General features: G+C 43.1%; 1 protein-coding gene across 1 annotated transcript; it reads left to right on the forward strand.

Moving 5' to 3' along the window:
- The first annotated feature begins 2,392 nt into the window (after positions 1-2,392).
- WAPL (WAPL cohesin release factor) lies at positions 2,393-73,555 on the forward strand. Its single transcript, XM_066622110.1, has 19 exons — positions 2,393-2,664; positions 6,957-7,477; positions 23,919-24,956; positions 36,466-36,584; positions 38,154-38,249; positions 49,363-49,515; positions 49,701-49,837; positions 50,537-50,648; positions 54,896-55,120; positions 56,687-56,798; positions 57,428-57,525; positions 58,974-59,050; positions 60,626-60,801; positions 61,754-61,869; positions 63,386-63,547; positions 66,698-66,905; positions 69,516-69,604; positions 70,429-70,524; positions 71,136-73,555. The coding sequence occupies exons 2-19, from the start codon at positions 6,979-6,981 to the stop codon at positions 71,199-71,201; spliced, it is 3,579 nt and encodes a 1,192-aa protein (XP_066478207.1). The 5' UTR covers positions 2,393-2,664; positions 6,957-6,978; the 3' UTR covers positions 71,202-73,555.
- The last annotated feature ends 70,624 nt before the right edge of the window (positions 73,556-144,179 follow it).

The raw sequence follows: 144,179 nt of genomic DNA on the forward strand, positions 1-144,179 counted from the left end.
GTTGCAGACTGTAACAAATAGTGCCCCAACATTCAACATATTTGTCTGGTTTTTTTTTTGTCCTTTTCTGTAATACCTCATCAACACAGTGTAGCTGAGGGATGCTGGGTTATGGCTAAACTCAGGCTGGAGTGGAAGGCTCAACTTGGAGCCATCAATACCATCTCTGGTGGCAGAGAATCTACCCCCAGGAATCAAGTTGGGGTATCAGAATAAGTACCAGATCAGGTTGCTATAGGGTGCCTGGCTCTCCCCTTGCAGGGTCCAAGAGTTAGAAAGGTTATGTGAAGGGAATATGCTTGTGCTTTCTCCAAACTTATTAAAGTATTAGAACTTATTTACAAGTTTGCTTTGAGCCATTTCTGCCCAATGTTGCATATATGTAACAGGGGCCAAATGTGTATACCTGTGGGCCAGGCAAAAATTGCTTAAGGATTACATCAAGTTACTACATATTAAATGTTTTGCACACTCAAAAGTACTAAACAGATGCTAAGCATCTCCCCCCACCCCCGTGTGTGGTGCACCTTGATTTGTGGGTAAAATGCTAATAACCATAGTAATAGCAGCAAAAGATGTATGTACTTTAATACTATATTTACTATTAACAGTATTTATTTATATACTGCTTTTCAGCAGAAAGTTCATATTGTATAATCCAAATTAAGTTCCATTCATTTAATTCAGGGGTCTTCAAACCCCGGCCTGGGGGCCAGATAAGGTCTGCGGTGAGCCTCTATCCGGCCCGTGGCCAGCCCCCTGAAACCACTGGTCCACTTTGCTGAACATGACTGGAACTATGCTATGATTGCATCTGGAGGGCGTTCTGAGGGCCAGAGAGGTTGAATGAATGAGCCCATTCATTCATTTATTCACACATCTAAGTTCCATCTCTAATTTATTTATATTTTATATTTAAATTTTTTTCAGCCCTCAAAACTGTGCCATACATTTGATGCGCCCTCTGGCCAAAGAGTTTGGAGATCTCTGATTTAAGTGGGAGTAAGTTTGTGTTTAGGGTTACAGCCCTACAAACCCAAACAGCCTTATCCTACACATGTGCATGCAGAACTTGTTCCAGGGTTTAGTGGGGCTTATTCCCAGAGTGCATTAGAATTGCAGACCTTATGTGGGGGACTTACAGCACAATTCTATACAGGTTTACTCAGAGATATGTCCCATTTTATTCGATATGGCTTCTTATTGGGTGTGTACAGCATTGCACCCGCTGTTCTGAGTAAACATGATCTGGGCACCTTCACCATTCAAAGCAAAGGGATGGGAAGCCCAATCCTGTGCTTTGCAGGGCTGCAATGGTGCTGAAATGGCTACTGCTGCATCCCACTAGGCCGGGAAGCAGCATTGGGGCTACTTGGGGTAAGGCTTATGCTCCCTGACCCCCTGTAATGGCCAGGCAACCCCAATGGGTCTCCTTGGATCTGTGCCTGCTATTGAGCGGACAAAGATTTAAGGAGACCAGTGGTCAGTCTCCTGAGCCAGGAGTTGGGGATAGGATATGGTGGTGACACCATCTCCACCACCTCCCCCTTGCCACTCTGCCACCTGGTGCTGGCTCAGAGTTCTGGGTGCCGTTCTCTGTCCTCCACCTGGTGTGGGTTCAGGGTGGGCCAGTGCAGTGTGTCGCAGGCATGCCTTATGGCACGTCTGGAATAGGCCCTTAGGCTACAATCCTATGCACACTTTCCTGGGAGTAAGCCCTATTGAACACAAAGGGACTTCCTTCTGAGTAGACACGCTGTTAGGCTGCCATCCCATCCTATCTACACTTTCCTGGGAGTAAGCCCCACTGAAGACAACGGGCCTTACTTCTGAGTAGACCCGCCCAGGCTCGCGCCGTCACCGCCTGTGCCTCGGGCTGCCGCAGTGGAGGAGCCCGCTGGGAGCGCGCCTGCACCGCCAGGTGTCTGCCCAGCGCCGAGGAGTTCCCCGGGGACGGCTGCAGAGGCGAAGCCAGCAGCAGCCTCGCGCGTGCGGTTTCTGGAAGCGGCACCGGGGGAGCCATCGGCGGGCTGAGTGAGCGCGTTGCGGCCGCGGCGGCGGTGACTCCACAACCCCCCGGAGACTGCGAAGGCCCCCGAGGGAGGGCCGAGCCGCAGACGCCCGACTGCAACTCCAGCGGCGCCCTCGCGCGCAGGCGCCCCGCGAGACCAGCCAGGGCGCGAGGGCGGCGCATGCGCGGCGGCTGAGCGGCGCGCGCGGCGATTGGCTGCGGCGCGGACGGAGGGAGGCCGAGCGCCGAGGCGCAGTGACGGAAGGAGCGGGGCAAATGGCGGAGAGATGGTCCAGGGCCCTGTCCAGAGAGCAGCAGCAGTAGCAGTACCGCCGGCGCCAGCAGCAGCAGCAGCGGCAGCCCTCCCCCCAGCGCGGAGGCGGCGGCGCGGTCGGCGGCGCTGTCCCGGGGGCCCCTCGGCGCCGGCGCCCTAGTTCCGCGGGAGGCAGCGCGGCAGGAGGAGCCGAGCCCAGGCCAGGCGGCGTCCGGGGGCGTCGCCCAAAGAGACCGACCGAGGGGAAGAAGCGGGCGCGAGTCAGCAGACCGGCGGTCAGCGGGGCCGGGCGACGGTTGGGGGCGCCCCCCGGCGCTGAACCCGGCAGGCTCCTTTCTTTCCTCGCTCGAGCGCCGCTCCCTCCCTGGGCCTCGCTGAGGTGAGCGCGAGAGAGGCCTCGCCAGGCGGGGGGACGAGGAGGAGGCCGCCTGTTCTTCGCCCTTCCCCCCTTTCCGTGGCTCCTCTGGGAAGCCTCGCGGGCCGCGAGCGCGGGGCGGTGGGGGGAAGTGCAGGCAGCCCTGAAGGGAGGGTGGTGGTGGGGGAGCCCCTGCTAGGGGAGCAGAGTGTGGCGTTGGGGCGGGGAAGGGGACGGGGCGGGGGTCTTCCTGCCCGCCTCACTTGGGAGCAAACCCCACCTCCACCCCCAGCATCAGTTGGGCCTCCCCCCGAGGAGACGCGAAGGCGTGCAGGGGCTTGGCTCAACTAAGGGTTGCGAGCAGGCACAGTCCTGTCCACACTTACCTGCGAGTAGGCCCCATTCACTCTAGTGGGGTTTACTTCTGAGTAGGCAGGCAAAGGATTGGGCTCTTTGAATGGGGGGAACCGGCTCCCGAGGAAGCGCGCGCAGGTTCTGTGGCTGCTTGCTTGGGAGTCTATCCTCGTGAAGCTCGCTTCCTCGTGAACGTGCGTAAGGAACCGGCCTTCTCTTTCGTCCCTCCCGCCGCCCCAGCCCCAGCCCGGCTGTCTGAAGACGAGTCTCCTCGCGGGGCCTTCGACGCAGGTTGGGGAAGGATTAGGCGGAGCGCTATCGGGGCAGGAGGCGTCGAGGCTGAGCGCTGCGGCCTCCCTGCCTTGTTCCGAGGTGGGTGGTGCTGGTGAGGAACCTCGGCCTCCGTCCGGAATCGCCTGCTCGACTAGGATGCACAGCACAGTCTGTGCGTGTTTACTTAGAAGTAAGTCCTAGTCTCTTGGTGGCGATTCTTCAGGGTGCTGCCGAAGTATAGAGGAGGCCAACTCCGGTGGAGGCCCCGGGTGATTTCTCCCCCTCCCACCCTCGGATGCGGCGAAGCTCTTTGGGGCTCAGTGTCTCTTCCTCCGCCGTCATTGTTCCCTGGAGCCCGTCCGAAACTGCTGAGCTGGATTTCGTCTTTCAGTTTACCATGATCACGCAGGCACTTTGGCCCTTGAGAGGAGGGGGGGGGCAATGGGAGTCGAGGGAAATGAGGCTGCAATCCTATCCCCAGTTACCTGAGAGTAAGGCCCATTGAGCATAATGGCACTTACTTCTGAGTACACATGCATAGGCTTGGGCTCTGACATATTTGCACATTAGCGCTGTCATTCTGGATGGTGTATTCAGTCCTCCCACCCCTTTGCTGGCATCATCATCCTTTGTAGTAGGCAACCTTCAGTCTCGAAAGACTATGGTATCGCGCTCTGAAGTCATCATCCTTGTCAAGGATGATTCAAGAAGCTCACTCTGTTAATTAGGAACAGTTCATTAAAATGTCCCAAGGTTTATCAGACAGAGTGACTTCCAGTGTAAACTTTAAAAAAAAATATTGCAAGCACAGTTCATATTTCATGTTGATGTTCTGTTTTGTATACTTTTTATTCTGACTTTTTTCAGTCCGCCAACTTAATGGTGAGTAGCATGAAAAGATTAGGTTTTAAGGCAAAAAATTAAAATAGTGACAAAGTTGAGTGAATGATAGAAAGTATTTAAGTTACAAAACTTCAAGTCTTTGAAGTTTGTTTACCAAAGTGTGGTTGAATGAATGCTTTCAGGGTATGCTTGATTTGAGATTTCAGGCTGATTTCAATGTTAGAGCTTTAAAATTAGTTTCATCATGGTCATTTGTAGAAAAGTGGCATTCAGGATTATCTGATTTCTAGCTCAATTCTAGACATGTCTATTCTGGAGTAAGTTTTACTGAGTTTAGTAGACTACAGGTAAGTGTTTAGGATTGCAGTCTTTGTGTATGATATTGTTAAACTTGTTAAACAACAACAACATTAGCTATGTTAACACTTGTCAATGCAGCTGCAAACCAACTTGAAAATTGTGTGTTTTATTTCTGTAAAAATAAATTCTTAAATTTACCTGGGGTGCAAACATTTGAGAAGGGTGAGAGTTGCCATTCAAACATGACTTAGGGCCCACTCCTATCCAGCTTTCAAACACCTATGCAGCCATGCCAATGGGGCATGTGCTGCATCCTGCAAAGGGGGGGGGTCATAGAGGCCTCCTCAAGGTCAGGGAATGCTTGTTCCCCTACCTTAGGGCTTCATTATGGCTGCATCAGCACAAGAAAGTTGGATAGGATTGGGCCCTCAGGAATTTATATAGTGATCTTTGTAATCTGTAGATTTGTGGGAGTATGGATATATGATTTAATCCTGTGATGATAATTGAGATGCATGATCTTGGGATGTTCTTGGATTAGGTGCTGTATGTAGAATGCTAAGCATACTTGTCATTATGTCCATCTCATGAGGTCTCATCTCTTTATGACCTACCTACAGTCATGACTTTAATGTCTAGATTTCTGCCTACTATATTACAGTATATTAAGGCTGCCTTTAAGTACTTAATTTGCAGCTCTTTTGCAGAGTATGGCTCAGTTTGAGTTACGTGTAGACTACCTGGAACAAGTTGCCTTTATTCTCTGAGATAAAATGGGATATTAACCTAATCAAATAATTGCAGCTAAGTTGTATTGGATGCAAAAAAAAATGCTCACGGGATAAACGAAATTCATAAGCATGATCAATGATTTAATGTCCAAATAGTTTTTGAATTGGGAATGATGCAGTAAATAAGCGTATCTGAAGTCATGTGGAATTCTGTGTACAAAATAGCTTTAGCTCTGTTTTCTTATCTGCTTGAGCTTTATGTTTTGAATTGTGTGATGAGTTGAAAAACAACTTTAACGTATTGAATCATCAGTTCCTTTCCCTTAAGCTGGATGTTTGTCTCCTAGGACCAGAAACCCTACTGTTGCTAATTGAAATGGTTCAAACTCATAATGTTTGAGCAAGAAAAACTTGTGCTTTGATTTTTACAACTTTAGGATGCATTGTAGTTGCAGTCTGTTTCTTCCTCAGTTATGAGGTTTAGAACCTTTTCATTTAAAAGTCTTGGAATTCCAAGACTCCTAGAATAACCATCACATCAGAGGCTCTCTGGAAGTGATCAGCATAACACAAAATGCTGATATACTTTTGATTGAAGTGTTGCCTAATATTTATTCTGGTCCTTTATTCTAAAGACTGCTTATTTGATTATAGTAACATATGTGGATAATTTAAATGTGCCATTTACTGTATAATCAGTAACAAACTGCATATTCTACTGATCTGCGTCCCAAAAATCTTGCTACTTGTGAGCATTGAGAAATATTTAGCCTCCTGAAGATAGACGTGGGGGTGGGACAGGGATGGGGCTCTCCCTTCCCCTCACTGACTTTGCTTATAGGTTTGGTGCTAGGAAAACATGTGTGGTTGTTTGGGTTCCCTCATTTTTCACTAGCATTGTATAGTGTCCCCGTTGTCAAGGCACACTGTTGGAGGCACAATATCATAGCTGTGGTTCAGATCTTCAGAGGAATAGGCCCCATTGGAGCATGATGTTGCTGGTGGGTGGGCTCTGATAATAAACAACTTAGAAACTTCAATTCTGAATGGAGTTGTTGCCAGAGTGAAAGTTCTGAAATCTCTTAACTCTGCCACCCACCTACTCCAGAAGTTGTTGAAGTTGAGACTGACTTTTCAGCAGGAGGAACCTTGGGTAGAATTAATTGATGCAAATGAAGCCTGTCACTTTATAACAGGGGTCTCCAAACCCCAGCCCGGGGGCCAGATGTGGCCCACAGCAAGTCTCTTTCCGGCCTGCGGCCAACCTCTTGTCCCCTGAAAGCCTCTGGCCCACTCAACTGAACATGACCACAGCTGTGCTCTGATTGTGTCTGGAGGGTGTTCTGAGGGCTAGAGAGGCAGGCTCAGTGAATGAGCCCATTCATTCATTTATTCACTTATCTAAGTTCCATCTCTAATTTATTTATTTAAATTTTATCTTTAAATTTTTTTCCCTGCCCTCCACACCATACCAGTTATTTGATGCAGCCCTCTGGCCAAAAAGTTTGGAGACCCCTGCCTTATAAGAATGAGTAGTATTATGTTGATGGTAAAAACCTAGTATAATAATTTTGCTAGGGTAGAACTGCAAATACTTAAACTCTTTTCAGATGCTATTTGTGATACAGTGCAAAGGAAACTCTTTAAGAGGACTAACTGATCCTTAAGCATTTTATCCTTTTTTGTCTTGCTTTAGAAGATATTTTGTGAAAGCGTCACGTGTTCTTGGTGTTTTGACCATTGCTGAAACTGATTTTTCATGTAATTCTTAGTATATATTTTTAAAAATTAAAGTATTTATTTCTTTTTTTACAGAGAATATGAAACAGGTGTCAAAATGACATCCAGATTCGGGAAGACGTATAGCAGGAAAGGAGGTAATGGCAGTTCAAAATTTGATGAAGTTTTTTCCAATAAACGGACCACTCTTAGCACAAAATGGGGAGAAACTACCTTTATGGCCAAGCTAGGACAGAAGAGACCCAACATCAAGCCAGACATTTCTGAAATTCCTAAAAAACCCAAAGTAGAAGAGGAAGCAATAGAAGATCCATTTGGATTTGACAGTGATGAGGAATCTCTACCAGTGTCTTCAAAGAATGTGTCCCAAGCTAAAAGTTCTTGTCAGTTGGAATCTGTTGAAGTGTCGCAGTCTGAAGACTTCTCTCCTGTACTTGAATCTAATAACAAAATTACTCCATCAATCAGTGAAGATATTTTGTCCAACAAATGTGTGTCATTCGATAATATTGTACATGGTTTAAATGAGAGGAACTCGAACAGAAACATGGAGGATGGTGACATCAAAAGCAGCAGCACTAAATCTGCGATTACAGGTATGCTTGGATAGTAGTACTCTTTAGTTATAATGGAATAACTAGGTCAGTCTTTCAGGAGAGTTAGGACAGACAAAAGAAAATATTTACTCAGCATGTGGTTGGTCTGTGGAACTCCTTGCCATAGGATGTGGTAACGGCATTAATTAACAGTATTTAATTAACAGTATTTATATACCGCTTTTCAACTGAACGTTCACAAAGCGGTTTACAGAGAAAAATCAAATAACTAAATGGCTCCCTGTCCCAAAAGGGCTCACAATCTAAAAAGATGCCAAGGAATACCAGCAGACAGCCACTAGAACAGACAGTGCTGGGGTGAGGTGGGCCAGTTACTCTCCCCCTGCTAAAAAAAGGAGCACCCACTTGAAAAAGTGCCTCTTACCCAATTAGCAGCAGGCATCTGGCCTGGATGCCTTTAAAAGGGGTTTGGACAAGTTTCTGGAGGAAGAATCCATTACGGGGTACAAGCCATGATGCGTATGTTCAACCTCCTGATCTTAGAAATGGGCTATGTCAGAATGCCAGATGCAAGGGAGGGCACCAGGATGCAGGTCTCTTGTTATCTGGTGTGCTCCCTGGGGCATTTGGTGGGCCGCTGTGAGATACAGGAAGCTGGACTAGATGGACCTATGGCCTGATCCAGTGGGACTGTTCTTATGTTCTTAGTTGGCTGTGCTCTTGGGGCAAATAACTTTTTCTTCTGGATTGAAGGCCCAATTCTATGCAGCTTGCCAGTGCTGATGTAGCTGCAGTGCAGCCCCGAGGTAAGGGAACAAAATTCCCTTTTCTTGAGGAGGCCTCCATGACTGCTCCCCACCGCACGATAGAGTGTGCATTCTATTGGAGCAACTGCGTCACTACTGGAAAGTTGCATAGGACTGGACCCTGAGTTGCTTATCCAACCTACTGCTTTAGCTGTTGGTGACATTGTTTTTCTGGGAGAGGGTGAGAAAAGGGGCTCATATTTGCAGTTTAGAATACTAGATATTTATTTTCACTTCAGCAACTAGTTGATAGCTTCCTAAAATAAAGGAAATCAGTAATACATACACTTTGCACTTTAGCAAAATTAAGTTGTGCCAGTAGTTAAAAATAACAAAACACGCTTGATATAATTTTATAGGCTGACTGAAAGAGCTAAGCAGTTGGTAAATAAGTATTGTACAGTTAGTAAAGAATAACAAAGACCATCCCTGCCACTTAGTCTTGTTGTATATGGTGTTTTGAACTGACATTCCAGTTGGAGAGCTTCACCCTCTCCATTGCTATGATGAAACTGACAAAGTTAGATTGCCAAGTTCTTGTGTTGTTGTTGTGTGTAGTGTTGGAAGAGATTATGTGATATATAGATAATAAGAAGCAAGCACTCTTGTCTGTGTAATTCCTGATTTTGGTGCTAGCATCAAAAATAGTTGTTTAAGTTCACAGAACATAGCAAAAAAAGTGCCTGAAGTAGGAACAGAATTTTGGCTAGGGTTGTGGCTGTAGGATACTGTTTGTCTGGAGTTCTTGGGAACTGAAAAGCAGTAATCTAAGGGTTAATCAAATTCTGTGAGTAGTTTTGTAGAATGATGCACTATAGTTTCTTGACAACTTTCAGGTTTTCTCTACATCTCAAGTTCTCTTTAGTAGCTGTAGTGTATTTTAGGTATTAGATCCTTCTGAAATCGTTTTGCTTTTACATATCCCTACGTATAACCCAGGTGCTTTGGAAATTGAGATTTGCCATTTCTTCTGCTATTGTAACAAATTCAGTTCTAGTAGGTCTGGTACTAATTTTGGGAGTAGCATTTTTTTATGACTGTCTTAGTATGCTGCTTATCAACATAATTTGTGTTCCTCTTTGCTTTCTAAATCAAATTCAGTGATTTTCAACCTTTTTTTGTCTCATGGCACACTGACAAGGTACTAAAATTGTCAAGGCACACCATCAGTTTTTGGACAATTGACAACGCATATCTTGCTGTTGGTGGGGGGCTCATATCTCCAATGGTCCTATTAATAAATGATCCTCCACCAAACCCCCGTGGCACACCTGGGGACCATTCGCAGCACACTAGTGTGCCATGGCACAGTGGTTGAAAATGGCTGATCTAATTGGTCACTTTGTTCAAATAAACATATTTATGCAGGTTAATTATTGGTAACTGGGTATTTTTTTATTATAACTGGGACAATCAACATAAACATAACTTCTGGACAGCTGTTCTTTCAGTGATAGTTCTAACATATTCTCTTGCCATAATATGTGGTTAGTAGCGGAAACTATAGCCTCAACACTTTTGAAAAGCTCTAATTTGCATGGACAATAGGACCATAAGTCAATATAGCAATAACTGTGCTGACAAAAAATAGATTAAAATTTGTATGTGATCAATGCATTGCTATAGATTTCTTTCTGAGGTATTAGAAACTTTGAACATTCCAGATGACTTTGGAGGATTTTTCTGCTGTCACGGCTAATTAGTCTGTTGAGGCTCTGATTGACCTCCACAGTGGAGAAATCACCCATACGGTTGGCACAATTGCCCCTGAGCATCCTCTTTCCAGTTGTAGAGGTAAATTGTGCCCCTGGTTTGCTAGAGCAGGGATCTCTAAACTTTTCAGTTAAAGGGTCACATTAAATATCTGGTACAATGTCGAAGGGCCGGGGAAAAAAATTAAATATAAAATTTAAATAAATGCATTAGAGATGGAATTTAGAGGAGTAAATAAGTGAGTGGGCTCAAATGTCAAGGATTTCTCCAAGCACCAAAAAATAAAGCACACACTTAAATTGACTCTTATTCCCCCACCGCACAAGCACAACTCTGGTTGTGTTTGGTCAGCTGGGCCAGAGGCTGGCTGCGGGCCAGATAGAGGCTCACCATGGACCGCATCTGGCCCCCGGTCCGGTGTTTGGAAATCCCTGTTCTAGAGTCCTGATGGCAGAAGAGTAGAACAGATGACTTTATGATGGAGGAAGCAAATAAATGTATGAATGCATATGGGCTAAAATTTATTTTAGTAATTATTTTGATAGCAGCAGAGAAGACTTCTTTTCTTGATGGTTGTATTTTCAGAAAGTTGTCCAGAAGACATTTTCTGGGGAGCCTACCACCTTTACACCTGGGCAGGGAGATATGATACCTTGGTGGGACATTATGTCAAATTTGCAAAGCAAACTCAAAACAAACTTGCAAGTTTGAGGTTTGCCAACCAAAGCTTAAAAAAGCTGACAAAGGGGCAATGGCTGGTTACAAAGAAGGGGTTACACAGAGAGGGTTTGGTTTAGTGCTTCCATATAAAATGCTGAAAGAAGGGCAAGATATCTTACCATTTAAGGGGCAGAAGTTACTGCTAAAACTTGAGTGTATAAACCATCCTTAATGTTCGTTTCATTTCCTATTTGCAGTAGTAGGCCGGAATCAAAATGTCTTCAATTTGCTGCCCCACAAATTCAGAATACCCTTCACCAGTTCAAATTGTGTGTGTTCTTTGACCCTTTCCCCCAAAAGATTGATCAGTTAAAGATTACAGATTAAAGATAATTTAGCAAAGGATGCAGTCTGAAATGACAGGCAACTGATCCTATTAACTGCTGTTAGTGCCTGGGCAGCTGAATCCTAACTTGCGCTGGAACAGGTAGTCCAGCAGGCTTGCACTGTATCCAACACAGGTTTCATTCTGTCTGAGGCTTGACCCCTGAGGCAAGAGGAAACTTTTCCCCTTACCCTGGGGAGAGCCCCAGCAGCCCCAGTGGGGTTAATCAAATCTGCGCCACCTAAAGAGGTGACACAAATCCAAGCAGCCCAGGACTGCCATGGACTGCCCGGGAACAGGACTAGGATCTGGCATAAGTGCTGGATCCTGGCCCCGTTGCCTGCCTGAGAATGTCTGCTGCCCCAAAATGCCTCCCTCCCGTCTCCTCCCTGCACCAGCTGAGCTTGGCCGACACAAACTTGCCTGGCCTGGGGCTCAAGTCAGCGCAGGGGGGCGTTGCACATTTGTGCACCAACCTGTATCTCCCAAAAGTGGTGCGAAAGTGCTTTATGGCACTTTTGCGACACTCTTTATCCAAAGGTGCACTCAGGATTGCGCCCTAAGTTACATAGGTGGCACTGCAGGATCTTTTAATTCAAATTTCAAGAATACTTTTATTCTGAACTTATCTACTTGATTTTTAAATCAAGCATCTGGGAAAATTAGTTTTGTTAAATAAAAATAAATGTGCATTGAAAGTTGAAGCTGAAGTCATACTAACCCTGAATATCACCCAGAACAACACTTGAAGCTGGTTCAGTTGCTCAATTGAGTTGGACCTAGTAGTTCAACTCACTGGCGAGGCCTTGCCGGGCCTCACCCCCCCCCCCCGGAGGAGGAGCGCCCAGGAGTGCTGTGGAGAGGCAGCAAGAAGCTGCCTCTCCATCAGCGCCGACTGAGCTGCACCCCCTCCTTTATAGAAGGATAGGAGATGGGTGTCCTAGAGAGGCAGCGCGTTGGGAGATGCTACTCCCGTCACGCTGATGCTTGAGGGCGCCCGTCTTGTATCCTCCGGAGGAGGGAGGAGGGCGCCCTAGAGAAAACGCTTTTCTGAGGCGCCCTCCTCCTCCTCCAGAGGTGACGGATGCCCTAGAATGTCAGCTCGACGGGAGTCGCATCTCCTGTTGCGCTGACACTCTAGGTTGCCTATCTGCTATCCTCCTGTAAAGGAGGAGGGGAGGGGGGCAGCCCAGTCCGGCGCTGAGGCGCTGCCTGAGAGGCAGCTTCTTGCTGCCTCCCAGGAGCACTCCTGGGGGCCCCTCCTCTACCTCTGAGGGCGTCCCTTGAAGCGGAGGGGAAGCAGCGCACGCCCCCTTCGATTTTGGAGGAGATGCGTGCCACTTCCCAGGCCCCCATGGAGCTTTCCACACCGCTTTCCACACCATGGAGCTTTCCACACAAGCAGCACAGAGGTCTCCATTGCAGCGGTCTGGGGCTGCTTCCAGCCGCCCCAAACCGCTCCAGTGGAGACCTCCACGCCGCTTTGAAGCAGCGCAGAAGGTTCCATGGGGTCTCAGCTGCCTCCTCCATTCCCCCTTGTTTTCAAAGGGCGAAATGGAGGAGGTAGCTGCATGGAAGTAATTGTAGTGACGATGACATCTCTGCAGTTACTTCTGGGTCAGGTGTAGGGGGTGGAGAAGAGGGTGGGGGCAGAGAAGGGGGGAACCATGTGTGTGGGGATGGAAAACGGTGGGTTGCCCCAGGCGTAGGAACCCCCATGGATGCCACTGGTCCAACTATCTCTGGATGATGCACTGCAAACTTTTTATCTTCAGCCACACCACCTCGTGTGTATGTACATGGATCTGTTTCAGAAGAACTAGTCAAAAGGCTTAGATAGAGTTATTTCAGCCTATAATGTTTTGCTGCTCTCTTTTCAGGCATTTCTGTGAAACTACACCTGCGCATGATTTCCAAATTAATCTTAGTTTCAGGCTAGACATTATATTATGGACTTTTTCCCCATTTGAGTTGAGCTGCAACCTTGTATATAGTTCCCTGGGTTATATGTAACCCAGTGGGATTTATTTCTGAGTAGAAATGCATTGGATTGTGTGAAAACAGCTAGAAATGTTCCAAATTTATAAATTTGTGTAGTGGCAAATCTGGGTGTACTGTAGAGGAGTGTTTCCCAAATTGTGGGTCCTGAAACTGACAAGCTGATAGCTGACAAGGAAAACATATCCAACCTTATGGAAGGTGAAACTGAGCTGCATGTGTATTTATTCACAAGTAGGCTAGTGTGCCTCAGTCCACTTGGAGGGTGTGCCAAGAGTAACACATTGCCACCAGAATGGTCCTAATTTGATGAGCGCAGGGCCCAAGAAACACTTGAGAAGGAAATCATCATTGTCCTCAAAGATGAAAAAGTTATTGAGCTTTATGGAAAGAGAAAATGAGCCATGTACATGCATTTACTCAAGAGCTGAGGCACATCTGCCTACTCATATCAAAGACCAGGCAAAGGAGAACGCATGGCCACCAAAATGGTCCTGATCTGATTTATGTGGAGCTCAACAAATGTTCCAGAAGGTGGTGCCTTCCCATCATAAGAATGATAAAAGCAGTCTTGAGCAGCTGGTATAGTGAAAAAGTTTTTGGTCTCGTAAAACTAGATGGGTCCCCATAGTGTCATATTAAAAAGTGGGTCCCACTGCTAAAAAGTTTGGGAAGCGCTGCCTTAGAGCTTATATTTAACAGAGCTGTATCCATTTCTAACTCCTTGATGAATGTATCTATCTGGGTCGGCAAATGTGGGTTTGTCCATTCATGCTTTACAATTTTAAGCATTCAATTATACTTCTAGTGTTTATTTAGCATTTCTGAGTATTCAAAGTGCTTCATGTACATTCATCCTTGTAACAACCCTGTAAGATACAGTAGTTTTATCTCTGGTGAACAGCTTGAAGATACGTTCAAAATATTTAAGCTATTGCAAACTTTAGATTAGAGCAGTGGTTCCCAAACACTCTGGGAGTTTGGAAACTGCTGTAAGTACTTGTGGGGGAAGGGCAAAGACAGCAGCATGTTTGTCACAATGGTGGTGGTGCTGCTGGGGACAGAATAATTTTTTTACTTACCCCAAGCGGCGCTGGAGGGTGCAGGGAGCCCATGGACCTCTCTGCAAGGCCCCCCAAGCTCCAGAAAAGCTAAAAAGAGGTATTGTGATCAACTTCCAGTTTCAGATCATGAAACCAGGAGTAGGTTGCAATCACTGTTTTAGCATTACTGAGAGTTGGGGAGCCCTGCAGTGAGGTCTGCTGGCATCCTGCACCCACTGGAGGGCTGATGCTGCCAGGGGTAAGATTTTTTTAAAAATCCTTTTGTGACTTCACCTTTTGTGGCTATTACTTCGTCCCTTAAGGGGGCAAAAAACGGGGCTTCTCTGACTGGGATGTTGCAGTCCCTCCGTTTGGAAATATCTAGGTTACAGTCTTGCCTGTATGGCCTTTAAAAATAAAGGAAAGGTAACCAGCTGGTTGTGATAGCTTTCGAGGCCTTAAAAAGCTGTTTGGGACAACATAATATTTTTTCTTTTTTACTGAATCTGTTCTTGGTTGGGTTTTTTTCAAAACAGATCAAGAAAAAGAGACAAACATTTAAAGACTCACTTTACATATCCAGAGAAGTGAGGAAAGCATAAACACAAATGTCAGGCTTCTATTCTCTCTTCCTTTGTTGAAACCTGAAAAGTGGGGTCTTGTGTACTTGGATGAAGTAGGGAAAGCATAATCCTGTTTTGCGTGCATTTTTGCTTTCTCCTTTTTTGCATTAGGTGCAGTTAGTTCTGAATGTCATAAAAGATTGTAATAGACCTGTGGCTTAACATCTGACTTTTAATCTTGAACTATGTTAAGCACATTTTTCCAAAAGTGAAACATTACCAATGTCTAAAAATATTAAGCCTAAAATTTGGATTGAAAGCTTGTAAGGTATAATGACAGACAAACATAAGGTGAAAATCATAGAGAAATAATACTACTCATTAGCAAAATCCACCTGCTCAAGAATAGATGATAAACATGATTTGTTTTTCAGAAGCCTCTGGTGTGTTGAGATGAAATCCCACAGAGCAGTACTCATCTGGATTCCTGAAATCATAAAATAACAAGTGTTCATTCACTAGGCATATGCTTACTTAGATAAATTAGTATGCATATATGCTTATGTGAGTTTGTGGTGTCTCTAGATCTGACATTTCCAACTTGTGATTCAGCAAATTGTTACCTTAGTTACATTTTTAAATGTATATTTGGCCACCCAAACCATCTGACTCATTTCAAAAAGTGCCGTGCCCTCAGCAACTTGAGTAAATTTCAAGTAGCTATCCAATCTCTTTTGAATTATATGTTTGCGATTTATATGGCTTTACCCTTGCATTTATGTCCAGTACTGGAGATTTGATTTTTTTTGCTAAAAATGGATCCTTTTTTTACTCAACCATTAAACTATGTATGGATTTATAATGCAGGTCCAGCCTTGTTTACGCAGATTTTTAATGCACAGATTTGACTCAACACAAATGGCCCCTGCAAATGAGAAGGAATGTGCAGATCCCTGGAGAAGGGAAAAAATGCACCCCTTTAAAATCACAGTTTAAAAAACTGCTTTTTACTGTTGCAGAGAGACAGTCATACAAGTGATTACAGGTATAACCTAAGTATTCACATATTTTTTCTATCTCAAAAGAAAAGGGCCCTTTAAATTAAAGGAAAACAGTTCTTTAATAATGCCAGAGAGGGCAGCAGGCTGACAATCCATCAATCATTCTCTCTGCAGGCTTCACTCCTCCCTACCCCCTGAGCATTTGAAAGAAGGCTAAATGGCAGTGATTATCACCTTCTCCATTCTTTCTCCCTTGCTGGGGCTCCTGGTATAAGGAGGGATTGCTGCATCCTAGTGAAGCCTAAGTGTCTGGAGAGACACTGATTGCTTCTGTGTGCATTACAAAAGTCAGCAAGGCTGTTTCGAAATCACCAGAACAAAGAGACTTTGTTTTTTAAATTGATTTGCTATAGTACCGTTTTTTTTGCCCTTTTGAATAATGAGGTTCAACCTGTAGAAATGTGTTCTATGAATAGAAGGTTGCCATGGTACTTGCCATTGAAATGAGTTAATATTGCTAGTTATAGGTATTGTTATGTAACTGTTGTAGATTACCTTCCTTAAACAGTAGCATAGGTTTTAATTTTTTTAACAGTAGACTAGTTTTGAGTTTCTGATTTCTGAAGAGATCTGTGAAATAGAAAAAAATAAGTCATCATATGCATGGGGATGGCAGTGTGACCTTGAGAGGCTCTTGCCTTCTGGCTTTCCTGATAGCCCTGTAATGCTGTGGTGTCCATCCCTGGGGTGGGCCCTAGGGGCAGAGCCTCTACCTGAGTAATATGGGATGTCAGGGGCCGTATGTCCTTGGCGGCAAGAAGCATGAGGAATGGCAAAGATAGGTCTGAAGACACGATTTAATCATGTTAATGATTTTACTTCATTGGGGTCCTGTTCCATCACAGGAATCCCAGGGCATACCCCTCAATAGAGATTATACAATTATTGAGTCCAGAACAAAGTCCATTGGGATCCTGTTTTGTCACAGGAACCCTGGGGTGTACTTTTCACCATGAGCTGTGCTGCAATCTAGGCAGCCCCCCAGAGAGTGCAGAGAAACCTTGGCAGCAGTTGGGGCTTGTGGGCCCTTTGGGTGCCACAAGGGGGCCGGGCACTGAGGGTTAGCAGCAGAGGGTCCTGAGTGCTGAAATACTCACTCTCGGGGGTTGCTCTGGAGTCCCATGGTTCGCAGGAGGTATACTTCTGTGCTGCTGGATGGGGGTAAGTGAACAGGCCCCTTGGCTGCAGTGGCGTTCCCTGGGGTTGATCCAGGCTGGAGGGGTTGGGCTAGCTGTTCTCAGCAGGGCCCCTGCAGAGTCAGGTAGCTGGGTGCTCTCAGTCAGCCCCAGGAGCCTTGCCTGTCTGGGAGGCTGTTCCTAGGCAGCATGTGCATATAATTGGTGTGGTAGATAGGAGAAATTTCTTTACTTAATGCTGTCTCAAAATAAAAGCATGAGCTTTGAAAATGAAACATATTGTCATAAACTTTGTCAGTGAAACATGAATTCAAGCTTTTCATGTCCTTCCTCTCTCTAAATCTGTGTGAGATCGAGGATAATGGCCTTTAGATGGAATCTGCCTTTCCATGCTGCTAAAATTCAAATTGGTAGGTGCTATGCCAAGTTAAGCAGGCACAGCCTTGCTATAATTTTCCTTGTAACCCCAAGCTAGCTACTTGATAGTCTTGCACTCATTCTTTGCTTTGCACATCCCCTTCATTTGCCATTAGAAGGGATGCTAGAAGGCCAGCACTTTTTCTGATGACCATGTTGGCAGAGGTGCTGGATGCTAAAAGAGATATTCAAAATATTCTGAAATATTCTAGAGATTTTTATTAATGTATTCCTAGGCTACTTTTCTACCTGGTATGGGTAATGAAAGTGGTTTATATTTAAAACAATAACTTGATTACAAAGAAATAACAATGCATCAGTTACTCATCTAACCTTAAGTTCTGTACTTAAGTTGTACCGAACTTAAATCCCATTAATGGGACTTAGGAATCCTAACTCTCTTGGGTAACAATTTGCCTTAGTGATTTCAAGATTGGATTACTAACAAGCTCTACATGGGGCTGCCCTTGAAGATGGTTCAGAAGCTGCAGTTAGTGCAGAATGCAGCAGCCTGGATGGTTACTGAACAGCTTGAATCTGTCGGACTGCTGTTCCAGTGGCTGTGGTAGCTGCCTGTTTGTTTCCGGTCCGAATTCAGGGTGCTGGTATTGACCTCTATAGCCCTTCATGGTTTGGGTCCAGGTTATCTGAGGGACCATCTTCTTCCATACATTCTGTCCAGTCGTCTTAGATCATCTGAGGGGCTCTCCTTCAAGTGCTGCCTCTGTCCCATGTGGGCCCAACCCCCCTCTGTCATTATACCACAATTATAGAATTTTCTTCCAGGAGAATTAAGAACCACTCCCTCCCTCATGGCTTTTTGGTGAAGGTTCAAAATGTTTCATCTGGCATTTGGGTGATTGATGTCTGTCCTCTGCATCTCTGTAATAATGCTTGGCAGCTTCTTTCTGGACAAAATAATCACCCCCTCCTTTGTCTGTGTGTGTGTGTTTCTTTTTTTTAATGACATTGTTATATGTTGTACAAGTTACTTACGTAATTTGTAAACCACCTTGTGCATTTGCTTCGGCATGGGAAAGGCAGGATATAAATTTTTCAAATAAAAATCACATCCCCCCCCCCCCAGGATAGTGGTAGTAGTAAAGATCAAACAAATATGCAGGTTTTCCTTAAAACTGCATCCTTGGCCCAACACGTGGTGAAATGGAAAGGTTTGCCCACTAAAAACTGATAATGTTGGAGGCAATACAAATTTCTGGGGAGGAGAGCATTCCACAGCTTACTGTTGCTCCCCAAATTGTTGACATGTATCACTGTCAGTTGTATTTCAGTTTACCACAGGACACAAAGCCGTTTGTGGTTCTGAGGAGGTTAAATATCCTGAGCTCAGACTATATAGACTTGAAAAGTGTGCACTTTGTATTGTGCCTGGAAACAAATTCAAAGCCAGCGACTCTCAAATAAGGAGATATTACATAGTATCTGTACTGAGCGCTCAATAACAGCTTGGCTGCAGTGTTCTGTACTAACTGCAGTTTCCAGTCTTCAAAGGCAGCCCTTGTTTAGAGTAGACCAGGTTGAATGTAGCGTGGCTAATCATGGCTAGGTCTACCTTATCCAAAAAAGGGGCAGCTGGCAAAATGACTGATACTGTGCCAAGATACCTGGCCATTTCCAGGGGCATCCACAGATTGCAAAGCTTTTCCTTCAAAGGAATTGCAACCCATTTCACACTAGACTGAACACCTATTCCTGGATCAGTAATCCTATTGATCAAGAGTCCCTTCCTCTTGTCTGGATTGAGTATCAGTTGAGTTATTCAAATGATCTTTTTGTACATAATGTGAAAATGGGTTCCATGTCACTCAGCTACAGCTAAGGACTCTTCTTGGTTAGGGTCAGGTAGTTTTGGAAAACTTTAGTACTACTTCTCTTGATCTTCAGTGTCTCTTGAGTTGCTGGAGAACTGTGAGTAGACTTGCCTGATTTCTGTTTGATAATTTTGTGAAGCACTGACCACAAAGCTGAAATCTATTCACTTCAGAGCAGTGGTTCCCAAACTGTGGGTCAAGATCCACCAGTGGGTCGTGACTCGATTTTTGGTGGGTTGTGAAACTGACAAGCTGATAACTGACAAGGAAAATGTACTGAGCACTGTGGAAAGTCAACCTGAGCCGCATATGCATGTTTTCTTGCAAGTTGGTGAATGTGCCTTGGCTCTTATTGAAGGCCAGGCAAAGGGGAATGCAAGGCCACCAAAATGGTTCTGATCCAATGAACATGGAGCTCAACAAACACTCCAGAAGGCACTCCCCCACTATAGTAAAAAGGATAAAAACAGAGACTTGAGCAACTGGTAAGCAAAACATTTTTAGGTGCATAAAGCTAGGTGGGTCCTGGTATAGTGTCATTTTTAAAAGTTTATAAGTTTCTGGTAGACACTTATATGCCTGGTGCTTTTCTCTGTCCAGATGCATTTGAGCAGAAGGTTTTTGCTTATGCTATGTAAAAGCTTTTATGTAAAGCTTCAATTTGTCACCTAGAAGTAGTAGTGTTGGAACTTGATGTCAAGCTTTTCAAACCTTTTCTGAAAACAAATCAGAGCTTCTCTCCACCACAAACTGCCTTTGCTGCTTCTGTCTCCACCATGGAATAGGCATTAATGTGGGTTCTTGCCTGTGTCATTAGATTGATTTAAAAGCTCTGTCAGTGGACCCTGTAGTGGCTGTACTGCCACTTTGTCTGAATTATATACCATCAGGCCCCACCTAGTTTACCTGACAAAAAAGAAAGAACTCTTACCAACTCAGACCTCTTTTTACTGTACTGTAGGGGGGCTGCCTTCTGGAGCACTTGTTGATCTCCACATGCATAGGATTTGTACCATAGTGGGAGCCTTGTGTTCCCCTTGGCCTGACCTTCAAGACTAGCCAAGGCACAGTTGCTTACTCTTGAGTAAATGCAGCTGTGTAACAGTTTCTGTTTCCATAGGGCTCAAAATATTTATCAGGTTGGAGGGGGACTGCCTTCTGGGGTGTTCTAGGGTGGCTGCATTCCTTGGATCGGGACCATTCTGGTGGCATTGGATTCCTCTTAGCCTGCCATTTGTATTTGGTCAAGGCCCAGCCATCTACTAGCGATTAAACACGCGGTGCAGCTCAGTTTCACTTTCCATAGGTTCAGTGCATTTTGTTCGTCTGCTGTCGGCTTGTCAGTTGTAGCTTCGCAACCCACCAAGTGCATTGTCACCTACAGTTTGAGAAACCCTACATTTCTTTGATGTAGTATACCAAGATTTTAATTTGTAACTTCACTGTAGTTGTATAACTATTAGCACACAATACCTTTCAACAAAGGTTTTAGTGTTGTAAGCAGAGGGCAAGACCGGTGACGCACCTACAGTTTGCGACTGGCCTCCGTATCCCCGTTCTCTGTTTAATCCTTTTAGCTGAATACTGGAAACGAGGAGCACTTTCCACTGTTATGTTTTGTAAGTGTAGAAAATTGAAGGGAGAATCTTCATGCTTCACTTGAGTGTACATGTACTTGAACTCTTCTTAGTTCATTCGTAGTTTACCCAGCTAAAAGGTTTAAGCAAGGACATCTAGAGGAGCTAGCACTGCTGAGGGGGAATCAGCATGGCTTCTATAAGGGTAAGTCTTGCTTCACAAATCTTGTAGAATTCTTTGAAAAGGTCTGTAGGCTTGTGGGTATGGGTGAACTCGCTGATATACCTGGACTTTCAGGAGGCGTTTGACACAATCCCTAATAAAGGGATCCTGCGAAAATTCCACAATTGGGGAATAAGAAGGCAAGTCCTCTTATGGATTAAGAACTGGTTAAAGAACAGGAAATAGAGAGTGGGTGCAAATGGGCAAATTTCATAATAGAGAGATGAAAAGTGGTGTGTATGAATGACCTGGAGTCAGAGATAAGCAGCAAGGGGCCACACTAAACTTTTCCTGGTGGTGATGTCCAGAAGGGATTGTGAAAAGCTCCAGAAGGATCTCTCTAAACTGGGGGAATGGGCAGCAAAATGGCAGGTGCTTCAATGTACTTTGGAGAAAGAAATCAACATTTCACACATACGAGGTACAGTGGTACCTCGCATAACGAATGCCCCGCGCATTGAAAAACTCGCAGAACGAAAGCGTTTTGCGAAGTTTGGGAACTCGCACAACGAATTTTTATGAACCGTGCTTCGCAAGACGAGTTTTGTTTTGTTTTGTTTTGGTTTGACTTAAGGGGTGGGGAATCTTCATGCCAGTTTATGATCCTGTTCACCCTAGTAAGGGGCGGATCTTCATGTCAGTTTATGATCCCATTCACCCTAGTAAGGGGCGGATCTTCATGTCAGTTTATGATCCCGTCCACCCTAGTAAGGGGAGGATCTTCATGTCAGTTTATGATCCCGTCCACCCTAGTAAGGGGAGGATCTTCATGTCAGTTTATGATCCCGTCCACCCTAGTAAGGGGAGGATCTTTATGTAAGTAAGTCCCATTGTGCTTACTCCCAGGAAAGTGTGCACTGGATTACAGCCTTCAAGCTCCCCACTCAGCATCCCCCCCTTTTGAAATCTTCTGTACAGTATGTATGCCTTTAAAGAGCACTTAATAAACACTTTGTAAACTGTAAACCAAATTTGACTTTGTTCTGACTTTTCTTGCCCATAGGAACGCATTAATTAAATTTCAATGCATTCCTATGGGAAAATGCGCTTCGCATAACGAAAGGACTCGCGGAACGGATTAATTTCGTTATGTGAGGCACCATTCATTGTACGTCTATTAAATAACGAGACTGATTAAATAACTCACCTTTATTTATTGGTATTACAAATTTAATGTTTGTCCCCTTCAGTATACTCCCCATTTGCACTAATACATCGCTGTAGTCTTGTTTTCCACTGGTTGAAGGCATGGAGCAAATCAATTTCTGTCAGTTGTTTCAACATATCTGCTGTTTTCTTCTTTACAGCATCAACTGATTCAAAATGTGTCCCTTTAAGCACTGATTTAACTTTTGGGAAAAGATAAAAGTCGCAAGGTGCTAAATTGGACAAATATGGAGGATGTTCAAGTGTAGTAATGTGACTGTCGGTCAAAAACTGCGTCACAGAAAGTGCTGTGTGAGCAGGCGCATTGTCCTGGCGAAGAATGAAACCATTTTTCCACAGTTGCAGCCGTTTCTTTCTGATTCTTTCTCTCAGCTTTTTCAAAACTTCCTTATAATAATACTGGTTAACTGTTGTGCCTTCTGGAACCCATTCTTCCAAAATTACACCCTTGATATAAAAAAAAACAATGAGCATTGCTTTGAGTTTTGACTTGGTTTGATGAGCTTTTTTCATTCTTGGTGATGACGGTGTTTTCTAGTGCATTGACTGTCTTTTGGTTTCAGGATTGTACTGGAAAATCCAAGTCTCAACACAAGTGATTACTTTATGAAACAGGTTTGAATCTGCGTCCAATTCTGTTGGTGTTTTGTGCAATTTTACTAAAAATTTCAAATTGACATGTTGTTCAACTTTTAAACTTAGCATTTTTTTGGCACTCTACAGAAAACACAACCAAACTAAATGGCAACTCACAATCAACTGAATGTCATAGAGTGTTGCTGCTTGTCATGCAGGTTCAGACATGTTCAGGGTTACTACGTATGCAGTTATAACTGGTTCTGACTGCTTTGTTTACTAGGTGGAATCACAGTCTCATTATTTTATAGACATATCTCGTAGACTGATGGGTTGTGAGCTGTTTGTGATGGATCGGGGGGGGGGGGGAGAGAGAGATCTTGGGGTGGTAATGGGCAGCTCAATGAATGTGTTGACCCAGTGTGTGGCAGCAGTGACAAAGGCCAATTCCATGCTTGGGATAATTCAAAAAGGGATTGAGAATAAAACAACCAATATTAAAGTCATCATACAAATTGATGGCAAGGCCAGTTCTGGAGTATTATGTTCAGATCAGCTGCCACATCTCAAAGGGTATAGTGGACCTGGAAAAGGCACAGAAGGGAATTACAAAAATGATCAGTGAACTGATTGCTTTTCCCTGTATGGGAGGTACCCAGCATTTGGGAAGGAAGGCGCCTGGGGAGAAGACACAGTTGAGACACATAAAATTATGCATGAACAGCTAAAATGGATAAAGTTTTTTGCCCTCTAGCACAATACCAGAATCGGGACATCCACTAAAATTGAGTTGTGGCAGAGTCAGAACAGACAAATGAAAACATTACTATGTGAAAACATTTCTTTGTGATTAATCTGGATGTCATAAGGTGTTCTCCTTGCCATAAAATGTTGTCCTGACACCTGACCTAGATGCCTTTAAAAAGGGTTTAGACCATTTTGTGGAGGAAAATTCCATCACAGGTTACAAGCCATGATAATTATATGCGAACTCTGGGTTTTAGAGGTAGCCTATTTCTGAATGTCAGCAAGATATAGATATCATGTTGTCCTGAGTGCTTCTTGAGGTGTCTTTTGTGAGATACAGGAAGCTGGACTAGATGGATCCTTGTCCTGATCCAGTGAGGCTCTCCTTATGGGATCATGGAATGATTGCCTGGTGTCACTGAAAGAGAGGAATACTGTAGTTAGGTTTATGTTTTCAACTAACGGTGCTCAAACTTGGAAGCTGTAGTTTGTTCAAAGTTTTTCCATTCTCTTATTTTTTAGTGACACTTGTTAAGTGGAGACGTTATTCATTCATTATTGGTCTTTGTTTTGTAGATAAAGTACAGAATTTCAGTGAGGACAATGAGAACAGTCACTTTATCCACAAGAATGCTGAAGACAATAATACACATAATGCTCAAACAGCAGAAATCTCTGGGTACAACATTGAAATCAAAGAATCTCATGATCTTTGGGACTCCCATATTGGGAAGAGAGACTCTGCATCAGAAGGATCACATTCTAAAGGATCATTAGGAGCTAGTTTATACGAGTGGGAAGATGAGAATGAGGATACCCGACGAGGAGAATATATGCTATGTTTTAATGATGAATCACTTTCAGATATAAAAAGCAAGGATGAAGATCTAATCAAAGAAGATATGGAAACTCCAAAAGAAGCCATTAGCGAAGAATTGATGCAAACTGTTCTCAGGCCAAGTAACTGTAGGACATACTGTAGATCTAACAAAACAAAATCACAGGGGACAACAAATTTTGATAAGCTACTGGATGGCACTCTTCAGCCTCTAGCCAAAGCAAACAGTGATTCAGATACTGATGGTTTGAATCCAGTACGGAAAGTTGCTTTAAGTAGCGGGACCAGTTTTAGAGGGACAGTTGGAAGGACTAGAGACTACACTGTTCTCCATCCATCATGCTTATCAGTTTGTAATGTTACAATACAAGATACCATGGATCGTATTGATGAATTTGCCACAGCTGCACCTACTGATTTAGGAGAAGCAGGACGTCTCAGAAAGAAAGCCGACATGGCGACAGCAAAGACTACAACCAGGTTTCGACCTAGCAATACCAAATCCAAAAAAGATGTCAAATTAGAGTTCTTTGGGTTTGATGACACTGATGAAGGAGGGGTTGGTGAAGGTGTCTCTAGAACCTCTGGAAGTTCAAATTATAAAATTAAGTATTTTGGTTTTGATGACTTAAGTGAAAGTGAGGATGACGATGAAGACCGACAGTTAGAAAGGAAAGTTAATAAAAAAAGAAGAGCAGCACCACCTTCCTCACTTCAGCCCAGTTCTGATGGCAGTGAAAACTACTCACAGGACAGCCAATCAAGTAGTAACCCAGGTAAGGTTCACTTGCTGCTGCTGTTCCCCAGTTGAACAGAAATACGACTTGGCTGTTTTATATTCTGTCTAGTAAGATGTGTTGCACTATATAATTAACTTTCAAAATGTATGTTTTGGATATTTGCTTGGATTGATACATGTATGGTCAGAATTTCCTGCTTATGTTTTGGGAGTTGGGGGAAAGCCTTTTGATATATCTTAATTCATAAAACTTTATATTGGAACTTTTTTCCTCATCTTGTAGTCCAGATAGGTTAAAGTTTAGTAGACAACAAAGCTCGGTAAGTATGCAACTAAAATCCTGGTTGTCAGCCTCACATGTGTTGAATTCGACAGTGGAGCATAGACAGCTGCTGAGATGGAATAATGTTTCTTCTAAACTTCATGGAATCGAACCATATGAGCCTTTGTTGCATGGTTGCTGCCTAAGATTATTCTATGTCAAGGATTCTATATCCCACAACTGTGAGCTTTGCTGGGTGTCTAGAATCTTTGCATGATCAGGTTGGCATTTCCTTATAAAAGTGTTTTAAAGTGGTCATCTTATTCTGTCATCAGAATACTTTAAAAAATTATTTTTGAGAAGATCCGGATTGATGATCTTGGAATTGGTGTCTTTTCTTCATAACAACCACATTGTTTACTTTCTCTGACAGTTTTTTAAAAGTGGCATGTAATGTCTCTTATCCCCAGCTCAGAATGAATTACAGGTAGGCCCACGCTATCAGCAGGGGTTCTGTTCCATGAACCCCTGCAAAGACTGAAACCCATCAATGTTGAAATCTGTGGGTTTCGGGAGCTCTCTAATCCTCTGGAGGCCACTGGGGTTGTGGTCGAGTTGCCTCCAGAAGGTGTTCTGAGAATCAGGGAGGCCGGGCGCAGCCTCCCCCTTCTCAGAATGCTTTCTAAGGTTATTGGGAGGCCTTAGAAGGTCACTTCCAGTTTTTCAGAAAAACTGGAAGTGACATTTACAGACCTTAAATGGCCTTCAGAGGACTGGGAAAGGATTCCAGAGGGTCCACATCAGGCTTAATTGGGACCTGCAGATGATCAAATCTACAGGTCCCGAATCAGCAGGTAACATGGGCAGCCTGTATGTGTGTGCAATTTTATTTTATGTGGTTCAAGAGTATTTTGTTCATTTTTGGGTAGTGGTCCCCAAACTGCAACACGGTGAACTCATGGGGTGCCATAGGATGTTTCTGGTGGCCTCTTTCTCCCAGCTCCCCCATTTCATGTAATTCTTGCACTATCCAAGATGGCAGCACCTAGGAGAGCTGGGAAGAAGAGGCCTTTATTTTCATTTCATTCACCTTTATTGGCATAAAAAGAGGCCTTTATGAAAGAAGGCATCATGACCACGGTAAGTTTGGGAACTGCTGTTTTAGGCTATATTTTGTAGAAATATTGAAGTTGTACCTACCTAGGTCTTACCCCAACTCACAGCTGAAAGCTTATATCTTATGCATTTGTGAAATGCATTTGAATTTAATCACACAGGATATGATGCGTATTCAAAGGCGGTTTCTCTGCTCCCTCTTCCAGACAGAAGAAATTGTGCCTGTCTTGCAGTACTCAGTTCTGTTTCTCAGATTTTCCAATCCTCCTCCTGAGCCAGCCTGGATCAGTGCAGAGAATCTTGCCTCACTTATATTTAGTCCTTTTTAATATTCTTGCAAGACTTTAATCTGGTTCTGCCCCTAGTGTTTCTACTGTCATCCCCTCTTCCTCTGTGTTTTTTTAAGTGGGAGGAAGCAGTGTTTGGAGTTGAAAGCAGCTGCTATTGTTTCCCTTTCTTTGGAGCCGGTCTATGGCACTTGTCTTGTGCTCTTACTGAGGCTTTCTTTGTTGCGCAATTTTACCAGAGCTTCCCCCTTTCTCTTACCATAGTCCTCAGTTCTCTCATATTGATGAGACTCAGTTGCCTTCCAGTACTGCACATTCTGTTTTTCTGTACTGCACATTCTGTTTTTTCTCTAGCGTCTGCCCTTCATGTAAGAGGCCAGATAGTGACTTGTAGAACTGTTAATGCACAGTCATTTTTAGTCTTTTTGGGATGGAATTAATTCCAAAACATTCTAAAATACTCCAAACTTGGTTCCTCCCCCTCCCTGTAACTAATTTTTTTTTTCATCTTTGGATGGTTGTGACAACTGGTCCAGCAAAATGGGAGGCTGCAGGGATAAAGCCATAAATGAGCAACCCTGCCATTGCTTTGCTGTTCAAGAACTTCTTCACCCTTGTTCAATAGGGATGAATAGTCTTGAACCGGATGTCACTTGGCTCCTGTCAGCTTTCCCACCCCCACGTGTCAGTTTAAAAGCTGCTGTGCCACCTTTTTAATGTTACATGCTAGCTGTCTGGTTCTGTCTCAGTTCAGCTGTTACTTGTCCTTCTTGTACAGGTCTGATATGTCCCAAAACATTCCCTAGTGCCCTTCTCCCAATGTCACCATCTCATCCACTCATTGAAACCCCCTAAACTCTGCTGCCTAGCTGGTTCTACGTGTGCAATAGGTAGCGCTTCTGAGAACATTACCCTGAGGGTCCTGGCTTTGAGCTTCCAATGTAACAGCCTAAATTTGACCTCCAGGACCACCCATCTACCTCCTCACATGGATGGTGCCAACATGTACCTTTACTTCTGCCACATCCCTAGCGCTCTCTATGAGCCTTTCTAGGAGAGACATGATGTCCACAACCTTTCCATCAGGCAGGCAAGTCACCATGCAGTCCATACATCCATTGGAGACCCCAGTCTCTGTATTATAGAATTGCCCACTACTGCATGAGCTGGACAGAGAGGAGCGTGTCATGTTACTTCATGCTTGGATCACATTGGCTGATGTGAGGACAAACAACCTGCACATTATACACATATATGCTTAATCCTGCTGAGGGAAAGAAGATCCTTCTCCGTTTCTAAAAAAAGAAAAAGGTAGTTTCTCTCTCCCCCCCCCCCCCTTTGCAGAAGAGCACAGACTCTTCTTTCCTAAGATCTAATCCTGGTTTTTGCAACTTGTAGCAGTAGTGAGGAATGTTTCACTGACCAAAGTTCTCACCTTATTGCAGAGGTAAGAAGGATTCAGGTATCTGGGAGCTTGCACACATGGTACTATATTATAAACGGAAGTTGAGAAGACTTTTCATATCATTCCCAGTGTATTGAACCAAATCTTCTACCTAGATGTACTACTTATTATGCGTGCTTCCCTCTCCAGAGAGAATGATGAGACACTTGTAAAGTTAGGTTAAGTTCTTCACATTTCATATCTGCAACCAGTTTTGAATCCGTTTCTCTAACCATCAGTGCTTGATGGTTGGCTTTCAAGTCATATTAAAGCATCAGTTCTCAAACTGTAGATCACAACCTACCAATAGGTTATGACCTGATTCTTTGTGGGTCATATGCTGGTTCTTTCTGGAAGCCGCAAGGCATTCTGTGGTGCAGCATGGCTACCGCAGCCTGTGAAGTGGGTTGTGATGGTAAACGATTGAGAAACACTGTATTAAAGCAATAGCAGTTAGGGTTCTGCTTGAATTTTCAAGTGCCTGTAGGCTGCAGAACCACTGGAAGCCACACATGATTCCTTGGTGGCTTTCTTATATTTCTAAAATCTTATAATTTTTTTTTAAGGTCTTTAGCCCTGGTATGTGCTGATAGGAGCTTTTATAAATACAGTAGAACCTCCAAAGTTGACCACCTCTCTATATTGACCACCAACTTAAGTTGACCTAATTTTCACAGTATGGACAGACACTGTATACACTATGGGAGACCAACCTCTCTATATTTATCACCTCCGTAAGTTGTATCTTAACCACTTCGACCATTGCACAGAGTATTAATTTACCCTCCATAAGTTGCCCACTGAACGCGATACTGTGGGCCTGTGTTTTGCCTGGTTTGTCCCATCTTGAAAAGCAAGAAGCCACGCGACAATCCCTCTCCTAAGCCTGCTAGCGCAGGCGCAAAAGGGTTTTTATGGTAGGCATGCTGCACCTAGCCGACAGACCTGCGCCGGCTGCCGATTGTACCTGGATATGTACCAAGTTGTGAGGGATATGAGGTTGCTTGTGCATAGTGAAGCCACTGTCCTTTCACTTTGGTTCCCATCACCAGTGCATTACTTACATTTATATTGTAACACAACTGCTGTTTTGCTGCCTATTCTCCTGGTTTGGAGAGATCCTTCTGGAGCACTTCACAATCCCTTCTGGTCTTCACCACTCAGAAAAGTTTAGTGTCATCCACAAACTTGTCCACCTCCCTGCTTATCCCTGTTTCCAGGTCATTTATGAAGATGTTGAAAAGCACTAGTCCCAAGACAGATCCTTGAGGCACTCCACTTTTCCCCTCTCCACTTTTTTTGTCAATTGCCCATTGACACCCCCTCTCTGTTTCCTGGTCCTCAACCAGTTCCCAGTCCATGAGAGGACCTGTCCTCTTATTCCCTGTCTGTGGAGTTTTCTCAACAGCTTTTAGTGAGGGACTGTATCAAACACCTTCTGGCATTTAGTGATTCTGAGGAGACCCAGTGGAGGCCCGGCAGCCTAAGTAAAAAAGTGTGGGTGTGTTTTTTTTAGCTGTTGGGGCTATGTAACATGCTACGGGCTGGCAAGGGATAGCATTGGTCTGCCTGTCTGCTATGAAACCAAGTGTTTTTTTTTTAACTGACAATTTTTTTTAAGCTTATGAATTTTCAAGGTTTTTTTAAACACTGTGGACTGTTTATTCTCTGTCTCTTGATATAGATATGGATATAGATTATTTAAATAGTAAGCATCACAAGAGGATCAATTCTCATTGATATTTGCAATAAAACTTTTTAAAAATCCAATCTAAATAATAACTTGGCCTTGCATTTGTTGTCCTGGGAGCCAAACATGATAATATTTAAATGCCTTTTTTCTCGTATGTTGACCAATTTCCTCCAGTCCCTTGGGTGGTCAACTTAAAGAGGTTCTACTGTACTGTTTGTGATTCTGTTACATTGCTATATTACATTGTTTATTATACAATATATATTATATTGTTTTCTCCGGATATATAACCTCTTGAATTTAAATGATTGTCCATTTGGAACCTAGGGTTAGAAGTATTAAGTCACAGATTGAAAACGTAGAACTGTACGAACAGCCTGTGTTATCTGCTGTTTTGGAACCCATGGATTTCTTCAACTGCAGGAATGGGCCAACCTGCACCCTCTGAAGGTGACTGAGGCACTGCTCTGGTCACCCTTGGAGGCTTAAAGGGCCTCAGACATTTGCGGATTTCGGCATCCACCGGGGTTCCAGAAATGGAATCCCCCTCAAATGATGTGGGCCAATTGTGCTCCATAAAACAGCAAGGTCAGTGATGATATATGCTACTTCTATCTGTCTCTTGAGGTGATTAGTAGAGACTCCACCCAAAAATCATGACTTGGTAAATCAGTTGAGATTTTTAATAACTTCCAGAGGCACAAGTATGAAGCTAATTTAAAGCAGATTCCCTGTAAGTGACATTGTGCCATGTGAAATAGGTTTGTAGTAACATGGTTTCAGTAGGTTGCAACCTTCAGTTCTATAGATGATTGGTGTGCTTTATTTGTAATCAACTAAATTGCTGAAAAATCCTCACTCTTCTGTTGCTGCACTTCCCTGTTCTGCTTCTAACTTGGTATTCTCATGCTGGTTTCCTACCAATCGCCAATCTTGGATTTCAAGGTTTGAACAGATATTTCTACCAAGGAAATTGGTAATCTTCCCTCTTTCACACCTTGTTGCAAACCTTCAGTTGCAGAAAAGTTTCCTCAAAATATTAGGCCCTTGGTGTGGTTATTTGGTAGGAATTAAGGCTTCTGTGGCCAGAGTTGTTCTCAATAGGTGATTATTTGTTCTAAACATCACTGTGTCTTGGAAATTTAAGCAAAGTTACTTAACAATTGTTCCACCTCTGCATTAAAAAAGTATATTATTTCTCTTTAAGTGTTAAACATGAGGAAGTGAATGATTAGGATCTCTTTCCTTCATGTATGTTTTTAACTTTGAGTGTGTAGAACAGCACATTAATCTTGAGTAGGAAGAAGTAGAGGGAGTTAAAAATCATTTAAAGTTCACAGAGTTGCAATCATATCCACACTTACCAGGGAGTAAGCCCCATTGACTACAATGGGACTTTTAAGTAGTCATGCATAGGATTGGGCTCTATGATAGGAAGGGAATGTTGGAGAATCTTTGGATTTCTCTACAATTCTTCGTTAAATAGTTCCGATTAATAGCAACTAGTAACTAATCCCTGAAACAACAGTAGGAATTCTTGATAATGTAAAGAGAACCTCTGAGGATCCTGTGTAGCTAGATAGCAATGGCTATGTGAAACAAACTAAAGTGGTTGCCATGATTTAATTCTTTGGACGCACAATCTCCCTAAGCTAAACCTCTGCCTACAATATGTGGGAGGCTAGGCCACAATGCGATTCTATTGGAGTAAAACATGAAATGCTTGAACAGCAAGACAGACAGGATAAACAGGTTAATCATTGTAGAACAGATGCTTTATCCAAAGGAAACTTGAATTAATCATAGAGTAGGAGAAAATTAAGGAGACTAAGTGGGAGAGATTGAGCGCTGACTACTTCAAAGATGAATCTCTGATTCCTGTAGACACTTCAGAATTAAGCCCCATTTAAAAAATAGCCTGGAAAAGATAGGAGGCCAGAATTATTCTAATTTCAATCAAGAGAGAGATCTAATATTCTTGTTGCTGTACCATAATAAACAATGCTGCAACCTGACACATTAATTTAAACAATGTCTTGTTTATTGTGGTCCATGCCATATATAGATACTTAGGTTTCTCCAGTTAAAATTTAACTTACATTCAGCTTGTCTGTGCCTCTGTTATCAAATGCTTAACTTTTGGTGTATGCATTAAATTATTAAAGAAAAATGTGTATGAATGCACATTCTTTTTAGCGTGTACAAAGTGTTGCAGACCTTCGTTCAATTGCATGCTCCTCTTCTTAACAAACCACTCTCAGAACAATATTTTGATGTTTTGCATTTTTTCATCTGCAATGTGCAAACCAAGTGCATCATGCATTTTTATAGAACCTGTGAATTGATTACAGTGCAGTGAAACTGCTCTTATCTTTGAGGGATATATAGTTCTAGTAGTGATAGTATGATTTTTAACATTTTGAGTCTTTGAATTAACGAGTCAAAATTTGCTATCTAACAGTGGTTGAATACTAGAATTGGGTTGCTGATCAGTTGACCTATAAATGGATGGTCAAATATTCATGTTGAATTATGCTTTGTGTACATGGCAGTATCTTCTTAAAGTTCTAGCATGTAGAAAAAATACTGTACTGAAAAAATATTTGATTCCATGGGGTAGCAGTTTTATTGTAGCAGGGCTCTTTAAATTAAAGGAAAACAGTTATTTAACAATAGCCTCCTCAATGTGAGAGAGGGTAGCTGGCTGACAATCCATCAGTCATTCTCTCTTCAGGCACTTAGAACAGCTTCACTTAAAGGCAAGTGACCCCTCCCTTCCCCCTAAGCACTTGAAAGAAAGATACAGTGGTGCCTCGCATAACGAAATTAATCCGTTCTGCGAATCCTTTCGTTATGCGAAATTTTCGTTGCGCGAATCACGTTTTCCCATAGGAATGCATTGAAATCTAATTAATGCGTTCCTATGGGCAAAAAAGGTCAAAACGAGGTCAAATTTGGTTTACAAAGTGTTTATTACGTGCTCTTTAAAGGCATACATACTGTACAGAGGATTTCTAAAATTTGAAGCATACACGAAATTTTTAATTTTTAAAAAATTCGTTATGCGAAGCACGGACCTAAAATTTTTTTCGTTATGCGAAGCAAGGCCAGAAATTTTCGTTATGCGAGTTACCAAACTCAATCGAAAAACTTTCATTATGCGAGTTTTTCGCTGCGCGGGGCATTCGTTATGCGAGGCACCACTGTAATCATTTTGCATTCCTTCCCAGCACTGCACTCTGGGTGAAGGGAGGGGTCGCTGGCTAGAGTGAAGCCTTTCTAAATGCCTGGAGAGAGACTGATTGTTGGATTGTGTGCCTAATGACTGTCTTACATCACAAAAGTCAGCAAGGCTGTTTTTAAATCACCTAGTGAAAGTTCATTGTTTTTTAAATGGATTTGCTTTAATGTGATTTTTGCCATCCACCAGAGTTCTGGGAAGGGAACCCTGATGAATAAGGACACTCAACCTGTAGTTACAGTCATTGTCAGTCACCCCTATTGAGGCAGATGGCTAGGGATTAAAAAAAATTCTTAAATAATTGCATCATAATAGCATCTGGTAGCAATGGCAGAAATTGGAATTCTTTGTTCCCTATGGCTGCAGGAGGGATGGACAGATGTCCACACCTTTCCTTTTTTTGAAGGCAGACACCCTCTGCAGTGCAATTCTCTCCTCTCTTCTTACAATTGTCATATGGCCTAATCCTTTTGGAAGGTGTCTACTGTAACTGCAGACAGGACAAAAATATCAGGAGGAAGAAAATGCATGTAAGCAGACATTTTAATGGTACTACTGACAAGTTCTGTGGCTTTAATTATTCGCCACCTTGGGCATTTTATTATGATAAAGTAGACCACAAATATTTATAAGAGGTGCCCAGGCATTAGGAGTGCCAGAGAATCTGTTGCATTTGGGGAATTGGGGTTTCCACAAAAACGGGGATCATGGTTTTAGATGAGCTTTTGGAAGGGACTAGACTCAGATCAGGGGTGTCAAACTCATTTCATATAGCGGGCCAGATTGCAATCATGTTGCCTGCTGAGGGCTGAATGGGATGTTGTTAAAACAGAAGTGATGTCATTAAGCAGGCCATGGCAAGAAATAAGCATTTTTTTTCTCACTTGGGAGCTCAGCTGCAAATGACAGAAAAGAAAATATGCAAATTTTGATCCCATTTTCAAGATATGGGAGAGCCCAATTATGTTGGCTGCCCTTTCAGCAGAGACACCTTACCATCTTACTGCACCTTCGCAGCTGAGAGCCAGATGATGATGGAGCTGGGAGAGCCTGTAAGGCCAGATAAAGAACTGTGGGAACAGGGCAGGTTGAACCCTGGCCTGAGAGCCGAATCCAGGGTTCGACCGAATCCATCCACCTCGTGAGCAGACCTTTCTGTTCCACTTTGGCATCACACAATATTCCCCTCCTTTGGGGGGCAGTGACACTCTGTACAGTTGCGTCTGCCCGGATGTCCTGTTGCTTAGCCTTCTGGGGTATCGGACAGACAACATGACTGCCCAGAGCATCCCTGTTTTCCAAACGTGGGGGACATGTTGCAGTGTCAAAGTGGAACAGAAAGAAGCAGTCCATACAGGGACTGCTTTTCTGTTGCACAGCAATGGCGAGTTTGGCCACCACTGCTCTAGAAGACCATTTTGTAATTAATACGGAACTCTCATCTCTGCTTAATGCAGCTTATTTGACAAATACATAACTGGTCAGTTGTCATTAAGAGACCAGAATCCAGACCCACACGCATTGCCACTCTGCTTACACATGGGCACTTTAAATTTCTTCCTTCAAATGTTAGTGCACCTTTTTTTGCTGTAAAGCTTCCTCTGAAGATTGAGGGGAAGGACCTCAACAGGCACTTCATAAAGTATGAAGACCTGCTGTCCAAGGAAATTTGGCACTTTTCATAATGTGAGAGCAGAAATATTTGCAGGAGCAGAACGTGAGCAGAAGAGAAGCGGAAAATGGCACACAGCCGGAAAAGATAGTCACACTCTGAAGGAAACAGCTAGTGATTGAGGGATCTGTGAATTCTCACATAACATATTGTAAAGACCCTGTTGAAAAATGGTCGTTCAGATTATCCTGCCCACGTAAAGAGCTTTGAATGCTGTCTGAAAAAAACATAGGTGGTATATAAAATACCTATGTATTTTATAACTGTGCATGAGGGACTCGAATCCCACTTGTTACAGGAGGAGAACCAATCCAGTGATTACCCTATGCTAAACATTTGATCCCTCACTGAAAGTTGTCTTCAGGTTCCTGAGAATGGTGGAGGAGGGTTGTTAAATAAAAATGAATTTAAGAGACAGATTTTTTGGAAACTGAATGGAGTGATCCCTTTGATGGAAACTATTATGGGCAAAATAATGGTTTTCAAGGAATTGGTCTGTCTTTGCATATGAAAATTTGTATAAGTTGTATAGCTGAAAAGTTGTATGAAGTTATATTTGCTTACAAGGGTCACTATTACATCCATGTCCCAGATCCTACCAGTTAACAGCTTGGAAGTTGAAAGGCTAGGGTTAAAGAACCAGGGTATTCCAACAAAGTAATTATGGATTTCATAAAATAATCCAGCTTGTTTCCATAATTCAGTTGTTTTAAGAACTAGTGATTTATGGACTTGTCTATAGATGTGTTAATTAAAATGCCTTTTTTTGCATTTTTATACAGGCTTTTACAAATCTACTACTGAGGGGCCCTACACAGTGCTATATGAGAGAGGGGAGGTATTTTTTCATAATGCATTGAGCATTATGCTCACAAAGCAGTGGTCAGCAGCAATCACAAATTGTGACATGGTTAGTAAGCTAAGGTGAAATTTGTGATGGCATATTTTTAGGTGATCCGATGATACTATGTCTTGCTATGTATTCTCCATGAATCAATATTTGGACTGCAGCTTTCCTGTTTGTGTCCATTGCTGAGGTTGATCCTAATAAAATGATTCACACAGCATAAATGATGGCTGATGGTTACTGTTACGTAGCAGCCTACATCATTGCTGGTTCCCTGGAGAACGTTAACTTTTAATGAAGTGTAAATTAGAAGTTTCATGTGTTGTGACAGTTCCTGGCAAATAGCAATTTTTCTAAGGTATCTAGTGAAGTTAGACATAGCATCTTGAAAGAACTATTCTTAAAAATCAAGTACAGTAATTCTTGTTTGCAATTAGATTGCTAACATTTTCAGTCTTACGTGTTGCTGAATCTAACTCAGAATGTACACTTGAAATTATTTGTTCAGTTCGCAATAGGCTATTAATGGATCTCCATAGTCTGCTTTTATGCACAGTTGCTTCAGAAAATTTTTTTCCTGGTCTAATGGAGGAAAGGAAGGTTTCACTAACTTTTCTCTTGTGAATTCTAACTATCTCCTATACAGTTTTTTTTGGTGCCTGCCTTTTATGATATTACAAATGACCAATTCCATGTGGTCCTAGACCTTTTAGGAACATCTTACATATCCAAAGAACTATCAAGTGGGGGCTGCATTTTCTCCCTTTTAAATAACCTGAAAGCCATTGTGTCTTTCTGACAAAGGGAAGTGACTGAAAGCTGATGTTCATGTGAAGCAAGCAAGTTGCACTCTTGCCTCAAGATACCATTCTTAAGTTCTTCCCAATACATTGAACCTACTTCTCAGTATGTTACTTTTCACCCTCTTACTGAAACAACTTGAGACATAATTCATTACTTAACATCTTATCCTTGTTCTTGTAGAGCTACTGGATTTCCCAGAAGATTCATCCAGTGTTCCTGAAAGCAATAAGAAACCCACAAATACACAAGGTGACAAATCTAAGGAAAACACCCGAAAGATTTTTAGTGGACCAAAGAGGGTATGTTATAACACTGAAATGTGTCTGTAATTTCTTATTAATGTTCTAGCTAAGATCCAGTTGTTGAGGCCTAGCAGAATCTATTCTATCTCCATGAAGGACATGCATGGAGAATATTAAAGAGGGATAATGAGCTTGTATGGATTTTGTAAGATGCCGGTGTTCTTGTTCGTGTTCTTTACTGCATGCAAAATAGATGTGTATTTACCCTGATGTTCCCCCTGAATTGACTGAAGCTATCTAGAAAAGCTAGATTTTCTATAATAGAGTCTGAAATTGAGTATAGAGAAGTTTCATTTTCACAGCACTACATGATTTGGAATGTGGCTTCTTCAAAACTGTTTAAAATGTTTCTATCCCTCTGTTCCATCCCACAAGATGACATGTACCAGCAGGGTGGCTTATAACACTAATTTAAAATTGAACAATACAAGTAAAACATCATCATATACAATAAAATGGCACTAGCACATTTTATACATAGTTGGCCTCTTGGTCAATGGGACTTGAATTTGGCTGTTTTATTTGGAAGGATATATTAATATTATTATATTAACAGTATTTATATACCGCTTTTCAACTAAAAGTTCACAAAGCGGTTTACAGAGAAAAATCAAATAACTAAATGGCTCTCTGTCCCAAAAGGGCTCACAATCTAAAAATTGTGCAAAAATCTAAATATCCTGCAATTAATGTTTTCAGTGGATTTAACTGTTTCATGGTTGCCCATTTCTCACACTATTTTTTATGTGCTATAAGCCAAAGAATTTTAGTCATGTGACTAACTTGGTTTAATTTCAATAAGACTTGATTGTGACTTTCTCTAAGTACAGCCCCTCGCATCCTAGAGGCATTTTATAGAGTTGTTTATTTCTGATAAGTAAGGATTAAGCCAGCAGCCTGATCCTATGCCGGGGGCTGTGCCAGCAGCCAGTGTGGCAGCAACTGAGCAAAGCGGGCTTGGGAGGGGGTAGGGATGGTAGCAGAGGCTACCGCCAGGTCCTGTTCCTCCTGAGCCGATCCGTTGGACACAGGTCTCCTCGGTTCTGCCCCAGCTCAAGGGTTGGTGCAGATCTGAGAAAACCCATTTGGGCCAGCCATGCTTAACATGGGGTAAAGGAATTTTCTGTGGCCCCACAGAATACAGCAGTGGCCATTTCAGTGCTGCTGTTCCTCATGGTGCCGGGCAGGGATAAGACTGGGCCCTAACCGACCGCAGTGGGCTAATTCTGAGTAAGGTAAATAACACCATTTTCAAACACCTCATTTTATAACTAAACAGCTGCGCTCTTAGTAACATTCCTTCTCAGTTCTCTTAATTTATTCATTTCTAAGGAGAAATCTCAACCACAGTAAAAAAGTCTTGAGCATTTGTATCCAACCTGTATTGGGGTTTAATTACTTTTAACGTTGGAAGATAACCCCTCGTTAACATTATGAGGAAAACTGAGATAATGTAAAATAAATCTGATAGTGGATATAATGCTGTTGCTTTCATTGTGGTGTACTGATTATAAAGACTGAACTGGCTGTGTTCCAAATAATATATATAACTATTCTGTTTTACAGTCACCAACAAAAGCTGTATACAATGCTAGGCATTGGAACCAGCCAGAATCGGAAGCTCTTCCAGCACCACAAGCATTGAAAAATCCAAGTGTCCCGGTGAGTTGGATACCTTTTCCCCCCACCCTTGCCTTAAAACTGTGCTTAGATAATTCCTTTTTATCCAAAGATGTAGTCTGAATTTGAGAAATGTGTGCAAAATAAAGTAGCAGATTTCAGGAACAGAGATTTCCTTTGGTAACCAAAATTAGTGGATCTTTTATCAAATTTTTAGTGACAACTATTCAGAATTTAACCAGGAGCAATATAAAGCTTTGTTTCCAGGAAAGTTTCCCTAGATTGCAGAGAGAATGTTGTTTCCTGGCACTTCATATAGGTGTGGTAACTTGACTGTGTTGCTTCTACTTTGTACATAGCTGTGCAAGAGGAAGTACGTATTCATGACTCTACACACATGAGCTGGGTTGGTTATGTGATTCCATCTGGAGTTTTAGAGATGAAAAGTTATTTTCTTAAACTCATTCATTGTGTTTTTCTGTTCTCTGCATGAACTTTTGTGCAGTCACTTTTATAAACCTTCTCAATCTTCAAAATATTATCTCTCAGGGTATGCAGAATATACCCTGTGTACCAACCTATCAACACTTTCCCAGAAGACATTTTTCTAGGGGAAAAGCTGTTGTAGGCTAGATACTATTCACAGGCATTAACGTTTCTGTCCTAGTTTTGTTGTCTCAGAATGTTCAATAAAAGCATCCCTTGGTTTGAACTAGATTAGATATAGTTTAGGATAAATGGAAAAGCACTAGCTACAACTTTTTAGTAACATACATGTGCAGTAAATAAATGTGTGTACAGTCATTACATGATAGGCAAGAAGATTTTGCTAACTTTCTGCTGTCACCAAGGGCTATTGGTGTTGGATATTTTTTGTATTTGAAGAGGACGATACTGCACATTTGAGTGAGATCAAGGGGATGTTGACTTCTCAGACCTCATTGATAAATTAAAGATCAATAAGTCACCGGGCCCTGATGGCATCCACCCAAGGGTTATTAAGGAATTGAAGAATGAAGTTGCAGATCTCTTGACTAAGGTATGCAACTTGTCCCTCAAAACGGCCACGGTGCCAGAAGATTGGAGGATAGCAAATGTCACGCCTATTTTTAAAAAGGGAAAGAGGGGGGACCCGGGAAACTATAGGCCGGTCAGCCTAACATCCATACCGGGTAAGATGGTGGAATGCCTCATCAAAGATAGGATCTCAAAACACATAGACGAACAGGCCTTGCTGAGGGAGAGTCAGCATGGCTTCTGTAAGGGTAAGTCTTGCCTCACGAACCTTATAGAATTCTTTGAAAAGGTCAACAGGCATGTGGATGCGGGAGAACCCGTGGACATTATATATCTGGACTTTCAGAAGGCGTTTGACACGGTCCCTCACCAAAGGCTACTGAAAAAACTCCACAATCAGGGAATTAGAGGACAGGTCCTCTCGTGGATTGAGAACTGGTTGGAGGCCAGGAAGCAGAGAGTGGGTGTCAATGGGCAATTTTCACAATGGAGAGAGGTGAAAAGCGGTGTGCCCCAAGGATCTGTCCTGGGACCGGAGCTTTTCAACCTCTTCATAAATGACCTGGAGACAGGGTTGAGCAGTGAAGTGGCTAAGTTTGCAGACGACACCAAACTTTTCCAAGTGGTGAAGACCAGAAGTGTTTGTGAGGAGCTCCAGGAGGATCTCTCCAGACTGGCAGAATGGGCAGCAAAATGGCAGATGCGCTTCAATGTCAGTAAGTGTAAAGTCATGCACATTGGGGCAAAAAATCAAAACTTTAGATATAGGCTGATGGGTTCTGAGCTGTCTGTGACAGATCAGGAGAGAGATCTTGGGGTGGTGGTGGACAGGTTGATGAAAGTGTCGACCCAATGTGTGGCGGCAGTGAAGAAGGCCAATTCTATGCTTGGGATCATTAGGAAAGGTATTGAGAACAAAACGGCTAGTATTATAATGCCATTGTACAAATCTATGGTAAAGCCACACCTGGAGTATTGTGTCCAGTTCTGGTCACCGCATCTCAAAAAAGACATAGTGGAAATGGAAAAGGTGGAAAAGAGAGCAACTAAGATGATTACTGGGCTGGGGCACTTTCCTTACGAGGAAAGGCTACGGCGTTTGGGCCTCTTCAGCCTAGAAAAGAGGTGCCTGAGGGGGGACATGATTGAGACATACAAAATTATGCAGGGAATGGACGGAGTGGATAGGGAGATGCTCTTTACACTCTCACATAATACCAGAACCAGGGGACATCCACTAAAATTGAGTGTTGGGTGGGTTAGGACAGACAAAATAAAATATTTCTTTACTCAGCGTGTGGTCTGTCTGTGGAACTCCTTGCCACAGGGTGTGGTGCTGGCGTCTAGCCTAGACGCCTTTAAAAGGGGATTGGACGAGTTTCTGGAGGAAAAATCCATTATGGGGTACAAGCCATGATGTGCATGTACAACCTCCTGATTTTAGAAATGGGTTAAGTCAGAATGCCAGATGTAGGGGAGGGCACCAGGATGAGGTCTTTTGTTATCTGGTGTGCTCCCTGGGGCATTTGGTGGGCCGCTGTGAGATACAGGAAGCTGGACTAGATGGGCCTATGGCCTGATCCAGTGGGACTGTTCTTATGTTCTTATGTTGCTCTTGGTTTTTACTTTATATGAAGTTTTCAGATTTTTTTTTAAACCACCTTCAGTTTAAAGTAGGTATTCAGATGCTTACCAGTTTCTCAAAAAGTGTGGAAAATGAGAAATTAAGGTGATCAGCATGGTATAAAAACCTCTCTCAGCAAAATCTTACGCATGGATTTTAATCATATAGATTTGCAAAATTTCTGTCTGTAACCATGTCCAGTACATATAACTAGTTTCCTGCTGACATTTGATACTTCTATAATTCCTCCAACTCTGGTTCGGATGAGACAATTTATTGCCATATTCAAAATAACAGTGAAGAAAGTTTTCTTTGATACTTTTGATCCTCCCCAAGAGCTCCTGCCCTAATAAACAAAACAAAACAAAAAAACACAGAGTCCAAAAATCCTGAGGAACTCAATTAAAAAGGATTCAGCTGCTCTGGAAAATCTAACTCTTTCTTTGTTAAAGGCTTTAGGCAAGCTAAAACGTTTTCCCAACATGCGAATTATGGGGACTGATCAAGTTACTGACGGAAAGCCTTTTAAGGCTGTCCCTCTACAGTCCCAGTTGACGTATGTGTCTCTTGAATGACGGCAGCAAGCGAGGGAGCTCGAAACTAAGGCAGTAAGTCAGCCTTTGAATCTGTTTAATGCTGGCAAAACAGATGACTTGGTTGCTGTCACATTCCATGATGAGTCTATGGAGGATCTTCCAACGCAACCAGAGGCTGCTGGGGTGGAAGTTACGAAAGTTAGCTTGATTCAAAAACCCCCTGCTAACTTCAGTGATCAACCTGAAAGAACGAACCTCATGGGACCTTCCCCTTTGGAGTGCCCAGGGAGGGATAGTCATCCAATCATAGAGCCACAGGATGAGACCCCTATAATCCTTGTAGAGCATGTCAAGAATCCTCTGAGGAATTCTTTGCCCAGCCCAGAGGAGATTGTAAGTACTGGAAATGCTGATCAGTGCCTCTCTATTGTCTTGGCACAAAGCAAGATGCCACCTTGGAAAGCTGGCTCTCCCCAGTGTGTGACAAGCTCCCAGACTATAGATCACTTGTTGGGGCTTGATCTTTATGAGAATACACTGACCAGCAAGGCCCTGGAGGCATTTGGTGTCCTCTCACAACAGGCCCAACTGCAGATGAACGAGAGTAGAGTTGGTTTGGCATGAAATAACAGCCATTACACTAGCTGCCTGCCCCTCTATATCAGCTAAGAGTCTACCTCCTTCTTGGGACCACTCTCCTTCCCGTAGTTGTGTGACCAAGGCAATCAGGATGGAAGCGGATGTGCATTGCCCTGGCAAGAGTTTGGCGCTTCAAGCAGCACCAGTCACTCCAGTGTTACCCTCATTGAAACCAGCTGTTCAAGAGTCTGCTGACTCTCCTCACGGGAACATTGGGGAAGAACTAGCGCCATTGTCGGATGATTGACATTTAGCCCCTTCCTCTGTTTTAGAGGCCAGGACCACCGTTATACTTTTATGTTGGAATGTGGCAGGTTGGATTAAGAAGCTAAATGACTTGGATTTTATAACTTTTCTGAAGGCCTTTGATATAATCCTGGTCCAGGAAACCTGGATGGTGGAGAGTGTTGCTCTGCAGGGGTATATCTCTCATTCTCTACGAGTGCTAAAATCTAACCCTAAGGGCCATCCCTCTGTGGTGGACAATCTTTGCAAAATCCAGGTCATCAAAGTGGTATTACCTAAATTAGTAGTTATAATTGTATATATGCCAGTTATGCTAACTAAGGCCCAAAGGGTTCAATAGTGGAGCTATTTAGGCCAAACCTTGGAAGACCTGGAGTGCAGATTTCCATGAGTGACCTTGATAGTTTGTGGAGATATGAATGCGAGGGTAGGACAGGGGGCAGGGATTTTTTTAAAGCCTTAGACATTCCCAGAGATTCACTTCTCCCCCTGATATGTTCCTTTACAAAACATTCGAAAGTTAAGTTAGTTAACCCAGCAGGATTGTCTCTGGCTAAGCTAAGTGTATCTAGAAATCTTATATGGCTTAATGGCCTACATGACTTGGGTGATATTGGGGAGTTTACATACATCTCCCCTTTGGGCTCTAGTGTAATAGGTTACATGATGATCCCTTCCTCCATATTGCTGCGTGTTATGGAATTTCGGGTGGTGGAACCCATGTTTAGTGACCACCTACTGCTGATATGCCACTTTGATTTCGAACCAAACCCTTTGAGCCAAAAACTGCTGGAATCTATGAGATGCACTTCAAAAATCCTTCCAAAAATCCAGCTTAACCACTCAAGCAATAGTGAGCTTCAAAAGTTACTCACGAGGGAATTAGTGGGCACAGTGGGATCTATTTTATCAGACTCAGTTGAACCTAGTAAAAAGATTGAATTGTATGAGGAACTTGTTGAGGCTATAGTGTTGTCTCTGGCGCAGGCACCAAAGCAGCATGAGCCGGGTCATTTTTCTCACTGTCAAGTCCTGCTTGACAAAGAGTGTCTTGCTCTGAAGGGAATTCAGGAACTCTGAGCAAGCAGTGATGCCAGCCTAGTATTTTACACTGAAGCAAGCCTTAACCATAGCTATTAGAGATAAACGACTGGCTTTTTTCAAGATCAGTGGAATTGCCTATTGCAGGCCATTCGGTCAAATAATAGCAAACAATTTTGGAAAGTCGTGGGGGGTGTATCGTGTAAAGAAGTGCATGATCCATTGGTGATCCCTCATCAGACCTGGGAACAGCACTTGCTTGCAATTTTCCATGAGAGCACTAGGGTACCCACTTACTTGGATGGGCCCTCCCTTGACAATATACCTGAGTGGCCACCGGTTTCCATCGCTGAAATCATGGACCTTATCAGTCAACTAAAAGCACGTAAGACGCCTGGCCCTGATGTGCTACCCCCTGACCTGATAAAAGCACAGCCGGAATTGTGGGCTCCACTTTTTGCCCAACTCTTTGCTCTGATGGATAAAATAGGCCAAATGCCTAAGGCTTAATCTAAAGCCATTATAATACCAATTTACAAAAAGGGGGATATTAGAGCACCAGGAAGTTACAGGCCCATTAACTTGCTTTCAATTATCAGTAAGATGTATGCAAAACATTTATTAACTAGATTACTGATTTGGATTGAGGTGAATGATATCCTGAGCCTGGAACAGGTGGGATTCAGAAAGGGCAAATCCATCTTAGATCACTGTATGGTCCTCTCTCATCTTTTCAACAGTCATCCCGGGCTAATGGCAATCTCTTTGTGGCCTTTTTGGACTTAAAGGGTGCTTTTGACACTGTTGTTAGAGATATTCTGTGGTGCAAACTTTCCCATTTGGGAATGGATAGAAGATTCCTAATTAGAAAGTTATATTCAGATAATAGTTGCCAGGTAAGAGTCTCCCTCAGAGGCAACCTTTCAGAGCCAATTCCTGTTAATAAGGAGGTGAAACAGGGTTGCATTATGGCTCCAACCTTGTTTAACTTATCTATAACCGACCTCAATAAACATCTTAAAGAGATCAATGCCCACAGCCCCAAAATAGGCTCCAAGCATATACTCTTATATGCTGAGGATATGATTTTACTGTCAACTTTGAGGGTAGTTCTGAGACGTTTGATAATTTGTTGTATTGACTATCTTAAGAAAAATGAGCTACACCTAAATTTTGACAAATCTAATATAGTTGTATTTGGCAAATCTCAGAAACTTCTCAGTTGATCTTTTGAAGGCAAGGTTATTGAACAGGTAAGAGTTCAAATATTTAGGGATTTATTTTCACCATAAGCATTCTTGGACTAAGCACCGCAAAAAGGCAGTGAATTTAGCCAAGGTGCTAAGAATAGGCCCTCAGTTTGGCTGTACTTGTCGTAAGAGGCGACTAAACAGCCACCGGGTAGATGGGACCCGTCAGCCTAGGAAGGCAGCTCATCTAAGAGAAGGAAACTCTGACCTCAAACCTCCACTGCCTTGTGGCTACATCCAGTTCTGGAAAAGGCTTCAGGAGTCAACCTCGAGGCAAAATCAGGAGCCGGAGTCCCTTAGGCAGTTCATGGCTGAACACAGTCACGTTCTGGCAACTCCTGCGACGCCGCTGGAACCAACCGTATTGGCTTCTGCCTTTCCATTGGACCATTTCAGCGACGTGGAGAGGGGGGATTTGCTGCATGGGTAACAGCCTATCCTCCATACCTTCTTTACCCAGGCTTCGCGCACTGGAGAGGACACTCCAACTTCGCCATACGGCGTCGGCACAACACGGGAAGCAGCAGTTTACCGGTTATAAGTCTTTGCTCGATTGGCGTAGAGCATGACGCCAGGGGCTGCTTCCGACGGTGGGAGAGATCATTGCATCTCATTGGGCAGCTACCGCCCGCCTTATGCTGGGCAGTCCCCAGCCAGTAAGGTGTTGCCTCGCCACGGTCCGTTAACCTCATGGGGTGCGTGGGGTTTAGGGTGAAAACCGACAAGCGGATCGACAACTCTGCACCATGCAACAGAAAACAGAGGGATTGTCACTCCCGGATTGGCCTTTTCAGCCACACTAGACGCTGTGCCAGAACCACCTTTCAGAGCGCGATACCATAGTCTTTCGAGACTGAAGGGTGCCAATACTATACAACCCAATAATAATAATAAAACTTTATTTCTATCCCGCCCTTCTCCCTAAAGGGACCCAGGGCGGCTTACAACATGATTAAAAAACAGATTAAAACATAATTTAAGAAACAGATAAAAACATTTTAAAAACACATTAACAGAACCCATAAAAACAGTAGTCAGATAAAAGTCAGAATAAAAAGAGCATAAAACAGCAATTCATAGAGGAATCCGGCCTGTAAAAAAAACAAAACTAAAAGATGTATAAAAGATGTTTAAAAGGCCATGAAGTCAGAAGGCTTGATTAAACAACAAGGTCTTCAGGCCTCGCCGAAAAGTCTCAAGAGAGGGAGCCATTCTCAAGTCAAGGGGAAGGGAGTTCCATAACGTTGGTGCCACTACTGAGAAGGCCGTTTCTTGCCGCTGCCCCACGTACCTCCTTAGGCGGTGGCACTTGTAAAAAGGCCTTCTCTGATGACCTGAGAGGACGAGCCGGATTGTACGGGAGAAGGCGATCTCGAAGATACCCTGGCCCAGAGCAGTATAGGGCTTTAAAGGTCAAAATCAGCACCTTGAATTGGGCCCGGAAACGAATGGGCAGCCAATGTAGCCCCCGGAGAAGCAGACTGACAGAGTCAAACTGCCTAGCTCCAGTGACCACACAGGCCGCCGCATTCTGCACTAATTGCAGTTTCCGAACCATCTTCAGGGGCAGCCCCACATAAAGCGCGTTACAATAATCTAACCTCGATGTCACCGTGGCATGGATCACCGTGGCCAGGTCTGCATGATCCAAGTACGGCCGCAGCTGGCGCCCCAGCCGAAGCTGAGCGAAGGCCCCCCTAGCAACAGCCGCCACCTGGGAATCCAGGAGCGATCATGCGCTTCCATTTGAGCAGGGGTAACTCTTACATCCCAGCTGCACTGCTGGCCTTTAATGCAAAAACTATCTCCCAGCTCTTATATGGAATTCCAGTTTGGTTATCGGCCCTCGATTGCACAATTGAGAGAGTGCAGGCGATGTTTTTACATAAGATCCTAGGGGTGCCACGATGTGTAGCCTATGCAACTCTTTGTTTGTAATCAGGGCAGCACAGATTGGAAACCCTGGCATGACTTAGAACTTTTAGATATTGGCTTAGAGCAGGGGTGCCCAAACCCCGGCCCTGGGGCCACTTGTGGCCCTCGAGGCCTCTCAATGCGGCCCTCAGGGAGCCCGCAGTCTCCAATGAGCCTCTGGGCCTCCGGAGAGTTGTTGGAGCCCACACTGGCCCGACGCAACTGCTCTCAGCGTGAGGGCAACTGTTTGACCTCTCGTGCGAGCTGTGGGATGAGGGCTCCTTCCACTGCTTGATGTTTCACATCTGTGATGCAGTAGCGGCAGAAAAGGAAAGGCCAGCCTTGCTTTGTGCAAGGCCTTTTATAGACCTTGAGCTATTGCAAGACCATTCATTCATGCATATAAGTTCATTTTTAATATATTTATGTAAACTTATGTAAATTTATTCAAATTTGAAAAGTAAATTAATTCTTTTTTCCCCCGGCCCCCAACACAGTGTCTGAGAGACGATGTGGCCCTCCTGCCAAAAACTTTGGACACCCCTGGCTTAGAGTATATCACCAGTCAGATTAAGCTAGCCTGATATGGGGTCTCTTACCCGATTCCCTACTTTTTCCAGGCTTAACTCTACTGAGTAAGAAAATCTGTTCTATGGGGCTCTCCTCAGACTTGTTAGGTGCATTACCCGCAGGATAGGCCTATAGAGCCTTGAAACAAAGGCTCCTTGACATCGAGCAGCAGGACCTTAATAGCAATGCCTTCAAAATTTGCTCTCCATTACATCTCCATCTTTCTGTTCTACCCAGAAGGAGGCCTATGTATTTTGACTTCTTGGAATGCCCCCAAGAACGAAGGGCATTTACCCTAGCAAGATGTAATGTCATTCCATCTGAGCAGCTATTTGGAAGAGGTATTCCAGCTTCAGATAGAGTTTGCCTATGCAGCCTGGGTTATATAGAAACACTCTCTCATATATTATTATATTGCCCAATATATCAGGATCTTCATATAAGTTACTTATCGCCAATCTTGGCTGCTCTCTAGAGTCGGAATGACCAGAATAAAATTGTGTAAATACTTAGTGGAGTAAATGGAGCTTTATGGGGTGGTGGCCAAATATATAAATATGATAATTAAGAGACTTATTTCTATGGTCGTCACAAATGGTTGATACATGGCAGCAAGGCCTGGTTGTTCATGGTTGGAGGTGAACTGTTTGATTCATGTATCCCTCTATCCAATCATTTGTTTTCTACTGCTTGGATTTTAAACATGCCAGTAAAGGTTTCTTGTAGCCTGAAGGTGATCAGCTGCACCATGTAAACTATGAAGGCTTTGTACAGTCTGATATAATATTGAAAGCATTTCCTTATCTCAAATAATAATTAAAAATCAGGGTACTTTGGGGATTGATTTAAACATGTTTGTGAATAATTTTTCATTCCCATCCACCTTATTTGGCTTAGCTGGCTGTTACCACTTTCGTTGCTTAGTGCCCCCTTCTCTCTCTCCACTTTCTGTCAGAAATTCTACCACAGTTTGTTTTCTTTTGGAAGTGATCAAAAGATTGCCTCATGACTGTATCAAGTGACATTGAGTTCTATAGGTCAATTAACAAAATAAGTGGTAATAGTTGTGGAATTGGTTCCAAGTGTTATTCTATCAATATGTCTTAGATTTGGAAGATGTTTCTCTAAAATGCTTTGAAGGAATCAGAATTAACTCTGTAATTTCTCCTACTGATACAACTTTTGGCTGAAGTGAAAGCAATTGGTGTCAATCTGGACAGTTTCCTAGGGTTGAAAATGCCTCTAGAATACAATCTAGGTCATTTTGAGGAGTACAACTGAATGCTGTAGGAATGCGCACACATTGCATGAAATTGATAGTGCATTTTCTTAGCAGTTCATTTATGGTAGGTGGTTATGGATGTTGCCTCCTATACACTATGGTACTAGGTCGCATTTTGGGGAAGACTGCCTTGTAGAGATGGTATCAGCCATTCACCAAGCATAGGAAAGCGGTTTCATTTCTGTGGACAAGAACATCATTGGTCACAGAAGTGACCAAGTCACAGAAGTGAGAAGTTATTTTTGAAAGAGCTGTATCCCCAGTCTTTTGCTAAGGGATTTGGATCAAATTTGGGGGAAGAGGTGGGTCGAGATCCCAATCCTATGCCTATCTGCTTAGAAGTAAGTCTCATTATAAGTGGAGCTTGCTCAATGGATTTGCACCACGTTTAGCATCATGGTGGAGTCTTGTGACCTTGCCAGATGTAGGGGAGGGCACCAGGATGAGGTCTCTTGTTATCTGGTGTGCTCCCTGGGGCATTTGGTGGGCCGCTGTGAGATACAGGAAGCTGGACTAGATGGGCCTATGGCCTGATCCAGTGGGGCTGTTCTTATGTTCTTATGTTACTCTGTCAAATTTGAGGTGTATTGGATAGACAGATGTTTTGATTGATGGAATGCTGAGGGCTTATGATAGCTGAAGAATATTTTGAATGATTTCATTATATGCTTTGCTTGGATAGGACCTTTGAGAAATAAAGGGGAAAACAGCTGAAAATGTTTTGCTTGTGCATGTGCTTCTATGAGCCTTGTTTCTCACTTTCTTTAAAAACTAAATTGGGAAAATTTTACTGTACCGTATCTTTGTGTTCCCAGTAGGACCCTTTTTAAAACAACACCCCACAAAATCTGAAATGCTTTATATTTAATGATGTACTCTCAACATGTTTTCATTGCTTTATTTGTATCTTGTGGGATTAAGGTTATGCTTCTTAAATCTCAGGACAAATGTGCAATAAATGCATACTTTTCTAATGCCACTTGGATTTCATGTAAAGCTCAATATACCTACCTATTGTTGCTCTTCTTTTTAATAGGTAAGGCTGTCTTCAAATGAGGCGATTCATAAAGATGATGGAGTATTCAAAGCTCCTGCGCCACCTCCCAAAGTGATAAAAACTGTGACATTGCCTACTCAACCCTATCAGGAAATAGTAACTGCCTTGAAATGTAGGAAAGAAGACAAAGAAGTAAGTGGAATATTCCAAAATACACTGAATGAAAGGGTTTTTATTTACATTCATGACAGTGTACTGATGAAGTGGATAATGTGTCCATTGATCTGAGGTTACTGATATCTGTTGCTTACCAGGAAAACAGTCAATTAATGTGAGCTATAAAACTAATATAAGTGTTTTAAACACCTGTCTTCCAGTTATACACTGTTGTACAACATGTCAAACACTTCAATGATGTAGTAGAATTCGGTGAAAATCAAGAATTTACAGATGATATTGAATACTTGTTAAGTGGACTGAAGAGCAGTCAGCCCCTAAACACGCGTTGCCTTAGGTAAGTTGACTTTTCCGATACTGAATTGCTGTTCCAAACTTAATAGGTTGCATCATTTCCTGTTTAGTGTGCTCTGTGCATGTGCATTGTAGAATTGAGCAATGAAGAGAAATGCATCGGTTTACATGTCACATTAATGGATAAGCCAATTGCTAATTAACGTCTAGCAATTTTATTCTTCTTTAGAACTTTGAGGAGTATTGTACCGGTGTAGCTGTATAAAAACATTAATTTTCTTATGGAACTATTTTAAGTTGGAGTAATAAATGGAAATCACTGTGTACAGTGCAATGAAGGCAGAATTGTTGATAAGCAGAGCTAATTGTTCATACTAATGTCAGTTATAGGTTTTCTTAATAGGCAGACTGTGGCTTCATGATGGAGCAGTAAGAGGGAGTAGGAGGTAGGGAATAGCCACATCTGGCTTTCCATTGACTTCAATGGGTCCATGTTTGACAGCTCTTTTGCTGTTTTAACTACGTACAGATGGACAGAATCCAGTCCTTCCCTCACCATTTGCCCAGAACTGCCTACTTCTTCCTACTCAGACAAGGGTAGACTATACTTTCTCAGCTGTTTCACTGACATAACTCAGGGATAGTTGCATGTCATTAGTTCTTCTATGCGTTTACATACCTTTCTTCTGTGATTGTAGAGCCTTTGAGATAAATTGTGTCTCATTGTGTTTTTTGATGTTAGTGTTATCAGCCTGGCGACAAAGTGCGCCATGCCCAGTTTCCGAATGCATTTGAGAGCACATGGAATGGTAGCTATGGTCTTCAAAACACTGGATGACTCGCAGCATCACCAGGTGTGCATGTCTTATGTGTTTGATATCATTCAGAAGTGAGATATTTATCTTCCTTGGGGTAAAATGTTTCTGCAAAGACTTCTGAAATTGGTCTATAAACTTAAGGTTTACATTTTATTTCTCCTTTTTCCTTTTGTCATTGTGTCACCATAATGGAAATAGTGATCGAGATATTGCTTTTTGAGGTTTGTTGTCTTCAACATCCTGTGCTTTGAACATTTTTGGTAATGTGCGCATATTTTAGATATTTATATCAAACTTTTCAGCCCCAGTTGAGGGTTCTCACAGTGGCCAGGTAAGTCAGTTGAAATTGGCAAAGAAAAATAAAACAGTAAGGTGGGCCACGATACTAAAGCAGCAGCTGAACATAAGTGTACATATTGCAGATAGACCTTCATCCCAAACCCAACTGCTCATGAAACAGGGAAACTCTGATCAGGGCTTGGAAAGACAACAGTGTCAAGGCTGTGGGTCCCCAGGGGAGTATTTCATTGACATACTGGAGGCACTGCAGCCTGAATCTTTATTCTCCCTGCAGTTTCATGTAGATCTTGAAACATGTAAGGGAAAGATGGAATCCTGTATGACCCTTAGTTAAAGAGGTCAAACAGAAGTTCAGAAAGGGGGTGGAAATAGGCAACAGTGGTATCAGCACTGCTAAACCAACACAAAAAGCTGATGGGATTGGGGGTAAGGGTATACTTTTAATTCCCAAATGTGTTTTGTTCATGAGAGAGAGAGCCCTTTTTTCCCTTAAATTTTATTGTATTACATAAACAGAACAAAAACAATAAAGAATATGACATTGATACGTGCTTATGAATTACTAAAAAAAAAGGAAAAAATATTTATGCATATACATGACCAGAGTATCTACATATCAACACTTCGTGCAGCTTATGTTATTATGTCAAGTAATGGCTCCCAGATGTCCTCAAATAAATCCATACGCAATTGATGCCTATAGGCCATTCGCTCGAATACTGATACATGTAAAATATCATTTGTCCATTGCGCATATGTAGGTGGGCATCTCTCCTTCCAATGAAGTAATATAAGTCTTTTTGCTACCGTGAGGGCACAGAGAGTCCATTTCAATTGTCCACGTGTAACTCTCCAGATAACGGGTAGATAATTAAGAATTACATATATATCTGTAAAAATTAAAGGTTGCTGTAGCACTATCTTTATAATATTAATTAATTCATCCCAAAAGCTTACAATAACAGGACATGACCACAACATATGTGTATGTGTAGCATTAAAACTCTAGCATCTCCACCATCTGGATTCCTTGCTAAGTCCTTTAAGGAGTAGCCTCTGTGGTGTCCAGTATATTCTAAAGAGTATTTTTTGCTGTATTACACGTAATTTAAAATCTCTAGATATTGTGTGTATATTCTTAAGGACCACATCCCATTGCTCACCCAGGATAGGACATTCCAATTCAGAGTTCCATTTAATTCGAAGTAAATGTGTATCAAACTTAATACATGACATTAGATATTTATAAACAAATATTACTGGTTTCTTCATATCAACAGACTGCATAAGTACATCTAGGAGTGGGGGAGTTTGTGAAGCAGATAGTGCAGAGGGACCAAATTAAAAAACTAATGTTGCAACTGTAAATATTGCCAGCTAGCAGACTTTGGAAGGTGATACTTTTCACTAAGTCTATCAAATGAGAAAAATTCCTGATCCTGATCAATAAGTTGATCTAATGTAAAAATTGCCCTATCAGTCCAGCGCCTCCATAAAAAAGATTCCCTATTAATCTCTAAAGTTGGATTCATCCATAACGTTAATCTACAGTGGGAATAGGCATCAAATTCAAACTTCCGTGCCATCATATTACAAATATACCTAGCTGAGATTACTGTCACAGGTACTTGTCAATTATTAACATGTTTAGACCCCAGTGCTACCCATTTACACAATGGAGCTAACAGAGACATTTCTAACACCACCCATGATGGTATCTCACTCTGCTGATTATTCCATCTATTGCAGAAAGCAAGTATGCAAAATGGTACAGATTAAGGTCCAAGCCCTCCCTCCTTATGTGACAATTTCATCCGTTTTAATGAAATCCTTGGTATTGCAGAACCCCATAAAAACTTCCTAAACAAAATATAGAACTTATTAAAATAACTTTGTGGTATATATAAAAAAATTGCACATAGTACATATATAATACAAGGAATAATATTCATTTTTAAAGTATTCACTTTTCCCCATAGAGACAGATTTAGGGATGCCCATTTATCAAGATCCAATGAGATATCAAGTATCAGTTTATCAAAATTCAATTTAATCATCTGCGTGATATCTCTGGGAATAAGAATTCCCAAATACCTAATAAACTCAGGACACCACCTAAAATTCCATACACTAAATATATCTTGCAAAATACTGTCTCCAAGAGGCAATACTTTGGATTTGCTCCAATTAATAGTGTAACCAGAAATATTACGAAAAATGTTGATGAGTTTCAGTAATTGAGGTATAGACATGAGGGGGTCTGCAATAAATAACAATATATCATCAGCATACAAAACAATCTTAAATTCACTATTATATTTAACTCCTTGAATTCTGGAGTTTTGCCTGATTGCACAGGCAAGGGGCTCTAAACAAAGATTAAACATTAGAGGAGAGAGTGAACAACCCTGCGTGGTTCCTTTACCCAAACATATTTTGGGAGATATACAACCATTTGTTATTATTTGTGATGTGGGCCAAGAGTATAAAATCTGAACCCATTGTACAAACACTTGAGGTATTCCAAATTTTTACCTTGGGAGGGCTTTCTGAAGTCCACAGAGGCTGGGCGCATCTGCCTGCAGCCCCTGCGGGCTTCAGAATGCCTCCTAGAGGTACAAAAAAAATTCACACAAACAGTACTTTTTGGTTTTTGGAGGAAAACTGAAAGTGACTTTTTTGCCTTTAAAATGCATTCTGAGGCCTGGGAAGCCTCAAGGTTTCCTTCCCCAGTCCTCAAAAGATCCTGTCCCCAGCCTGAACAGAGCTTACTGTTCCACTGGGGAGCCACCTTCCTGATCTCCCCTAAACGCTGCACCAGGCAACCACATCTGCCCAGAAATCCAGGCTCAAGGCCTATTGGGGTGACAGAATGTGAAAGCGGCTGGCCAGCACGACATTTGGGGAGATTGAGAAGGAAGATGTGTGGCTCCCTGATGGAACTGTAAGCTCCATTCACCTGGGGGAAAGATCGTAATGGGCTGGATCTGGCCCATGGGCCAGGATTTGGGGCTTGCTGGGTTAGAGGAAGCCCAGGTTTGATTTTTGAGAATTCTCTACCTCTGCATCTTGAACTGAAGACCATAATTGGGGACTTGAAGTGCTTGGTAAACTCAGTGTGTGTGAAAAGTTCAAGGATTATTTGTGAGGTCAGAGATAAGAGACTGTCCCTTGCCTTGTGTGTATTTTTGGGCAACTACAAAGTTTTGGTTGACTATTAAAGCTCATCAAAATTTGTAGATGTTTGGATTAAAAAACAGAACAAAAAGAAACTGAAGCAAGGAAGTTTGACACACATTGGCTTGTGAAGGGTGTCAGAGGAGAGATATTAGTATGTGTTGCAGAGAGAGAGAGAAGGTAGTTGAGAAATGGAGCTGCAAAGAGATGTGAATTAGAAGATAGCTACAGATATTTTTTTTTTCTAAGACATGATGCATGTCTGTGGTGGCATAAAGAGAAATGTATGATATGAGAGTTCTAGGAAGTGGAGAAGATATGGAAAAGAAGTTTAACAGAGCATCCAAAGACCTGTGGTGCACAGAGACGTTCTCTGGCATTGGGGGAGGTATTAATGAAAGATGTTAAAATTTTAACTTGGTGTTTGTTAAACTGCTTTTCTTCTGTTGAGAACTTCGCCACTATGTTGAACTAGTAAAATATGGAACCCTCTGTATTGAGTTGTATACACCTGCTTGAGCCTCCAGAGTGTCACAAAACTACACTTTACTGTAGCCCCATCTCTTGTCCTAATCCTTGAGAGCCACAATCTCTAGCACAGTGCAAAGATTTGTAGTTAGCTATGAAAATTGGTGAAAGCTTCCATGCAGAAATGGAAGTACTTGTTTTGTGAATGTGCAAAGGGAAATGGGGTTGGGGGACCTGGCCATTGTTAAGAATTTCTGGAAGTTTTTTTCTGCAACAGGGTTTTAAAAATCCTTTTCATGTTTTCTTAAAAATATTATGTTTTTCCTTTTTTGTTGAAGAATCTATCGCTTTGTACAGCAGCTTTAATGTATATATTGAGCAGAGATCGCTTGAACATGGATCTTGATCGAGCCAGTTTAGATTTAATGATTCGACTCTTGGAGTTAGAACAAGACTCTTCATCCAAGTTATTCAATGAAAAAGACATGAACAAAATTAAGGAAAAAATCCGAAAACTCTGTGAAACTGTTCACAATAAACACCTTGATTTAGAAAATATAACGGTGAGTTATGTGACTTCGTTTACCTAACTTTTCTACAATGTGATGTGCATGTGAAAATAGTAGTAGGTGCTATCGCCTGTTTGTTATGTGAAACTTGTTAACTGTATGAAGCTTTTTAGTACTACTTAGACCATTGGAGACAGCAACCCTTTCTTAAACAGCAAAGCAGCATTGTTCTCTACTTGTTATTTATGGTTATGTCAGTTTCCTCAGTCTTGTAAATTTTTATAATGGGGCAGGAGTATTGAACTCTTGAAAGATAAAACCCAGACATCTAACAGTGAAACTTTTGCTTCATATTTTGCCTAGTCACCTAGCAAATGGCATAAACCTGTTGTTTGGTTTAGAGCGGGGTGCCCAAACCCCGGCCCGGGGGCCACTTGCAGCCCTCGGAGTCTCCCAATCTGGCCTTTGGGGAGCCCCCAGTCTTCAATGAGCCTCTGGCCCTCCAGAGACTTGCTGGCCCAATGCAGCTGCTCTCAGCATGAGGACAACTGTTCGACTTCTCATCTGAGCTGTGGGATGAGGGCTCCCTCCACTACTTGCTGTTTCATGTCTGTGATGCAGCAGTGGTAGTGAAGGAATGGCTGGCCTTGCTTTGTGCAAGGTCTTTTACAGACCTTGAGCTATTCCAAGACTTTCATTCATTCATATAAGTTCCATCTCTAATATATTCATTTATGTAAATTTATTCAAATTTTAAATTGTAAATTAATTCTTTCTTTTCCTGCCCCTGACACAGTGTCAGAGAGGTGATGTGGCCCTCCTGCCAAAATGTTTGGACACCCCTGGTTTAGAGCAGCATTTCTCAAATTTTGAGGGAGCTTTACTCCTTCAGTAAGTCTTTGTGGGGGAGGGGCTGGGGCAGTGACATGATCCCCAGTATCTCATCCCTGTGGGGGAGCAAGGGGGGTGCTTTCTACTTCATGTAGGTAGGGCTGCAGGAGGTGTGGGGAGCCCTGCGCAGTGCTCCCCAATGCTTTGAATTGTCAGTAAAAGTGGGCACAAAGCACCTGCTGCAAAACAGAAGTGCTTTGCACCTGCTTTTACGGACAATTCCAAACTTCAGGTTGTGCTGTAGAGGGCTGTGCAGGGCTTCCTGCACCTCCTGCAACCTGCTGCAGCCCTACCTACATAAAGTAGAAAGCACCCTCCTCACCCCCATACGGACATGATCCTTAAAGGTCCATTTTGAGACTTACACAGTGATGTATTGCCTCAGTGTGGGGTGCTACAGTGACTGTGCTATGACCTTTAATTAGGAGATGCAAGAAACTAGTGTTGCATTTTTAACAGCACATCAGTTTTTGTTTGTAGGTAGTCAGTACTATTTTCAGGAGCTGAAAGAAAATACCAGAACAATATTGCAGTAACACTTTGCTAAGCTGCATAATAGCCTTGGGAGCACAGAGTAGTAAAACATATTCTTGTGACTACATATACTGTATGTTTTAAAGATACACTATTTCATGTAATCGAGACCCATGTTACAACACTAATAGAAGAAATCACCAGTTGAGCATTGTTCTCATTCACCTATTATTTGGGGTGGTGGTGTTTTTCTAGACTGGGCATTTGGCAATGGAGACACTGCTTTCACTCACTTCAAAACGGGCAGGAGACTGGTTTAAAGAAGAGCTGCGACTTCTTGGAGGTCTCGATCATATTGTAGATAAAGGTATGTGTATTGTCCGAATGAGAACTAAAATACATAGGTCTTAATGATAGGAAAGCAGCTTGTGTATATGTTTTAGTAGCATGGTAGAATGAAAGGACAGTTCTTAAATTAGAATGCCCACAAATATGTAAACATTCTGATACAATTTGGAAGAATTTTACTGTTATCCATTAACTATTTATGCAAACCATCCTGGGCCCATAGGGAGAAAAGCAGTATTTAAGTTGTTTAAAATGAAAAATATGCCTTGGATAGCTGTGATATGCAAATCAGAACTCAGTAAGATGTTAGGGTTCAGGTTTTTCAAAAAACCTCTTCTTAGTAGTGTGGGTATTTAAATAGTGCATCTTAAAATTGGTGGTCTGATTATACTGATTATAGTCAGGATGAACAGATGTCATAACTGGTAAAGTGACCTCTGGTTTCTCCGTTTGTGCCGGGGGGGGGGGGCGCGGCGCTGGATCTAATCTATGGATAAGTGAATATGCAGATGCGGGCTATTGTGTCTAAACTAATTTTTTTTTTCTAAATGGAAGCTTTGTGGTGTTTCTCCATCATAGTTTAGAAAGCAAAAATTCTTGCAAGATGCCTGAAGAGTCTGGTAACAGTGTATGTTCTTTGTTTATTAGTTAAAGAATGTGTTGATCACTTAAGCAGTGATGAAAATGAAGAGAAATTGGTTGCTTCATTATGGGGAGCAGAAAGATGTTTACGGGTTTTAGAAAGTGTAAGTATGAAATTTTGCAAATGAATTATTACTATTACTATTAAGTATTTCTGTACAGTCTTTCTCACAATGAGCGAGAGTCTTACAGACCCAAGGAGGTTCACATAGGCAGGCTATTGCCAAACTTCATTTTTTTTACAAATGGAATTTTACAGTTAATTTTCTGTGAGAGCTCATGAACTCCTCATTTCAGATGCCTTCCCTCATGGCATTCTTTTTGCTTACACATTCTACAGAGTTTCCAGCAGGAGTAGGCAGGAGTTATTCTTGGCAGCTACTTCCCCACTACTCCACTTTGCGGCTTATCGCAGTGACTCCTTTGCCCTCTCAGAACCTGGTAATCAGCAGCAACAGTGACTCTGTACTCTCACTATGGCTTATCAGCTGCCTCTCTTTCAATTATAACCAAGGTTACTCCCACTTAACTTCTTCCAGCAAGGCAGCAGTTTAACCATCAGACCACCCTTCGTGCCCATACTTCACAGTAGTAAGCCAGGGATGGGGAAATTAGGTCCACAGGCCATTTCCTTGTAGCCTCTTGAAGTTCTTGCACTCGCCACTAGTTTGCTACCAGGCTGGTTTTAGTGCAGATCCAGTTTAATCCTGATGGGCCATATTTCAATAGAACTTCAAGCTCCAAATTAAATTAGCCCACTTAATTTGCCTGGCAAATTCCATAATGGTTGTGAGATGGAAGCTGCTGTTCAGTGGTGGCTAGATAAGGATGTTTCCTAAATTGGATAGGATCTGCATAGTTGTTTCAGCCCAGGTTGTTTAACATCTCTGGGGAATCTTTTTAAGGCTCCAAGATGGCTGCCTAGCTTCTCTAGTTGAGGTTGTGCAGGCTTCCTGAGCTTGTTCCTCTTAGGCTTGCATGGGAACCTTGTTCTCCTTGAAATTAATTAACCTTTTTACAAATTGTTGAAAATAGCAAAATAAGCATACATTCACGTTAAAACTGACAGCCCAGCCCAGTCCTATGCAGGCTTAGTCAGAAGTCCTGCTATGTTTTGTGGGGCTTACTTCCAAGTAAGTGTGCATAAGATTGCAACTCAAATAGTTTGCAGCCATGTTGTACATAGTTGCTATCGTATATCTAAATATGATCTACATGCAATAACTGCATAATCACTGTTAGTATCTGAGAGAGGAGATGATGTGTGGCATTATGAACTCTTGTCAAAATGTGCAATGATTTGCTCTGTTACTAATAGTGCACATTGCACTAGAAATAGACTATGTTAGCTTTTGGGGGTGAACATGTTTGTGTGTGCACGTGCGTTTCTGTACCTCAGAACTTGGCATGCAGTAAAAATATAAACAGCAGCTTTCTAGTGGCATGAGATTTCTAAGCTGGGTCCTTCTTTCTAAAGAAAACAGAATGGGGTTTAACTCTTACACCATTACAGTGAATTCATAACTGTGTGGTTGTATGTGTTTCTTTTTAGGTAACAGTTCATAATCCAGAGAATCAAAGTTACTTGATTGCATATAAGGATTCACAGCTCATAGTTTCCTCTGCTAAGTAAGTTCTGATGAAACTGGACATGCTTTTAAAAAAATGTTACGTAATTGCCTAATTGTTTCACCCTTTCTACCAGCACTTTCCTTGAAATAACAAGCATTGTCACCTTGCTCTTGTGCTAACTTTCCTAAGCCTGGGCATTGTAACTTAATGTAACATGAAATAAAGAGCTAGCAAGATCTCTTGCTGCCACTTGTTGGTGTTCCAGTCATTATCTCCCACCCTCACTAACCTCACAGACTTGTTGTGAGGACAGAAGGAAGGAACCATGTATACCACCCTGAGCTCCTTTGAGAAAGGGCAGTATAAAAATGTAAAAAATAACTATTCTGATAATCAGGTAAGAAGTTTCAAACACCAAAGGGACAAACAGATAATCCTTGGGTGCATCTCAGTTTTTGGTTGTTAAGCTCTGTTGGAGTTTCATATTGCGTGGGGGGGGAGTACATAATAACGCCTTCATAAAATTTGGAGAGGGACCACATCTTGGCAACAGAGCACATACCAGATAACTGGAAGATCCCAGGTTCAATCTCATTTCTAAGTAGTGTTGAGACTTTTGAAGAGCTGCTATTGGTCAGTGTGGAAAAGACTGATGAACCAATGGTCTGTCTCAGTATGAAACATTTTCATATGTTTGCAAATTGTTAGGCGTACTCAGCTGGAAGTAAAGATAGTTCAACATCCATTCCTAAATAGTTTTGTAAATTCAATAAAGTTAACAGATTATGGGCTCCAGTTAGACAAATTGTTGAAACTGTACATTCTAGACATTAAGGCTAGTTACATAGGTCATGTACAGTGGTGTTTGTTTTCTGTGCAAGTTTCTAGATTGTTTGGTTAAAGAGGAAAACTTCACCTGGATCAGTGTTTAGTGAAGACTTAAACTAGACAGGATTTAGGCAGGGCATTGTGTCCATCAGAGAAGTGCGTGTGGCAGTGAAGTTCCTGTTTTGTCTGCCTACTCACTTTCCCTACAAGTCATCCAATCCAGCCTATGTGAGCTCCACCACCATCAATCCAGTTCTACATCCAAAGCTTTTAGACACACAGTTTCTTGCCCTGATGTTCCCAACTTTGTATCTTAGAAGCAGAATAAACATTTATGCAGGAGAAACAAATATTTGCCAATGTGTGGTGTGATAGCAGACTCCTTACAGAGTGTGCGCACATATGTATAGCTATGTTAATACTTGGGTTTTATAAACCAACAACCAGGATACATAAAATAAGCAGTGTGTTCATGATACCTTATAGTTATGCATTTTCAAAACTTTACCGCAACGGTTCTAAGTCCAAAGTTCTGTTAATGTAGCACACGTTTTGGTCTAGTTATCTAGTGAGCATGTTTGCATTGGCTCCCATAAAATGCATATAAGCTTTCCACAGACAGATCATGTTGTGCTGTTGGTTGGTATAGTCATTCCTTTGCCTCAGTGCAGTTAAGCCAGTGCAGTAGATGGCGATCAAGCTTGCTGTTTGAAATTGGGGTTAGGTTTCTGCCTTCTTGTTGGAAAGTGACTTGATTTATTGCAGAGTGGAAATGGTTTATGGTTTTTTCTTGGTACTTTTCAGAGCATTACAACATTGTGAGGAGCTGATCCAGAGATACAACCGTGCTGAAGACACCATCTGTCTTCCAGACAATAAGCCTCTGCCTTTCCAGAATGTAAGAAACCATGTGGGTAAGGCAGTGGAAGACTGTATGAGAGCCATCATTGGCGTCTTACTCAATTTAACAAATGATAATGGTAAGAAACTCTTCTTTATCACAGCTGTGCATGCAGAAAGGCACTAGTTAGCATTCAGAATCCTGCTTCAATGAGTGCAAGTTCCTTCAGTTCTCAGAGTGCTTGGGTTCACAGAGTACACTTGTGTTCATGGAAACATTACTCTGGATGCAATCCAGTAACAGCTGTCGTATCAGATTGTTCTTGATAATATCTAGATAAAGGTATTCCATATTGGTTTGTCTAGATGGTTGGATACTAAGGTGTACAAGGAATGATGAGACTATATTTTTGGTTCAACAAAATGTTGCTTCATACTTCAAAGTTGTACAGAACTGTCATTTTGGCAAAACTAGTGTTTATAACACACAAAGAAAGAATGAGCCCTTCATAGTCAGTTTGATTTAGACAAATCGTGCAAATGGCTATTACTTAAGTTTTTTCTAGACTAGACAGAGTAAGTTCTGATGATTCTCAGAATTGGGGGTGGGGCAAAATAAAGCAATGGAAAAATGAGATTAATCCACTCATAAAACAGACTGATCTTTTTAGTTTATCTGGCAAATAGCACACAGAAAGAAACAGAGATGAGAAGTAGCAAAAATATTGTTTTGGCTTCAAGCAATGAGATGCAAGAGTGGAGGGTGGGGTGGGAAGGCAATTACTAATATTAGCAATGGGTCAAAGCCTGATTCTATATGGCTTGGTTGGTATAATTGTAGTTCAGATTTCAGTTGTGCTTTTTTTTTTTCCATCCAAAGCTCTGATTTGGTGTCTTCCACCGTTGGCTGTTGATCTTGCAGAGATAGGTGTAAAATCTGATGAGGCTTTTTTTTTTTTCCTGGAACCAAAACCTCAATCTGTAATGACTGACCAATGACTACCACTTCTGTTAAAGAATGGTGCAGATAGCATATTAAGAATATGTATGTTTTTGAATGTCTAATAACTTTTATATCTTAATTGTTTGCAGAGTGGGGTAGCACTAAAACAGGTGAGCAAGACGGTCTTATCGGCACAGCTCTGAATTGTGTGCTTCAGGTTCCAAAGTTCCTACCTCAAGAACAGAGATTTGATATTCGGGTTCTGGTAAGAAGAAACATTTCTTAAAATGCATCCAGAAAACATATCTTGTATTTAAAATTCTTGTCTTTGTAAGTTCAGTATATAATGGGGTGACCAAACTGCAGCGCATGAGCCACATGTGACTCTTTGACATATAATGTGTGACTTGCAGAAATATATTGCCTAAGCACCTTTTGGCATCACAATTGATATAAAGGTAAATAAAAAAAAAACAATTTACCAAGTATAAACTGATGATCCAGTCCCATCCAGCACAGAAGCAGCATCTCCAAACAGCTATCTCCGAATCCTATGCTGGGTCTGAGCAGACTGGAGGTCTTCTTGGGGGAAGGAGATATTTGTCCCCTTGCCCCAAGTAAAGCCCCACCTGCTCAATGGGGCTCAAGTCTGCACCAGCTATTTCTCTGGCAAACTTGAGAAGCCCCATATTGGGCTTTTGAGTCTGACACAAGGGATAGGACTCAGCAGAAGAGGCCTCTGCTAGTGCCACCTCCTCCTGGGCCTTTCCCTCCCCCATTCTGCCCTCCTGCCACTCTCCCCATACCCCTGTGCCTGAGATCAGCTGGCAGCCAGGGCTCCCACTGCAGCATCGATGGGGCAGCACAGGCCTCCTTGCCAGCATTGCTTGTTCTCTGGGTAGCATATGCCACATGCCACATACCTTGTGGTATGTTTGCGACACCCGGTGCTGTGGCTGCAGTACCAGCATTGAGGCCTGTTTGGATCATTCTGTGAGAGTCCACTGGATTAAAGTGTAAATTTAATGTTCTTAGTAAATATATTTAAGAATTCAAATGCTTCTTAAATATTGCAGCTCTCAAGCATCTGAAGTTTATTTTATATAGCTCTTACGTTAAGCAAGTTTGATCACTCCTGGTATATAACATTCAGTGACAGTTCTTGAAAGTCTATTCTAAAAGTTCAGGTGGTTCAGAACTCAGCAGCTCAGTGGTTAACTGGGATTTGCTTGATTACACTGTGTAACAAAATTAGAACTATTTAGTGTTTATCTATTTCAGTGTTTATTTTAGTGTGAGGATTTTAAAAATGCTGCTATTTTTGACATAGTACCAATTGTTCAGCCACTATTTATGCTGTGTGGTAGTATAATATGTGTATTACAATGCATTAGCAATAAAATTGCTTTGTACAATACCTCTTGATTTTATCTGGTCTGGCATTCATTTGTACTATGACCAGCTGGATTTCTCTGTGAAACCAATTCAATGAATAAAAGCAATAGCTCTCCCCAGTTTGTTCTTCTCCTTCTCTCAGTAACTGGTATTCACAGGTATAGGGCTCCTGAGCTTAGAGGTTCAACACAGACATAATGACTAATTACCAGTTATATCCTCTGTGAATTTCTGTAAATTAGCTTTTGAAGTCACCTAAGCGAATGGCTGTTCATCCCACCATGTGGCAACAAACTTGTTAAGTTGAAAATACCTGAGCTGCAAATAACATATAGTGCCTAATTCTAATTCCCCTTTGTTCTTGATTTTTATTTTTATTTTTACAGGGTTTGGGTCTCCTGATCAATCTGGTAGAGTACAGTGCACGAAATAGACACTGTCTTGTGAATATGGAAACATCATGTTCCTTTGATTCATTTTGTTTGGGAGAAGCTGATGATAGCTTAAACATATCAGGACAAATGGCTGCTGTTCAAGCTTTAGTACAGGTAAATAGCACATTTAAAACATGACACATGGCATCAGCAAAGGTGTTCTATTGAAAGCTGCTGATGAAAGAGGAAACAGCATTGCTAGATCTAATACTGGTATGATTATAGATCCCATCACCTCTCAGAGAGAGAGAGAGAGAGAGAGAGAGAGAGAGTTGCCCTGAGACACTGGTACTCTCTGAGCAACTATGGCAGTTGCACAGATGTTAGCCATGATTCAGGAGGTCGGTAGGAGGGTTTGTGCAATGTTCATATATGTATGGTAAAGCAGATTCCTTGAGCTGAGTCTACACTGGGATGATTTACTCTATCAAGGACCGTTGACCACAGCCTTATATGAAGATGCCTTATACAGAGTCAGGCCATTTGTCTGTCTAGCTCAGTATTGTTTACACTCCCTGGAAATTGTTCTGGGTTTCAGACTGGGTCTTTTGGTCTGAATCTGGGACCTTCTGTATGCAGAATGTATACTTGACCACTGAGCTATAACCCTACCACAAAATAGAATAGCTACAGAGCAGGCTGGTCCAAGTGCTTGGAAAGTTACTCACGTTTCTCTCTCCCCCCCCCTCCCACACACATCTGGGGAACAGCTTGTACAAGCTGGTATCAATCCAAATGACTGAACTGAAAAAATGGCAGCAGCAATAGCAATCTCTCTGCCTGAGTCAGGGGTTCCCAAAGTGAGCATCACCATAGGGTGTCGTGGCACCGCTGGATGTCCCTGGTCGCCCCTCCTATCTGTTCTCCTGGGTGCTTCCATTTTGGATCTTGCAAAATCTTGTGAGATTTGGGCACCGCCATCTTGGATCCCATGACAGATCCAAGGTGGGGGTGGCAACCAGTTGGGCTGGGAAAAAGATGCCATGACCCCAGTAAGTTTGGAACCACTGACCTAAGTGGTGTGCTTCTGCAAATCATGAACATGAGGATTGTGTGTACAAGTCATTTATTTGCTTTCAGACCAAGTACAGGTGAACTCTTAGCTATTGCCACCATCCTTCCTTTAGGAGACTTCCTCAACAGATCGGGATTAGGGTGACAGCTTCAGCAGTTATTTCTTGCTTACTGTTGTAGCAAGCAAGATGTGATGTGAGACAGCAATGAATAGGGTTTCATATATCTTTCAAATCTTAGAAGCAGCTGCACGGGGGGATTTCAGTTGGGACTGTGGCAGAAAAAAGGGGTGTTCAACCTTTTTTTCCTTTATCATCTTCCTGATTTTTTATTGTCTCCCCCTCCCCCCAAAAAACATACAGTTTTCCACCTACACAGTTTTAATATGAACTGTTAGTTCAGAAGTTTAAAAGTTCCTGGCAGTTATGGTTGCAGGCTGGTCTTTTCAGCAACCATTTCCCCCTCCTCTCCTCCCCCACAATCGGAGTTGGGTGAGTTGAGCTTTAGAAAATTGAGGGCTAGCAGTGGAGGGCTGGCAGAGAGCATCCAGAATGGGGCTAGTCTTTCACAGCTGTCTGAGAATATTGAAAAAACTTCAGGATAGGGTGGGAGGAATAGCTTTGTCCATCTTTACTAGGAGTCAGTAGTAAGTGGCTCAGTGTAAATAGTGGAATGATTGATTAATTGAACTGGTTTATGTGATTTAAATTTCATTTTGAGACAGGAAAGTAAGTCCTATTTTGTTAATGGGGCTTACTCTCAGGAAAGTGTGGTTAGGATTGCAGCCTATATCTTATTGAACACAAAGGGCTTACTTCTAGGTAAAATCTTATTTTTGCTTTGCAAGCTAATATTTTTCTTTGGGTTATAAGATTTGAATCTTGGTCTGATAATCCATATTCTGGCTTCTGTGTAACTTGCAAAATAATTGATTGAAAGTTTGATTCATTGAAAGTTTGAATATATTAAAACTATGCCACTGTATCTAAAATGTGGTAGATCTTGTTTCAAAGATGCTTGTATTTTGCCAACATTAGAGTGGTGAGCAAATTCAGTGAGACATGAATTTCCTTGCAGAGAGAATTTCTCTGTATATTAATGAAAATGGATTGAAACATGGCAGTAAGGGAAATATAAAGTGTTTCAACTTTATGTTCAAAGGCTAGAAGAGAGTTGCTTTAAAAAGTATCATGAGATAAGTGATTAAGGATAGAGGTTACAGGAAAAAAGAGAAATGGACTATAAACAAATATGGTAGAAAAGTGACAGTGGACATCATTGATTTAGTCATCAAAAATCGCAAACTTCCCTGTAACTTCCCCTAAGGTGCCAGGGAAGAGTGCTTCCCTGGTCATAACCCACCAGCTAAGGAAGCATTCTTCCTGGTCCCTTAAGGGGCGGGGCAGGGAATGGCAGCAACACAATCCCCAGGATCACATTGCTGCTAGGAACAGAAGGGTTTTTTAACTTAGCTTAAGCAAGTGCTGGCCTCTGGGGAGTGCAAGCCTCTTAAAAGCTAAGAACTGCAATCGGAACCCACTTCCGGTTTGCGATCTCAAAGCTTGTGCTGGGTTGGTTTTAAAAGTTAAAGTTTTGGGTCATGCACCAGGGCAAGTGGTTGAATCCTTGCAAGTGATAACTGAAGTGGTCTTGTATGCAATCTCAGCTTGGCTAGCAAGATACCTCTGGCAAGTAATACATAATTGTGTTAGTCATTTTCTGATTCTCCTTGGCTTCTGTTTCTGAACATAAAGATCCAATTATCTAATTATAAAGCATAATAGATACGAATAGTAGCAGATGAATATACAGAGGATATGTCTCAAACCTAATGGTAAATACTTGACCTACCTAATGAACTTTCGCCTTATGCTGAGCTTGCATGGCATTTGTTGCCCACTTGAGCAGCACATACAACTTTAATTGGAAATTGGGATATTAATCTGCTGCCAAATCTGTACCAATATGTCTGTACAAATATAGAGCTTGTCATGCTCTACATCTGCTAGTTCTGGGAGCATTGGGTGGGGAGAGGAATTGAATACATTTTCTGCATTGGAGCTGAATTTGTTATGAGGTACACTTAAATCTATTAACCTAATGAAATCCTTGGATTCTTATGAAGGTGGGTGGTTTGAGATAGAAGCCAAGAAAAGTGCATGTTGCTGAGATGAGATGTTCCTAGTGCCAGTTAAGTTGTATATAGCATTTAGGGTCATGATTCACTATTGGTGGAATTTCTCCCCACAGTTGTTCCTTGAGCGTGAACGAGCAGCACAGTTAGCAGAAAGCCAGACAGATGAATTGATTAAAGAAGCTCCTACTGCACAGCATGACAAGAGTGGGGAGTGGCAGGAGACAAGTGGAGAGATCCAGTGGGTCTCTACAGAAAAGCCAGACAATGGAGAAGAGAAAGATAAGAAGGAAGAAGATGACGAAGAACTTGATCTTAATAAAGGTAGGTGTGGTTTGCTGGGAGTTGATTTGGGGGGCAGAGAAAAAAGAAATGCTGAAATAGACAATGAGTTCCTGTTCTAGAACCATCTTTTTCACTTCCTTTAATAGTTTGGGCTCAGATTTTTGAGGTATAGACTCTGCCTTCAAGTGCATTTGTATTACCAAAGGATCAAAGTACTTGCATTTTTGTTCTTCACTTCATGGCGGTTTCCTATCCTGAAACCTGTTTTGTTTTATGTAGTGTAGAAAATAGTACTCTTGAAATCTTCTCATTTTGTATAAAGTTAAGTGTAATCTTTTCCGTTTGCTTTTATTGCTAATTCTCTTTGGCTTCTGTCTTCTTTCTCCTGTCTCAGATCTTTTCAGTCTTTACTTTCACATTTTTCAGCTATTCATATTTATTTTCTAGCCATCCTCCACCCTTCATTTTCTCTGATTCCTTTTTTCTGCCCCTTTGCTTTACTGTCCTGCATCTGTGGAGATTTGGCATGCCTGTTAACTTGACCCTGTGTTTATTGAGGGCAGAATAGGATCTTAGAATGAGCATTACTGGTGTTCCACAAAATTAGAGCAGGAGACAAGTGAATTAGAAATACTGAAGTTCATGCAAGTAAAATTTGTGTGTATATTTATAAGTCTTTGGGGAAAGATATTGTGTCTTTGTGATCTCTGTGGAGACGCACATAATATAGTTCTATGTATGAGCAGGGCCAGCTTCTAGAGATTTGTCAAGCATTCTATCTCTTGTTTCTCAAGAGAACAGCCAGTTTCTCAGTTCCAAGAAGTAGTGTGGTAAATTTTGAACTGCAAGAGCTTGTCGCAGCACCAATCATAGCTCCCTTATAGTCACACTCCACTAAGACTGTGCAACAATAACAACTTGAACTTGGAACTTGCTATACTTCATTTAAAGATCTAACTCATTTTATCCCAGACTCTTGGAGTGGGTTCCAGTAGCTTAAAGCAAATGTATTAAAAACTGAAAAATATCCCAGGTAAATATCAGAGGTATATTAGAGTGCTAGCCTATGCAAAGGCACACCATGCTGCCAGTGGAGGGCTCACATCCCCTTTGCCCTATTCATAAATGACCTTCCCCCAAATTCCTGTGGCACACCTGTGGACCATTCGCAGCACACCAATGTGCCATGGCACAGTGGTTGAAAGTGGCTGGTCTAGCCCTTCTTATATCTCTGGGCTTGACCATTAACCACAGTAGTCTCTACAGTATATTCAACTTATTAGGACCCTGTGACATTCTACTCACTATTGTGCCATGTTCCTGGTATCAAGGGCCAAGTCATCACATTTCTCATCATGAGCTTTCCAAATTTCTATATACAGGCTGTTCAATATTTTTACTTATTTTTGGGCATTTCCAATCCCTCAGAAATGTCTGTGCTGGTTTAGCAGTCTAAAAGATGCTGAGGCATTGTTCTTCTTTTGAAAATGGTGTTTCCAGACAACTGGATGTGGATTTGATCCTTCTTTATGTACTAGCTAGGCTTTCTACAGAGATTGGCATGTGTTTGCTGATTGGGCAGCCAGACTTGCTTGTTGAGGTAAAGCAGGGGTGCCCAAACCCCGGCCTGGGGGCCACTTGTGGCCCTTGGGGGCTCCCAATCCGGCCCTCGGAGAGCCCCCAGTCTCCAGTGAGCTTCTGGCCCTCTGGAGACTTGCTGGAGCCCGTGCTGGCCCAACGCAACTGCTCTCAGCATGAGGATGACTGTTTGACCTCTCACCTGAGCTGTGGGACGAGGGCTCCCTCCACTACTTTTCACATCTGTGATGCAGCAGTGGCAGCAAAGGAAAGGCTGGCCTTGCTGTGTGCAAGGCCTTTTATAGGCCTCAAGCTACTGCAAGACCTTCATTCATTCATATAAGTTCCATCTCTAATAAATTCATTTATGTAAATTTATACAAATTTTAAATGTAAATTAATTCTTTTTTTTCCCCCCGGCCCCCGACACAGTGTCAGAGAGATAATGTGGCCCTCATGCCAAAATGTTTGGACACCCCTGAGGTAAAGGGTGAGATGGAGAGGCCAATAGTTCCCTCTCATCTAGTCACAAGACATCTAGATTTTTTTAAGTTCAAGCAAAGGGTTGTTTTGCCAAGTCTTCTGTTGGAACCAGCTGCTAGTTCATGGAAGGCAACCCCGCTTACTCTTCAGTAAGTGGAAGGACTGGGTTTCCTAGGGTGCCTTAAGGAGATAACAATAGGAACTGTATTTCTAGCTAGACTGTCCCCTCTGTAGGTCTGGCTTCATGTCTAGGAATGTTTTTCAAATGCTACAGTTTGACTTGGGGTGGAGTGGGGGTATTCTCAAAGGAACTAAGGAATTGGTACTCTTCCCATTCTTGAGGCAGAGAATGTGTGCAGAGTCTCCCTACTGAAGGGTAGGAGCAGAGGGCTCTAGGAGCTTCCAAGGTCAGCCCTTTGCATGTGTAGTACTCCACTATGTGCATCTGCACAGATGATCATTCAGAGAACTATATTTACAGGTAAGCTATCTGTCCTTGCTCAGGTTTTGCAATATACCAAGAAGTAACATTAGAAGTCAATGTTGTAAAGTGTGTATACTGATGTAAAACATTGTGTTTTGTTTCAGCCCTTCAGCATGCTGGGAAGCACATGGAAGATTGCATTGTGGCCTCATACACAGCATTGCTACTGGGCTGCCTCTGCCAGGAGAGTCCAGTAAGAAAGCTATAACTACTAAGTGATCTAAAATGGACTTAGTTGAAGTAATCAAGTGGGTGCTTAGTGTATAGCAATGTTCAGGAAACATTCCTTGCTCAGGTGCTGGCTCTTTGCCTCATAGCACTAAAACTGCTCTACCAGTGCACTTTGAGATAATTTCCATGTGGAGTGTGAGTTAGGATAATTATTCCGGCTGTTAGCCCGGCTCTGGGGTTGTAACACTATCAATTAAAATTCAAAACTGTGCTTACCATTATATTTACTAATAGAAATTCCATCTTACTGATATAGATGAGTTTTGGAATCTGAAATGTGCATAACTTGCATTCTAAATGAGTGTGTCTAGGACATGCTTGGATATATCCATAGGGGAAGATGACAAAAGTGCAGTTAGCAGGTTTTGAAAGAGGTTTCTTCAGAGAATGGAAATAACCCATGCCTTTGTTGACAGATTTTCTATGTATTTCCCATTCACTTCTCTAAATTTTGCTCTTTCTGGCTTAATTATTAGCCACAACATTTTTTTCCCCAGAGATTAGATCCTATGCAACTGAAGAGTATTTCAGGGTTTGCTTCCAACCCTAGTAAAATGCTGAGAATTATGGCTTGAAAGTTAGGGGGGAAAATTTGTTGCGACTGGTGGCTAGTAGGCTATATGTACTTTTTGACCATCTCACCTGTACTGGGAGATGTATCCTGTTCAACATACTTCTTATATTCAATAAATGTGTGAGCTGTCTTTTTTTCCTATAGTATCATGTGTACAGAATTGTGTATGTTCTAATTTTGAACACTTCCTGATTCAGAACTTACTTTCTTAGATCAATGTGACTACTGTGAGGACCTACTTACCAGAAGGGGACTTCTCAATCATGACAGAAATGCTCAAAAAGTTTCTCAGTTTCATGAACCTTACTGTAAGTAGTATGTAAATGATTGCAATTATTCTTCTAACTAGCTTCACCTTGAGATTACTTTGATAGTAGTATACCTGTCATGGATTACTGATAGGCCCTGGGATGTCAGCTCCCCAAGATGAGATGTCAGCTCTCATCTTCTGCTCCATTTCATGCAAACAGCCGCAAGCAGAAGAGCTTTGTAAAGCTTTTCTAAAGCTTTGTAAACTGCCTTGAGCCCTTGCTTCAGCATGGCAACGGTGGGATATAAAATTTCTAAATAAAAATAAATGAGACTAGTCTGCTGCCCAAAACCCACTGCCAACTGTGTCTTGTAGCATGTGTAAAGCAGCCAACCCCCATCTGCCACTTACAACAAACAGTGCTGCCAATGTAGATTGTAGGCATGCCTGATCTGAGGCAGTAGTAAGAGTTACCGCTATCTCCCTGATGTTATATAGATGGCTTTTTATAAAATTGTTTCTGTTTCCTTGTAGAAAGGCAAGACACGGATTGTTACTCAAATACAGAAAGTGCTTTTTTACTCGTGTCTTAATGTGTAACTGTGACTAGTAGTCAGTCTTAGTCTCAGACATCAAGTAACATCTCTTTTTTTCTCCCCCCTTCCCAAGTGTGCTGTTGGAACAACAGGCCAGAAATCTATCTCTAGAGTGATTGATTACTTGGAACACTGCTGATGCACAACAGGCACTCAAATGCTGGAGCTCTACTCTCAGACAAAGGAAGAAGTCATGGAAGAAGTCCTTGAGGATGCACCAAGAGCATTCACCAGTCTCACTTGTGTTTGGATTTTTAAGGCTACCCAGTCTGCTCAGCATTTCCGAAAGACAGTTACCACATCAATCTGCAACTATCAAAAATGAGGGGAAAAACATCTGGGGAAAGAAAATCAAGAATTCATGATGTTTATAATGATGCAGTGCAGTATTTAAATATATTTGGCAGGGTTTACTCTCCCTCTTATTTTTCTGGCTTTGTTTGTGACAACTTTAAAGGGGAAAAACTTGCTGCTGGTAGTGCAACTGCTGTTTACTGTTGAGCCACTGTTTTCATGCCAGCCAGGTGCAAAGGCAGCTTTAGCTACTGAGGTATCAAAACTTCTAATAAAGGATGCTCTGGGCAGCAGCATTGCTCGTATTTGAGTTTAATTTGCTCTTGCTTTTTAAAGAGATTATTCCAAAATCATAAAATAAGAAAATTTTTAAATACTTTTTTGTGATTTTAACTACTGTCTATATTTAAAATGTGTTGGAATCCAAAGAGGTTAAGGCTTGGATAGTTTATTTTTTATACTGTTTTGATTGAAAATTGGGTTGTTGGAAACTACTTCTCAGTTTTTAAAATTGTTGTGGCCTACGTACTGTAAACTGATCGACCATAACACTTCGTAACTCTTAAGAGGCATGCAGGAAGATAATCCCCTCCCAGCTGGTGGTTGTGTCTATATTTTTAAAATACAGTGACTGTAAAACATGCCCTGTTTAAAAAGACAGTGTGAAACTATGCTCAATGCCAGGGTAGTTTACACTTCTTAATAAGCAAAAGCTTTTAAATGCTGTCTTGATTTGTTACAAGAAAGAAACATTCATTAATAAGATGAAATAAAACACCAATGGGGATTAATGTTTCCAGATGACATAATCTTTCTGTTTGTTTAGTATTGCGCAGGTAAATGCATACAATACAAAGCCTTAAATAGCTGAATATAGCGAATATTTTGTTCAGTGTAGGGTCTAGTTCACAGCAAAGGATTGTGTTGAGACAAGTGGAACAAAAATCCCTGCAAAATACCATTTTCTCTTTCTTTTTAGAGGTTTTGAGCATTTAGTGACTTCTCTTGCACTCATTGTTCTGACTAACAGAATTGTTCATGACTTTTATTAAGCTGGTCTTGAGTATTCACAAAGCTTCTTGGGACATTTGCATCACAGATACTTTTCACATTACCTGTGAAACATTGCATCATGTTTCTTCATTGAATTTGTAAAACTTGAAGCCATAAAACCATTAGTTCTGTGTATAATGAGGGGTGGGAGAAATAACAGAAAATCTAACCTGCTTTTTAGATCTTGTGTTATCTCCATGTATAAAGTTACAGACTTGTGCTTTTGTATCAGTGCCAGCTGTAAATTTTTTTACATACAGTGGCTGCCTTCTATGTCTTCCTATTTTTGATAATGCAGATTGTTGGGAATTCTGTAAGGAAGTTATGGATTAGAAGCAAAATTATATTGATCCTGCTTTTTGTTTTTGCTTTTCTTTTTGTTTTGGTCATGTCTTTTAAAATAAAAATAATAGTGTACCAGTGTAACTTAGAAAAGATGCTGAGGCTATATTTGCCCTTGGATGGAAGACCTTCCATATGAGAGGAAGAGCAACTTCGTAAAGCTGTATTTGTAAATTATTTCTGAGATACAAGATTATTGAATATATTTTTGCCACTTAGTCTTAACATTTAGAGCAATGGCTTTCTTTTTTTAGTTGGATTTTCATTTAGATTTAAGTTAGGCTTTTTGTGTGCGCAATGGCAAGGGATGATTTAAAAATAGATGCAATGATGGGGGAATCAGGAACCACATTTCTCTGTTACACTGGTAATGACCTGGTTGGGAATTGATTAACCTCTTGTGTTGAGCCTGTTTTAAATTAGCAAGCACTGAAACATGCAGCCTTCTTTTGTTTTTTGAAAGGGTCACGGAGAAGTCATCTTGCAAGCTGCAATGTATTTCCTTGTTAAACCCTCATCTAACTCTGCATTAAGGGGTACTTGAGGCCAACCTTCAAATTTAAAGTTTTAAAGTAACTTTTTTCCACTGTAAATATCTGTAAATAAGTGCAATTGGAAACTAGAACAGTAGAGTACTTTTCTGAATCCAATCCTATTTTTATTTTATACAGTATTTCTCAGCTGTGATCTTTGGAGCAAAAGCCAACGGCAGGAATAATAGTTTGTACCAGTTTCATGAAGTATGTCTCTTGGTTTTTGTAAATAATTTTAACTCGAATAAAAATTGCTACTTTCAATACATAACCTGCGTTGATGCATAACATAATGTTACAGCACCTTCAGAGAGCAGAACAGTATGGTTGCAATCCTGAAATTATTTCAGTAGTTGCATAGCAAAATGGCCACCATTCTGTGCAATAGCGATGTCTGTTGAATTACGTTGGTAGTATGCTCTAAGGATTGGATCACAAGTCGGTCTCTGTAAGAATGCCACTGAGTGTGGCTTAGCTGTACAAGTGATCCATACTTGGCCCAGCCCTTACTGTTGTGTTTCAACATTGCCCACTGTATTTCTGGTGGCTACTAGAGGGTTATTGTGATGGTTGAAATCCATGCAGTATATGCTGCTTGATCTCATTTGTACCATAAGCTCAATCAGAACTATGGTTGCAACTGGCCAGAAAAATCTAACTCATTTCTGCCCAGCCCACAGGTGTACACATTTGATCACTGTTGCATATATACAGCCTTGGGCAGAAATGGCTTGAATTTATATGCTACCTTTTGACCATTCAGCCTCCCAAGGTGGTTTACAATCATTCTCTTCAAATGAAGTTGCTTAACATGATCACCTGCTGACTACTGCTAAGGATTAAATATTGACACACTTTGCACACTGCTTTTATTTCACCAGGACCAGTACAAATAACAGTCTACCTCTTTCAGCCCAGTTGGATCTGTCAGGTAGCTAACAGGGGCCTTTCCTCTGTGAGAACTAGGTTCATATAACAGTGATTCATTGCGGACAACTTGAATGATAAGTCAACCAGCTCTTTTGGAAGACATCCCTGAAGCTGCTTTATGTATAACCATTTCTTTATGGCTATAAATCTTGCTGTCACTGACAATTTGAGATGCTTGAGACATTGAGACAATGTTTTCTGTTTATAAACCCATACTCTGTTTCATGGAATATTGACAGCCATGCCAGTTCCCTGAACCTTCATTTGTTAATGACATCCAAAGTTCTTGGTAAGTAAGAATTAAGAGGCTTACTAATGAAAACACATAGCATTTCTTTCACATACTAATGCAGAACTCACATTAGCAAAGTGAGGCTTTTGAAAAATTTAGTGAGTTGGTGTTATTTCTAATATAAATGTCTTGATCAGTGACCCCATGAAGTTAGGGGCCATTGTTTCAGAACAATCTCTTTGCATTTTTATTGCTTTAAAATCAATTTGAAGATTTGTAAATTTACTTCATTTAAAGGTTTTTTCTTGGATCCCAACACAGCAAAATCAAGTTCACGCTATCTACAGGGAGAGCATCCTTTTCTTCCATGCCCCCCATATATTACAACTCTGCTAAAATAGTTTACAGGTGCCATTGAAAATTTAAAAGGTGGGCATTTTATGCCCTTGTATATGTAAATATACGCAACCCTTAAATTACTGCTGGACAATTTAAACCAGTCAGAAATCCGTTAAACTTTGATTGAATTGCTTTTCTCACAGGTTTGATTCACTGCAGACACCCGCCCATAAGTTGATCTCACAGATAAGTCGAGGGCAGGCTTTGAGCCAAGAATCATGGAATTTTCTATGACCCTCAGATAGGTCACGTAGGGGGGGTGTCTTGTCTGATTTTACCTGAGGCCAGATCCTGAAAAATTACCTACTAGTAATTATTACCTAAGAACTGGCAGTCTCAAATTTATTTAAACATAGAGTAAAAGATACATTTTTATTCATTAACTTTTAAATTCTGGTCTTCACCAGCTTTTTGTAAACACTATCAGAGTAAGTGCACTGTAAACAACATACCTGTAGAACAGTGGTTCCAAAACTAGGGTACATGTTCCCCCTGAACACTTGACAGGACCTTTAGGATGCCTTGCAGGGCCAGCAAGGCAGGAAGGGAGGTAGCTAGCTGGCTGTGAAAGCCAGAGCCAATAGTTAATTTTTGGTGATCAATTCATGTATGAATCAGTGATTGAAAACCAGCAGAGTAAAAAAACTGAAACATAATCTGGAAAGTGATCAATCACCAAGAATTTCTCAGGACACTTCTGGTGCAAAACAGTGCAAAGGCATAGTCTTCAGTTCTTCAGACAAAGAAAATACTGTGATGAATACATGAAGTATGGGTTTTCATATGGAGAAGACGAGGGCTTATATTAATAATTACAAACACATAACTGGGAGTGTGCAATTCCATTCACAGCAGAGAGACGAGCAACAAGGGATGAGTGTGACCAGCTGCACATAGTTGCAACCTTATTTACTCAAAAGTAGACCCATTGCTTCCCAGGGGTGTTATTCTTAAGTAATGGTTCACTGAATTGTAGCTTCTGAGACATTTGATGGAAGTTTATCCACTTTCAGGGAAGGTGCATCCTGTAGCAGGAACAAGCCCACCCTAATCTGCTCTGAGGGCTGTGTCTTGACCATGTTCCTCTTGATTTACATCAGCATCAAAAATGTCAGGGGGGATCTCATCCTTAAAAGAAGTGGAATGATTCTGGGGAGTCAGTTCTGATCTCTGTCTTGGGGGGGATGTGCAAATGAAAACTGTCGACTGCTCCAATCAGTTTCCTGGTCAGTTTCTTGATTGTGTGGCTTGTAAATAGTGGGGAAGACAAAGAGGGACAGTGCAGAAAGGAGAAGTGAAAAGAAGGGAGGCGCAGCGGGTGAGAAGGGCGAGAAAGCAGCAGAGTGACAGTGGGCGGTGGGAAGAGGAAGGGAAGAGAAAGAAGTTGGGGCTGAAGAGCAGGCAGAAGTGGGCAGTGCAGGAGTACAAGAGGGAGGATGGCTATTTGGGGGGGCTCCCCTACTCCCCCATGCTCCAATGCTCTTGGAAGAAGCAGAGTTGCAGACTCTGCATGAAGAAGCAATTCTCCTGTCTCCCCATCTTCAGGCTACAGTCCTATGCTCCCTTTCCTGGGAGTAAGCCCCATTGACTCTAATACGACTTCTGAATAGACATGCATAGGCTTGTGTTCTAGGGCTCCCATCCTATCCACACTTTCCTGGAAGTAAGCCCCATTGACGATAATGGAACTTCTGAGTAGAGAGGCCTGGGATCACACTCCTGGGAGCAGGCTCCTGCTCCTTCACTCCCCTTTCCTGTCCTTGCAAAGACTAGCAGGGGCAGGAGGAGGAAGTGGCAGCTGAGGAGACCAGTGGTTGGCGAGCCTGAGGGAGTGGGGCTGCACTGACAGCCAATGGAAAGACTACAGTGCCAGGAGCAGCAAGGAGGAAGAAGTGGAAGGTGAGTGGAGCAGCTCCGTAACCCCTTCCCCAGCGGCGCCACTGCTGCCCCACAGTGTGCCTGAAACAGTCCTGAACCCCGAGTGACCTCAGAGATAAGGCGAGAAGTTGATTCACTCGTGATCTGGCAATCTGGGCAGGAGGTCTGGTCTAGAGGGTTGAGCCTCCGCTTGCCTGAAGATAACATCCGAAGGTCGCCAGTTCGAGGCCACCGGCACCGTGAATGGCGAGACCTTGAAGCAGCTGACAAGCCCAGCCGAGTTATTCCATCTGCTCTTGGAGAGATGAAGGAGCTGCTTGTCAGCCTGTGTGGGAGGAATCCGGAGGTCAGAAAGTGATAACAGACCATAAAAGATCCATCTGAAATGTTGTGGTTCTTGAAAGATAGAACCTTTCTTCAATTGTAAAAATCCCTACGGGGATTTAGAACAGCCTGCCCATGTAAACCGCCTTGAATCAAAGTCTGAGGAGAAATCTGACGACCAAGAAAGGCCGTATATAAATGCCTGTATTATTATCTGCTAGAACAAATTTCTCACCCTATAGGTGAGTATCTACAGTAAGTTTAAAATTTTGTTATGGAGGCTATAAGAACTGTAGTAGGTTTGGTATTTTCACCACAGTAGTATGCTAATACCCACAATGGCTGATCAAACTAGATGTGTTCATGCCAACATTACCAGTATTTTAGTTCTGAAACCAGGGTGGTGAGGTTTCCACTTCAACAGTGGAAGGTCAGAAAACAGCCAAAATTTAGCTAAGTAAATTTTCCCAAATGAATTGCTTGGTAGACCCTCCTGTTGAACTATCTGTTGCATTCAAATATGTCTGAGTTGTTTGTAATGTTGATAGCATCTACCAGACTTGGGTTAGAATGATGCTTATCCCAGACGAGGTTTTTGGGCATATTTTGAATATCTTTGGGGTTGTGATATGCCTGCCAATGATACCTTCATTGAGGTGGTCATAATATGACAGCCTGCCAGCCTTGAATATATCTGATGAAAATCTGATGTGAGAGGCAGTATATAGATACTGTAATAGAATAGTTTGGAAATGGTCCTTAGCTGTAGAGTGCAGTTGCTCATCCCCACACCGTCTTCACCTGCCAGAGTAATCTGGGGAATGTCTTTGTACATTGCAGCTAAAGTCAGCTGAGCAAAATGGAAGGCCTGGATAAGGAGAGATTTCTCTCCACAATTGCCACTTGCACTGACTTTGCATGCCAGGGGCTGGGATATAAAGGTGGCTCTGCTAAGCCCTGTGTATGCTGGTACTGGGAGAACAATCGCACTTATTGCATTTTACAAAGCGCTTGATAGCAGGTTCAAAGCTTTCATATACTTTCTTGGTAACTCTTACCCATCCTGTAAAATAGGCCACTGAGGCTACGACAGTGGCTTTTCTAAGGCTGCCTAATGAGAGGATGACAGAAGCATGGTCTCAGCTAGTAAAAACTTGGCTCATGGCTTTTACATAGCTGGTATAGTATAATGGCTATCAAAATATACAGAAATAGCAGTTGTTCTCTTGTGAGGTGAACATTTTGACTATAAGTTCTCTCACAGAGGCTACACTTGGACTCCATGAGACTTTCACAGACTCGACTTCCTCCTCTCCAATACATAGTGATTATTTCGGAAAATATGCTGACAGCACAGTGTTCAGAAGGCAAGTATAAGTACTTCCAGCAAATCCACTTAACTGGAACATTGTCTGGGAAGTGCCACCTTCAGCACTTACGAAGGGCCTTTTATTTTAATAAGGAACAAAAGAGAATAGCTTCTCTAATTCATCTCTGATTTTCTTTGAAATCATTCACTCCTGCTACCTCAAATTTCTAGAAGGCTAAGAATCAATGTGGTAACAGCTTAATATTTTGGAAAGACATCACTGAGAGACTAAACCATTCAGGGGTAATCTTTAAATTGCATTAAATCCATTGGGCAGAGACAAGTGTACTTTGCTTTCTCCCATATAGTAACCTAATCTGGATGTGACTAGGTCATGAATGACTGAGGCCAGATCCAATCTTCAGGAAAGAAATTTCCTAAATTAATACAAGTTTAATTGTGAATACATTCTCATGCTAAGATGCATTCTTGTACCAAAAGCAAGTACAGTGTGGAGGGGGCAATAGTACACATGTAGAGCACATGTTATGTTTGCTGAAAGTCCTGTGTTCATTCTCTAGTGTTGTTGAATAAAGTGCTGGAAGAGCGCCTTACTTGAGGTTCTGGAGAGTTTTGCAAACTGGAATTGATGGGCTGATCTTACTAGGCATAAGGTATATATTTCCATCTTTAAAAAAAAATTTCAGACACTTGTATCCAGTCTTATGAAAAAAAATAATAAAGGAAACTAATTATAGATCACAAACAATAATACAAGTTACAGTATTTTAAGCAACCTAAATTACTCTATGAAAATGTAGATCAGTCACAAACTGCATGTTTTAAAACAGTAAGATATTGTGGCATACCCCCACTTCCCCTGGCTTGTGTTCACTGCCCTGTCAAGCAAAGAGAAACCCAGGTGTTCCATAATCTCAGCACCATAAGGGAAAAATAATCTCAGCACATGTCCTTTGTGCATGCGTACCATACTTTTGACAATAGGAGATCACAAAGCTGCACCTTGGATGTTGATCTCTACCTGGTCAGGTTTGTAGAGTAAGAATAAACTTAGGTGGTTTAGGCTCTAAAGATTAGAAAACCAACACTTTGAATTGGGTGTTTAAAAAAATAGGCAACCTGTGAAGACAGCACAGCATTGCTGTTATATGGTTCAACATGCAAGCCCCTGCTAGCAGTCTGGCAGCCACATTCTAGATCAGGGATGTCGAACATTCCGTATAGTGAGCTGAATAATATTCATGGTGCCTGCTGAGGGCCAGAAGTGACATGATTACACAGAAAGTGATGTCATTAAGCACTTTGATGCTTATTTCAAGCATCAAATAAGCACTTTGTTCTCACATAGAAATTCATTAATTACAAATAAGAAAAGAGAATATCCAAATATTGATCATATTTTCAAGATATGGGAGAGTCTAATTATTGCATAGGCAGAGACCTATTATCACATGGGCAACCCTTTCAGCTGCACTACTTCTGCCAAGACATTACTTTGCAGCTCAGGTACTCTGCAGAGTGACACCTTGGCAGAAGTGGTGCTGCTGAAAGCATGGCCCATGTGATAATTGGGCTCTCCCAGTGTCGCAGAAGCCATCTCCCTTACCTCTCTTGGGCTGCTCCTTCCACCTTCTGAGGCTTCCTTTCATTTCTCTCCCCCAAAGCCTTACCAGAAGTAGTACTGCTAAAATGGCAATCCTGGGAGAGCCCAATTATCATGTGGCCCGGATAAAGAGCCTCTGTGGGCCTTGTGTTTTGATGCTCCTGTAATCAACTGCAATTTTTGCACTGGCTCATGTAGGATTCATTACAGTAGTCTAGTCTCGATGTAGCTAGAAGCTCACAAACAAGGCCTGAGATAATGGTTTGTTCCCAGCATTATCACACAGGTTATAAGAATACAAGTTCTGTTCACATGGAAAAGCTTCCAAGCTGTAGCATGGAAAGGCTCATTGCCCGCTACCCACTTGAAAGGTGGCACAGGTGAGCAAACTGCTCTCCATTTCTTGGAATCTCTTGTGATGCTTGTCCGAATTCCCAGGTTGTAACTTTTAATCCAGCAAGTGCTTTCTTTGCAAGAGCTGCTTCTGTGCCAGACCAAGAGGAGTGGTGCCAAGGGCCTATTTGCTTTGGATCAGTAGCTTCAAGCAACCAGTCCTGGAGCTGCTTTGCTCTCCAAGCTTCCTGGTGTGCAAGAACAGACAGAGATAAATCTGCTAGATGAGCAGAAAACCAAAAGATTTCTAACAGTCACCGTTTCTAATTGTGTCTAATGCCAGCAAAATCTGTGCTTGATGTTTGTAATGAGAAATATGATAATTTAATGATCATCATAATATCAGATCATAATATCATTAATGACCATTAAATAATAACGTAACACTGTGAATTCCATAAGTTTAATTATACTCAGTGAAGGGTATAACTCGTGTTTTTTTTTAAAAAGGGTGCAAGCTGTTCTAGAATCTTCCTACAGACGTGCTAGTTCTGTCCAGTATGAAATGGTGCGGTTCAGCAATAGATGCATCACAGGGCTTACAATATTAATTGTTATTAACAGTATTTATACACTGCTTTTCAACAAAGTTCACAAAGCAGTTTACAGAGAAAATCAAACAAGCAACTAATGGCTTTAAGTTCTCTTAAAGTAGAAACTCATTTCTACTCAGTCTCATTTCAAAGTGGTTTACAGAGAAAATCAAACAAGCAACTAATGGCTTTAAGTTCTCTTAAAGCCTACAATAGTAGGCCTTTTCTCTGACTTGGGTCATCTTAAAGGAACTGTAGTCTGATGGTTTGAGGAGGCTTATTGGCGTCAGCTGGGAGTTGTTATCCCTCCCCCCAAAAAACCAATTTAAGATCACGCCTCCACCCAAAAAGTTCAAGGTCCCCTTTTTTCAGAGGCTATCAGATATGTTACAAACTGTTAGCACTTCAAAACAGTCCATAGATGTGCTTCACTGTTAACACTTCCGACCTAATGCTATATCTACAAGTCAGTTTACAGACAGTTGTAGTCTAGATATGCTGCAAAGTAAGTGCAGAGTGCTAAAATATTTCAAGTGTAAATTGTGAGCAACAAATGAGAACAAAGTTGGGTTTGTGATTGTGTACATCACTTGTTAAGGAATCAGGCTTGTCTATGCTGCCTTTTCAAGAGTACTTTTGGTAGCAAAGCTGGGTTTGAAAGAATGAACCAAGATCCAACGAGTTTAGCTCTAGTTTCCAACAGTGGCCAACTACTTGCCTCTGCAAAATTCATAAACAGGATGTGAAAACAATAGTCTTCCTGGAAATCAGAAACTTACTGCTCCTGCATAAGGAGGTTCTTGTTAACTGTCATAAACAATAGTTGTTCCTTTTTTTTCAGACATCTGAGAGGCCATTTCTGTGACAATGAATTCCCCAAGTTAGTTATTCTCAGTCAATGATCATCCCATTAAGCCACATTCCCACAGTGCATTTCCTCACAGTGGCTTGATTGCAGGAACAGCAGGCTGAAGCATGAGTGCAAGAAACTCTGGTTATTCTCCTCCTGTGCATGTGAATGCAGTGCTGTCGTCAGTGTGTCCAGATGGATCTTTGGATCCAAGCCTTCATTAGCAGGTATGTCCATCTTTAATATTTTTCTCTTTCATTCTCTAGCATAAAGATACCACCAGCAAACTAGGCTCAAATGTGTGCTTTTAATTCACAAAATCGTTCATTTGACAGCTAAGATTTTCCGTTGACTGATCTACAGATTAAAACTTGTTACCCTCATGAATGTGCAACCAAAGAACATACAAGTCAACTAACATAGTTGATTGAAACTCAAGGAATTGCATTTTTATCTTCCTTATTCTGCAGCCTTATTCTGGGTTGTAAAGTGGTCCAGGTTTCTATAAAAGCCAACAGAAAGCTGGTGTTTTCTCCATTGTAACTGTTGTTGTATTTACTATATTTTCTTCCCCCAGTTGTGGAAGGGCAACTACCTCCTGTGAAGACCTCAAGCAAGTTCTAGTCCAATTTACTGCTCTAGGGGTGGAATTCAGATTGAGGTTGAGAGGATATGAATTTCATCCTCTCCCTTACTCTGTTTTTCTAATTGAAATCACAACCCCCAAAATGCCATTCACCCCCCACGGAAAATGAGGAGCAGAGTCATAGTTCCATGGTAGAGGATGCAGTTGGTATGCAGGAGGTCTTCGTTTCAATCTACCTCCAGGGGAAAATTGGCCTGAAGTACTTGAGAGCCACTGCTAATCGCTGTAGAACACTCTGAACTACAGGGACCAAAGGTCTAAACCAGGAGTATCAAACATAAGGCCCATGGGCCAAATGCTGGCCCCAGAAGCAATTTTTATGGCCCCCATTATAATTGGGCTCTCTCAGCTTGATAATTGGACTCTCTCATAACCTGAAAATATGAACAAGATTTGCACATTTTCTCTTCTGTTATTTGCAGCTAATGAGTTTCTATGCGACAACAAAGTGCTTATTTCTGGTCGTTGTCTGCTTAATGATGTCACTTTCTGCTTAATGATGTCACTTCTGGCCCTCAGCCGGCACCATACATGCTAACTTCAGTCCTCTGTATGAAATGAGTTTGACATCCCTGGTCTAAACCAAGGTTTCTCAAACTGTGGGTAGCGACCCAATGTCCTGTGGGTCCTGGGCTGGGTCCTCCCACCCACCTTTGCATCCATTTGGTTTCAAATTGGAGTACTCTGCATGCAACTGGAGGCCACACTGGGCCTCTGAAGGCCTCTTGAAGCAGCCAGATAGTCACTTCCAGATTCATGAAAGTAACTTCTGGTTGCTTCCAGAGGCCTAGTGCTGGAGAAGCAATTGATTTGTAGTGACCTCTGCTGCAGGTAGGTTGCAGCAGGGGGGAAGTTTGAAAACCCCTGGTCTAAACTCACTGTAAGGAAACTCCTATGCAACATACAGATAACTTAGGGGTACCTGCATGACAAACACCACTGAACTATACAGGACTTACATCCACCTACAAGCCATTTATTCCAAAGTACTGTATCTTAAGCCATTAAATTATTATTTCTAGTCCACGTCTGGGAACTGTTCTTTCACAAAAGCTATAGGTTGCTAGACAAAATTCTCCCCAAACTACAATTAGCAGCATTCTTTTGAGGAAGCCATTCTCTTCTAAAAACAATGTAGATCTTGCAAAAGCGACAAAAGAAGATGAATGACCTTGTAACGTATGCACAGTTAGGTAGTTAACTGTTCCCTTAACTGCTGTTGCTTCAGGACTTTTATTTCTGCTAAGAGTTTATATAGCTTATATGTTTCCTTCTCCAGTAAATATGCACTTAACAGTTTATTGCCATTACATCCATTACAGGTAGTTTGCTGTGACTATTTAGCAAAACGTACGCTGCAGGGAAGTAATGCTATTTTGCTATCTCTCACTACTATTTCCAGCCTAACAATGGCAGAATCCTGCAGTGCTCAATTTCTGGAAAAAGATATCTCAGGGCCTTGGTGCAGTGGCAGTTGCACCTTAAAGGCTTTTACATCATATTCACAAAATTTATAGTAAATGGAGGGTCCCTAAGTTATTCAGGGCATGGGGAAAGTACTCTGTCTACCCCTGTTCAGCTGCAGGATTTCCACGCGTTTAGAAGTTGAACTTTGGCCCAAGTTAAATACCAAACATAAGAACATAAATAGGCCCATCTAGTCCAGCTTCCTGTACCTCACAGTGGCCCATATAATGCCTCAGGGAGCATACAAGACAACAAGAGACCTGCATCCTGGTGCCATCCCTTGCATTTGGCATTCTGAGGTAACCCACTTCTAAAATCAGGAGGTTGCACATACACATCATGGCTTGTAACCCTTGAGGGACTTTTCCTCCAGAAATTTGTCCAATACCCTTTTTAAGGCATCTAGGCCAGATGCCATCACCACATCCTGTGGCAGGGAGTTCCACAGACTAACTACACGCTGAGTATAGAAATATTTTCCTTTGTCTGTCCTAACTCCCAACACTCAATTTTAGCAGATACGGGTTTAGCAATGTTGATCAACTCTGCTTTTAGATGTACATCTCTGTCAACCACAAGCAATTTCAAATGTCTGAATGACAAAACAGTGGTGCAACTTTTTATTAGACAAGATCATTTTTCAATAGTTTATTAGGGGTGGGTGGGAACAACTTAATTATTGCTTTTTCGAGAATGCGATCAATGTCGTAGTGTTTACAGATCACCACAATCCAGCCGCACTGCACTTCACAGCATCACTGATAGGGAACACTTCCAGTTCCCAAGTGCTCAAGAAGCAGAATCCTACTAGGGCCCAGTTCAAGTGTCCTTAATAGTGCAGTTAGACCCAAGTGGGAGCAACAACGGCGGGGGAGGGATGTGGATCTATATGCTGTAGTTCAGTGGTCCCCAAATTGTGACCCATGGCTCTCCAGGGAGCCACATAAACCAGCCAGGGGAGCCATGGAATTCTTGTGAAAAACCTGCCACCCTATACAATGCATAGGATTGTATCTTTAATGGAGAGCTGTGGCCAATGGGCCAGTACATCAAGGCAGCTGCCAGTCAGTGGCAGACCTGGGGTGGAGGCGGGGGGGGGGGAATCCCCGGGCACCATGCTTGCTGCAGCCACCTCTTCTGCCCACCACACCGCCTGCCTGTCAGAGCTGTTTCATGGGCAGGCGAAGCCCCATATGGTGCTTGGCAGTGCACAAAAAACCTTCTGAGGCTACTCATACAATCTTAAGCGATACTTCTGGATTCATTGGGAAACTGGAAGAATTGTTTAAAACCCTGTGAGAAGCCTCAGAAGGCTTTTTGAATGGTGGCGAACAAAAATGGTGGCTTTTTGAATGCAAGACTCCATAAGCCTCAGTAAGTATCCTGGGGGGAGGCGGTGTGAAGCAGGGGGGGGCAGCATGTTGTGGAGCTGTGCCCTGGGGTGCAATAGGGGCAGGTCCATTACTACCACCAGTCAAAAAAGCTTGGGAATGGGAACCACTGTAGTAGTTTGCCCTGCTCACCTTTAGGATCCTGAGCATGACTTAAAAAAAAAAAGTGTGGAGGGACAAACTACTGAAGCCCCCCAAACTGCCCTGTGGGGTGCTACCCCCTCTTGCATTTAATTGCTCTTAATTGTAACTAGGTCCGTAAAGCCCGTCGTGGCTGCGCTGGATTGTCTTCGGAGAGTAACCTGTTTCTGCCCAACCCACGGGTGTACATATTTGATCTCTGCTGCATATGTACAACCAGTGGCATTGCTAGGGGGTTGCAGGGGGCTGCGGACCGCACCGGGTGACATGCGGGGGGTTGGCGCATACTTGGAGGGGTGACACACTAAAATCACAGTGGTTAGGAGTAACCCCATCATGTTATATACCGTTGGATGCAGAATTTCCAGCAGAATGCAATGCAGAAAACCAGAGTGAAATAACTCCTTTCTATCAAAGGTTATGGCCTAAAAACCAGAGAACAAAGAATGTACAGAGCCCTATGGAAAATGAAACTGAGCCTTATCACATATTTACTCGCGAGTAGGTGAACTTGCCTTAGTCCATGGGAAAGGGCAGGCTGACAGGAATCCAGTGATACCAGAATGGTCCTGTTCCAATGAATGCAGGCCCCAAAAACATCTAAGGAAGTCCCTCCCTCCAAGCAATACAATCCAAAAGTATTGAGCCCTATGGAAAGCTAAACTAAGCCTCACAGTTGTGTTTACTTGTGAGTAAGCAAATGTGCCTTGGCTGGTGGCCAGGCCAGGAAAAGGGGAATGTGAAGCCGCCAGAATGGTCCTAATCTGATGGAACTGGAGCTCAACAAATGCTCCAGAAGGCAGTCTCCCCCCCACCCCACTAAAAAGGATCAAAACAGAGGCTTCAGCAGATAAGGTGAACTTTTTTGAGACTTGCAAAGCCAGGTGGATCCTGACAGTTATCTGGTTTGAACAGAAGTTCTTAAATTGAACTGGGCACTGGGTAGGGCTGAAAACCTTGCTGATTTTGGAGGGGGTGTTATTGCAGTCAGGCTACAGAGGAAGTTCACTTGGTGGAACAGGGCTGGCTTCTGCTTATTTGTTTTACTTTAATTATTTATACTTATTTATTTTAATTTGCCTGATGATGTCACTTCGACCATGACATCACTTCTGGTGGGTCTTGGACAGACTGTCATTCTAAAAAGTGGGTCCTAGTGCTAAAAGATTGAGAACTGCTGCAATAAGGTGTTAGTACGTTGACACCCTTGGTGGTGTGTGACACCACTAGTGACCAAAATCACTAAAATCACAGTTTGGAGGAATAATATCATCATGTTATATATCAATCAATGCGTAATTTCATACAGACTGTGTTCTATCAAATGGTACAGCCAAAAAACCAATGGGGGCGGAGTGATGGTACATCACCACGCCCGCCACCCGGGGTGTTGCCCCGCCCACTGCATGGGGTGATATGCTGGTGACGCCACTGTGTGCAACCACGTCGTGCAGAAACGCGAAGCGAAGAAAGGCGGGTCTCTGGGTGGGGCTGAGAGCTTCCTTCTGCCCAGCAGGCGTGCGGTTCCCTCCCCCCAGTTCCTTTCCAAGTCAGCCCCCAAAGCGGCTGGAAGGTCTGCACGCCGATCGCAGCTTCCGAGGGGTGTCCAGACCGGGAGAGGCTGCAGCCCCTGCAGTCTTTGCGAGGGCAGGCGGGGCGTGACGCAGGGGGTCCCCCTACGCAGGCGGGTCCCGCGGTCCTCGCCAGGCACTTGGTTGGCCGCAGGGCGCGGGGAGGCTGCGCGCTTCTCGCCCGGGCGCCCCCAGCAGCTCGCTCAGCGTGGAGATGTAGATCTTGGCCATCTGCAGGGTCTCCGCCTTGGAGAGCTTCTGCTGCCCTCGCAGCGCCGGCACCACGCTCCGTAGGCGGTCGAAGGCCACGTTCAGCCCCCACATGCGCCTCCTTTCCCGGGCGTTGGCGGCCAGCCTGCGCCGCTGCCTGAGCCAGGCTCCGTCGAGGGGTTCCCAGGAAGCTCCCAGCGCCGCCGCCGCCTCCTCCAGCCTCGACCGTCGAGGGCCTGCAGCACCTGCGCAGTCCGGGCAGCCCGACCCGCGGGAGGAGAAGGGCGCACCGGGCACAACCCGCAGCGCAACTCCCGCCTGGGAGGAACCAGCGCCCGTCGCATCTCCCCAACCTGGCTTTGCCTTTCCTTCGCCCGCGTCCTTTGGCCAAGAGCCGGGCAGCTCGGAGGAGTCGCAGCTCTCCAAGGCTGCCACGCGATCCATACTTTCCGGGCAGTAAGCCCCATTGCCTGCAATGGGACTTACTTCTGAGTAGACGCGCACAGGCTGCTGCCACCGAGGGTGGAGTGTTTGCATTGCTGCCCCCGCCTGGAGACTCCTCGGGCTCCCTTGATCGCCCTCTCTTCTGGGAGGAGAGCACGTGCGAGTGGTGGCCACTGAGAGGCTGGTCTGTTTATATCGCGAAGCTGGCTTGGAAGGGGGGAGTAAAGACACGTGGAGAAGGAGAAGCTCCCTGGGTGGCGGGGAGGGGGCGAGAACAAACTACCGGGTTCAAAGCTCCGCTGTGACAACTTCTGTCACTCCTCAAAGACAAGAGAGGGAGGAGGATGGAGGAGAGTCCATCAAGTCAGTTCATTCAATTTGGATTAGTCTCTCTCGACTGATCCTCTGAAGTGTGGCACTTGGAAGCAGAGAGGCGTTAATCCTCTCATCTCAAATGTAATTAGATCCGCCTCTGTCTCTCTCTGTCTCTTTTCCAGAATGAGGATCACACGCAGTTTGGACTTTGCAGACAGAGCAGTTTGGAGAATGCAGCTCCTTCTGAAGGCAGGGTGTGTGTGTGTGTGTGTTTTGTTCAAGCAGCTAGTGGTTTCCTGATCTGCCTAAATAGAAACCCTGCAGTCATTAGCAAATCTTCCCAGTGTAGGCTATTGTGTTTTATTTATGGGGGGTATATTATTAGTTTCCCTCTTGTAAAAACCTCCTGATTTTAGAAGTAGGCTACCTCAGCATGCCAGATGCAAGGGAGTGGCATCAGGGTGCAGGTCTCTTGTTGTCTTGGGTGCTCCCTGAGCTATCTGACCAGCCACTGTGAGATGCAGGAAGCTGGACCAGGGATGTGGGATGGATGGGGAGGCAAGTGAGGTAGAGACTCCCCCCCTTTTAAAAGCAACACTGCATGTGAGGTGTGCAAGCACATACAACCCATGTGCACAGTGAGTAGCATCTCACATGTAGCAGCGATTTTTAAAGGACTCTGGGGAGGGATGATGATGGTGGGGAGGCCTTACTTGCCTCCCCACCAGCTGCACATCCCTGAGCTGGACTAGAGGGCCCTTTGGCTTGACCCAGCAGTGCTTATGTTCTTACGTTCTCTTTCTCCACTTTGTTCAGGGAAGAATACATGATTCTGCTCCCTCCTCACGGATTTTTCAATTGTGTTGTTTTCATTAACTCCATAAAGTGGAGGGTTTAGGTCTAGTTCTCCCAAAAAGAAAAAAGAACAGATTGTCATTTCAGGGCCTAATAACGTGTAATGCAAGGGATCTGTAACCTGCTCTTTAGACGGTTTTATCTTCACTTAAAAGTACCCAATGTAAGAGCAACACGGATACACAAAAACAGAAAGTCCCATTCAAATTCATTCCAAGAAGCGCATCAAAAAGTATTCCAGCTGCGGGGGAAATGGGTTAGTAATAATGTAATTTGGGGCACAATCCTAACCCCTTATGTCAGTGCTTTCCAGCACTGGCATAGCGGTGCCAATGGGACATGTGCTGCATCCTGCAGTTGGGTGTCAGTCACGGAGGCCTCCTCAAAGTAAGTGAATCTTTGTTCCCGTACCTCAGAGCTGCATTGTCCTTATGTCAGTGCTGGAAAGCACTGGAAAGCACTGACATAAGGGATTAGGATTGCGCCCTTAGTAATAATGCTAAACATTTATATATTACTTTCTGAGTGTACACTTTGCATAATTTGTTTTTGATGTTGTGCTGACAGCAAGACTGTACAGCAATGGTTCTCACACATTTAGCACTGGGACCCATTTTTTAGAATGAGAATATGTCAGGACCCACCGGAAATGATGTAATGACCTGAAGTGACATAAGCAGGAAAATTTTTAACCATCCTAGGCTGCAATCCTACCTATACTTACCCAGGAGCAAGCCCCATTTACTATCATTGTTAAAAGAATTTACATAGTAGCTTATTAAAAGTACAGATCTGTAACATTTCCCCAAATGCAGTCACATACCATGGTAGCATCAAGTCTAATATATTATAAATAAAATACTGAAATGAATGGGGACCCACCTGAAATTGGCTCATGACCCACCTGGTGGGTCCTGACCCACAGTTTGAGAAACACTGCTGTACAGAGCAGGTATTATTATTCTCCCCCCCCCCCCCATTGCTGCTGGGAAGTGGAGGCTGAGAATGAATGGCTGACCAAAAGCCACTTAGTGAGAATTTAGAGCAGCGATGAGATTTGAACAAGAGAAGTTCAGATTCACAGTGCAGTTTTTTAGCCACTACAGTAGAGTTCAAGGCAAAGGAGGCTCGGCTTCCCATTCATTCCAGTAGAAAATCCACCCACATTTTGAGGGGTTTTGGAGTCTTCCCTTCACTAAGCTCCAAATTTACCCCACATCTATTACAGGTGGTAGTTTCCTCTGACAGGTAATATTTCAACCACAGTTTTAATGATGGAACTGCTACCCTCGGAAACCCCACATCATCTCCCATAAGCATATGCTGAAAAAGCTGAGAAACTTTTTTCAAATTTGAACAGAGCAGTGACACTGGCTGAGCAGGTGTTTAATCCTCCCCCTGCACTATTTTCCAGATCTAAGGCTCCAATCTTTTACTCATTTACCTGTGAGTAAGCCCCATTGGCAGTTGCTTCTGGGTAAAGCAGTATAGGATTGCACTGTAAATGGCCTCCCTATTAGCTGCTAAATGGCCTCCTAAAGCTGCTATTAGCCTTGCAGCATGTGGGCTGGACTTGAGCTGTTTTTCACAACATCTGATTTTCTGTGCACAGGGAATTTGCTTGTATGTGATCTGTGGTACAACCCAGACACAACCCAGTTTGTTGCCGTTGGTGAGAATTAGATCAAATCCAGAGTGGAGAAGCTTAATAACAACAACCCAGAATTACCACAGATTGCCAGATGCAAGAGATGGCATCAGGATGCAGATCTCTTGTTGTCTGTGTGCACTCTGAGGCATTTGGTGGGTCACTGTGAGATACAGGAAGCTGAACTAGATGGGCCTATGGCCTGATCCAGCAAAGCTACCCTTATGTTCTTAACCCAGCCTCACAAGCAGTGGATTAACGCGTGTTCTATGCACAGAGTGGTAGTGCTCCCATATGGTACCAGGGGACTGTTGCTGAGGAATGCATGTGTCACATATTTAGTCTATGCTTCAACCTTTTGTGTGCCACGATCCCAGCCTTTTTTGTGTCCCAACCCCAAGTTGAAGAACACTGGTCTAAATACTTTCTCTCAGATGTATTGGTCCCTTGCTTGCAAGGAGTTTTTCAGACTTGCAAGGTGTTTAAAAATGGAATCTCCCCTCCTTGAACTGGAAGTGGTGCAGTCTCCTTTACTATCTACATGTGTAGATCAGGTCTAAAGAAATAAGAGTTGCAAGTCCAGAATGCAGATTCCCGCATAGTAGAGTTGCAAGGTGAGGTAGCCACAGATTGCCTCCTGTCTTCAACACTCCTGACAAAGGTAACTCAGCTGCCGCTTTGTCCCAGTCCTAGCTTTCCCCTTCCCTGTAATAATCTCTGGGAGTGTTAAAGGCATGGACCAGTCTCCAAGTCTATCCAACATAACTGTCACCCTGGTGGTATTCTATGTGGAGGGTTATATGTACAAAAGGAATAAGTAGTAATTTTCAACCTTTTTCATCTCCTTTCACACTGACACTAAAATTGTGGCACACCATCAGGTTTTTGACAATTGACAAGGCACACCATGCTGCCAGTGGGGAGCTCACACCCCCCATTGGACCTACTAATAAATGAACTGCCCCCCAAATTCTTTTGGCACACCTGTGGACCACTTGAGGCACACCAGTGTGCCATGGCACAGTGATTGAAAATGGCCTACTCTGTACATAAAATGAGTTTTTGCTCTATTTGCATAGTTCAGTGGTTCTTAAACTTTTGAATGCCACAACCCACCTCCACAGTGGGTTGCAGCCCAATGCTCAATGCTTTTTCTGCAAAGTCTTTCTGGGGAGAGGACACGGGCAATTTCTGGATTGCACCGGGCCCATAACCCATTCCATTGGCTTCCGCAGGTCCCTGAATGCCTCCCAGAGGTGACCAGAAGTTGCAGAAACAAACTGGATGTTGCTTCCATGAGCTGTTCTGGGGCCTTGGGAGGCCAGTGGTGTGGGTCAAAGATCTGGCGTAATGTGGAAGTGGCCTCCAGGGGCTCCCAGAAACATTGAGCATCAGGTTGCAACCAACCACATGTCGGGGCATGACCCAGAGTTTGATAAAGTCTGGCATAGTTCATTCTGCTTGACATGTGCGTGCCTTCATCAGCACAAGCTGGTTCAATAAAGGTTGTTGTTTAACCTCGAAGAGTTTAGTGGGATAGATGGAGTTATTTCATCTAGTCTCTCTCTCCGCATTTGTGTGGAAAAGTCCATTTTGACAGGTACAACTGGTGTGTGGGGAGGTTTTGAAAATCTGCACCCACTGAAATGCTCAGGAATTTCTTAAATAAGGTAATATTGTGGGTTTCCCCTGATGCTTGTAGCACGTTTATCAAGCTCCTCCTCCTAGAAACTCAATCTGGATGGTACTTTCATATAATGCTCTCTGAGGCCAAAACTAGGCAAGGTTTGGTGGTGAACACTGGATTTCCAGCCCAGTGTTTGCCTCCAGTAAACAATATGGGGAATTTGCTGGAGGGAAGGAAGACCTGTATTTGTGTGCATACATCTTTAATCCTTCCCTCACTCATTCTTTGCAACTCTTCCTCCTAGCCCCATTCTCAGACCAAATTTTTTAGTCAAATTGGAGAAGGCCACCTTGGGAGTAGAAGAGGTTGCAAAGGAAAAGCAGTAGGCAGGGAAAGATGTATGCAATCCCCTTCACATTCTGTTTCTCTCCTGCATGTACCCCCACTTCCATTTCCACTTGTCAGAGACAAAAACACAAGTTTGGAAATCCCATTCCGCTTTTTACTGCCGAGCGTCTACTTGCAGCCTCAGACCAGCTTAACTTGCAATGGGAGAACTGTATCATGTCCCATCAAGTTCTTATTTTACTTTAGTCCCTGGGTACAATTCTGAATAGTTTTTCAGTGTCCTCCTTCCTTGATGATCTTCCTGTGTTTTAACATGTTTATTGCTGGAAATGTTTCAGGTTCTGCAGTACCATTGTAGAGAGACATAAAAGCACAAAAGTAGAAGGGGAGAGGGGGCTGGTGTGTTCTCTTTCTCCTGTGGTTTGTTAGAAAACCACAGTGCTACAAAATCAGAAGCCTCTGCAGGAAGGTTGCATTAATGAAAGGTCATTCCAGGACCTGATTCCACATTAGCCACTTTGAAAGGGTTTTGCTCTCTCTTGGATGGCTTTCAGACATCAATTAAAAATTAACAACTCAGCTGGATAAAGCACCATTGCCTCCAAACCTCTCCTGTTTGAAGGGGCATTTGACAGCAAAAATACAGTCTCTGGCAGCAGGTTGTGTGTTTGTGAATCTGGGCAGTAAATGTTGGCAGTCCAGTCTCTGGTATATTTTGTCTCTGGCAGTCCAATCTGGTATATTTTCTGTATATTATTATTATTATTATTATTATTATTATTATTATTATTATTATTATTATTATTATTATTAACTGTATTTATATACCAATTTTCAACTAAAAGTTCACAAAGCGGTTTACAGAGAAAATTCAAATAACTAAATGTTTAAACATAAAGGCTGCTTTGCTGTCTTGAATCACAGTTCATTTTGTCCAGTGTTTCTAGCAGAAGCCAGGCATGTCCCTTTGGTAGCTTGTAAGCAGGGCACGAAAGTTATGGCCTCCTCCCATGATTTATCTCCAACATCTGGTTTTCAAAAGGATACATCTCTGTCTATGGAGGCTTCACTTAGTGATCATGGCTGCTGCTAGCCATTGATAGGCCAATTCTCTATGAATTTCTCTAATGTTTTAAAAAAGCAATATAAGCTCATGGCCGCCGGCACATCTGGAGAGAGTAACTTCCATATCTCATGATGTTTGCAGAGCTTTAAGATATACTGCTCTGTCCTCTCTTCCAGCTGTCTTTAAAAGTTGTGTCTGGGAAGAAACACTGACCATCATCCAAGATCTTGTTTGTGTGTGTGGAAATGTTCGTGCATGGAAAGCCTCAGCCCTCCTGGAGACCACATGGGTGTTCAGCCTCTGTCTTTCTGTCCATCCATCCATCTGCTATAACCACCCTGGGTTATACATGCCACTACAGGTTGTTGTGTAGCAGCAGGAAGTTTTCTAAATCCTAGTAGGGAATCTGACCCCACTCAGATTTGAGAGCAGCCCAAGCTCTCAAATTGCTCACATTTGGACCTCACAGAGGGTCTAAGCAGAATAAATCTTGTGGGAGGTCTTGCCTGGGGGACATTCCTGGCATATGTTAATTCTCCAGTAAAAATGATGCTTTAAATCAGGGGTGTCAAACATAAGACCTGGGGGCTGGATGCGGCCTGCGGCTTTTCATCCGGCCCTCAAGCTCTCAGCTGCTGAGCAGTGCTGAGGTATTACTGCTGAAAGGGCAGCCCACACAAAAATTGGGCTCTCCCATATCTTGAAATATGATAAAGATTTATGTATTTTCTCTTTTGTCATTTGCAGCTAATGAATTCCTAAGTGAGGAAAAAGTGCTTATTTTTGGTTATAACCTGTTTAATGACAATACTTTCTGCCTAACAACATCACTTCCGGCCCTCAGCAGGCATCATGAATGCCATTCGGCCCTCGGTATGAAACGGGTTTGACACCCCTGCTTTAAAGTGTTTTACAGAAGCTTCCCTACTTATGAACATTCAACTTACAAATGAACACTTTCATTCCCGATGTTGTTTGATGCTGAGTATGGAAATTGCCCAGGAGCTTTTTCCCAGTAGCTCCACAACAAGGCAGGCAATGCTGGGAGTGAAACAAACAATGCTGACAGCATCCTGGCAACAACAGTAATCCTGGCATTACTGTACTTACCAACAAAATGACTCTTTAACAGACCCTTGGAACCTCATGGGTTTGTAAGTAGAGAAGCTTCTGTACTCTGATTTGATCCTGCTGCAACAGAGGGTCTGTTCTGCAGCAGAAAACATCTGAAGGGAGACTTTTTAGAAGAGGTGAGAGTAACAGGCAGTTATTGTCATCAAATGCAGTTATATGCATTTAGGCTTTACTGCAGTTGCACCATAAGCATTATGGCAGGCGCCAAAGAACGAAGTTTGAAGAGTTCCTAGTCCTAGCAGGAAATGCTTTCCTGAGAAAGCTATGCCATTTCATTTGTGTCATGGAGTGCACAGCAGAGACGGTCCAAACAGTTTTGAAAGAGAGCCAGATAGTATGAAATAAAACACAGCAGGTAGAACAATTCAGCAGGATCTTGGAACGATATTAATATCCATGCATAAGCTCAGTCTTTAAAAATAGAAACCTTTTTCTGCTGTCTCTTCCCCACTGAAGCCTTGGTGACACCTGGGAGCTTTTCAGGGGAGACCTTTTGTCCAACATTTTTGAAGCACCACAAGCTGCTGTGATGTTATGGACTATGTTGTTGCAATTCTTCAGTCTAATGCAGTGGCAGAAAAAGAAACACCTTTTTCCTGTGTTCAATATACAGTACTTGGTTTACAACTAGTGTATTGAAGTTATATATGTATTATTTAATTTCCTCTATGTCTGCTTCCCACTTACCATTAGACATGTTGCCAACATTCCTTATGCAAAAAATCATTTTAATTGAATACTGTGGTTCTGGCACTTCAGAATTGTGCTCTGAAAATTCGACCAGCTGCATCCAGCACCTCTGATGCTCTAGCAGCTAGCCAACCACATTCCTGTCCTCTCCATTTTTCTTTTTGAATTTGGGGAGAGGAAAGAAGTGACGCAGCAGTGGTAGAGGTGCATGCCCTCTACTAAGAAACTGCCTCTGGGCGCAATCCTAACCCCTTATCTCAGTGCTTTCCAGCACTGACATAGTGGTGCCAATGGGACATGTGCTGCATCCTGCAATTGGGTGTCACTCACGGAGGTCTCCTCAAAGTAAGGGAATGTTTGTTCCCTTACCTCAGAGCTGCATTGCTCTTATGTCAGTTTGTGACATAAGCACTGACATAAGGGGTTAGGATTGCGCCCTCAGTCAATCTCCTGAATGAGCTGTGCATAGTTTGTGCTTGATCTATAAGTTGACCTTCAGCAAAGCCCGTGACTTCAGTAGTGACTTAATATGTAGGGTACAATTTATGGAAGTGGGCTGCCAAGGGGTACTCAGATGAAAAAAGGTTGGGAACCACTGCTCTAAGGGAGCCACACTGGTAAGCGGACACCTTTGGCAGCTGTGCCATGCTGCAACTGCAGCGTGATGCTGCCTCCAGCTGTTTGGTGATTATGTCATCACTTCCAGGACATCAAGTTTTGTGCCATTGGAACTTGGCTGGGAGGTGTGTAGCTGCACATCTTAGAGGGCACACTGGCCCTCTCTACTGTAGCATCCACTCTTTGGTATGTGCTTCCAGTTGAAGTCTGCTTGACCCAGTAGTGTAGCTACCGGGGGGGGCGCAAAATGGTAAGTACTGCAGGCACCACAATGCACCATGTAAGCAGCTCCTCCTACTGGCTGTCGGAGCCATTCTCGGCAGTGATTGCAATGCACAGGGGTTTGCCAAACCAAACAGTATCTCCTGTGCATTGCCATTGCTGCAGGAACATTGCCATTGCTGCAGCAAGTGGGAGGAGCCACTTATATGGAGTGTTGTGGCACCTGCAGTACTTACTATTTTGCCCCTGTCTAGCTACACGACTGGCTTAACCTGCTACTCTACTCATTTTTCACAGGCAGGTGCAAATGTGGTTATTCTAGAAAGGGTTTCTGCCAGGCTGATATGATGGAAATAGATTATATGTCTATTGAGCTATTTCGCTGCCGCTGGCTGTTTTGATAGACATTCAATATTTTGTTGTTACACTGGTTATTTTTTAATTACTGGTTTAAATACTGTAGCTTTGTAGCTTCTCCTGTGCAGACATACACTAGTGACTAGTGTAAAGAGAACCCCATATACATCATCCTAGGCAAAGATCATGCAAGGCTATATTGTATTAGGCATACATTAGAGAGCAGTGACCAGCAGTTGGATCCCAACCAGTGTATGCTTGTAAAACAGTGGTAGTTTTAAAAATCAGTTAAAGAAAATATTTTTTTCCTACACCCTTATAAGGAAAACATCATGCCCACAATCCAAGATTAGCAATGCATAGCAAAGTTCTTGAATGTGAATTCAAGCTTATAGTGCTGAGATATACCCCTTGAGAGGCATTTTCCCTGTAAGTTCTTCTCTGGCTCAGAATGTAAAGTGAGATTTTCTACATGCACAGTCATGTGCTCTAAACACAGACTTGGAGAATCTTTCTAAGCTCCTGTGGAAAAAAAAAACCACTAACAGCTCAATCCAAACCAACTTTCCAGCACCATTGCAGCCCCAAAGTAAGGGAATAAATGTTCGCTTACCTAAGGGAGACTCCATGATTGCAGGAGGTCTGGTCTAGAGGGTAGAGCCTCCGTTAGCCCAAAGATAACATCAGAAGGTCCCCAGTTTGAGGACACTGGCAGCTCCCTGAGCAGCTGAGAATGACAAGACCTTGAAGCAGCTGACAAGCCGAGCTGAGTGATTCCACCTGCTCTTGGTATGAGCAAGAAGCATCTTGGCTGCCCTCCATGCGAGAGATGGAGCTGCTTGTCAGTCTGCGTGGGAGAACTGGAGGCCAGAAGTGAGACCAAACCAGGAAGATCCATCTGAAATGTTGTGTGGTTCTTGAAAGAGAGAACCTCTATGATTGTAAAAATCCCCTTGAGGGATTTAGGAACACCTGCCTATGTAAACCGCCTTGAATAAAGTCAGAGGAGTAATCCGATGACCAGAGAGGCAGTATATAAATACCTTGTTGTTGTTGCCGCCTCTCCAGCACAGAATACAGCGCGCACTCCATTGGTATGGCTGTGTCAGTGCTGGAAAGTTGCATAGAATTGGGCTGTTACTCTACTGAGGCTTTGACCTCATACTTATTTATATGGGAGCAAGTCTGTTGGAACATAGAGGGACTTACCCCTGAATAGACATGCCTAGGATTGCTGTGAGACTCTCAGTGATTGCTGTGAAATAACATCACATACAAAACAGGCTACTTTGTACGTGCATAGAATTTCTTGGATCTTAAGCCTTTCCTTTTGCCAGACTGTTGCTGATTGCTGTGAACTATGTGACCAGACCATGTGCCCAAACAGCCTTTTGGTTTCCCTCTGTTTGGGTCAGTTTTCTCAGTTGTTTCTTGGAAACATTTTGTATGATAGTTCTTTGTTTTTCCATTGTTACCTGTTTTACTAAAAACCTCCAAACAGCATACAATATTAACCCATTTCTACCCAGCCCACAGGTGTGCACATTTGATCCCTTTTGTGTATATGCAGTGTTGGGCAGAAATGGCTTAAATCATTAAAAAAGACAATAAAGCAATCACAGTGCAGATAAAAAAGCACAGCTAACTTCAAATGTCCAGAGCACCAGACAAGTACTGATGTAGATGCACATAGATGGAGGCCGCTTGAATGAGTTCCAGAGCTTAGATGAGGTAATCAAGAAGACCTTGCCCTATATGTGTTGACTTCCCCAGACATTGGCAGTCAAAACAACCTCTCCCAATGGTCAGCTGATAGGTAGATTCATATGGTTGTCCTCCATCCAGATCTAAAAACCTTCTCTTGTGCTTGGGGTGTTCTTTATTATTGTTTTGGTGAAGAATATTTGCATTTTTAAGCAGGTCTCCACTATGGCTGTGAACGACAGTTTCTGGGAGCAGTATGAGAAGGTGTATGTGCCATTGGCTTACCTGGGGGGAAAATATTCCAGGGTGCCACCCAGGAGGGGGCACCACTGCAACCCACTCCCCCTTTGTTTCCCCTTTACAAGCACTTTAGAAGACCTTCTGAGGTCCAGGAAGGCTGTGCATGGCCTCCCCGTCCCCTAGAAGGTCTTCTGAGACCTCCAGCAGGCCTAAAAAAGTCACTTCTGAAAGGCTGATAAAGGTCACTTCTGGAAGGTTGGGGGCATTTTGCGATCTTGGCACTGGATGGCACAGGGACCAGGATCTCAATTGGTATACACCAACATGACAAGCTACAAGAGAACTCTTGGAAAATAGACAAGTTTTTTCCAGAATTGTTTCACCAGGAAACATCATAAATGTAGAGTCAATTCTGAATGGAACCAGAGGAAATTTGCCTCTCATTATGCAAGAGTGTTTGAGAATGTGAATGGAAAATGTGTGCTCGCTTGCTTACCAGTGAAGGAGCACTGGATGTCTCTTGATTATTATTTTCATCATTTATAACTTATTTAACTGTATTATAATTTCATTTTAACATTTAATTTTTGGGGGGAGGGGGATATTACATTGCTGAATAGCAGAAAATACCAATTTCTACCCTCCCTGCCTACAGTGACAACAGTGACAATTTCTACCCTCCCTCCCTACACAAAAACAGGGATAAAGAACTTGGTCTTACTAAGAATTGCAGCCAAGGTGGTATGCTATTGCCCAGGAGTGACACATACAGATGTTTCCTGAAAAGTGAAAAATGGCCTTTCACCCAAAGAAATAGAGAGGAATGGAGATTTGGGGTGGGACAAATTCCTCTGAGCTTTTGAATTGTCTTCACATCCACATCCAGTGTGTCACACAGCTCCCAATTTAGCAGGGGAATCCTTGTGTAGAAGCTGGACTAGGGGGTTTGTGTGAAGCTGCCCTTTTGCAAAAAGAAAGATTGCAATTCTTCAAGTTCTGCATTTCCACATTAAGCTCTATCTGTGCACTGTATTCTCAGAAAATAAATACAACTTTGTTCCCAAAAGATGGCTTTCAGGTGGTCAGATTCCATAAAAAGAGTTGTGTGTGCTTTCTGCCAAATTAATTTAATTTTGTGCTTAGGATAAATTGTGCAAATCAAGGATATTTTCATCTCTTTAATTAACATGCCTAATTTAGTCTGCCTCCCTAGCATGTATGCACTGATGAAACAGAGACGCCTACGTTGGCTCGGTCATGTCGTGAGAATGGATGATGGCCGGATCCCAAAGGATCTCCTCTGGAGAACTCGTGCAAGGAAAGCGCCCTACAGGTAGACCACAGCTGCGATACATCTGCAAGAGGGATCTGAAGGCCTTAGGAGTGGACCTCAACAAGTGGGAAACCCTGGCCTCTGAGCATTCGGCTTGGAGCCAGGCTGTGCAGCATGGCCTTTCCCAGTTTGAAGAGACACTTGGCCAACAGACTGAGGCAAAGAAGGAAGGCCCATAGCCAGGGAGACAGACCAGGGACAGACTGCACTTGCTCCCAGTGTGGAAGGGATTGTCACTCCCAGATTGGCCTTTTCAGCCACACTAGACGCTGTGCCAGAGCCACCTTTCAGAGCGCGATACCATAGTCTTTCGAGACTGAAGGTTGCCAACTACTGTAGGATACAGGAAATTAAAGAATGTGGAAGGATTTTTATCTCTCTCCAGGAACTAGAATGGCAGAGCAATGATAGGATGGGGTGAAGAAAGGCAAGGAGGAAGGGGAGGGTGGTGTCATGAAGGGCTCATTGGAGTTAAATTCCTGATGACTGTCCACTGAAAATCCTGCCCAAATCTTCTGGGTTTCTTGACCTCCATAGTATTTTGCTGATACACATCCACGTCATTCTCTGTCATCATGAGGACTAAAAACATTTTACAAACGAAAATTCTGATGTTTTCATAATGCCAAATTTTGGACACCATTCCATTGTTATGGGTGTCCAAAACCATCCCAACTTCCTGGAGCTGTACTTTCCATGAGAAGCATGACTTAGAATCTACCCCATTAGCATACATGCATAGCACAAGTGAGAGAAATGAACCTCACCACTCTTAAATAGCCCAAAGTGCTACAGGGCAATTAAAAGTGTATGGGGTAACTAACTGGTGTGTAGGGAGCCTGAATATGTCTTCTAGGCAGTGATTGTAGCACTTCAATGTTAAGCAGTAACAGTGAGGGCACTTGAGACTGAACCAAGAAGCAAGTCTGACACTGGCCAGGCCTTGGAGGGCAGGTGGACTTTAATAACACAGGCCTACAAAATTGAGGGTCAGAAAAGTTTTCCCCAAACTTTATGGTGGTTTGATATGAATTTGGGTTGCCGATTCCAAAAATGGCCTCCGTTTTGCCCTATCACATCTAGTTTTGGAGCTATAGTATAGCCTCATTAGTGAATGGTTCAAGCAGCTTCCTCATGAGGAAGCCATGGTGTACTAATTCTTCCTGCCCTTACCCAACTTGTTTGAAGGAGCTCCAGATTTGCTTCTGAGCTAAGGGTGCTTTCATTCATAAACCCCACTAGGTTCTTTGTCTTCTCTATCTCTGTAACAGAGATGCGCGGTGGGTGGGGAGGCAAGTGAAGCAGAGCCTCCCCACCAGCATCATTTGAAAACTGTTGCCACCGTGTGAGGCATCCAAGCACCCACAACCCACATGCTGTGTGTGTGGGTTGTGGGTGCTTGGGTGCCTCGCACAGCAACTGCACTTTTTGAAGGACTCCAGTGGGGAGGCTCTACCTCACCTGCATCCTTGCCCACTGCACGTGCCTGCTCTTTAATAGGTATATACTATGTACGATTGGTCAGAATGTGCATTTTGTTATTAAAAAAACCCCTGCCTTAACATGTATACAGTTAGTATATAAAAGACACAAACTTGTTTTTCGTGTTAGGTGCAAAACTCTCTAAGGATAGCTTTAGGTTTTATTCAAATCATTGGGCATGCCATATCTAGGTCCTGCCTGTGCACTTTAGAGGTCTGGTCAACTCCAAGAAATTAACCTGCTCCTAGTCTTTATTACTTGGGAATACAATCTGGAATATACCCAACATACGCTTGTGGCTCCATGCAGCCAGACAAGGAAGGTTGGTAATGCTGAGCAGAGTCCTTTTGGAAAGCATGTCATTACTGATCTTGCTGAGTAAGGTGCCAAGGAACCTGTGCTTGTAAAAGTATACACATTTGAAGAAGGTCTTGCTCTCAAGTTCCAACTGGATGTGGCACCTGTCAACAGCAGGCCCGTGTTTCAGATCGTGCCAGATTCTATAAAGGTGAGTGGTGATAAAGATGATATGAAAAGCAGAAGGGGTGCAAAGGGTGTTACTGAACCCTTTCCCTGCCCATGTATTCTCAGCCATTTTTCTCCCAGCAGGGCTTCAAGACCTGCCTGCTGATAAAGAGTTGGGGAAAAGCCACTTTGGAGATGAAAACATGGGTGAGGGAAAGCTTTAGCAAATATCCCCCCATGCTTTATAGGAGTTAGGCATAATCCACGTTTTTGACAAAGATTATGTTGCCATAAAGTTTAACTAGAGCTTCCTAACCGCCATGAGAGCAGGTGATGAGACCTTCAGTGAGTGTGCATGTTTGAGGTACAGTACCTGAGGATCAAATGGAATGGCAGCGTTAAGGAGAGTAGATGGCTTGTGAAGTAGGCTGGTGAGTAACCTGTCTGTTTGGTCTTTTTTTTTTTAAAACAGACACATAACGGCTAATTGCTGGAGATGCATGAAGCAGAACTGGCCGACTCGTGGCCCTCCTTCTGCCTCTTGCCAAAGAAGGAATGGCAGTGCATATCCGTCGCATTCAAGCTAATCCTATTAGGCACTCTGCTGGAAGTCAACATGAGGCGGCCAGTGTCCACTTTGATTGATTCAGGGAGAGCCGTTTGCCAAGCTGTGCCTGCTTCACGGTTCCGCATGCTCTTTAATGGGAATTGGAGCACAAGGTGTGGGGAGATGGGGCCTGTTCTTGAGCTTTGTGAAGACAGGATCCTGGGGGGAAGGGGAGGCTGCATGAGCCTCCTTGTGCCATGTTGCCAATTCATCGGTGGTCAGGAAAGAGGGAAGTTAGAAGAGATCAAAAAAGAAGCTGTCACTGGGTTCAGGGACCCCGAATGAGTCCTCACACTTCATGTGAACCAACTGGTTTACCACTACGGGAAAAGGGGAATGTGATTTTTATACAGCTGAACTAGCCCAGCTGCTCTCTGTCCAAGAATGCGTTCCTTTCCAAATCCCCTTCCACGGTTCAGTGAATTAGTCATCACTGGGTTACAAATGCTTGGGTATTCTTAAAAACATGGCAGGTGCATTAAGCTGTTTGGCACAGAACTCCCTACCTTGTCTCTGCTGTTAGTTTATATATGTATTTTTTAAATCTCATGTTTACACCTCAAGAATGCAAGAACATAAGAACAGCCCCACTGGATCAGGCCATAGGCCCATCTAGTCCAGCTTCCTGTATCTCACAGCGGCCCACCAAATGCCCCAGGAAGTACACCAGATAACAAGAGACCTCATCCTGGTGCCCTCCTCTGCATCTGACATTAGTTGGCAACCTTCAGTCTCGAAAGACTATGGTATCGCGCTCTGAAAGGTGGTTCTGGAACAGCGTCTAGTGTGGCTGAAAAGGCCGATTCGGGAGTGACAATCCCTTCCACACTGGGAGCAAGTGCAGTCTGTCCCTGGCCTGTCTCCCTGGCTATGGGCCTTCCTTCTTTGCCTCTTAGCCTCAGACTGTTGGCCAAGTGTCTCTTCAAACTGGGAAAGGCCATGTTGCACAGCCTGCCTCCAAGCGGGCCGCTCAGAAGCCAGGGTTTCCCACTTGTTGAGGTCCACTCCTAAGGCCTTCAGATCCCTCTTGCAGATGTCCTTGTATCGCAGCTGTGGTCTACCTGTAGGGCGCTTTCCTTGCACAAGTTCTCCATAGAGGAGATCCTTTGGGATCCGGCCATCATCCATTCTCACAACATGACCGAGCCAACGCAGGCGTCTCTGTTTCAGTAGTGCATACATGCTAGGGATTCCAGCACGTTCCAGGACTGTGTTGTTTGAAACTTTGTCCTGCCAGGTGATGCCGAGAATACGTCGGAGGCAGCGCCTGTGGAAAGCATTCAGTTTCCTCTCCTGTTGTGAGTGAAGAGTCCATGACTCACTGCAGTACAGAAGTGTACTCAGGACGCAAGCTCTGTAGACCTGGATCTTGGTATGTTCCGTCAGCTTCTTGTTGGACCAGACTCTCTTTGTGAGTCTGGAAAACGTGGTAGCTGCTTTACCGATGCGTTTGTTTAGCTCGGTATCGAGAGAAAGAGTGTCGGAGATCGTTGAGCCAAGGTACACAAAGTCATGGACAACCTCCAGTTCATGCGCAGAGATTGTAATGCAGGGAGGTAAGTCCACATCCTGAACCATGACCTGTGTTTTCTTCAGGCTGATTGTCAGTCCAAAATCTTGGCAGGCCTTGCTAAAACGATCCATGAGCTGCTGGAGATCTTTGGCAGAGTGGGCATCTGACATAGCCCATTTCTAAAATCAGGAGGTTGTACATGCACATCATGGATTGTACCCTGTAATGGATTTTTCCTCTAGAAACTTGTCCAATCCCCTTTTAAAGGCATCCAGGCCAGATGCCGTCACCACATCCTCTGGCAAGGAGTTCCACAGACCAACCACACGCTGAGTAAAGAAACATTTTCTCTTGTCTGTTCTAACTCTCCCAACACTCAATTTTAGTGGATGTCCCCTGGTTCTGGTGTTGTGTGAGAGTGTAAAGAGCATCCCCCTATCCACTGTGTCCACCCCCTGCATAATTTTGTATGTCTCAATCATGTCCCACCTCAGGCGTCTCTTTTCTAGGCTGAAGAGGCCCAAACGCCGTAGCCTTTCCTCATAAGGAAAGTGCCCCAGCCCAGTAATCATCTTAGTCACTCTCTTTTGCACCTTTTCCATTTCCACTATGTCTTTTTTGAGATGCAGCGACCAGAACTGGACACAATACTCCAGGTGTGGCCTTACCTTAGATTTGTACAATGGCATTATAATATTAGCCGTTTTGTTCTCAATACCTTTCCTAATGATCCCAAGCATAGAATTGACCTTCTTTACTGCTGCTGCACATTGGGTTGACACTTTCATCAACCTGTCCACCACCACCCCAAGATCTCTCTCCTGATCTGTCACAGACAGCTCAGAACCCATCAGCCTATATGTGAAGTTTTGATTTTTCGCCCCAATGTGCATGACCTTATACTTACTGACATTGAAGCGCATCTGCCATTTTGTTGCCCATTCTGCCAGTCTGGAGAGATCCTTCTGGAGCTCCTCACAATCACTTCTGGTCTTCACCACTCGGAAAAGTTTGGTGTCATCTGCAAACTTTGCAACCTCACTGCTCACCCCTGTCTCCAGGTCATTTATGAAGAGGTTGAAAAGCACCGGTCCCAGGACAGAACCTTGGGGCACACCGCTTTTCACCTCTCTCCACTATGAAAATTGCCCATTGACACCCACTCTCTGCTTCCTGGCCTCCAACCAGTTCTCAATCCATGAGAGGAGCTGTCCTCTAATTCCCTGGCTGTGGAGTTTTTTCAGTAGCCTTTGGTGAGGGACCGTGTCGAACGTCTTCTGAAAGTCCAGGTATATAATGTCCACGGGTTCTCCCGCATCCACATGCCTGTTGACCTTTTCAAAGAATTCTATAAGGTTAGTGAGGCAAGACTTACCCTTACAGAAGCCATGCTGACTCTCCCTCAGCAAGAAACCACTTAGTTCTGGCAAGAACCCACTTAGTGATTCATAGCTTGACCATGATTATGAAACTGTATCAAGAAGCCTGTGTATGTGTATAAAAAAAATAGTTGCATTTATATCATGGTTTCGTCATTCCTTCAGTGAGCTCACAGTGGTGTATATGAGGCTACCTGGTAGTCTCAGTTTAGTTTTAGAAGGTGCCTTTTGGCCTCTGTGACAAAAGAAATGTAAGAAGGTGGTACGGGAGGCCAAGAAAGACGCATGGCCAGCAATATTACGGGGAATAATAAAAACTTTTTCAAATATGTTAGAAGCAGGAAGCCTGCTAGAGAAGCGGTTGGCCCACTAGACGGTGAGGGAGGGAAAGGGGAGATGAAAGACTTGGAGATGGCAGAGAAATTAAATGAGTTCTTTGCATCTGTCTTTGTGGCAGAAGACCTCAGGCAGATACCACTGACTGAATTGCCCCTTTTGCCCAAGAAATTAAGTTAGATAGAGGTTAAAAGAGAAGACATGACAGGCCTAATTGACAAATTAAAAATCAATAAGTCAGCGGGCCCAGATGCCATCCACCCAAGGGTTGTTAAGGAACTAAGGAATGAAGTAGCCATTCTCTTGATTAAAATATGCAACTTGTCCCTTAAAATGGCCACGGTGCCAGAGGATTGGAGGATAGCAAATGTCACGCCGATCTTTAAAAAGGGAAGGAGAGGGGACCTGGGAAATTAAAGGCCAGTCAGCCTAACATCTGTTCCAGGTAAGATAGTGGAATGCCTCATCAAAGGAACTTTTAGTTGAAAAGCAGTATATAAATACTGTTAATAACAATCAAAGATAAAATCTTAAAACACATAGATGAACAGGCCTTGCTGAGGGAGAATCAGCATGGCTTCTGTAAGGGTACGTCTTGCCTCACAGACCTTTTAGAATTCTTTGGAAAGGTCAACAGGCATGTGGAGGCGGGAGAACCCGTGGACATTATATATCTGAAGGCGTTTGACATGGTCCCTCACCAAAGGCTGCTGAGGAAACTCCACAGTCAGAGAATTAGAGGGTAGGTACTCTTCTAGATTAGGAACTGGTTGAGGTCCAGGAAGCAGAGAGTGGGTGCCAATGGGCAATTTTCACAATGGAGAGAGGTGGAAAGGATCTGTCCTGGAACTGTTGCTTTTCAACCTCTTCATAAATGGCCTGGAGACAGGGCTAAGCAGCAAGGTGTCCAAGTTTGCAGATGACACCAAACTTTTCCGAGTGGTGAAGACCAGAAGACATAGTGAAGAGCTCCAGAAGAATCTCTCCAAACTGGCAGAATGGGCAGCAAAATGGCAGATACGTTTCAACATAAGTAAATGTAAAGTCATGCTCACTGGGGCAAAGAATCAAAACTTCACATATAGGCTAATGAGCTGAGCTGTCTGTGACAGATCAGGAGAGAGATCTTGGGGTGGTGGTGGACAATTCAATGAAAGTGTTGACACAATGTGTGGTGGCAGTGAAGAAGGCCAATTCCATGTTTGGGATCATTAGAAAAGGCATTGAGAATAAGACGGCTAATATTGTAATGTTGTTGTACAACTTGATGGTAAGGCCACACCTGGAGTATTGCATCCAGTTCTGGCTGCCACATCTCAAAAAGGATATAGTGGAAATGGAAAAGGTGCAAAAGAGAGCAACCAAAATGATTACTGGGCTGGGGCACCTCTCTTACAAGGAAATGCTACCACTTTGGGGGTTTTCAATCTAGAAAAGAGGCGCCTGAGGGGGCATAAGATTGAAACATACAGAATTATGCAGGGGATGGACAGAGTGGATAGAGAGATGCTCTTATCCCTCTCACATAACACCAGAACCAGGAGACATCCACTAAAGTTGAGTGTTGGGATAGTTAGGACAGACAGAAGAAAATATTTCTTCACCCAGTTTGTAATTAGTCTGTGAAACTCTTTGCCACAGGAAGTAGGGATGGCATCTTGGCTAGATGCCTTTAAGAGGGGATTGGACAAATTTCTGGAGGAAAAGTTCGTTATGGGTTAGAAGTCATAGTAGGTATGTGCAAGCTCTTGGTTTTAGAGTCAGGCTGCCTCTGATTGCCAGATGTAGGGGAGGGCATCAGGACGCAGGTTGTGTCTGTTGTCTTGTGTGCTCTCTGAAGCATTTGGTGGGCAACTGTGAGATACAGGAAACTGGATTAGATGGGCCTTTGGCCTGATCCAGCGGGGCTCTTCTTATGTTCTCTAAGCAGAGGATGTTCTAAAATGAAGTAGAAAGGCCATATCTGATCAAAAGGAGGAGCTTGTGGCAGGTTTGGTTCTCCTTCAACGTTGAAAAGTAGTAAACATTGAAGTAGCTGTGGCCTGCAGCCATATCACCTCATGTTGTCTGCCAATCACATAAAAGGGCACAGGCTTAGCTTCCGTGGGGGACCTTCAAGGGAGACCAAGGTGGTGTGGAAACTACGTGATTTATAACCTCATCCAAACCCTTGCAAAATCATGATTCATTTTGAATTATAGCTGACCCCTCAATCGATTATGTTGCTACTACAAGACTCTAGTGTGCAGGTCTCTGTGCCCTGCAGTCTTACACATTTGCACCAAGCAATACCTAATTTTTACAGTGGCAAGTGCCAGGGGTTTCAGTGGTTGGGAAATCTTTCCTTCTAGTCACGAGTGTGTGTGTGTGGGTGGGTGGGTCATAGTAAGGAATCCTGGTCTGAGAGGAAGGCACTGAGCTGTCAGTCAGTACATGCTCAGAACAGAGATGGAAGTAAGATGCACTCCCTTTACATTCTCTTTAAAATCCTTCCCTGCAAATATTTTGATACCAAGTAGGTTATCTTCAATGTCAGCATTTCGCATTTTCTGATACTGCATTTCAGTTTATTTCAGGACTTGTAGCATTTAATATCTGATATCTGCCGTTTGGACTGTTGCTGGCTATGAAATGCTTGCTGAAATGAGCACCGGCAGCTTATGAAGACTGATGGTAAATACTTCTCTGTAGAATGCATAGCTAGTTTATGGAATTCACTGCCTCGAGTTGTGGCGATGGCCACTAGATCAGTGTTTCTCCACGTTTGTCCTCAGCTGTACTACTTCACATGGTCCATCTATTCAAAGTACCACTGGAAGTAACTGGTGATGACATTATTGCCAGTTGCTTCTGGATTGGGAGACCAGATGCAACACAATGAACACCAATAGGTGCTCAGGGTGGACAAGTGGGCTTTTATGAGCATGCTTTGGAGCCTCCTACCGCTGTTTGTTGTGTCATGTTCCTGGTCTTGGTGCTGGGCAGCAGGTGTCCAGGGGTCCTGTGAGCAGTGGTTTAGCTAGCGGGGGCAAGGGGCGGTCTGTCCTGGGTGCCACTCTAAGGGGATGACACCATTAGAGACTAAAATCACGGTTGTTAGAAATAATACCATCATGTTATATACCATTCAATGTGTAATTTACAGCAGAATGCAATGAAACAAACCAGAGTGAAAAATTTCCATTCTATCAAAATGGGCAAAAACCCAGAAAACAAAAATGCAACTGTCTTATGTAACAAAAAGTACAATTTCCTTAACTCAAAACGGACCAATGAGACTGATTATTCAAAGAGCCAATGAGATGATGTTATGACACAGCATGGAACCAATATGGTGTTGGCAAGGTGACATTCTGGGGGGAGGTGACACCAGTGGTGAATCCAGTGTGGGGGGGGGGATATAAGCACTACCTTAAATCCAGAGCCCAGGTCTACCAAGTGAGTAGACCTGGCCTCCCATTCTGACTGCCCTCTGGAGACCTCTTCTAGGCAGGTCTCCTGTCTGGATTTGGAGCCTATATCTTCCTGCTAGGTAGACCTGGGCTTCCGTTCCAGATGGGCTCCCATTCCGTCTGGACCTGGAGCCTAGATCTACATGCCAGGAAGACCTGGGCTTCCATTCCAGCTGCCACTTGACTTTGCTCCCCATCCTGGCGGGCACTCTTACTTGCTGACAAATAAGTTTTGTCATATGGGGGCGTGGTGACAAAAATTTATGGGTCTTGGGTAACAAATGACCTAGCTATGCCACTACCTGCGAGTACCACCAGACACCATCTCAACCACAGGTGGTACCCATACCACTGGTGGAGAAACACACACACTAGATGGCTTTAAAGGAGGAATAAACAAATCTGTGGAGAACAAGTCTACCAATGGCTGTTAGTTATGGTGGCTGTGTGCCATACAGAGATGCAGTGTGCAGGTCGTGCTTCATTGGAGGTTCCATTCTGTAAAAAATCAGTGGATACCACATCAGTGGAAAAATAGCTTTAAAGACCCCCTGCCAGGTTTCTTCCTCCTCCATTGCTTGTAATGGAATAATTTCATTCCATTAGATTTCATTATTCACCCCATCTAGTGGCTGAATGCATTATAACATAGATATCCATACATTCTGGGGCAAGAATAGAGGAGCAAGAAACATGGAAATGGGTCTTTAAAGCTATATTTAACCCAAAGAAGCTTGCAACAGGTGCAATTTAACAGTACGAAGGTAGGAAATTGAATTTTGGTACTTTTTTCCCTTTTTACAAGACTGTTAAATGTGGAACCTGGTATCAGTGGTGAGTCAAATCAGTGGATACCACAACGCCATCTGTATCTCTAAATAGGAGTTCATGGGCAGCCATTAGCAGGAGGGAGCAGCATGCCATGTTTGTGGGCTTTCCAGAGCTATCTTGTTGGCCGTTATAGGAAACTGAATCCTGGGCTTATAGTCCCTCTTGTCTGATCTAGTACAGCTATACCCTTATGAGAATTACCCCAGATACACGCATATAAGTCGAGCTCACAGATAAAGTGAGGGCAGGTTTTCAGCCAAAAATCACAGAATGTTCCATGACCCTTGGATAAGTCGCGGATAAAACTTAAGGAAAGGTATTGTGAGGAAGAGCTGCAGCTTGCCTGAAGCCTGATTGAAAGGAGGGAAAGAATCTGAACTGTGCCACTATTTTTGAAGACATTAACTAGGTCAGCCATTTTCAACCACTGTACCATGGCACACTGGTGTGCCATGGATGGTCCAGGTGTGCTGTGAGAGTTTGGGGGAGGGTCATTTGTTAGTAGAGCCACTGGGGGATGCAAGCCCCTGCTGTCAATGGGTGCGCCTTGTCAATTGTGAAAAAAACTGATGGTGTGCCTTGACAATTTTAGGGCCTTGTCAATGTGCCATGAGATGAAAAAGGTTGAAAATCGCTGAATTAGGTGCTTAGGCAATACCGTGTGCCATTCTCCCCTTCTGTGAAGGGAGGGAGGATGTGTGGTTGTACTGATTTTGTAGTTGACAGGCTTTAAGACCCAGCAGTAGCCTGCCTGCCTGCTGAGTCACATGCTGGCAAAGCATGTCCCTGAAAGAGGAAACTGTTGGGAGAGGTAAAGCATGGCCAGCTGGAGCTGAACTAAGTTTGTGCCTGCCACTCCTCTGGGCTTCTCCTGGCTGCTGCAACACCTCTGAACTTCCCTGATCCCCTGAGTGACCCATAGACAGGACAAGGAGATGGTCTACATGGGATTTTTGGGGTAAAATTTCTCACCTTATAGGCGAGTGCAGTAAGTTGCAGAAACAGAGAGATGAAAGAGAGGTGAAGAAAGAGAACTTGGTTTTGGGGGAGGGAGTCGCAAAGGGAAAATGAAGTTACGTTGACTTTTTGTTGATAATAGCTTCTAAGTACTTACTTTCTGTTGCAAAATAATTACCAGTAGTTGTGCTCTGTTAAAATAATGGCTTGAAATGATTCAATTATGTCTTCAAAGTTTAAAGGTTGTTTTGGGGTGCGTGCATGCTTTGCATCAGGGCTTCTTCTTAAATTGAAGACAGTTTTATTATATTAGACAAATACTCCTGCATAGTTAGTGAGAAGGACGTTTGCAGAGATGGAAGATAAATAAGGAGAACTTTTCTTTTGAAAGAGTTGAGCAAGGGAAAGTGATTCAATTGCAATTTTCTGTCAAACCCCTTATTAGTATTTTATTTAAGAATTGTTAGAAATGTTGTTCAAAATAAGGTCTGTAGTCTGTAATCATCTGCTTTAAGTCTTAAAGATTCTTTAGAGATTGAGTTCCTTGTTATAAAGCAGAGACTCTTTCAAAATGAGAAGAATGCCGTTTTCAAGGGAATAATTTGAAAAATAAGCCTTATGCAAACTGTAAACTGTTTGTGACAGTACTTTTCAAAGTTAATGCTGAAGCAGATTAGGAGAAGAACAACCAAAAAGTATCTCTTTATTTAAAAAAAAAATGTTTAGAGTAATACGTTTTAAAGCATCTGTTGAACCTGCAGTTCTGAACACATTTATCTGATAGTAAATCCTACTGAATTCTGTGGACATTAATTCTGAGTAAACAAGCTTAGAATTTCATCCTTAGATAATACAAATAACAGTGCAATCCTGGGCATGTCTGCTTGGAAATGGACCCCACTGAGTTTAGTTGCTTATTCCCAGGTGTGTATAGGATTGCAGCTTAAATTGCTAATGGTAGTTGGAGTAATTACTCTGTTTTGGTGTATATGTATCTATTTTTGCATTGCAATACCTGTGAAAGACAGCAGCAAGCCCAAGATGTGTTGGATAAGTTTCTAAATATAAAACCTGTCTTCTGCAGTGAATGTTTGGATGTTTTCCTCATTTTCTTTTCTGGAGGCTAGAGCGAAAGTTTTGGCAACTGGACTGCTGCCAATGAATGTGACAGAAGCTTTTGCTGTTGTCTGGAAGCTACTTTACAGATTCCAATTGTTTCTCTGGGTGTTTGCCTGCTCTATTCTGTTCAACGTGTGTGTTTAATTAAGCTTGATTGTACAGAAATCATCACAAGACTCACAAGGTCTTGTGAGCTCTTTAGAAATCTGTGCCTGGAATTTCTGACTCCAGGGAAATGGAGTAGTCATGAAACAACAACAAAAGCGTATCAAAGTTGCTTTGTGTTGAAATTCAGGGCTTGAAGTCCTTACCTGACAAGCATTCTTTAGGTTTTCAGTGACGACTTCTGCAGCCACTGACAGCACTTGGCCTGAGTGGGTCCTTGATCTGATGCATCGGTCCTCTGTCCTCACTCCTGTCAACTTGCCTAGAATGACATGTGATCTGGTATGGAAACCACTAAGAGCAACGTTATTTACAAGCCCAGTGCTAAGAAGCCATGATGCCCAGATGTAATGGAAATATTACATGGGCATGCACCTTTCTAGGTCCTGAGATCTTGCTGCAGCTGTGTGAATGGGGGGATCATTCATGGTCTGTAAGCTGCACTAGGGTCTCATGCATTAGGCCCTGGTGTATGATTGTGATGTCATCATTTTGCTTTATGACTTGGAAGTCTCATCCAGAACCAGTCAGGTTGAAAGTAAATGGTGTAAATGTTTCTTTACCCAAGAAGATAAGGAACTGTCAGTTTCCTCCACAATCTTCCCGACGGAACCAAAAACATCAGTGGGTAAGCATACTTAGAAGGTAGTTTATTGCCAGTTCTGTATGGGATGTACTCTGATGCCACTTCCCTACTCTCTCACCTGAAGTTGGCACTCTTGGGTTTTTGTGCCAATCAGTGGTGTAAAAGCAGGGAAAAGGGAGAGATGAGAAGAGGCACATCTGTGTGCTGTGAATGTTCCATGGGTCAAAGAAGACATATCCCTGATGTACCTTCATTCAAATCCTTGAAAACTTAGGCTTATACCTGTTCATGTTTCCAGAGATCAACTGGAAATAATAATAAGAGGTACTGTTTCAGATTAAGAAAGGCCTCTGTATGTGCATGTTGAAGGGAATTTGAAAAATCAGTAGCCATATTTCTGCTGCAGTGTTATTTCCTTGAATGTCAACACAGTCTTTCAGCTCCCAAGGAATGTAGAAAAATACTATTTTTGAAGAAAGGTTTTCCCCTATGTTTGTGAAAACCCAATAAGAAAGTTGTTTGGACTCAAGGCTGAGTTTTGGAAAGAGGTACAGTGCTATCCTCCTAGAATGCACAGTGATTCATATTTCATGGAACATTAAAAAAAAGATGGAGGTGGAATGAATCTGGCTCTTTTCACCTATTACCCTGCCTGAAAATGAAACCAGTAGCTGCACAGCTGATATTGTTGTGGAATGTTCATACAGCTATCAAGAAGGTAAGACAGCATGAACATTGACAGGGAAGTGCCCCTTCTGAGAGGGAAGTCACAGGAAAGATCAGTTGGCTCTGCAAAATCTTACAGAGTTTGGGGGAAGAAGGGAGGCTGACATTCTGGAAAACTGGGTGGGAACAGGGCCATAGAATTAGGAGCTATAAGGGAAAGAGAGTGTAATAGCAAGGTGGTTATAAGAGGACAGGAAAGGTAGATCTGAATATGTGGAGGCTGAATGCAGTAAAAATAAAATGATAATAAAAGTGCTGGAGCTGAGTAAAGGGGCCAAAAAATCCATAGAGACTTGAAATGGTGCAAGCTGCTGACTGGTAGCAAGGGAGGGCTAGCCAAGACAGAGAACCTTGGTACCTGGAGGAGGACTAAGAAGAAAGGGACAGAAGAACCAAATGGGGCTGGAGTCTCTGATTTGGATTTAACTCATTAGTCAAATCATATCTCAGTTAATACTTTATTTCAGTCCTGTTGGTATAATTGAGAACAGCTGTTCTTGCCTTCGCCTGCAATAATAAGAGGAGTCTATATATGTCATCTTCACTTGCCTTCCCTTTTACAAGGCATTGATATTGTGCTGCACTGGTGACTCTGGACTCTTCAATGAACATTAATGCTTGCTAGTGCCCTCTGGAGGGCATCGGGAAACTAGAACATAATTTGGAACATTCCGAAAAATATCTGATGACAGGGGAAAACAACTGCAACTCATAAAAGGGACACTGGGCATTTTACGCCAGAAATAACGAACAAGGTGTAAAAGCCATTCAAGTGAAGTATTCATTTTGCCATTATACATTTCTAGCATAGGTAATGCTTGGTAATGATATACACAATTTGTGCTTTGATAGCACAGTTTTGTAAATAAATCCAAGGGCATCCATCATCTTGGACATCACCAACTCACCTCCTCCACATCCCAGAGTTGTTTTGCACACATTTTTAAAAAGGTTTGCTTCTTTTTTTACAAGGTGAGGGATAAACAAATATTTGTAGCCAGCCTGAAGCATTTGAGAACTGTAATGGTGACTGATATCTGAATAGCATCTGACACTCTTAAGCTATATGTGTCGTGAAAACCATAGCACTTCATTGGTGTGCTGAAGTGCCAGCAGTAAGGGGGGGAGGTGCCTTCTTCACATGCCTGTATATATAATTAATCCTCCTTGCCACCTCTTCCAGCCACCCCTTCTGGCCACAATGTACTCAGGAGTGGAGGCTTTCCTCTGGGTACGGGTATTCAAACACAGGGCAGACTTGCTCTCCACTAGGGGATCTCAGACTTATCCATGGCTTCCAGCAGCCATGGCTGAGGTGTGGGAGCAGTCTGCCCCAGTACCTGTAGCACTAGCTATACGATTGGATATGGTTGTAGAACGTTGGGGCAAGTGACAGTGCTACCAAATATAGGAGATGCATGTTCTCTTATTGACACCATTAGCTCAATGTACATGCCCGATCTCGTCTGATCTCGGAAGCTAAGCAGGGTCAGGCCTGGTTAGTACCTGGATGGGAGACCGCCTGGGAATACTGGGTGCTGTAGGCTTATACCATAGTCTTTCGAAAGGTTGCCCACCACCACCATTTTTTCCAGAAACTTTAGACAGCTTTCTCCCCCCCCCCCCGCCCAAACATTGTGTTCTGTGTGTTCACCATTGTTGTCGCATATTTGTCAAGTGCTGGTTTGTTATGATATTTAACTTCTAGCTCTTCTATAGCCCAAAGTCTTTAGTGATTTCCGATTTGTGGATGCAACTTCTGGTTTGATTGGAAGTCACTTCCAGTTGCTTCTGAGGGGCCCATGGAGGCCTGAAGAGAGGAGTCACAGATCTGGTGCAACCCAGAAGCGTTTTCCTGGACCTCCCAATAAGACATTGCAGTGCTACAGGGAGCATCACATCAGGCCCAGCGTTTACGGAGTCGTGACCCCTCTGCGTAAAACGAGGTGGGTTATGGCTCTGAAACATTTGGGAACCAGTGTTTTCCCCCTTTTGTCTCTGTAGGCAATGAAATCTTTATGCACTTGCCTTTCAAACTCTCTAAATACCAATGTTATATTTCGACTTGGTTAAAAAACCCACACATCCAAATCTACCTCTAGTTGCATGAGTGAAGGGGTGAAAAAAATCCCCAAAGTACAGTGGGAAATAGCACTATCCATCATGTAGCATCATTAAGAGAGCAGGCTGATAAAATGTGCCATTCTGATGTCAGACAGTTATGTAGATAAATGGGTGTTGACCTTGAATCACCTTCAATGACCCATCCTTCTTCGGGTGAAAATAACTAGATGCAATTTCTCTTTCAAGAAAGATGTATTGTCATGTGGAGTGTGGCCAGAGAGAATCTGAATGAGTCTATTTCTATTTATTTCCAGGTCACTTTCAATCCTTAGACTACTCCATATTAAATGCATTATCCTCTTCACTGCCATGTATTTGTCACAGGGTTATCTCCTCCCTCCCCCATTTCAGTCTGTCACTGAAGTAGAAAGTAGCCCTATACTGATGTCTGGAATGTATGTTCTATGGGAAATTGGGATCATGCTGACTTGCCCCTCCTCCATGGTGCACTGGACTAACCTGCCATTCGGGCATTGGATTTCAAGTTTACATTGTAGACTACATATGTAAAACCCATTGTACCTGGGCTCAGATATACCATCTCTCTGCACACCTTGATTTTATTATGTACAGTTTTCACTGTTTATGCACACAGGGCTCAATAGATCCCTCTGAAAGTAAAAAAAATGAGATGAATGGGAAACAGGTATGGAGATGGGATGAAGTGACCCCAATCCTACTGCACAGATATTCTCAATGTCATGGTAGGGTGAATGGGGCTATTATATGGAATCTGTGTTAAAATCCTGAAACGGTCTAATTCCACCAGTTGTCATATCAGTCAATAAAGTACCTAGCAAAAAAATTATAAGTTAACTGGATCTTTTTAGGTCCTACTGTGTCAGCAAATCCATCACAAAGAAAACTTTCCACCTCTGCCCAGACATTATTAGACATCACCCTGGATGCATAATTTAAATCAAACTACAGGGTATTAAGTTTCCAATGTCAGGTGACATTTACCCTGATGAACCATTATGCCATAGACAATAGAGCAAGCACAATCTGATAAATTAATGAGTAAAGTGTATTTCACAGTCTCCATCAATTCATCTCTTTGCAGCCCGAATCCATGGTAGAGAAATACAAAAATTAATGCGCAAGTTTTCTGGTGCAAATACTGTAGATCTGTGTCTCTCAGTTACATTTTGTTTCTCCTCTATTGTCTATGTCACCAATTTGGTTGAAGACGGCAAAATGTTCTAGGCGTTCTCTTTTATGCACAGGTGGATAATGTGGTAATTTGAGATGCGTTCTGCTCTTGTAATTTTCCCCCCCCCTATCATGTGAGTTGAAAATGGAATTGAAGAAGAGGCCTCTAAATGGAGCTGGTTTCGTGGCCATAATGATTATGGATTCAAGCAGCTCACATTAAGTCTCAATTGCTGTCATTTTTAAGAAGCTTGTTTTGTTAAATGTCCTATAGTTTTGTTCGCATTTTAAAAACTTATTGTGAAATGTTTTGTTGTATACTTAAAGGAGCTGTTAGGAAGGACAGCCCCATTCAAGTTTCAGATCAGATGTGATGATAGCTCAAATGAAACTATGCTGTTATGCTCCCCTCACTTCCCTGAGCACTGAGAAGTTCCAGGAATACCTCTATTCAGATTTTTGCTACTTTTGGAGGAAACTGAACACTGGAAACAGGACATTTTTGTATCTCTTTCTTTATTTACAAATTTATAGACAGAGGAAAAAGTGAAGGTAAGCAGCATTGAGGCTTCCACTGAGCAGCATGTCTGCTACTCCACATCGGATCCACAGAGACAGAAAACCTATATCCCACTTGGTGATTTCAACCTACAGCTCCTGCCTTTCTGTTTACAAACATTCTGGAGAGATCTCTAAGAAATCATCCCCGTACTATTAACTCCCACTGTTAACCAACCACCTTGGGCCATTAATGACCAAATCCTTTGCCTGGCAAAGGAATGACTGGCCTGCCCTAAAAAATATTTTTTCCCAGTTCCCTTGTATCTTGGAAAGATACAAAAGCCTTGGAACAAGTGCACAGAAGTTGTCAGTCATTCTTCTGTGGTTAATCATGTGAGACTGTTGAACTGAGTAATCTTGGTGTAGGTGCTTGGGCAGTTGTACTTATGAAACTAGAGGTATTGCATGTACCTCTGTTTTCATTTGTGAAACATTGCAGTATACACTACTAGGTTCTACGGGTAAAGTGGTTATTGTTATTATAATCAATTAAATGAACTTTGCTGCTGCTGCTTCTTTTTTTACATAAAAACACATGAGTAATTGATATGCATGTAATAACATTGCAAGGAGCTTTGGATGCGTTACTTCAACTAGCAGGTCTTCATTCCTCATGGTGAACTTCTTTTGAAATGAGTGGAATTTCAAAAGCAGTTTGTAATATGGCGTGAAAGTCTGCAATTTGAAAGAGGAGAAAAAGTTGCAACTTCCACTGGGCATATGGGTGCACCTAAAATACCTCTTTGGGTCTCAGCCATTGGCTTTGTACAATTTAATCTTAATTATATCCAAGCATGGATCTTTTATCCTAGTTGACAATTACCCCCCCATCTCTTTGCCCCCCCCATCTCTTTGCCCCCACTTACTAAGATCTGGAAATCATGCCACTGTTTTGTCAGCATAGAAATGACAAGCTAACATCATAATGGAATATTCAGCTGTTTTGGATTAAATGAATCTGGGATCCCATTGGGATCAATTATGAAGTACTAGTCATGGGAAGCCTACCAGGCAACTAAGTAGTTAATCAGGCATGTATACTGGTATATCACCTGACCTCTGTGTCCAAGGGCATGAGGTGGGCCATGTCCCACTCCAATAGCTCTTCCATTAAAATGGTGGTGCAGCCAATTAGTTTTCTTTGACATCAATATCCATTGTATTTTCTCTTGTCCTTTAATGACCTTACAATTGATCGAGGCCCTCTTTGATCGTGTTTAGCTAACCAGGGAGAAGCAGGCAGCGTCCGTCACTTAACTTGTTGATTTCAATTGTTAGAGATATAATTTCCTTGAGTCCATTGTTTCCCATTTCCATGGATGAGATTTAAATTAGCAGATCAAAGGAAAAATTTCATCTAAATTCTTTGTTGTAATTAAAGAGAGGGAGAGAGGAATGAAAAGCATTTCCATAACAGCTGTAAAAGGCATGACAAACGGTGATGCAAAATAATGGTGCTCTCAAAAACAAGCCACTGTTGTACACAGCCTGAAACAAATGTTTAGCTGAGGCTTTGCAAAAAGCTGAGGCTTTGCTCAAAGAATTTTGTCTGGAGTGTTTCTGAAATGATTTGAATAGAAATACACAAAGAAAGGGTAACAATTGCAGACAACACTTAAAGAGGGATGGTAAAATACATTTATTAGGACCAACTAAGATCAACAATGTGCAAAGTTAGGTATTCATGTGTAATAATTGTTACTATCACTGGAAGTTTGTTCCTGTTCATGACTCGGTGAGCCCCTGTAGGTACAAGGAGATGGTTTATCTGAACTTCATATGTGTTCCGCAAGAGAAGAAAAGGTGTCAGAGATTTCCTAGTGGGTTTAAGACGTGGGTTATCATAGTGGCCACTTTCAGTCTTGCCTCTCCCATGAACTCACTAGGTGCTCTTAGGTAAGGCATGATCATCCCCCATCTGTGATATGGGGATGCCACAGTCCAGCAGTAGCTTGTGCTATGAGCAGAAGGGAAAATTTGCAAAAGCAGCTCACTTAGCCCCTTTCTCCTCTCCTCCTATTGATTTCCCCATTGCCCCTAAGTTATTTTATTGCTGCCTTCACTAAAGCAGCCTCTCCGCCTTAGGAAACCTTTCACTTATGATCAAGCCACTTTACTAGTGGAATGGGATTGGTTATTAGGCATGGGTTGGGAAACCTCAAAACTCAGAAAAACAAGGTAGATGAACACCACAAATATATGCCTTTTAGAAGTTTTGAAATGGTTTTTTCTTGTATATATTAGCTTACTGAAATCTATTTTAAAGCAGTGAAAAAAAACCATCAGAATATGAAGTAAGAAATAGGACTAAACACACCCTGCTACTCCTAACTAGACCTAGAGCCCAATCTCAGCTCTTAGCACTGAGTGTCATCACTGGCGTTGAGTGTCACAAATGTGCTGTAAGACATGTCCGCAGTCCTCAGCACCAGTCCAGCACTGATGCTTGCTCAGCACCAGCCAGTGCTGAGCTAGCACTGGTGGACAGCTGCTGCTCCACTGTTGCCCTAACTGTGGGGTGGTGGAGAGGTAGGTGGGGGGAGGTGGGGAGGAGGTGTTCTGAGGTGAGGGAGGGCAGGGAGAAGGCAGGCAGGAAGTGTGCCGGGGGAGAGGGAGTGGGACCAGAGGAGGTCCACTCCTCTGCATCCAGATTCGGGCCACTGGTCCAACATGGAGGCTCTTGATTCTACGGCAGCCCAAGGACTGCTGCAGAATTTAGCAGCCCCATTGTGGTGCTGCTTGCCTTACCTGGGGGAAAGGGACAAAAGTCCCCTTCTCTGAAGGAACTGCCAGCGGCTGCCCTGTTGTGCACAGGATGCCGCGGCAGCTGTTTCGGCACCATGCCAGTCCTAGTGCAACATGCGGCTCAGGATTGGGCTGTTATTCCATTCTGTAGTAAATTCCAAATAATGTTCCCATATGGGATCCAGCTTTTCAGTTTGGCTTCTTGTCTAGTCCTTGCAGGACAATTCTTGTCTGGTGTTTTAATCAACAGCAGCTCTCTAACTCCTTCCAAGCTCCCCAAGCTCAGCCAAAGTTGTATACCACTAACTACTAACTTTTCCTCTAAGATTTTACCCAATCAGATAGTCAATTCTAAGTTTCATTTCTTCAAAGTACTGTAGTGGTTTTAGCTTACCATTTCCTCAAATGAAATGCTCTATTCTAGTGGTCTTCAACCTTTTTTGTTCCCATAAGTTGCCACAACCCCTTTGTGGTCCTGACCCCAGGGTTGAAGAACGCTGGTTTAGAGGGAAAAGATTAGACCCTCTCCCCCATCCCATGATTCCAATCCAAGTTAGTCCCCATTCCCTGTGGCTGCTTTTAAAGAGAAGAAAACTCCATCAGGGAAATCCAAACACAAATCTCCCACATACCATATCATTTAGCCTATAGAGACTGTTTGAAAAACAAAACTTGGATGTACCGTAATTATTTTCAAGAATCTATTCGAGATGGACACATGAGTCAGTGGACAAACTTTATATTTGCACGGTTATATATTTTCAGATGGCCTGTGGATATCTCTCCCCCCACAATTTGGGGAAAAGAGAGTCCTCCTGTGCAAGGCCAACTATATCATTGAAATCTTTATAGTGTTGGTTGGCAACCTTCAGTCTTGAAAGACTATGGTATAAGCCTACAGAACCCAGTATTCCTGGGTGGTCTCCCATCCAAGTACTAACCAGCCCTGACCCTGCTTAGCTTCCGAGATCAGACAAGATCGGACATGTGCAGGGTAACAGTTGCTGCCTTTATAGTGTTAATCTCATTGAAACCTGGGACATTTCTGATTTATTTTAGCCTACTGCAACCAAACTTGAAAAAATGAAGGCTGCATGGTTCAAGTCATGATGGATTCTTGATGGATTCATGATGGTCTTGTCAGCTGTGGCCAATAAATAAATGGATTCATGATGGTCTTGTCAGCTGTGGCCAATAAATAAATAAATAAATAAATAGGAGGAGCTCAGCATAAGGTCTGCAAAGGAGATAAAGCTTTCATCCTCTTGGTATCTCTGGTCTGCTCTTAAGTAGGCTTAATGCCAAGACTGGTGGTGTGGAGGCAGAGCAGACATCAACCAGGTAAGCACTCAAGTCAGAAAGTTATGTATGTAGTCAAGCTGGAAAGTTTGGATAGGCAGCCTGAGATCATTTGTGAGGAATAAGGTCAAGGTTTAGGAATGGCCTTGAATCAAGGGTCATTATATTGAATGAGACCCTTGATCCATCTAGTTCAGACTGGCACCAGCTCTCTAGGACCTGAGACTTTCTGGCAAAGCACGTTCTTTACCACTTAGTGGGGCCTATATTCCCATACTGAGGTGTATGAGACCACAAGCATCGTAACTGGCCTCTTGGGTCAACAGGCAGCCCTCCCTGAGACTTAGCAGGCAGCCTTCCCTGAGAGTGGGTCATTCTGTCATGTCTCTTATTGTGGCAGACTGAAGGCTCAGATTGCGTCCAGTGCAGAGATGGGACAAAATTACCGTCCTCCAGTGAGACTTGTTGAAAGTTCAGAGCAGTGAACCATACAGAGACAGCAGGGGGCAGTAATGTAGTCTATAAACTGTGCCGTCATGCAGCTGTGCAGCTCCAAGCTGAGCTGCAAAAAGCTTGACAACCTGGAAGTTCGGTGATGACGCACAACATCATCATGGAGCATCCGGGGGAGATGTCACAATGCAGTCACAATGCTGTGTTCCAGAAGAAGGTAATATAGGTGGGCAGCATTCCCTGTGGGCCAATAATTGGGGATGCATTTATTTTGAATGGAGCATTGCAAATAGCCAGTGTAGCTGGAGGAGAGAAACTGTGATTTACTGACAGAAAGAACACATGAAGCTGCCTTTTAATGTGTCAAGGGCTTTGGTCCGCCTAGCTCACTGTGGTCAACACTGTCTGGCAGTGGCTCTCCAGGGCAGGACCAGCCCAAGACCGCCTGACACCTGAGGCAGCATGCCAAAAAGCTGCCCCCTTACCCAATGATGTGTAAGCTTCTCCCACTCTCCAGTGTTCTAACTCAGCACTCCCCTCTACATTTCCTCTTGGTTCCCCTCTTCCAACCCAGGGAGTGGAAGGAGAAGAAGGAGCAGTGGAGATAAGTAGGCAGACAGAGACATTTGTATTGGCAACCTTCAGTCTCGAAAGACTATGGTATCGCGCTCTGAAAGGTGGTTCTGGCACAGCGTCTAGTGTGGCTGAAAAGGCCAATCCGGGAGTGACAATCCCTTCCACACCGGGAGCAAGTGCAGTCTGTCCCTGGTCTGTCTCCCTGGCTATGGGCCTTCCTTCTTTGCCTCTTTGCCTCGGTCTGTTGGCTAAGTGTCTCTTCAAACTGGGAAAGGCCATGCTGCACAGCCTGCCTCCAAGCGGGCCGCTCAGAGGCCAGGGTTTCCCACTTGTTGAGGTCCATCCCTAAGGCCTTCAGATCCCTCTTGCAGATGTCCTTGTATCGCAGCTGTGGTCTACCTGTAGGGCGCTTTCCTTGCACGAGTTCTCCATAGAGGAGATCCTTTGGGATCCGGCCATCATCCATTCTCACAACATGACCAAGCCAACGCAGGCGTCTCTGTTTCAGCAGTGCATACATGCTAGGGATTCCAGGTGCCTCAGCAATCTGCCACCTGAGGCAAACTCTTCAGTTGGCTTCATAGATGGGCTGGCCATTCTGTAAGGTTTCAGGCAGGAATCTTTTACTTGAGGATGCCTGGGTTGAACCTGGGGTGTTTTGCATGCAAAGCTATGTGCTCCCATTGAGCTACTGCCCACTTAAAGCAAGGAGTTTCTTCCAAGCGATCCCAGGACAATATTCTGTTTGTGTGAGCCTGCTATTTATCTGCCATTCTCCCAAACTGTAATTCCCCCAAACATTGTCACGCTAAAGTGTGACACCAAATGACTCACCTTGCTAACCCCATACTGCTTTTGAAAATTCTCTTGTTTAAAATGTGTCATGAGAGTTTGTTGCAGCAGCCTCTGAAGAGGAAGTTGGCAGGAAAGTCCTGGAGAAGGCAAGTTACTGCTGCACTGGACTGCAGCCAGCGTGTCTAAAGCACTGGCATCATTTGACAGGTAATCTAAAATGATGGAATAGAATAGGATGCTGGCTGTGAGGCAGGGTCACTTCTTTTCCTTGCTATGCACAGTGCTACTTACTATCTTGTCACCTCAAAGCCTGCAGCGAGGTCAGCAGAATCTCTGGAGCAGAGAGAAAACTTCCACTGGCCCTTGGCCTGATCTTTGATGATGCATCAGCTCCTACCAGTAAAGATACTGAAGTTGAGAGGACAGAACACAGCAAGCCATGGATGTGAAGCGACTTTGTAGTGGCCATATGAAGAGAGCAACAGAGAGGAAGGGTTAAGAGGGAAATGTTCTCATCTCATTCTGGTCTGGACTACTTTGGGAAAGAGTAAACCTGGATGAGTGTTTTATAGTAGAGAGACAAAGCAAGAGTTACTTTTGGCCAGGCATGATTTTAGGGCTTTAAATCCCTTCAGCACATTTACAGGAAAACTTAAGTTCAAATGTATTTTGCAAACTAATTAATTAGCACAAAAGAGCAACATATTAAAAGTGTGCCACGTTACTTCCACTGAGGCATTAGTGGCTTTCCAAGTTTCACAATATTTGAGATAACTTTCAAAGCTGCGAGAATTCTTTGGGAGGGTTTTGCAGATTATAACAGTCTCTCCCTCCCCCCCCCCCGGGTCTTGCCCTGCTGCTTTTTCACCTGTGGACGAATGGTGGTGGTAAGGAGAATATAGGATTTGCTGTCTTCCCTTGGTGGAAAAAGAAAAAAACAGCCTGGGGAGCTGAAGATTTTGAGTTTAAGAAGATCCAGCAGAGAAAGGACTAAGCAGCCTATAGTCCTACACTCAAGCATACTTCCCCAGCTGCCTTAAAAAGAAAACGTCAAGGGAAAACTAGTTGATCCTAGTCTCAAGAGCCCACTCAAAATACTTTGGGGTAAGCTCTCTCTCACCCAGGGTAGTTTGGTTATCTGTATTATCTTGCCAAGTGGTTAGGAGAATTTTACCACACGTCAGATGCAAATGTGAGATAAAATATGTCGTCAAATATTTGTCTGTAACACTAAAGCTAATGTCTAGATGTGTGAATCTTGGGCAACTGTTGCCTTATGTAGTATAGATGTGGAAGTCTACCAGAAGAAAAGAAGGGCTTCTTGAAGAAGAGGAATGAATGAAGAGATTACTTTTTCAGTTTCTTGTATTGAATCGTGGTTGCATGTTCAGTTCACTCCATTACATGTGACAGTAGTCAAAGTTTTCTGCCTTCCAACTTTGTACTTTTGATGTCAGCATCTGTTCCAGTCATACCAACTGGAAATATTGTTGTTTTTCCTGGCAAGGTGGTTTCAGTACTGCCTTTTGCACTCTCCGACTGAAGTCCCCTGATTAATACACGTAGCATAATAACAATCCACTGATGATTGTTTTCCTGGCTTTGATTTTATTTCCCTCTGATTCGCTCATTGTAGAGGATGAAAAAATTCTAATCTGTTTCTGTTTTTCTGCCAGGAGGGATGGTCTCTCTGGATATTTAGTTACTGACTAAGGAACTAAAGCACACAATTAAGGCTTAATTATAGATATGTTGTTTCATGGGCAGAAATGTCAAACCGACGATGTGCCATTTCTTCCCAGTCGCTACAGTATTAGTTCCAGTAATTATATTCATGCAAACTATTACTCAGCAAATGTAAAAGAGATAAACCACTATTGGGGGGTGGGGGGAGGTTGTTTTTTTAATGTCTGCAGGTTTGAAGTGCAGCCATCAAACAACCAAGTTAGAGCATGTGTGGTTTTCTGTTTGTGTTTTTCAATGCAGCCAGCTCATAAAATCCAGGAGATGGCAATAAGCTCATTGTAACTTATTAATAAATAAATACTTTTATCAAAAAGAGAGTTTTACCCAGATGGAGCAACAGCGGTTCGTGCACAGCTCATCCCGTTGCACATCATGTTACATATGGTCCCCATGGAATGTAGTGGATGTCACTTCTGAAGATGGAGTCAGGAGTAATTTATGGAATTTGCCACCCACACAATGTGGTGATACTTGTTGAGATGACTTTCCAAAAAAGATAAATTTGTGGAGGATACTTCCACATGTCACAGGCCCATCAAAACATTCCCTCAGTCCATTTAGAATCTAAGAACACCTTAGGTTTAATATGGAATTTGGCCTTGTGTATTTGTTTGTTTGTTCGTTTATTTAAGCAAGCCTTTCTGCTCATGCTGATGAAACTGTTGCACAGTATATACTTGTGCATAAGCTGATCTCAGATAAGTCAAGGACCCAAAATCCAGACAGTTTCTTCTGACCCATGGATAAGTCGTTGGGGTAGCTTATTACCTCCATGGAGGCAATTCCAATGGGGCTTCTTGATGCTTCTTCAATGGAATGTTCCATTCCATACAGGCTTTCCTCCTTCAGTGACCTAGGCTGTTATTGCTACAAACACATTCTGTGCAGCTAAGAAAACACAGGGGTGTGTGTGTGTGTGTGTAATGGCACTTTCTCTCCTCTAAGGGTTGCTCTAAGAGCAAATTCATGTCCAGATTCACCATATACACTCAGGTATAACATAAGAACAGCCCCACTGGATCAGGCCATAGGCCCACCTAGTCCAGCTTCCTGTATCTCACAGCGGCCCACCAAATGCCCCAGGGAGCACACCAGATAACAAGAGACCTCATCCTGGTGCCCTCCCCTACATCTGGCATTCTGACTTAACCCATTCCTAAAATCAGGAGGTTGCACATACACATCATGGCTTGTACCCCATAATGGATTTTTCCTCCAGAAACTCGTCCAATCCCCTTTTAAAGGCGTCTAGGCTAGATGCCAGCACCACATCCTGTGGCAAGGAGTTCCACAGACCGACCACGCGCTGAGTAAAGAAATATTTTCTTTTGTCTGTCCTAACCCGCCCAACACTCAATTTTAGTGGATGTCCCCTGGTTCTGGTATTATGTGAGAGTGTAAAGAGCATCTCCCTATCCACTCTGTCCACCCCCTGCATAATTTTGTATGTCTCAATCATGTCCCCCCTCAAGCATCTCTTTTCTAGGCTGAAGAGGCCCAAACGCCGTAGCCTTTCCTCATAAGGAAGGTGCCCCAGCCCCGTAATCATCTTAGTCGCTCTCTTTTGCACCTTTTCCATTTCCACTATGTCTTTTTTGAGATGCGGCGACCAGAACTGGACACAATACTCCAGGTGTGGCCTTACCATCGATTTGTACAACGGCATTATAATACTAAACGTTTTGTTCTCAATACCCTTCCTAATGATCCCAAGCATAGAATTGGCCTTCTTCACTGCCGCCGCACATTGGATCAACACTTTCATCGACCTGTCCACCACCACCCCGAGATCTCTCTCCTGATCTGTCACAGACAGCTCAGAACCCATTAGCCTATATCTAAAGTTTTGATTTTTTGCCCCAATGTGCATGACTTTACACTTACTGACATTGAAGCGCATCTGCCATTTTGCTGCCCATTCTGCCAGTCTGGAGAGATCCTTCTGGAGCTCCTCACAATCACTTCTGGTCTTTACCACTCGGAAAAGTTTGGTGTCATCTGCAAACTTAGCCACTTCACTGCTCAACCCTGTCTCCAGGTCATTTATGAAGAGGTTGAGAAGCACCGGTCCCAGGACAGATCCTTGGGGCACACCGCTTTTCACCTCTCTCCATTGTGAAAATTGCCCATTGACACCCACTCTCTGCTTCCTGGCCTCCAACCAGTTCTCAATCCACGAGAGGACCTGTCCTCTAATTCCCTGACTGTGGAGTTTTTTCAGTAGCCTTTGGTGAGGGACCGTGTCGAACGTCTTCTGAAAGTCCAGGTATATAATGTCCACGGGTTCTCCCGCATCCACATGCCTGTTGACCTTTTCAAAGAATTCTATAAGGTTTGTGAGGCAAGACTTACCCTTACAGAAGCCATGCTGACTCTCCCTCACATAAGTCACTGACTCCAAGAGAGTCAGCAACAGCTTGCCAGCACGTCGTAGAGGATTCAAACAGTTGCATGCTCATCACTCATTGACTGTAGCATCATGTGATGGCTTGGGCTGGGCATTTGAGGTTGCTGTTCAAAGTGCTGTTAACCAGGATACATTGATGGAAGGAATTTCCATGTTCAGATAACTCTGAATCACATACTGCGCCAAAACATGGCAGGACTTAGCTTTCATGCCTTGCTGAAGGCATCTGGATGGGTATGACTGAAAACAGAATGCTGCATTAGCTGGAGCAGGGCTTGTCATGTGCGAACACTGTATGAGGAAAAATTAGACCACAACATTTGCCTTTGATTTCTTTATATTGCAGTTTATTTTTTCTTGGCTCATTTTTTTCTTTCCATTTCCCAGCAGGCAATGAGAATATAATCCTCTGGGATGGGATGTATAACTTATTAAAATTGTACTATACTTACTACAGAAATTGAAGTCTAGGACAAAGAAAACATCTCTTTGAAATCAGATAATGCCAGATTCTTAGAGAAGCCCTTAATGTACTCCTGCAGGCTGGAAGAAAGAGAATGCTACCGAAACAAAAGGTAAATTGCATATCGCATCCAGACGCTTTTGGAATATAGAATCTCTTTTTTCTGTGAGTGTTTCATGATTGCTCAAGAGATACCTAGATGAAACTCCTGTCAATCTGTCTGTGGTTCAGAGAATGGCAGATTTGCAGGTCTTTGAAAGGAAGAAGGGTGCCAAAACTTGGGAAAACCTGCTGAACACTAGGACCATCTCCTCTTATTTAAAGAAAACACGTGAATGTATGAATTTCAGTCTCTGCCTTGCCCTATTTCAGTGTTATGTACTAATCAAGTTGAAAAGTGCAACGTTTGTTGAATTGAAGGCTGATGTGGCCAATGAGAGTCTTTGAAGCTTTTCCCCTTTTCAACAAGTGTCCCATACTATATCATTGGACTGTTCTAGCACAATTCAAAGTGCTGGTCCTAAACCATTTAGAACTTGTCTATCGATCCAACATATTGTGGAGGCCAATGGTTCCCTTGTGTCCCATTACAATATTCAGTCAGATTACACAGGCCAACACACATTTTAAAACATTACACCAATTCCTGGGTATATTTGGGTGCCGATTCCAAAAATGGCATCCATTTTGCCCTATCACATCTAGTTTTGAAGATATAGTACAGCCTCTTTAGTGAATGGTTCAAGCAGCTTCCTCATGAGGAAGCCTACACCATGGCTTCCTCATGAAGAAGCTGCTTGAACCATTCACTAAAGAGACTATACTATATCTCCAAAACTATGCGTGATAGGGCAAAACGGATGCCATTTTTGGAATTGGCACCTCAAATTCATATCAAACCACCATAACGTTTGGGGAAAATGTTTCTGACCCTCAATTTTGTAGGCCTGTGTTATTGGTGCATCCAGCTCAGCATCTCCCACAATAAGGGCCCCATTCTATCCTCCACCACCAGTGCCAATGTAGTTGCACTAAAATGGCACGCACTGCATCCAATGGTGGGGGGCCACCCAAGGGCAACTGGGAGGTAAGTAAAAGTACTTTTATGCCTTGTAAGCCCTGGGACCACCTATGGGTCTCCTTGGACTTACGCCACCTATTTTGGTGGCATATACCAGAGGGGAGAAAAGGTGAAGCGAGGTTTAAAATGAAGGTGATAAGATCCGGCATGCAACATTGCCATCAGATCCTCCCCTTCCCACTTCCTCCTCACCCTGGTTCCTCCCTCCACCCAGTAACTCCCCAAGTACTCCCACACCCTTGCCCTCCCCACCCATAGCCTGCCTGATTTACCACGCTGGGCGCTCTAGGTAGTCCACTGCCCAACAGCCTGTGGTTGACAACCTTCAGTCTCGAAAGACTATGGTATAAGCCTACAGCACCTGGTATTCCCAGGCGGTCTCCCATTCAAGTACTAACCAGGCCTGACACTGCTTAGCTTCCAAGATCAGACAAGATCAGGGATGTGCAGGGGAACAGTTGCTGCTTGCCATTTCTGGCAGCAGCCTGCTTGCATGCTATACAGCATCACATTTTGCCATGTGAATTATAGGATTGGGCTGTGATAGTGGCTCCTCAGGGATCTTTCCTAGCCCTGCCTAATGCCAGGGATTGATCCTGGGATCTTCCGTGTGCAAAGCATGAACTGTACTACTGAGCAATTGCCTTCCCCCTCATAAACACACAAATACAAGCATTTTGGGTGAGCTGGTGAGAATTCTCACTGTAATTCAAGACTTCTATTTGTCCTTTTTCTAAACCAGAACGAAAACATCGAAGTCACCCAGGGTGCCTGAAGTGCAGCCGCTGATTAAGCTTCCTTTTTTGCCAAGTTCTGTGCTGCTTCCAGAATTTTAATCTCTGTAGTATTTTAGAAAAATATCCTGTCACAAAGAACTACTTTCCTGGGGCCATTTATCACCCTTTGCCTTGAGCAAAGTCTTGACGATTATCTTTGTTCTTGCATTACACTGTAAAATGTTATAATCCTGGTATCTTTAGGCTTCTGGGGTTTTTGCAACAAATAGCTGTGGAAGAAACACATTAGAGAAGATGCATTGTTGTTTTTTAAAGAAGAAGAAATTAACCTCTGGAAGTCATACCACTTTAAATACTGTTGATTTTCTTCCTGGTTTGCAGTGCCATCTAGATGTTAGTATGTAGTTGCAGTTTAGCTGAACATGGAAGCTCACTCATTCCCACAACTCCCCATGGGTGGCTTGCTGATATCTGTTCTTATAAGGGCCATTTTGTACACTACACAGAGATAAACTTGGGCTTGCCAGTTAGGATTAGTTTAGATCTTACTTGAAGCACGACTGGCTCTAGTGAGTTTGTTATTCTGTAAATAGCCGCCAGATTGAGTTCCCTGGTTCATAGTTATTGGATGGGGAGAGAGGCATTGTGAGGTCCTGATCCACCAATGTCCATTTGTCCTGGAAGTAAAGCTCCCATTGATATCAATGCTTTTTCAACGCAAATAACCATAAGTAGAACAGATCCAGATCAGGACCGTAGCAGATACAGTAGATTAAAACCTCCCTCTCCCAACACCATGGTCCCAATCCGCAAGAGGCCTGATGTGTCTTCAGTTTAGGAGCCCCAATTGTATGCGTGTAGATGGGTTAAAGTATTTGACCCTAAATATACATTCAATAAGCAGCATTCCCTGTAACAGGTCTACACCGCTGTTCTGACCCCTCTGGCAGCTGTGTGGCATTGTGACTTATAATGACATCACCTCTGGAAATTCAGTGATGCCATCTCCATGTCATTGCTGAACTTCCTGGTTGCTGAGCTCTACAGCTGTTTGGCCATGCACCTTAGAGCAGTGGTTGTCACTCCTTTAGCACTGGGATCCACTTGTTAGACTGATAATCTGTCAGACCCACCGGAAGTGATGTCATGACCTGAAGTGACATCATCAAGCAGGAAAATTTTTGACAATCCTAGGCTGCAATTCTATCCATACTTCCCAGGAGTAAGTTCCATTTACTATCATTGTTAAAAGTATCTTCATAGTAGCCTGTTAAAAGTACACATCTGTGACATTTCCCCAAACGCAGTTACATACCATGATAGCATCAAGACTAATTTATTAAAAGTAAAAATTGAAATGAATGGAGACCCACCTGAAATTGGCTTGCAACCAACTAGTGGGTCCCGACCCACAGTTTGAGAAACACTGCCTTAGAGGGAACACTGTCAGCAGGTTGTTGCTGCCCATCATGGCATCATGATGCATTGGACAAGGATGAGGCAGGTGCAAGCCTCATCCTTGTCACACTCCTGCTTTACACTTAGATGTATACTTGAAATTCTTAGGAAGATACCTAAAAATACAATGCTTCAACTGTCTTTATTTTCATTCTGCTCCTTGTGGCATTTCATTTTTTTGTCTTCAGAGTACTAAGCTCTGCGGATGGTGAGCTCTCCAGCTTTCTTTTTTAAATAAGATTCTGGAGCATCTGGTTGAATGGAGAAGCATGAAAGCTGCCACTGATGAGATTATCTCTTCATTCATTAATGGTAATGGACCTCTGTCCTCCTTTGTAACTGGTCACCTCCTCTTTCTCTATTTCTTGCATCTCCTTTTCTCTCTTTAAAAATCAAACTATTCCTTAAGAAAAACTGACCCAATTGTTGTTGGTGGTGCCCCTGTTCTGTCCTACTAATATGACAGAAGCCACCTTAAAATAGCCACTTTGGAGTTCTGACTTACCCGTTGAAGGCTAATGGCTTAAATTGTATGAAGATGATCCATTCAAAGATAAGTGTTTTGAAGTACTGTTAATTGCAATGGAAGGATAAAGCATGTGTGTAGATTTCTCTCACACAATTCAGAGGGATTAAAAAGTACTTAATGTTCACCCGGTCATGAGTCATGACTTTGGTGCTCCAAAAGGCATAGTCCTTAATCCAAAGAGTGGTATAACTACTCGGTGTGCACACTGGGGTGTTTGACTCTTTGCCAGACCCCACCCTCCAATGTCCATAGAAGCCATGTTTGACAAGGTTTTTTTTTTTCCCATTTTAATAGCAGTTTGCAATGTGCTATGGGGCTCCTGTCAAAAATTCTACTTAATACCCATCCTTAAGTGTTGTCACGAGATCCAGGAGATGAATGTGGAGCCTCATGGTCTGAGATTGTGTCTTAACCCATTTTTGCCCAGCCCACGTGTGTAAGCATTTGGTCCCTGTTGTGTATATGCAGCACTGGGCAGAAATAATCTAATAAAAACTACTCCAGCCCCAGGGCTCTCTTCTGGCATGCAGTAGAACAGTATTTGCACCATCAGTCTCTGTGATTAGCAGCAAGGCTGTAGGTAGGGGGCCAGGGTTTTTTTTTGCTGCCCCTGAGCCAGCAGTTTGCCCCACCACCATTTTTTCCACACTTTGCCCCACCCAGTTTGCCCCACCCCCAAAGGCATTTTTCCACACTTATCATGTAAATGTGGTTGAATGTCCTCCAATTTAGCTCCTGTTCCTTGAGAGCTCAGCCCCTCCCTGCAGGCAGTCTCCTCCAATCAGCTCAGGCTGCTGATGCTTAGGGTAACTCACCTTAGGGGCCAATCATAGCGACCTGCTGATAGTCACAGGACACCAGAGATGCAGGTGTGAAAAAGCCTGGAGGGAATGTGCTCAGTGCCTTCAATCACCTTCCTGGGAGCTGGTTGGCTGTGCAGGCACTTTGTAGGACCATGGAGGCTGCTGCTGACTGACTGACTGACTCTGGCATCATTTGGGGGTGAGCAGGCAGGAGATTTTGGATGGGCCATTTCTGCTGTTTGGGTCTGGTAGGGCCTTTCTCTTTGGGGGGGAGAGAAAAGCATGGCTCTGGCATCTGAGATTTTGGATGGACCATTTTTGCTGTTTGGGTCGGGTAGGGCCTTTCTCTTTGGGGGGGGGAAGAGAAAAGCATGGCTCTGGCATCTGAGAGTTTAGATGGACCATTTTTTGCTGTTTGGGTCTGGTAGGGCCTTTCTCTTTGGGGAGGGGGAAGAGAAAAGCAAAATTTCTTCAGTGAAATATACAAACACCGGAGTGCTTTTGAAGATTGTTACAGTATGTTAGTGGCAGTAAGAACTTTTGCATGTAGCACAGCAGTTTGTGACCTTCTCAGTGCTTACACGAATTAGCAGACCTCAAAGACTATAAATGTCTCACTCAAGAATAGCTAATTTAGTATACCTAGCTTTTGAGCTAAAGAGAACCAAGAATTTAAGTGTGGAAAAGGTTCTGAGAAGATTCAGTTCTCAGAAAGATAGGAGAATTCAGCTCTACTAGGTAGTTTCAAATCTTCTGTACCTTGCTTTTTAAAAGTAATGACTAATGTAAAAAACTAATGTTCCATGGTGTTGTTGTATTTTACTTCAATATCTTTCCTCTTGCTTTTAGGTAAAGTAAATTTACTTTTGTCATCAGCAAATGAAAGGCTTTCAATACAAGTAAATACTACCTGTATCATCTTGATATGTTTTACTTTTGTAATGTTGCAAGTCTGTGTATTGCACTGGTGTCCAAAATGAAAGGACAAGTTGCATGTTTTTTCTATGTAGGCAAATACATTTTACATTGCATATAGAGATCCATTTATTCTATGCAGATCATTGTTAGATTGCTTTACAGATAATGAATGCATCTTTCAAAAAAAAACAAAAAAACCCAAAATATTTCCTCCTAATGAAATTTGGGTTAGTTATGGGTCTTTGATCTTTCTCCATACTTATCCTTCATTTTGCACACCAGTATAGATACCTGACATAATTGCCCCCCCTGAAAAAATGGTTGCCCCCCCCCACCGCTAGAATCCTGGCTAAGGGACTGATCAGCAGGCCGAACAAGGTCATTCAGTTGGTCAGAATAGATATACAGAAAGACAGGCTGTTCTTGCCTGGTCTACAGAATGGAACTGATAGGATCCTGGGTTACAATCTGTCCCTGACAAGTATGCCTAAAAAGCTTTCCAGCCTGGGGCCTGAGTAAGTAAAAAGACAAAGAATTAAATGTGTATGTATTGTTTTACCTATGAATTCCAGCATCATTAATTTAAGGGTTGCCCTTGTGGTATTCTGGCCTGCTAACTGGGCAAAGAGATACTTTTTCAAGTGTTGCTTCTTGTTTATTTAGCGGGGGAGAGTAACCATCCCTATTCACGTCAGCACAAGGTCTTCTAGTGGTTGTTTGCTGATGTTTCTTTTGCATCTTTTAAGGTTGTGAATGCTTTTGGGTCAGGGGACCATTTATTTGATTTTTGTTGAAAAGAGGACTATAATTATTCTTATTAATAATATTGTGATGTATTCTTTGAACAATCCTTATAGACGATACACAATGCTTCTTAATCCAGAGCTTTGTGTAGTCCCTAATGTGCTCACGAGAACTGATAACTTGGAATCAATTGGTGCAATCTAAAACGTTTTGTTTGTGCTGTGAGCACAATCAGTTTCCCCTGCTGATTTCAGTTGTTAGGAATAGATCTCTGTGTGGAATGAAAGTTAATGGGTAACACATGCCTGATCTTGCCTGATCTTGGAAGCTAAGCAGTGTTAGGTCTGGTTAGTACTTGGATGGGAGACCGCCTGGGAATACCAGGTGCTGTAGGCTTATACCATAGTCTTTCGAGACTGAAGGTTGCCAACCAACCAGTCACCACAGCTGTGGGTTGGTCTGCTTAGAAATAAATCCATCTGACATTAGTGAATCTTCCTGCCATGGAATTTAAGATTGGAATGTTAAGATACTTGAGATACAACCTCACCAATTATGAATCTGATTTTGTTTTTTAAGGTTTTTATTGCTTCTGGTACTAATTACTAACCTTTTTAAAACAGAATTGCTGATGGTGCTATTTGTCTATCGTTTGTATAGATTTAAGGGATGGTGGCCAGGGTTTCTCCTAAAAAAAATTGGTGCCACTGTACGGAGCTTTCCTATGGCTACTCAGGAACATGCATGGCAGTATCTTCTAGGCATTTGGCAGTGATGTCATAACATCATCACTGACTTCTGTCTCAGCCAAACTTCAAGCACAGAGCTCAGTTGAATGGCCGTGAAAGTCATTGTACTGTAATTTCAAAATTGCCTCTCTGTGTTGAGGGTGTGTGCTACATCTTTAAAAGAGATCCTGGCTGCAAATACTGAGACATACATATTTGTGTTTCACTATAAATTATATATCATGGACAGAGTCTTGAGTGGAATTTCACTATTGCGAGGTACAAGGAACATTTTCCTCATTTATAATCTCACTTTGTATTCCTGGTGATACCAGAAGAGTTGAATGTGCAATAAGTTATGCCACACAGGGGAAGGGCCAGAGCTCAGTGGTAAAGCACTTTTCTTGCATGCAGAAAACACCAGGTTCCATCCCTGACATCTCCAGCTAGGGCTGGGGAAAAAGAACGCTATTGGAAAGGCTGGCAAGCCATAGCCACTTTGTGCAGGCAGGACTGAGCTAGATGGACCTATGGTCTGACTTGGTATAAAGCTGAATGCTTCATATGTTGCAAGTAATAATGTTAAGAGTAAACTCTTGGCTTCCATTCTGGAAGCTTTTTACTGCTTTTTGGAACAGATTTTTGTATTTGTTTTTGGTTGAATTCAGGCTGATCAAAAAGCAATTGTGAGTAAGGAAGTGGGTGGACTGATGCTATTTTGGAAACTGCTGTTATCTTCATGTATGCTTGCTTCTTAGCTTCTCTGCCTGCACATGAATAAGCAGGGTATTGCAGAAGGCACCATTAGTCTTCAGCATTGCCTCCTCTGAGGGAAATTGACCTTGTAAAGCTGAGTCTGAGGCTTCCAATTGATCAAAGTGGAGAGAGGAAAACATGACTTCCAACCAACATTCAGTAAACTGGAAAATTTGTTTTCCAGTTGCATTGTTTACATTGTAATGGAAGTTTATGTTGGGCAACTCTTGTTGATGAGTTATGTTCCGCTAGTGTAGTACCCATGAGCTTGCTGGAAGGAATGTGGCTAAATCACCTGCTGCACTATAAGCAAGTAGGATGAGTGCATGAGAGGTTGCTAGGAGGAGGGAAAAGAGTGAGTGTTGGAGATGAAGTTGCAGCTCTCCTTGTCCCAGATAACCTAGTGCACTCTTGCCAGCTCTGCCTGCCCCGTTACTCGGGGGAAATGACAGAGCAACTGAAGATGGGCAACCCATCCCAAGTTGCCCCAACTCCACACAGAACAGCAGCACCGAAATGGGGCTATATCCTGTGGGGCTGGGGCAGCCGCCTGATTCTCCTTGGGGTAAGGGAACAAACTCCTACCCCATGTCACGCTCCACTGGTGGTAATGGGTTTCATTGGATCTGCGCCCACTATTTAGAGAGCACAGAACAGAGGAGGCCTATGTTGGACATTCAGACATGGGAGGGGCATAGGATTCGGCAGCAAACTCTGCCACCGTCCCTGTCCCCCTCCCGGGCTCAGTCCTTCTCTTAGTTTGCCCTCCCTCCGAGGCTCAGTTCCATCTTTCCCCCTTCCCAAAAAGCCTCACCAGCAGCCGACGGGAACACTTACTGGCTGGAGCTCCTGCAGCATGTCTTCCTGGTGCTGAGGTCCAGCACTGACTGGCACCAGCCTCTGTGCTGGTGTTGTGGGTTTACCGCTGGTGGAGATGTGCCTTACAGCACTCGCACAAAAGTGGTTGTAGCACAGTGTGCTGGCCACCAATGCTGCCCTGGCTTAGGATTGGGCCCTAAGTAAAGATGATATTTTTGCACCACTGCTCCAGCTCACCACTCACCTCTCCTGCCTCTTCTACTTCATATTCTCTTCCTTTTCGAATCCAGGAAGTGAGGTGCCCCCTCCCAACCTACCACCTGAGAATGGAATGTGAGGATGGATGCCTCACTGATAAGGCAGCTTCAGACAGGTTTCTGCACCTACTGCTGCAGCAAAGAAAAAATATACTGCAAAACCCTTTCTTCCAGTATTGTTATGTATGAGTTTCAGCGAAGTTCAAGGAGGATGCTGTTTGAGCTGTGATAAATTGTAAGGTTTCTGCCACTGTGAGTAATTGATGCTTATGATTTAACCAGTCAAATACACGGGAGCAATCTGTTACAGCTTGCTTGTCATACATTTATCTAAAAGTTGTTCCTCAAGGTCCAGCAAGTAAAAGCTATGATTTTCCCAAGCTAGAGGCTTTCCGTGACAAACAATCAGCTGTGCAGTGGTACAGATGTTGAACTACAAGACAGACCCCAGAATAATTGCTGCTTTTCTGTGGCGTTTTTGTACATCACAAAGTGTTTGATGGAGATGCAATGAGACATTTATCAACAAACATCAAGATGTGTTTTGAAGATGTATCATGTAAGTTTGGTAAACATCTCCTTTTTGAACTCTAGGAATGCACGTTGATTTTGAAAGCACTTAGCCATGCTAAGGAGGAATGGATATCTTGATGCCTCCTGATATTTGTTAAAGTATTTTTCCCCTTCTCCTTTATTTCAGTATACAGAAAAAATTTGGTTATACATTGCATAATAATGCATTACATCGGAAGACATTCTCCTATATTGCTCATACAAAAATATTATGATATTATTATGTACTTAGTTACCTTAATTTGGCACCTGTCATGTCTTTACCATCCCCTCTCTTGCCACATTGCAAATATTTGAAACTAAGGCAACTTTCAAACTGAGTTTGTGTTGTGGCATGAGACTCAAACGATCAAATCACAGAAGTCCAGAAATTCCACTGGGCATTTTTTTTTATCACTTGCTCTAATTTTAGATTATGTATATGAAGAAACCGAGTTTCGTTCCCTTCCAGAGATGAGCTTTTATGAAACTGTTGCCTCAGAAGGTTATGTAGTCATTTACCAAGGTAGTAGAGTAGGATATGAAGTTATATTGCAGGACTTCAGGCAAATTTTTCAAAAAGGTTTGTTAAGAGGTGGAGATGTGATATGTGCAATGATATAAAGAGGAGCCAGTGATACTTCTGGTTGTAATTGTCTTATCTGTGTGCTAGAGTGGTAGAAAAGTGGTTATGACATCATTAGAGCTGCTGAAGTTAGCCCTGCGTGTGGGCAGACTAAATACTGGCTTGTCAGATCGCCCAGTTCATTCAGGGCTGAGCTACTGACTCTTTAGGTTTTCTATACAGAAGCCCAGGACTCTGTCTACTTGCTGATGCTGGTCCATACAACTAGTATCTCAGCAAAGAATTGTCTACATCATCTTACTTCAGTCATGTTTCAGAGTTATCCCTAAAGCTTATATAACATTGGGAAATACAAGAAATAAGACATGTTCAGCTATGCCTCATTCATCAATGCTCCAGTTTGTTTGTTTGTTTTTTTAAATTCTTGCATCCTCTCCCCACCTCCCGCCTCCCTGTCATGTCTCCTCCCCACCCTCCGCCTGCCTCCCCCCTCCCTGGAAGCCTTATCCCCGCCCCCCTCCCTGCCCCTGCTTACTGTGCTGCAGCTCGGCGTCCATGCTACCACCGAGTGACAAAGGCCGGGTGCCCGCCTGTCGCTAGCCCAGCGCCGGCCAGCGCTGAGCTAGCACAAGCGCTGGCCCGGCAGTAAGACTCGCAAACAGCACGTGCCTTACAGCTTACCGCCAGCATGCACCATTCAGGATTGGGCTCTCAGTATACTGCAGTGACTCTAGAAGATGAGAGATTCAGAGGTTTGCCCTCCTAATACATACGTGGTCTATGGAAGGACTTTGGTTTGGATAATTATCAGCCCAATCCTATGCTTTTTCTCCCCCACAGATGCAGCAACACCAAATGGCTACTGCTGCATCCTATGGGGGAGGGCGGTGCTGAGGTATCATCTCAGTAAGGGAACATTTGTTCCCTTAACCAGGGTTAATCCTTCACAGTGTGGAGGGATCTATTTAGACCTGGATGAGTGAGTTCACTGGTACATGTCTGCATGTACCCGTGCTGAAGGATTGGGTCTTGGAAAGGGACTTAGATTTGGTGGCTGCTGCCAAACCTGTCTCCTTCCCAGACCCAATCCACCCGTCCCCTGCCCCCTTTGCCTTCCTCCCCCACCTCCATCACCTCCTCTCCTGGCTCTCTTGCTCAGGGCAATTGATATTCCATTTCTTCAAGAAATACACTATAATAAGCCTGGCTTAGAATGTTTTAACTCTTCCCTGATTGGTTGACTTTTTTTTTTTTTAATACCGAGGTTCCATTTTGGAACAGTGGTCTAATGGCAGTTGTCCAAGGATATTGGTTCCTGAGTAGAGCTGGGAAGAAGTTGGAGCAATGTGGCATACCAGAACTGGCCCTCAGATGTATCAGGCCAAAAAAATCTGTTCAGACACTGGCTGCTGCAGTTATATATGATGGAAAAATGTAGGTATCCCCATTTCCTCACTGCAAGTGGCAGGGGAGAGGAGCCTGAGTCTTATAAGAGGCTTTTATTTTAATCAGTCAGGGAACAGGTAAGATAGGAGGCAAACGGAGGTGCTCGGAAACAGAGGCAAACAGGAGTTAGCTAAATTGCAAGAGCCCCTGGGGGGGGGGGGGGCTTGGTTCATCCCTGGTGTGGCAAAATAAAAAATGCAACAGGTTTGAAGTTTGGAACGCTTCCAAGTTCATTCTGCAGGAGAGAGACAAACAAGGCTGCACAAGGGGCAAGTGAGCAGGCAAGTCTCTGCCCCCTTGGGGCTGAACTCATTACACATGGTGACACCCTTTTCGGCTGGGTTTTCTGGCTTTCTATCTGTCTGGTCATAACCGACTTTCTTGGCCTACTGCTAGTGTGGGAGCTGCTGACTTCCGCTCAAAATTATCTAGTTGCATTTGCTACATGCTACTTGATTCTCCAAGCTGCTTGTTTTCTGTTTCAGCCATGTTTATTTTTCCTTACACGTTGTAATGTAATTTCCCTTGCTCATTTTGAGTAATTCTTTGGAAATACGTATATAGTCTCTGCTTTTTACTTAAATTTGTTTAATGGATCTGTATCCTGGGTTACCTTGTTAAAATAAACTGACGGCAGCTAACAAAAGCGAGAGTATATTGAAAAAGAGCATAATAAGTATCTTCCGCAGGGGCAAGGCCTCTCTTCACCTGGCTTGTTGAGAGCTGCTTAGTGCTGCCGAAACCACATGCCCTCCACTCTATTTCTATGTTCCAGTCAGTTTTGGGACGTCAGCCTCCTTTTTTTGTCATCTGGAATGTCCACAGGCTCGCAGAGCTTTCACGCTTGCGAGAAGCAATGCTCTTCCATCGGCCTTGTTAACGGGCAGGTTCAGCGGTATTCCCCACTCTGAGAGGAAATGCACGTATGGTAGGGATTGTACAGAGACTCTAATACATAGCTTTTTCTACTGCCTGCAACATGCTTCTCATAAGAAATATCTAGGCCTGTCATTAGGTAGGATGCAGGGCTGGAAGGACTCAATCATGCTCCAGTCTCTCCTTTCCACACCTGAAACTGAGTCCCTGGATAAGGTCTCTTCCTTTTTATCTGGGGTGATAGCAGGGCGGAACTCTGGGTCTCTGGGCAGCACATGAGGATAGGACTGATGGTCATATTGTGTTGTCTTTGTATTCTTGTTTCTTTCTCTGAATTTTATGCCAATTAAATTTTATGCCAATTTTATGCCAATCTTCCTGACCTGACTTGTTTGTTCTCTCTAGCCCTTTCCTCATCCTTCTGGCACAGGCTGCAGTGACAGTAGAAGTAGGGGGGTTATGTTTTCAGTCTGCTCTCCTAGACCTTCCAGATGATGCAACTGCTCAGCACTGCTTCTCCACACTGCACAAGGGCCACAGTGGCTTCCATCTTAGAGATTGATAGCATTCTTGGTGCTCAGAGCCAATGGACCAGGCTGCTCCTTGCTTACCTATAGCTTCTGGCCAATGGCAGAGGCTAGAAGGGGCTTCCTTCCAGGTTTGGGTAACTGACAGTTGGGGCAAGCAGAGTTCTATCTGGCAGGGAGGGGGAAGCAAGCTCTTTGCCACTGTTCCTTCTCCAGCTGATGGCTGGGGCAAGCTGACCATTCCCTTGCCAAGTATTCATCTGGAAGGTAGTGATAGGCTCCCAAGGTCCTGTAGTCCTGTGGCCAGTGACAGGGGCCAGAGGTTGCTTCTCTTCAGGCCTGCAGTCCTTGGGCAACTCTCCCACTGCAATTGAAGGAGCTTAATAGATCTGTATATTTGATGCCGTAACTTATGGCTATTTTTAGAGTTCAGCATAACAGCAAGGAATCCACCTTGAGCAGTAATGCTTGTTCCATGGAAAACTAATTCATCAATCCTGTTCATTGGTGCTGATGCAGCTGCATTGATGGAGCACATGTTGCATACAATGGTGGGAGAGGGGAATCGGACAATTAAAAAAAAAATTAACTTATCCCCTGGTAGGCTGTCCAGTTGCATATGGGTCTCCACTGACCTACACCAGCCATTTTGCTGGCTTATGTTCAAGGAGAGAAAGGGGGCAAGGCAGCCTGTGAAAGAGGGGATAGGATCCTGGTAAATGCTGGTGTGGCCAAGACCCACCATGTTAAGAGAGGTTTAACATGTCTCCACTCCAGTATCTCTCTAGTTGGCCCACTGCTGAGTTGAGCCAAGAGTCATGTTTCATGTGCAGCTGTGTTTCTTGTGCAATTCAGGGAGCAATCCTAACCATGAGTTAGGAGGCTCACAAATGTGCTGTAAAGCACGTTTGTGTCTCCTCAAGAGCAAGCCGCGCCAGTGCATGGAGGTGCACTGGCCCACGGAGGCTGCATCCAGCCTCCATGGCGGCGTTTGGGGTGAGCCTTGCATCGGCTGAAAGCTGACACAAGGCTCTGGGGTGGGCGGGGAGGAGGCAGGGAGGAGACAGGAGGTAGGCATTCTGAAGTGGCGGGAGGGCAGGTGGAGGGTCGTCCTGGGGGTGGGTGGGCAGGGAGCAGGAGGTGGGACTGGGATCCGGCTGATATACCAGATCCCAATCCTGTTCCTGAGCAGCGCGGAGCAGCTTCAAGCTGCTTCGCTCTCCTTGGACTTGCACCACCTTCTAACCCATAGGGGCTTACTTGGGGGTAAGGGGAAGAGTTTCCCCTTACCTCTGGCTGAGCCGCTTTGGCACCCTATCTCGTGCTGGATTCAGCGGAAGCCTCCTGGCTTGCCTGTTCCAGCGCAAGATAGGATTGCGCTATCAATCTGTTATGTGAGGTAATAGGATCAGAAGGTAGGATAAAAGACTTTAACCTAAACAATTACAGCTGAGTCTAATCAGGAGGGAATATCTTCATATGATTTCAGTGGATGTGGTCCTTCTAGACAAAAACACAACATTACATATTCCTGTTTTTAAAACCTGTGTCAAGAGCATAAGAAGACAAGCTATCTTAAATAACCCCTGTGGAAGTACCAAATGCTGTTCACTTAGGATTATGTGAACTCAACCTTATAGGTGTAGAGAATGCAAAAACCAATTTAAGTGTTGCTGGTGAAAATGGCCGTCTTGGGGGGAAAAGGAGCAGACTGATAATTTTAACAGATAATGCTGTCTTGAGAACCTTGTTTTACAGATGTAACATCTTTAATTAGAAAGAGCTCATATTTTGGATTTAGAAGGAAGTAAAGAATGCGGTGTAATCACATTAGCTGGAAAGCATTTCATTTGATATGGCATTTTTTTACTCCAGAGTTTTCTCAAGCAGAAGGTAGTCTAACACGGAAACATTTTCCTGCCCCAAATCTCACCTTCCCTCTGGTTTATACTCACTCTAAGTAATGAAAATCCTTCTCTAAGGACTCATTTAGCACAACGTTCAGCCTGTCCCAATTAGTAAACATTTTGCATCACTGATCTTACAATTAATAGGACAATAGTCTTCTTGCTAGTTGTGACATATTGACTACATCTCAAGCACTATTAATATCCAGTTGTCAGGGGACAATACATGCACGCATTACAGTTGTCACATTCTTAAATTATGAGCATCCATTCCCTAGCTGAATTCACTTAAAACTGTTTATGTATGTTGATGTAAATTGATTGATTGAGCCCAGAACCTATGTTTTTTTCGCACACCATCCAGCTTCACTGTGAGTTTTGTTTTGTTTAATCTAGACACCGAGAGTGTTGACAGGGCTACTTTGATTGCTTTATTTCTACTGCAAGAGCAGCAGATGGAAAAAAAAGTTTCCTTCCCCAAGTACCACTGTGGTGCGTGCACATTGCTGGCGCCAGAGGTTGCCTGGGTTGGACAGCTGCTAAGGCCTAGATTCATAAAAGACTTTACCCACTGAAACATATTGCCACTGACAAGGACAGGACCTTTTTGGTGGTGGCATCCTTCTGTGCAACGTCCTTAATTGGGAAGCACAACTGACCCTGATCCTGTCCACTTTTAAGTAGGTAGTGACAACTTTTTTGTGGAGGGTGATCTGAGCTTTTACAGGTATGTTGCATTTTTGTTGTTATAGACTATCATTTTTGCCTATATATTTACATTTACATATTGCTTATATATTTGTCTTTCATTTGCATTTTGCTTGTATATTTATTCTTCAGTGGTGTTGTTGTTTTAAATTTATTTTAATATTATTTCACCAATATGAGTCACCTTGGGGGTCCTGTTTGATGGGTTAGATGTGCAAGAAACATACAGAGATAACATGTGGGTGAGCCCCTTTTGATTATGGCCAATGCTGCCAGATGTGGAAGTCGGTGTCAGTAATGAAGAAACTCAGAAGAGCATTATGACTTGTTGTTGCATGCTCAATATTTTATTTCATTCCTCTTTATTTCCTTTAATTCAAAGCATGCAGGAGACACATCTAAACTTGTGTACTTGATGCTAGTTGCCTGCTTGGAGACCAAAGGGCAAGACTAGTAACTTGTTTTTATATAGAACTGATGGCAAGAGGCCACAGATGCAGAGGCCAGGAAGGCCACACATTACATTGAACCATGTAATTGTATTCCCACTTTAGATTAATAATCCATTGAATTCAGTGATCCAAACTGGAACAGAGACCTGCTTATTCCTTAAATATAAATGGAGTTTTCATGCCTCCAAAATGTAGAATAAACCTTCCAGCTCCTAATAATAATAATAATAATAAAACTTTATTTCTATCCCGCCCTTCTCCCCAAAGGGACCCAGGGCAGCTAACAACATATAAAACAGATTAAAACATAATTTCACAAACGGATAAAAACACATTAAAAAACACATTAGCAGAACCCATAAAAACAGTAGTCAGATAAAAGTCAGAATAAAAGAGCATAAAACAGCAGTACTTAGAGGAATCAAGCCTGTAAAAAGCAACTAAAAGATGTATAAAAGATGTTAAAAAGGCCATGAAGTCAGAAGGCTTGATTAAACAACAAGGTCTTCAGGCCTCGCCGAAAAGTCTCCAGAGAGGGAGCCATTCTCAAGTCAAGGGGAAGGGAGTTCCACA

Source organism: Tiliqua scincoides, chromosome 3, assembly GCF_035046505.1.
Source record: "Tiliqua scincoides isolate rTilSci1 chromosome 3, rTilSci1.hap2, whole genome shotgun sequence".
NCBI lineage: Eukaryota > Metazoa > Chordata > Lepidosauria > Squamata > Scincidae > Tiliqua > Tiliqua scincoides.

Excerpts from the sequence above, each read along its gene's own strand:
- WAPL (XM_066622110.1), top strand. The coding sequence starts at position 6,979 with ATGACATCCAGATTCGGGAAGACGTATAGCAGGAAAGGAGGTAATGGC. Across the intron at positions 61,870-63,385 it reads GATTTGATATTCGGGTTCTG|GGTTTGGGTCTCCTGATCAA; the intron begins GTAAGAAGAAAC and ends TTATTTTTACAG. Across the intron at positions 70,525-71,135 it reads TCAGTTTCATGAACCTTACT|TGTGCTGTTGGAACAACAGG; the intron begins GTAAGTAGTATG and ends CCCCTTCCCAAG.